Source organism: Anabrus simplex, chromosome 5 (assembly GCF_040414725.1).
Source record: "Anabrus simplex isolate iqAnaSimp1 chromosome 5, ASM4041472v1, whole genome shotgun sequence".
In the NCBI taxonomy this organism is placed as follows: domain Eukaryota; kingdom Metazoa; phylum Arthropoda; class Insecta; order Orthoptera; family Tettigoniidae; genus Anabrus; species Anabrus simplex.
In genome coordinates, this window is record NC_090269.1 from 159,321,007 (window position 1) to 159,432,282 (window position 111,276).

General features: G+C 41.9%; 1 protein-coding gene across 1 annotated transcript; it reads right to left on the minus strand.

The window, feature by feature from the left end:
- Positions 1-3,145: 3,145 nt before the first annotated feature.
- On the minus strand, positions 3,146-72,862 carry LOC137500991 (uncharacterized). The gene is made up of 3 exons (XM_068227795.1): positions 72,337-72,862; positions 4,837-5,143; positions 3,146-4,058 (listed from the first exon to the last, which is right to left on the minus strand). Exons 1-3 carry the CDS (start codon positions 72,860-72,862, stop codon positions 3,146-3,148), a joined length of 1,746 nt encoding a protein of 581 aa, XP_068083896.1.
- Positions 72,863-111,276: the final 38,414 nt, after the last annotated feature.

Here is a 111,276-nt window from a genome sequence, read left to right on the forward strand (position 1 = left end):
TAATTACATAAAATTGTACCTATCGGATTTCGTTAAAGTCACCTCCTAAATCGTCTCGGGAATAATAAGAAAAAATTATGAGATTTTCAGCGAAATCGGTCCACTAGTTTTGGAGTCCATTCGAGACGAACAAACAAATATTCATTTTTACATGTTAAATTTATTATTAGCCCTCCTCGTGACCATGAGCGTTAAGGCGTTGACACCGTGGTTAGCCGGTTCAAGTCCCACTGGTAGAAATAATTTCGCCATCGCAATGTTGGCCGGCTGGGTTGGGGAGGTGGTGCTGTACAATTTCTAATTGCTAGATTGCATGGCAAAAGCCTGGATTACGTTCCAAACCTCTCCGCAGTGCTCATATGGAGTGAGGGCATATGATGCTGTTGATGGGGATTCATCCGTCGGATGGGGACATGAAGCCTTGAGCCGGTGCCTTGGTGCTATTCGACAGGAGTAGGCTGAGTGCCGGCACCGGGTTACACCCCTCCCTTTCCTACTGTCATATATTACGTCATTCATTTCATCTCAATAACTCCTCTGATAAGGTTTGATGTCAAGAAGGACAAATGGTCATAAAAACCCACCACGACAGGTTAATCACACCTCATACCCGACCCCGTAGAGAATCGCTACAAGGGTGGACAAAAATATATTAAATTTATTAATTACCGAGCTCGATAGCTGCAGTCATTTAATTGCGGCCAGTATCCAGTATTCGGGAGATAGTGGGTTCGAACCCCACTGTCGGCAGCCCTGAAGACGGTTTTCCGCGGTTTTCCATTTTCACACCAGGCCACGGCTGCTTCATTCCCACTTCTAGCCCTTTACTGTCCCATCGTCGCCCTAAGAATTATCGGTGTCGGTGCGAAGTAAAACAATTTGTATAGAAATATATATATTATTTATTTTAATTAATTAATTTATTTATTTATTTATTCTCTTCAATTCTCAATCCAGGGGCTGATTTTCATCACTTTTCCATTCTTCTCTAGATTCGGTCTTCTCTTTCTGTTCTATGTAGTTTGTACATCTCATATCTGACAAGATTAGGCTCACGTATTCGAGACGCGGTCCTTCTGTGCAGCCATCTGATTTTTTTTTTTTTTTGCTAGGGGCTTTACGTCGCACCGACACAGATAGTTCTTATGGTGACGATGGGATAGGAAAGGCCTAGGAGTTGGAAGGAAGCGGCCGTGGCCTTAACTAAGGTACAGCCCCAGCATTTGCCTGATGTGAAAATGGGAAACCACGGAAAACCATCTTCAGGGCTGCCGATAGTGGGATTCGAACCTACTATCTCCCGGATGCAAGCTCACAGCCGCGCGCCTCTACGCGCACGGCCAACTCGCCCGGTCCATCTGATATTGTTGTTGTTATCGTTGTGATACCAATCGTTTTCTTCTAACCTGAATCAGACATCTCGAGTGTCCTGTTCTAGGGAACACCACATATATCGTTACTCTGCCCATCCGGCTGACGTTGAGTAGCTTCAGGTCTCTTCTCTACAAGCCCTGTTCTTCACTTATTAATTTAATTAATTAATTAATTAATTACTTTATTTATTTATTTATTTATTTATTTATTTATTTATTTATTTATTTATTTACTTATTTATTTATTAGAAATATGCAGATGGGATTAAGGGAGGTAAAGTCGAAAATGAACCTCAAATTCACACTCTTGCTAGTTAACAAACAGAGAATGGAAGACACAAGGGAGAACAGCAAAACTGTTTTCTATTATAAGAATAATGTGGGAAAGGAAATACAAAGAAGATGCCGATCACTCAACTCAAGATATAAATTATGTTCTAACTCCATGGAGTTGACGGAAATAATAACAAACTGCCCGCTCTGCACCTACAGCCTGAGCTCTTCTCCTTGCGCTATTGACGTCGATTGAGTTCGAGGCTGTAATTCTGGTTACAAACAGAATTGAAAGTTGACGCCTTGTGGTATTCATTCTCTTAACTAAATTCATCCTATGCTATTAAAAGAAAAATTCTTGTGTGTATGTACTGGCTTTTTCGAAAACGCCTCAAAAAACTTCGATGGAAATGACAGACTAAGGGTTATTTCAGTCTACATCGAGCTATCAGTGTCATTTTCTGGGAACAATTTTAGCTGATTTTACAGCGTGATAGTGACATCTACCTTTTAATTGGGAAGTCACCTAGACATAGCGAGTAGAGTAGCTTTCAGCCTTAACAGTGGCTAGTTTCGGGCTGCTTCGAAGATCTGCATTCGGGAGACGGAGAGGGGTTGGTCCGCACCGTTAACTATCCTGAGGATGGTTATCCATTCTCCTGCACTAAGGAGAAAGCTGGGACAGTTTCTAGTATATAGACCACGGCCGCCAATCCTCTCACCTTCTCCTTCACCCCATAAAGTCTCCTGGCCTGAGAGACGGCGTGACCCCCCAAGAGGTCCACCATACCCTTCAGGTTACAAAACGTTTCTTAGTGGTGGTAGAAAGAAAAAAGATGCGATTTCGTAACAAATCTTAGCACCACTAAGTTTCTCAAGAAATGCTCAAAAGCAGGGAGCACACTGCTTCCGTTCCGTTCAGTTCAGTTGACCTTGGAGATTTGCTTCACGTGTAAACAAATGTCCAGCCGCCTACTGCTTCAGTTCCGCACGCTTCAGCATTTCTCCCCCACCATCCGCTCAGTCGAGCTTGCCCTCACAAGCAAACTTGACGAAAGACGGAAAGTAGACCAACGTGCGAGCGTCTAGTGAAGTGTGTTATTTGAGTAAAATGAGTGCGATCAACGAAAAACTGCTGATTTTAGTCGTAAAAAGGCATCCTATTCTTTACGACCAGAGTGACAACAGCTATCATGATATGGCAAAAACAAGGAATGCGTGGGAGATGATCAGCCAGGTCGTAAATTTTCCAGGTATGTTTGTTATTTCCTTCGATAACAAGATATTTCTAGGGGTGTACGCTATTGTGCTAAATAATAATAGTAGTAGTAATACTACGACAGACAAAAGCTTTTATTAACTTGTGTTTTACTGTGAAGATAATTTAAATACATATTAACAAAAAACAAATATAAATTTCAGTTCCATTACACATTGGAAAATCACACAAATTTAGCCATCGTGTGTGTGATTATTTCTCATTTAACACTGAAACAATATCAGTTGACGCCACGACTGAATGCTCTGTCTTGCCATGGTACTCTTCCTTGAGGAGAAATAAAGTAATCGGCAATTTTTTCCCTAATTTCAAATGCTCTCCTCACGTTATTACCACCAATCCTTGATAAATTTTCAATTGCTAAAGGCACTTCGTTGTTCTCCAGTTCACCTAACTGCCAGGAACAAGAATCATTCCTGAGGTAGTTATGCAAGACAGTTGTGGCCATAACAATTATTTCGAGATGCTCAGGGGAAATGTTGGATTTTTTCAAATAAATTCGGAATTTCTTCGTAAGTATTCCAAATGCATTTTCGCTCACCCACCTAGCGCGACTGTGCCTGTAATTGTAAACTTGCTTTCTTTCATCGTTTGCCAGCTGAGTACCAGGAAATGGTCGCATAACATTTTGTAACAATGGAAAAGCTTCATCACCAACAATAACATGGGGCAACAGAGCATTCATTCCTGGCAATGGTTTCTCCCCTGGTAAATCTAGAGTTTCGTTTATCAGTCTTCTTCCTAAGTTGGAAGCCCGAAAAATGCCACCGTCACTGTTTCTCCCATAGGCTCCTACATCAACTGTAATGAACCTATATTCTGCATCCACTAAAGCTAGTAACACAATGCTAAATTGCTTTTTGTAATTAAAAAATAAGGAGCCTGTGTTCGGCGGCTTCTCAAATACTACATGTTTGCCGTCGATCGCACCAGTGCAATTTGGATATTGCCAAAAAGATTCATACCCTTCCTCAATATTTTGCCAGTGTTCTTTTGTTGGTACTGGCATGAAGTCCTCTGTTAAGGTATCCCAGATAACTCTGCAGGTCTCATATACGATTTTGCGAACTGTTGACTCGCCCAGTCTATAGCTGAATGAAATACTGGCGAAGGAATCTCCGTAACCAAGAAACCTGTAATTAAGATATAAACGTGTGCCCTTAAGCTCAAAGATTCGAACTCAATGTAGGCGTATTGCTAACAATCCGACACTTACAATATATACTTTTCTTTTTTATTTCAGCTGTCGAGTGCAAGAAAAAATGGAATTCTTTGCGAGACAACTATAGAAAACATATGAAAAAGCAGAAGACAGTGGCCAGGCTGCAACAAGCATGCAACTGTGGAAGCATCAAGAATCTATGAGTTTTCTCATCCCCTTTTTCTCTGAGAGACCTCAGCAATCGAACATGCCGGCTGAAACCCAGGAAACAGAGGAAGAAGAGGAATCGGTAGACGCTGAAGCATCACAGATAGTTTCAAGTGAATCGACGAAAAGTGACAGTGAGGCAGCAACTCTGTCCACGGCTTCTGTGCGTAGAAAGAGGTCGAATACCTCTGTAGCTGATGTGCTGGACAATTTTTTAAGTGTAAAATATTCTAAATTAGACAGAAAGCCCGCGGATTCCTTAAAAAAGTATTTTGAAGCCGTGGAAGAAACTGTTAGATCGTTCAATCCTCTATTACAGATTGAATTTAAATCTAGAGTTAATACTCTTCTAACGGAATTTGAGCTAAAAAAATTGACTGCTCCCACAGACGACACACTGGTTTGAATTATCATTGATCTTTATTATTATTATTATTATTATTATTATTATTATTATTATTATTATTATTATTATTATTATTATTATGCTATTCTTCTTTCATGTAATCTTAAATAAAATATGAAAGGAAATCATTACTTACTTCATTGTTACTGCTAGTCGTTCACCAGGTGATATTGGTTTTCTGAAATTTGATTCCATTTTTTGGAGGGGTAGCACACTTAACAACTCAAAAAACTTCAGGCTTGACATTCTGAAATATTTAAAGAATTTGTCCTCATCACGTAGCAAGTCTGGGAAGAGAAGGTTATTTTCACCACACTGTTCCCTTTTCAAATTTATTTCATGTATCCAAAATCTTCTTTCTTTTCTCTCTTCTTCTTCGCAGGCTAATGTAATAGCTATAATTTCTCCGTCTTCGGACGAAGAGCTCGACATTGCTACACACGCTGTTACAAGCCGGGTTCACTGACTGGATAGAGACGGAAGCTATGTGCGGCAGACGAACTAATACGAACGGATACGATGGAAACCGAACTGAACTGAACCGAGCGGAACGGATGCAGTGTGCTCCCTGCTTAAGAAATACAGTGTAGAGAGAAGTTTCAGTAATAGCCTACGTAAAGCCAATATATCATTGTCTAGCAGACAAAGTGAACAAGTACTAATACAAACACTGTCACTTCCCAGACGAGCTTGTTGTGCTAACGAGGAATTCTTCTTTCTTCTTTTCTAGCCTATTTCAATCCACTGCTGGATATAGGCCTCTTCCATGTGCTTCCATCGTCTTCGGTCTTGAGCCACTTGGAACCAGCGTGTTCCAGCCAACAGCTTTATGTCGTCGAGCCATCTCTTCAGGGGTCTTCCAATGCCTCTCTTGTGTCCCCATGGTCTCCAGTGAACAATCCTAGAGGTCCACCTGTTGTAGTCTTGTCGAGCTACGTGTCCTACCCATTGCCATTTTAGTTTTGCTACTATCTCTAGGATGTCTGTTACATTAGTTCTTCTCCTGATGTCCTCTGAACGGATCTTATCCCTAAGGCTGATCCCTAGCATCTGTCGCTCCATGGCTCGTTGTGTTCGCTGAAGCTTGCGAGCACTTTCCTTCGTCAGAGTCATCGTTTCCAGACCGTAAGTTGTAACTGGCAGCACGCACGTATTATAAACCTTGGTCTTCAGGTTAATTGGAACATCCTTGTTAGTGAGGATGAATCTTAGTTTTCGGAATGCAGTCCAACTCATACCTATTCTGCGAGGAATTTCTGCACGTTGGTTGTCTTTTCCAAGTTTTATCTTGTGTCCAAGATAGATGTACTCATCGACAGCTTCTATATATTGGTTTCCCGTTTTAAGTGGTCGACTCTCTGGGCTTAGTATTTTCGTTTTATTAATGTTCATTTCCAAACCAATCTTAGCAGAAGCAGTTTTTAATTCTTGGATCATGCTTTCTAGCTCATCTAGATTTTCACTTATGAGCACAATGTCATCGGCAAAACGCAGGTGGTTCAAATATACCCCGTTGATTTTTATTCCTTTATTATCCCAATGAAGGGTTTTGAATACATCTTCCAAGGCAAGGGTAAACAGCTTTGGAGAGATTGTGTCACCTTGTCGAACTCCTTTGCCAACTGGGATTTTATTGGTGATGAGGTCTTCGTCCACTCTGACTACCATTGTTGCTTGATCATAAATGTTTTCCAGAAGCTTTATATACCTTGAGTTTATCATGGCATTTTGAAGTGCCTTCATGATTGCCCAGATCTCCACTGAGTCAAAAGCTTTTTTATAATCAATGAAGGCCAGATGAATCTTGATGTTGTACTCAGTGGTTTTCTCCAGAAGAAGACGAATAGTCTGGATGTGTTCAACAGTTGAGAAGCCTTTACGAAATCCCGCTTGCTCGGCAGGTTGATAAAAATCCAGTTCTCTTGTGAGGCGGTTGGTTACAATTTTAGTCAGGAGCTTATAAAGGTGTGATAACAAACTCACAGGACGATAGTTCTCTAAATTTTCCTTATCACCTTTCTTGAAGAGAAGTATCACTTCAGCATTTTTCCAATTTTCTGGTATTCTTCCAGAGTTAATACACTTGTTCATGAGTATTCTCACGGCTTCTAGCAGATCTCTTCCACCTAATTTCAGCATTTCATTCGTTATTTTATCCTCCCCAGGGGATTTTTTATTCCTTAGTTGTTTAAGAGCACTTTCAATCTCAGCAGTGGTTACTTCCGGTGTTACTTCATGTGTATAATTCTGGGCTAGTTGTTCATCACTGGATGGTTTATTAATGGTTGATGTATACAGCTTGTAGTAGAAATCTCTAATAACTTCAGTAATCTTTTGCCTATCTGTGACTATTTCTCCATTTTGGTTCTTAAGTTTTGTAATTTTTGGTCTTCCTGTAGACATGCTGTTCTTTAAAATCTTCATGTTTTTATTTTCTTCAATTGTCTGTATGATCATGTTATTATTAAATTTCCTTAGATCTTTTCTTATTTCCTTGCGAATGGTCTTGTTAAGATTTTTGTTATAAATGTGCTATTGACCAAAAAAAAAAAAACCACTCTGAAATTACTGCTCATCAGATGTCTACGTTTCCGTAGCAAAGAAGTATTTATTTTCCATGTACAGTACTTGGACATCTTGTGAGCTCATTATTGTGTTCGTTTCTGCAATGAAGGTTCTTTTCATAGAGGAAGAGGTGTATTCTGTGCAACATTATATCCGGTCATACGGAGTAGGGCTTTAGAATGGCAACATGCAGCGACTTAACAAGGAGGACCGAAAAAACATGAAAAGATGAAACGTTTCCCCTTGCGAAAATCAAGCGATATCACCGAGTTGTGGCCATCCATCAACGGCTACTAATTCAAGATGACCAAAAGCCATAAAAGATAACCTGCACAGTTGCTAGGTAACACAGTCTGGCCAACATCCATATCTTACATCATAGCCTGTACAGTTGCTAGGTAACACCGTCTGGCCATCATCCATACCTTACATCATAGCCTGCAAGATTTCTAGGTAACAGCGTCTGGCCATCATCCATACCTTACATCACAGCCTGAAGATTTCTAGGTAACACTGTCTGGCCATCATGCATACCTTACATCACAGCTTGCACGGTTGCTAGGTAACATTGTCTGGCCATCCATCCATACCTTACAGCACAGCCTGAGCTGCCTCTGTGGATCCGTGGTAGAGTGTCGGCCTCCCGATCCCAAGATAGCGGGTTCAAACCCGGTAGAAGTAGTCGGATTTTTGAAGGGCGGAAAAAAGTCCATTCGACACTCCATGTCGTACGATGTCGGCATGTAAAAGATCTCTGGTGATACATTTGGTATTTACCCTAATTAAATCTCAGCCATAGACGCCCAAGAGAGATCCGGTTTACTCTGTCTGCCATCTAACGGACCTAGAGTAAAACGGAACGTCGGAATTGACGAGCAGAGAGCCAGATGGCGTCAAATCGAAATGTTTGCACACGGTAGTTGAGGCCATACGATTATTATTATTATCACAGCCTGCACGGTTGCTAGGTAACATTGTCTGACCGTCATCTATACATTGCATCACAGCCTGCAAGGTTGCTAGGTAACACTGTCTGGCCATCCATCCATACCTTACATCACAGCCTGCACGGTTGCTCGGTAATATTGTCTGACCGTCATCCGTACATTGCATCACAGCCTGCAAGGTTGCTAGGTAACACTGTCTGGCCATCCATCCATACCTTACATCACAGCCTGCACGGTTGCTAGGTAACATTGTCTGGCCATCCATCCATACCTTACATCACAGCCTGCACGGTTGCTAGGTAACATTGTCTGACCGTCATCTATACATTGCATCACAGCCTGCAAGGTTGCTAGGTAACACTGTCTGGCCATCCATCCATACATTACATCACAGCCTGCACGGTTGCTAGGTACCATTGTCTGACCGTCATCCATGCATTGCATCACAGCCTGCAAGTTTGCTAGGTGACACTGTCTGGCCATCAACCATACCTTACATCACAGCCTGCAAGATTGCTAGGTAACACTGTCGGGCCGTTAACCATACCTTACATCACAGCCTGCAAGGTTGCTAGGTAACAGTGTCTGGCGATCCATCCATATCTTACATCACAGCCTGCAAGGATGCTGGGTAACACTGTCTGGCCATCATCCATGCCTTGCATCATAGCCTGCACGGTTGCTAGTATTATATTTGTCAAGCTAACTTCCGTAAAGCAAATTTTCAGCCATGAGAAATATTTCTCTGAAAATGTAAGCACTTCCTGACAAGTTCCGTCACACGGCATCAGTCGTCGTAAGGGTACAACTGGGCGACCAGGAGCCGGCACCACAAACGAGAATGACTTCTTTAACAGGTGCACAGTCCCCAGGGTGTAGGCCTATTGCCACATTTCAATTGTTTCTTTGGCGCCAGAATCTTGCCCCTGCAACGACAATGGATGCAACAAGATTGAGTCAGAGCGTATTAAAACGGCACTTTTGAGTTCGCCGTAAATGCCTACTCCCCAGATCGCACGCCCCAGATGCCTACACATGAGGCAAATTAAGAGGATCTGATGGCCCGCCACAAATATTCTTGAGTTACTCGAGAAGACAACGTCCTTACAACAAACTTTGCTCATAAACATGTTCGTTAATCTTCAGAACAAATTGAGACACGTGGTGGTACATATTTTTTAAACATACTGTATCAGTATGATTACATAACTTATCAGTGACTTTCGTTTTGCCGCATACGGTAGTTAAACCTTCAAATCCTTTTTGGGATGACAGTCTATGAATCTCAACATTTTCCATTTATTGTCCTCCCACTCCCTCTTACAAATTCTTAACGCACATATTTCATTAAAACTAATGCTCATTGTAAACCTTGTACGAAGGATCCGCTTCCATCTCCACTGTAAGAAATTCTCTCACTTCCAGAGGAGATTACATCGGAAGGAGCTGTAGAACAGCCATCAAATTCATTACTTCCTCACGTTACAATTCATTTCCCGATAGGCTATAAACGAAGTTACGTGCAACGGAAATCTTTTCATAAAATCTGAGAAGTGATTCATACCCGTTTCTGTCGTCAGAAGAGCAGTGGTTGGAAATAGGAAGCCGCATGGAACAAGCAGAGAATGCAGATTTCCTGGAAGGTGCAATATTGAGGAATCAAATTTCATTTCTCTCTGAAAATATACTAAAAATGGCTGTATTCATGTGCAAGTGCTTATACCTCCCTCTCCATTAACAAGTGTCATTGTCAATCCTGTCCGACTCGTTGGCTGAACGGTCAGCGTACTGGCCTTCGGTTCAGAGGGTCCCGGGTTCGATTCCCGGCCGGGTCGGGGATTTTAACCTTAATTGGTTAATTCCAATGGCACGGAGGCTGGGTGTATGTGTTGTCTTCATCATCATTTCATCCTCATCACGACGCGCAGGTCACCTACGGGTGTCAAATAGAAAGACCTGTACCTGGCGAGCCGAACCCGTCTTGGGATATCCCGGCACTAAAAGCCATACGACATTCTATTGTCAATCCTAATGGGGGACCCCACCGAAATATTGGCTGAAATGACTGAAAATTCAAGATTTTTGAACAGATTAGCGTGTGGCCTTTGAAGATGCATGCTGCATGTCCTTCGAGTTGACTTGTGCATCTATGAGGATGATGTTCCTAATGATGAAGAGGGTGAACGCATCCAGCCACCGAGCCATGGCCCGACCGAAATCGAACTCAGGACCACGTGGACCAATGCCAGACAGGGAGCCGGACAGGACACAGAATCATCCAATTTCGGCTACCTGTTCAGAATTGAAAATACAGCCTGATATAACTGATTATAGAAGCGAGAGCTGGGCTTGAATATCGGTTTTAAGAGGAAGTAAAACTGGACGATGTATCCGCTGCCTGTCATAAGAGATGACTAAAAGGGGGGAAGAGCAGGTCTCAGATTGGGTGCGTGGATGGCCGGCCACGGTTCTCGTAGCTGAGTCTGGCATAAGTGGCCTCACTTGGTCAACTCTTTTTCTCTTCCGACCAGAGTGGCTTTCATTTTCACGCGCTTCGTGGCTGCGCCTTCTTCATCGGAGCTTCTGATAGAGGATGTCGAACTCGTCTCTCTCTTTATATTAACCAGAGGTAAAAAGGATCAGGGCGGGTATTTCTAACAATGAAAGTACCGCCAAAAGGCCTTGCAAATGAAATCCTTCCAGGGCCTGGAAAACCTGATACTCCTGAGGTCGTATAGGAGGAATGAACGTGATACAAGTAAGTGGAAACATTGCCAGTACTCAACTAAGGGCAACTAGGGCCTCTGCTGACACTGGTGTGCACAGTCCCAGCACCAAACGCGTCACCGCTCCGCGGCTCTGTCAGTGCTACGATGACTACTTATTCGTATAAAAACGTTTAGGCCTATACTTCATGTATTCACAAAGAATGGAACTACACATAGATATACCGTAATTTGTATTAATATTTACGTGCAAAATACTACAAAATAACCCTCAAATAAGTTTTCCATTCACATTCAAGGACAGTATTTTTTCACTTTATTCACTGACAGTCTGTTAGTGAAAACTTGACCAGCTTTCGAAAACATAACTTCGGCAGGCGCGGATGTTGCTAGAACACATAACACATAACTTCCCAACCACCAGTTTAATGGATCTTCCTACCTAGCTATTAAAAGATATTCCAGGTACGACGAAGCATATGCGTTTTAAACATGTCATCGTCGATTTGAACGATATGAAAGATTTACAAATATCTCACACTGCTAATACTGGTTTTTATCATCTGCAGTGAAATAGCTCTACAAAGGACTAGATTTTCGTCTGTCTACTATTGACACGAAATTCAAGACAATCGAGAATATAACGAAAGAGAATAGCGTGGCACGGTCCGTCAGCACTTGGTAGGACGGGGTGACCAGTAGGTACTGTAGAAGCGATCTATCCTGGCGCACTGCCACTGACACCGGCACAGATCTGAGAAGCACTGGCCTGTTGGCACGAGGCAGTCACGTGGCCACACACAGCCAGTGCCCGCCATACTGTTCGATGTACGCATGGGAAAACAGACTTGATTGATGTGTGTTTTTGTCCTTAAAAACAGTATAACTAAAGTCGATATTCATGTCACAAAGCTTTTTATTCTTGTAAACCCTTCAAAGATGCCAGCACCTTCCTCACATCACTACTACGCAGCCACTGAGCTGGTTTTGTCCTCGACCCCTCGATGAGCGCATCCGGAGTTTTTAACACAATGGGCGGATAAACAGAACAATAAGTATAACTAAGGTCGATATTCATGTCACAAAGCTTTTTATTCTTGTAAACCTTTCACAGATGCCAGTGCCTTTCTCGCATCACTACTACGCAGCCACTGAGCTGGTTTTGTCCTCGACCCCTCGATGAGCGCATCCGGAGTTTTTAACACAATGGGCGGATAAACAGAACAATAAGATGCCCTTCAATTTATGGAAAAATTCTATAAAATAAGTAATAATATTTGACCAGACCGACTCCTTTTGACAGTGTAACAAGTGACACGTCGCTGTCCTTTTCAATGCACAACTACTTTACTGGGAAGTGTGTTATGCTGAAAGCCCCAAAGAACCTGGGAAAACGCACTGTTCTTCGCATCTTCCAGATGTTTTCCTTGTGTAATGTGAGTAGTATAATTGGATGGTTCGGCCGCCACCACCCCCACCGGCTCCCAGAGGCCACCTCCACCACCACCACAGCCAGAGGCCTCCCAGATGCCGCCTCCACCACCACCACAGCCAGAGGCCTCCCAGAGGTCTCCTCCACCACCCGCGGGAAATTTGAATTTGTAAACAAAGCCACGTGCTTTTTGACAGCTATCATCGACAACAACGCATCGCTAACCTCAGTACTGCCATCTTGACGGGCCTAAACCTCAGTGGTACCAACTTAACCTAACTAGCGCGAGGTAAACAAAGCCACGTGTTTTTTGACAGCCACGTGCTTTTTGACAGACAACAACGCATCGCTAACCTCAGTACTACCATCTTGACGGGCCTAAACCTCAGTAGTACCAACTTAACCTAACTAGCGCGAGATAAACAAATCCACGTGTTTTTTGACAGCCACGTGCTTTTTTGACAGCTGTCATCCGCCATCCTTAAACCACAGAGCACTGTGCTGCCCTCTCTATCGTAGTAGATGTAAATTCGTCACCTGTCATCGGCAGTGCTGCCATCTTGGCGAGCCTAAACCTTAGTGCTACCAACTTAACCTCACTAGCGTGAGATAAACAAAGCCACGTGAATTCTTTTGACAGCTGTCACCCGCCATCTTTAAACTACAGAGCACAGTGCTGCCCCCTTTAGCTACTTACCTTTGAAATGTGGTACGTCACAGCTGTCATCCGCCATCTTGCATCGCAAACCTCAGTGCTGCACTCTTTAGCTAGATACCTTTGAAATGTAGTGGCGGTAATTTGAGAAATTCTTTATGCTCTTGTTTGTAAACAAATCCACGTGCAGCTGCCATCCGCCATCTTTAATCCATAGAGCACCGTGCTGCCCTCTTTAGCTACTTACCTTTGAAATGTGGTACGTCACAGCTGTCATCCGCCATCTAGCATCAAAACCTCAGTGCTCCACTCTTTAGCTAGATACCTTTGAAATGTAGTGGCGGCAATTTGAAAAATTCTTTATGCTCTTGTTTGGAAACAAACCTATGCGCTTTTTTGACAGCTATCATCCACCATCTTTAATCCAGAGAGCACCGTGCTGCCCTCTATGTGGGGGTGGTAAATTCTACGCGCTCTTGTTTGGAAACAAACCCATGTGCTTTTCTGACAGCTGTCAACCGGCAGAGAGCACCGTGCTGCCCTCTTTGTGCCGCTGGCAAATTCCACGTGCTTTACAAACTCACGTGCTTTTTGACAGCTGTCATCCGCCATCTTGCATCACATACCTCAGTGCTGTACTCTTTAGCTAGATACCTTTGAAATGTGGTGGCGGCAAATTCCACGTGCTCTTGTTTGGAAACAAAGCCACGTGCTTTTTTGACAGCTGTCGTCCGCCATCTTTAATCAATAGAGCACTGTGCTGCTATAATGCGGGTAATTTCGTCAGCTGTCATCCGCCATCTTTAATCCACAGAGCACCATGCTGCTCTCTGTAGTAGCGGGTAATTTGAAAAGTTCTGTTAGCTGTCATCCGCCATCTTTAATCAAGAGAGCACCGTGCTGCCATCTTTAGCTAGATACCTTTGAACTGTGGTGGCGGCAAATTCCACGTGCTCTTGTTTAGTAAACAAACTCACGCGCTTTTTGTCAGCTGTCATCCGTCATCTTACATCGCAAACCTCAGTGCTACACTCTTTAGTTGAAAAATGGTGGCGGATAATTTAGAAAGAAAAATTCTACAGCAGCCATCTCTCGACGCTAATTGCACAAGACGGTGGCTATTCATGACTCCTTAAAGGTGCTTATGCAAGATGATCGCTATACATAGTTTCTTATGAGACTCCCTTGGGATGCTTGTGCAAGATGGCGGCTATACATAGCTCCTTATGAGACAGCCTAGGGGGTGCTCGCACAAGATGGCGGCTACTCTTATGAAGAAAGTTAGCTTAGAGGCTACTGCGCAAGATAACGGTTGCTCTTATGCATGCGGTGGAGAGCAAAATGAAATTCTATGTGCTTAATCAACAGAGCAACCTGCTACCCTCTTCAGCTGAAATGTGGTGGTGGATAATTTGAAAAATTCTTTTGACAGGTGTCATCTTTAAACATTGACGACTATACATAGGCTGTTAAGACCTTATCATTCCCCTCCTCCTCCCTCTCTACCTCTATCTAGTTGTAAAACAGATTGTTGTGATTTAAAATCTCGCGTCAGGAAGGGCAATCGGCTGTAAAACAGATTCTTATGATTTAAACTCTTGCGTCAAGAGGGGGGCACTCGGCTGTAAAACATATTTTTAATCCAAGAGAATCGAACCCGAGACTGCCGGGTGAGAGGCAAGCACACTAAACCAAACTGTAGGCTATAGGTTTCATTTTTTTTATTCCACAGTCATTGAAGTTGTATCGGCTCAGTCATTCAGAGCGAGGTGCGGAATGCAAGTGTTGACTGAAATTGTACACGCATCTTCCGGCTGCATTAGCCTTGAACGGGGACACTGCGTGCTGATAAGCTACTTGTAACTCACGGAACGTCTTCTTAGCTGTGTGTAGCATTTAGCTGGTGTAAGTTCCTAACATAAAATATTATGATTGTACGGAGAGGTTAAAACACAGTACCAGCCTATAGCCTACCCCTATCGAAAGAGCCTGCACGGCGCCGTCTTATAGACTTCTCCTGTTGAAGGAGTCTACCCAAGTTTTAACGCCCCCATCAACAGCCCTTACTTAATGCTGGCTTTTTGCATACCCTCGAAACTACCTAAGAATGTACTATACAACAGTAGCGAGAGGGTAAAACCCAGTGCCGGCACATAGCCTACTCCTACTGAAGAAGCCTGCACAAGGCTTAACGCCTCCATCCGACAGATGAATCACCCTCAACATCTTGTACTCACAATCAGTTTCGGGGAAGCCTGCACAAGGTTTAACGCCCCCATCAACAGCCCTTACTTAATGCTGGCTTTTTGCACGCCTTCGAAACTACCTAAGAATGTAATATACAATAGTAGGGAGAGGGTAAAGCCCGGTGCCGGTACATAGCCTACTCCTACCGAAGAAGCCTGCACAAGGCTTAACGCCTCCATCCGACAGATGAATCGCCATCAACATCTTATACTCATAATCATTTTCGAAGGAGTCTGCACAAGGTTTAACGCCCCCATCAACAGCCCTTACTTAATTCTGGCTTTTTGCACGCCCTCAGCCTGCACACAGCTTATCGCCTCCATCCGACAGATGAATCACTATCATGATCTTGTACTCACAATCATTTTCGAAGGAGTCTGCACAAGGTTTAACGTCTCCATCAACAGTCCTTACTTAATGCTGGCTCTTTGCACGCCCTCGAAACTACCTGAGAATGTAATATGCAACAGTAGGATCACCCCCATCCGACAAATGAATCACCCTCAACACTCTTGTACCCGCAATCATTCTCGCTACTTCGGGAGATAGCAGGTTCGAACTCCTACTATTGGAAGCCGTAAAAAATAGCAAATGCTAGGCGAGGGACATGCGCGATCGTCATAACATGATCTAGCCGGATGCCCTTCCTGACGGCATAAGTTGCCAGGATTTGAATCGCGGTATCCATCATTGTGTCTGACTTGCGTGTATGCAAGCTCACGCGTATTTTTTGCTGAGATATCATGCTACTTCCATTCGCCAGCTATAGCGGAAACTCGCAGTACTGCGTCTATTTCGTCTTCAACTTGGAGGAGACAACATGTGTACATATAATTTATGATCTTTCACCCCCGCTATTTTTTAAAAAAACATGTAAGTATGTAGTATCTCGCAACATTCTTATCCGTGTGTGTGTGTTTCGGGAATAAAAGAGTAACGTGTATCAGTGTTCTAGTCGTGTTGCAATTACTAAGCGAGTGACCGAGCGAGTTGGCTACGCAGTGTGCTTTCTTGATTTTCGTAATCAGTGTATTCGCAATTACTAAGCGTCTTAGCAGTGCGATGAACGAGTTAGCTACGCGGTATATATTTTTATTTTTTATTTTCGTACTAAGCAAACCATTTGAAGTGTTGCCGAGTTAGCTATGCGATATATGCACAGTGTGTTTTTGATTTTCATACTAGGCAAGTGATAGGCGAGATAGCTATGCGATTTGTGCACAGTGTGTGCTTTTTTTTAACACTAGGTAAATCATTGAAGTTGTACTTTTGCTCTGAACACATCAAAAAATGTTCTTACAGTGTTCGATTCTAGTCTTGCTATGTTTAAATCTAATTTTCTTAGAACAAAGGTATCCCCTAACATGTTGTATCGGATCACATGTTAAGGTTAACGACATCGAGTGTAGTGTTCGATTCTAGTCTTGTTATGTTTCAATCTAATTTTCTTAGAACAAAGGTATCCCCTGACATGTTGTACAGTGTTCGGTTCTACTTGTTTAGTGATCTGAACACATCAATCAATGTTCTGATCACATGTTAAGGTTAACGACATCGAGTGCAGTGTTCGATTCTAGTCTTGTTATGTTTCAATCTAATTTTCTTGGAACAAAGGTATCCCCTGACATGTTGTACAGTGTGCGGTTCTACTTGTTTAGTGATCTGAACACATCAATCAATGTTCTGATCACATGTTAAGGTTAACGACATCGAGTGCAGTGTTCGATTCTAGTCTTGTTATGTTTCAATCTAATTTTCTTTGAACAAAGGTATCCCCTAACATGTTGTATCGAGTACAGTGTTAGGTTCTACTTGTTTAGTGATCTGAACACATCAATCAATGTTCTGATCACATGTTAAGGTTAACGACATCGAGTGCAGTGTTCAATTCTAGTCTTGTTATGTTTCAATCTGATCTTCTTAGAACAAAGGTATCCCCTAACATGTTGTATTAAGTACAGCGTTCGATTCTACTTATGTAGTGTTCTGAACACACCAAACAATGTTTTAATTACATGTTGAAGTTAACGACATCGAGTACAGTGTTCGATTCTAGTCTTGATCACTTATTTTGTGTTCTGAACACATCAATCAATGTTCTGATCACATGTTGTATCGAGTACAGCGTTTGATTCTACTCTTCTTATGTTTCGCAAGTCTAACATGTACAATAATGTTATCGCTGCACACGCTTGCCTTCGCGATGCAGGTTTAAACTTGTTCGATATAAAGCTATGCCTTGACATAAGAGGCGGAGGTAGAGAAGGAGGATGAGGAGAATGATAAGGTCTTAACAGCCTATGTATAGTCGTCATTGTTTAAAGATGACACCTGTCAAACGAATTTTTCAAATTATCCACCACCACATTTCAGCTAAAGAGGGTAGCAGGGTGCTCTGTTGATTAAGCACATCGAATTTCAATTTGCTCTCCACCGCATGCATAAGAGCAACCGTTATCTAGCGCAGTAGCCTCTAAGCTAGCTTTCTTCATAAGAGTAGCCGCCATCTTGTGCGAGCACCCCCTAGGCTGTCTCATAAGGAGCTATGTATAGCCTCCATCTTGCACAAGCATTCTTAGGGGGGCGTCTCTAGCCATCTTGTGCAAGGATCCTTAAGCCGCCTCATAAGAGCAACCACCATCTTGCGCAAGCATCCCTAGGGTGTCTAATAAGGAGCCTTGTATAACCGCCATCTTGCGCAAGCATCCCAAGGGCGTCTCATAAGAAACTATGTATAGCGATCATCTTGCATAAGCACCTTTAAGGAGTCATGTATAGCCACCATCTTGTGCAATTAGCGTCGAGAGATTGCTGCTGTAGAATTTTTCTTTTTACATTATCCGCCACCATTTTTCAACTAAAGACTGTAGCACTGAGGTTTGCGATGTAAGATGACGGATGACAGCTGACAAAAAGCGCGTGAGTTTGTTTACTAAACAAGAGCACGTGGAATTTTCCGCCACCACGGTTCAAAGGTATCTAGCTAAAGATGGCAGCACGGTGCTCTCTTGATTAAAGATGGCGGATGACAGCTAACAGAACTTTTCAAATTACCCGCTACTACAGAGAGCAGCACGGTGCTCTGTGGATTAAAGATGGCGGATGACAGCTGACGAAATTACCCGCATTATAGCAGCACAGTGCTCTATTGATTAAAGATGGCGGACGACAGCTGTCAAAAAAAGCACGTGGCTTTGTTTCCAAACAAGAGCACGTGGAATTTGCCGCCACCACATTTAAAAGGTATCTAGCTAAAGAGTACAGCACTGAGGTTTGTGATGCAAGATGGCGGATGACAGCTGTCAAAAAGCACGTGAGTTTGTAAAGCACGTGGAATTTGCCAGCGGCACAAAGAGGGCAGCACGGTGCTCTCTGGCGGTTGACAGCTGTCAGAAAAGCACATGGGTTCGTTTCCAAACAAGAGCGCGTAGAATTTACCACCCCCACATAGAGGGCAGCACGGTGCTCTCTGGATTAAAGATGGCGCATGATAGCTGTCAAAAAAAGCGCATAGGTTTGTTTCCAAACAAGAGCATAAAGAATTTTTCAAATTTCCGCCACTATATTTCAAAAGTATCTAGCTAAAAACTGCTGCACTGAGGTTTGCGATGCTAGATGGCGGATGACAGCTGTGACGTACCACATTTCAAAGGTAAGTAGCTGAAGAGATCAGCAAGGTGCTCTCTGGATTAAAGATGGCGGATGACAGCTGTCAAAAAAGCACGTGGCTTTGTTTCCAAACAAGAGCATAAAGAATTTCTCAAATTGCCGCCACTACATTTCAAAGGTATCTAGCTAAAGAGTGCAGCACTGAGGTTTGCGATGCAAGATGGCGGATGACAGCTGTGACGTACCACATTTCAAAGGTAAGTAGCTAAAGATTGCAGCACGGTGCTCTATGGATTAAAGATGGCGGATGGCAGCTGCACGTGGATTTGTTTACAAACAAGAGCATAAAGAATTTCTCAAATTACCGCCACTACATTTCAAAGGTATCTAGCTAAAGAGTGCAGCACTGAGGTTTGCGATGCAAGATGGCGGATGACAGCTGTGACGTACCACATTTTAAAGGTAAGTAGCTAAAGAGGGCAGCACTGTGCTCTGTTGTTTAAAGATGGCGGGTGACAGCTGTCAAAAAAAATTCACGTGGCTTTGTTTATCTCACGCTAGTGAGGTTAAGTTGGTAGCACTAAGGTTTAGGCCCGCCAAGATGGCAGCACTGCCGATGACAGGTGACGAATTTACATCTACTACGATAAAGAGGGCAGCACAGTGCTCTGTGGTTTAAGGATGGCGGATGACAGCTGTCAAAAAAGCACGTGGCTGTCAAAAAACACGTGGATTTGTTTATCTCGCGCTAGTTAGGTTAAGTTGGTACTACTGAGGTTTAGGCCCGTCAAGATAGTAGTACTGAGGTTAGCGATGCGTTGTTGTCTGTCAAAAAGCACGTGGCTGTCAAAAAACACGTGGCTTTGTTTACCTCGCGCTAGTTAGGTTAAGTTGGTACCACTGAGGTTTAGGCCCGTCAAGATGGCAGTACTGAGGTTAGCGATGCGTTGTTGTCGATGATAGCTGTCAAAAAGCACGTGGCTTTGTTTACAAATTCAAATTTCCCGCGGGTGGTGGAGGAGACCTCTGGGAGGCCTCTGGCTGTGGTGGTGGTGGAGGAGGCATCTGGGAGGCCTCTGGCTATGGTGGTGGTGGTGGAGGTGGCCTCTGGGAGCCGGTGGGGGTGGTGGCGGCCGAACCATCCAATTATACTACTAATGTGGTGCTGTACAACGAACTTGCTTTCTTTACTCACTTGAACACTGCGCGATTAACAAAATAAAACACGCTCATCTCTTGTAAACACGTACTCTATTCTTTTTCAAATTCATTTGCTGGCTGAATTAAAACTTCATTTTGTGGTGGTTTCACTTCTGGCACATTTTTCTTGGCCAGAACTCCCTACTTGGGAAGATAATTCTGAACATCAAAGGTAAAGTATTGTAAATGCAAAAACGGTGAATGTGACTTGTTTCGGTCGTGCCTCAGCGGTTTCTTTCTGTAAAGTTACTGAAATGTCACTCACGACAGAATTCTTTACCGAAGAGGAAAAGTATATAACTGTTCTTTCCAATCTCTTTCTCTTTCCATTTCCTTGAGGTACGCTGGGAGAATAACTGGCTGTGGGGGCGGGTGCTTGAGACACGTTAGGAAATACTTTCTGTATTTTGTTCCTGCACATATCTTGGAAGAACAAGATCACTCACAGAAAAAAAAAAATCATTTTCTTACCCTTTCTTTAACACGACCAACTGCCGGTTAGTATCCTTGGTCATGAAATGTATCTAGCAAATTTATCCGTGTGTAAGAAACAATGTATAATACGTATTTTGTTTGTCACTTGTGGACTTTTATAAGACTGGCAATAAAGAATGCATACCTAAATTTAAAATGATATTCTTAAATGATCTCAAATTTCTTCAAAATTGACTTGAAACCTTCTTAAAAGTTGAAATAGTGATTAATCACCCTGAAATGGGCCGCAAATGCAAAGCATATGAAATTAAAACATGTCATTACCGCTTATCATATCCTAGAGTGATTACAGAATAATCGCGTGATGCAAAGGGAGAAAATATGACATTTTAACAACTGACAAGCATCTTCTTTAACACTAGCATCAAGAATGGAAGACGTCCCATGCTTCGACGAATTAAAGACAATGTAAAATATCGGGGCAAGTGGCACGGAGGGCATGAAAATAAAATACTCCCTAGGCCGAATACCGTCCGGATCATCGAGGTCGGATAGGCAACGAGTCTCTGCCCCCAGACCCACGCTTCCACGACTAAAGCACCCCGGTCACCTTTACCGTGACGAACGTACGCCAAATCCCTGACATAAGTAAGTGGAAATAACGGCTGACTCTAATTCGTTTACTTTCTGATGGCAAAATAAAACTACGACTTTGTCGGCTAGCGAATCCACTACCTGTCTCCGAAATAACCCCAGCATTGAACTGGACATTGTATAAGAGAAATTGCACACGGAATGGCGAATTTCATGCATGGTTGCAGCACTGAAATTTTGCTCCTCATTAACCTAATTTCTATGAGAGCAGGATTTCACTTGAGCTGTATGTAATTGAGGTACAAGACACCTGGACACAGGACTCATTTATCACTCTGGTACATGTCAGGGCATTAGCGACTCTGATGATCCCCACAAATGAGCTCACTAGTATATTGAAAAGGAAAATGATGTTCGCTGCGTGGTCCATCTACTTCACTAGGTTTGGGAAACAACTTTGGGAACAAATTATTCTTTCTGTTATTGTACAGTAGACGATTGAAAACATATAGTATCCAGCTCATATGGCATATAACAGCGGAGTCCCGGTTCTTCGACATCCCGCCAGGTCAATCAAACTTCAGGTCAAACCGTACGTTCCATGGATATGATTTCCATAACAAGTCACGTTAAACTACAAGCTTAATAAGGAATATGAAAACCTACAACCTGTTTTCCTGTCAATGACCAGCTCAGGGATGGGATGAATGAAGCCCCCAACTTGCGGCGAGCGCCTGTCGCACACGTCTGGGCCAATGATTTATGACTGACAGTTGAAAAGAAATGATAGTGAAGTGTGTTGCTAGAATGAAAGATGACAGGAAAAAACCGGAGTACACGGAGAAAAACCTGTCCCGCCTCCGCTTTGACCAGCACAAATCTCACATGGAGTGACTGGGATTTGAACCATGGTATCCAGCTGTGAGAGGCCTGCACGTTGCCACCTGAGCCATGGCTGCAATAATAACAATAATAATAATAATAATAATAATAATAATAATAATAATAATAATTGTTACCGTGTTTTTGTGGTAGTTATGCATGAAAGAAGGTGCTGGGTGGTGAATAGGTCTCAAGCTACTAAAGTGAAATTAATTTTAAAATTTAACAAGGTTATATTTTCTTTTCAAAATTAGGTAACAACAAATAGAACAGGTACTTAGTAGCCGAAACACGATTGAAAAATACATTTACATAGGTACCCCATTTGGGGCTTCAAAAGTCAGAAACATAATTCTTGAGCAATGAGCCCAACCTTACAATGAACACCATACAACAAAGGGGCCGAAAACCCCCAAACATGCCAGAAACATTTGCTTCCAATTACACCCAAAAGCCTCCTTGAGGCAGAAACACAATTTTCAAGAAAGGGCAACTTCCCCCTAAAATACAAGCCTATCATAGGCCACTCCGAACTCCACCTTTAAGCTGTCCTCAAAGGACATATACACAGGGGTAAAATACCCAACCTACTGAGGTCTGTTAAATGACAAGGAGGTTAATACATGACCTCTAAAATACAATTTGAGAGGAGGCGAACTTGCACTCCTAATACACTTTGCTTAAGACCTACTTGGCACTAGGCCGTTAATACAAGGGCTAATCCCATACTACAGAGGTGACTTAATAGCAATTTACATTACATTACGGAAGAATTGGTTGAGAAAGATAAGTTCACCTCAAGACGATGTGAGTGGGAGCTCGAGAGGGTTAAGCACTCTCTATCCCGATATGTCGTTTTAAAAGAGAATATATGAAAAGAGTAGTTACATTTTAGGAAAAGGTTACAGGGTTGAACGCTTAGAACCCGCCCCGAAAGTTAAACTGCTGAGCTAGCAAAGAAAGAAGTTATTAATCGGCCATTACCTTGTTGTTGACCGCTGCCGAAGAAAGAGGCGCTTCCCGCCCCCTGCTATGTACTTAACACACTGAAAGATGGAACAGAAGTGGCGCAGAGACCCAAAAATCAGCAGTTTATATCCTCTCGCGGAAGGTTCTAGGCGTTAGGGGAATGAAAACACCCGCCCACAATAATTTTATTGGCTAGGGTACAGAAACATATCCAAGTTGGGGGAAAATACATCGGATTGGTCGGAAATTACTAAAAGAAATTCGGGATTGGATAAACCTAAAACAAGGGGAAAAAGGGGGGTATACAGCCAACTTAAACAATAACAGAAGGAAATTTAACAAGAAACAAACATTTGAAATAAAAATTTCTCCAACAAAATAGTTCTTTGACTCCGCACTAGGGTGCACTATTGTTGATCTTCAGTAGTGTCCTCTAGGAGAGAAAGTTTACACTTCTTACTTCAGGCGAAACAAAAACACATCAAAAATGACACAGTTCAAAAACTCAAAATTTTCCACGTGGTGACATCTTCTGAGAAGGTAAAGAATTAACAGCGTAGATAAAGTTCAGCCCTCCTCCAGCAGAGGAGTTTCAACAGGCGCACATTTTAAATTAGCGGCGTGGAGGTGTACCGCCCGGTACAATAATAATAATAATAATAATAATAATAATAATAATAATAATAATAATAATAATAATTGTACTCTGGGTACGGCATTTCCATCTATATTTTTTGTGCGCCGTTCGCTACTCTGTCCATCTCTGATAAGAATTAAGAAATTTGGGATATTGTAAAAGTTTTCCCTCCGATGGTTAGATGGCTCTGACATCTGTCTGTAAGTGAACTCTTGAGGGCAAAGCCTAGTACTAGTTACTGAGTAAGTTTATTATTTGATATTGGTGAACCTACCTACATGCTGTTTTTTTGAAGTTGTCAATACTACCTCCGATACCTCCTCTAATTCTCTCTGCCTTTCACAAGCTAGAATGTAAAATTATGCACCTCTGATAAACAGTAAATTAGTGGTTAGTCAAAATTGTCCAATCAGAACGCTGGATGTAATAACATCTAGATCATTCTGGCATTCTCCCATATAAGCGGGCCTACGGGTCTGATCTTGCTGCGGTGATTGTGTGTGCGCCCTGACGGAGGATAGAGAGGGTCTCCATCGGGAGATAGGAGGCGGAGATCCGGCCTAAATGAAGTCTTAACTAACAAGGTATGGAAGAATAACAATGACTAAGTGATTATTCCTGCGGGTGAAATTTAAGGAAGATTTCAGCTGCTGTCGCTAAAAATACCAAACCCAACCCCATGACACCACAGCCCTTGAAGGTCCTTGGCCTACCAAGCGACCATTGCTCAGCCCGAAGGCCTGCAGATTACGAGGTGTCGTGTGGTCAGCACGACGGAACCTCTCGGCCGTTATTCTTGGCTTTCTAGACCAGGGCCGCCATCTCACCGTCAGATAGCTCCTCAATTCTAATCACGTAGGCTGAGCGGACTTTGAACCAACCCTCAGATCCAGGTAGAAATCCCTGACCTGGCCGGGAATCGAACCCGGGGCCTCCGGGTAAGAGGCCGGCACTCTACCCCTACACCACGGGGCTGGCTGCTTTTGCTAGCATGTAATAATTAGAGCTTTCTGGCTAGTCTTAGGATTTAATTATATTCCGTTGTGGGAAATAGAGTAATGTAAGTGAGGACGAGCGGTAATACTCCCCTTCGAATTTGAATTGGGTGAATGAGATTTTCTTACCTGTCTAAATTTGACTTGCTGTTTCGGCCTTTATGGTCTCCGACTTGATCACCAGGTAGCATGGGTTTAGCCTCCGTTTACTTCAAAGTCTATTATGTCACGCTGAATTGCTCTTGTTGTACAAAGCATGTTTCCTTGGGCCTTACGCCCACTTAGGTTTTTATTTTAGTATCTTAAAATTCGGGAGTGCTTAGTTTTCCGCCTCCTTTCGATTGTGGATAACGGCCTTAGGTAAATGTAGCCCCGTTTTCTTATTTTACGTGGCCGAGTAGTATGGGCCTTACCCCCCTGTATGTACATTTCTTTTGAGGGTAACTTGACACTAAGTAAACAATTTGATACTACAGTGTAATGATTGTCTTGTGTTACTATTGTGATCTCTAAAGAAAATTCCATAGCTCATTATTGGGCAAATTTTTGTATAACTGTGTGATGGGTATCAGCGGAATGGAACCCGTGAATTGTAAATCTCCTATGGGACCAGGTCTTATTCTCTAATATGAAAACTTCTCAAAATTCAGGCTAGCCTCCTCTCGGTATTGGACTTGGATAACTGCTAAACGGACGATGCCATTTTGAAAAGGGAGTTTCCTTCCCTAATTATTGTACCTGATACGAGCTACTATGCTTACTCTTGTAGCTGTTTCAGGTCTTCTGAGATCTTCTTTTTTTGTTTTCTGGAGCTGAGGCGCTCCATCGCTGTTAATGGTGTGACTTCAAAGTCCATTATGTCATGCTGAATTGCTCTTGTTGTACAAAGCATGTTTAATTCTTGAGAGAGAGAGAGAGAGAGAGAGAGAGAGAAAGAAGAAATAACAATTTTCAAATTTTTGTTATTTTAACTTATACTCCAATTTGTGCAGTTCACCCCTCACGTTTCTTTACCGTTGTACCTTTGCTGTCCACGAAAAAAAACCCGGATCAATAATAATAATAATAATAATAATAATAATAATAATAATAATAATAATGGTTTTACGTCCTACTAAGTGCCTTAACGGATTTCGGAGACGCCGAGGTGCTGAAATATTGTCTTGGAAGAGTCCCTTGGCGTGTCGGTGAAAATACCAACATGAGGCTTGCCTCTCTAAACACCCTCGTATATGACCGGACTGAATTCTCATAGAGGACAGATGGAGAAAATGTATTTATTTCATACTATGACGTAAATGTCTTCTTCGCGCAATCAAATGACACTTTACCGTACTGTGTTTACGTTCAACACTCCTTTATTACAAATCGGATCTGACTAGTTGAACTTCGCATCACAGAAACGTAAACACGGATATTCAGTGAGATCAATAATCAAGGAACACCAGATGTAACCTATTTCTCCGCCTCATTACAGCACCGTAGTTCCGCATTCAACTACACAAAAATGGCGTGTCTGTATTCCCTAATCTTCCGCCTTAACAATACTGACTGTTTTATTGCATGTTGCTTTTATTAATTCAGAACCAGAGGACCAACTTTAAGACTAAGGGGTTTAGTGGACTGTTCACCGCTTCAAATAACATTCTTAAATCTTTTATTACAACATAGGTCTATGTACACATCGCAAGACACAAACAACAAAACAAGAGAACGTCACTGCATAGATTAAACATGGACGATTCTCGACGAATAAAACTTGTATGTAACTAGCAGCTTCTATCACGTGGATTCCATAATTTGATGAAAGTACAGTAATCGTACCTCGGAACTGTACTAAGACATTATCTGAAAATCCCTCAAGTATAAAACCTCACTGAAAAAATGAGTTTCATTTACCCCAGAAACTCTTTATAAACCACGTTTGTGGTATTGCCTTTTGGGGCTACGATGACCATGCGACATAGAACTGTACACGCGAGAACGTTTTCTCTCGAGTAAAAAAAAAGTTTCTTTCTTTTTAAAGGAGATTCCAAGTGCCTATTTCCACATCTGTAACATCTTCAGGTTTTAAGATATAAGTATCCCCGTGAAAATAATTCAAACCTTTTATCAGCACTTCCTCCACCCCCACCTAATTGGATTTCCCGAAAACAAAAAAGAGAGATATGTTTTTTATTTTTAAAGGACTTCCCAAGTATCAAGTTCCACGTCTGTAACATCTTAAGTTTTTTAACAACACTGTAAATATTCCGGTACACATTTTAAAAAAATAATTTGCTTTTTTAATTCTCTCCATCCCCTTAAGTGGTTTTACAAAAACAAAAAATTCGTCTTCCTTTATTTTTAAAGGAGATTCCAAATACCAGTTTTCACGTCTGTAACATGTTCAGTTTTTGAGATATAAGTATGCTCATACAATGTTCAACTTCTTCGTCAGAACTTTCCATCCCCCTCCCCTTAAGTAAATTTCCGAACAAAGTGTTTATTTATAAAGGAGCTTCCAAATACCAATTATCACGACTGTAACATCTTCAGATTTTGAAATATTTGTATTATCATGAAAAGAATTAAACTCCTATTTTTCACCGCCCCCCCCCCCCAAGTTGATATTGCTCCAGAAAATCGCATGTATATCTACTCTTAAAGGAGATTCCAAATACCCATTTTCACGTCTGTAACAGCTTTTTTTTTTTTAGAAATAAGTATGCTCATACAAATAATTGAAGTAATGTTTCAATGCTTTCATTCCCTCTTAAGTGGATTTTCCGAAACAAAAAAATACGTATTTCTTTCTTTTTAAAGGAGACTCCAAATGCCAATTGTTACTTCAATCAATCAATCAATACTGATCTGTATTTAGGGCAGTCGCCCAGGTGGCAGATTCCCTATCTGTTGCTTTCCTAGCCTTTTTCCGAAATGATTTCAAAGAAATTGGAATTTTATTGAACATCTCCCTTGGTAAGTTATTCCAATCCCTAACTCCCCTTCCTATAAATGAACATCTTCAGTTTTTGAGATATCAGTATCCTAATAAAAATAACTCAACCCTTTTTTCAGTCCCTTTTACGTTATGTAGTTTTTCCATAAACAATGTAATACCTGTTTTTGTTTTTAAATTATTAACCATACCAATTTTCATATCTGTAAAATGTTAAGTTCTTGAGACATACTGTAGATGTTCAATTCACGCCAACCCACTTTTCAGTCCTCCCAACCCTTGCCGACCCTAACAATACTTGTTTCTTTATTTTTAAAAGAAATTATAAATACCACATCACGTCTCTAACATTTTAAGGTTTTGAGATATACTGTAGAGATTGCCGGGCTGAGTGGCTCAGACGGTTGAGGCGCTGGCCTTCTGACCCCAACGTGGCAGGTTCGATCCTGGCTCAGTCCGGTGGTATTTGAAGGTTTACTGGCCCTTAAAAGAACTCCCGCAGGACTAAATTCCGGCACCTCGGCGTCTCCGAAGACCGAAAAAGTAGTTAGTGGGACTAAAGCAAATAACATTATTATTTATTATACTGTAGATATGCTCAAGGATTATGTGTACCAATTTTGGTTAACAGCTATGCCCCAACGTACACGAAAACTCTCGCTGCTGTAGTATCCTGGAGTTGACGTTGCCACGGTTACGGCAGTTCATTTCTTTATCCCATTCCTAGAGCAGGGGTATCGTGCTGCTAATATCTTCATAACGGTTAGTTTTAGGTCCTTAAAACATGTTTTTAGGGCTTACCGAGTTTTGCTTTTTGCGTTAAGGGACTTAAAATGACCTTCGTCTAATCCCTGTACGACAAATACGATATTTCGCCTATATTAGCCTATTATTTTTATATCTCCCCCTCCCACCCCTCGAATTGTTTTGAAACTAAAATACAATCCATGTCCCTCAGGGATAATGTATATTTATATTAGTAATATAATTTTTAGAATCGGTCAAATAGTTTCTGATATAACCCTCCAGATATACACAAACTCACAAAATTCGCACATTCTCTTTATTATATCAGTACCGAGCTCGATAGGTGCAGTCGCTTAAGTGCGGCCAGTATCCAGTATTCGGGAGATAGTAGGTTGGAACCCCATTGTCGGCAGCCCTGAAAATGGTTTTCCGTGGTTTCCCATTTTCACACCAGGCAAATGCTGGGGCTGTACCTTAATTAAGGCCATGGCCGCTTCCTTCCCACTCCTAGCCCTGTCCTGTCCCATCGTCGTCATAAGACCTATCTGTGTCGGTGCGACGTAAACCAACTAGCAAAAAAAAAGTATTAGGCCTATATCAGTATGGATTAAATTACTTATCATTCACCATAGGATGAAATTATAGCACATTACGCAAAAGCCTATAATGGCAACAATTAAAACACGCGTTTGTTTATAAAACGAGCGAACCGAGTTTTATAATTTCCATACGAGTGCCTTAATTATCATTATAGGCTTGTTTATGCTCGAGGATAATTATAACTCTAATGTTTAAATATTCATGAATTTCTCTCGAGATGTCGCTTGTCGCTTGACAGTTGAGTTTAATGAGCAGAGCGCAGAGCGCATGCGCTGGGTTATTGATTTTCCGTGAGTGGATCAGAGACCTTCAGAATGTCATATGTTTTCAAAGCTTTGATAGACGGTTATCATAACCTAGCTTTATTTCAAAAACAAATTGTTGATTGTACAGTTGGTAAAGTGAATTTGCGGGAATGTGCCGTGTGGTTGTGGAATATTGGAAGTAGAAGTTGTATTGATGTTAATATGTGTGTCCGATATGTTTGATTTTGCTATCCTTACCTAATTGCTCAAATAGTTGTATCATAATATCAGAACTATGATAGGTGAAGAACGTGTATCATAATGCGACTTGAACTATAATGAGCCTCATTAAGATTCAGTTTTCTGGCATGTCATACTTATATTTCGGGATCGTCCAGCATAAAATATTGTACTCAACGGCCATTAAAGTGATAAGTTACTCGTTTCAAAATTTCGTAAAGATCTCACTGGTAACGTAAAAGGTGACTTTCAGTGGCTGCTGTGTAAATATTTTATATGGAGGTCTAACACCGCCACATCTCATGTGTGATCAGTGAAATGCATGTTCAAACGTCATACCACTGCACCATCTGCGATCAATACGAGACGACGCAAGACACTGTGGTGCCAGCTGATAACACCTGATGACAAAGAGCAAGCTATTACGTCTCTCACGAGGGAAAGCGCGAAGCTATCATGTCCATTGTGGAAGTGCCACAATATGTCACTCGTGAAAATTGAAACTCTGACTGATGACCCACTCTTCTTGTATCGTGCTCTGAGATATTACCGCATTACGATCTGAATGACTCGCCGTTGAGGGCTAAATTATATTCCCTACGGAGACTCCCCAAGTAATCGAGATAGTCTCTTTAACCTCTTCATTGAACCACTCGAACACGAAATACTCTACCGCTTTTGTCTCTTTCAGTTCCTACTTGTTCAAATGCATACACGAAAATCAACCAAACCTCTGGAAAACGAAAAACTAGGTGTATGAATATTAAGAGCTCAGATAGAAAACAATTTCTAGGGTGAGAAGACAAGGCAGAAACATTGCAAGAACATATGAAATAGTTATGTCACTGTAGGGACGTAGATTATCTCGTTCTGAAACAACAATAGACTGTTGATGCTGATGAAATGGGAGACCCAATTTTGAGGAGAGAAAGTGACAGAGAGACATAATTAGGAATAAGGCACTGGGAATTGATGACATGCCCTCAGAATTGCTCACTGCCTCGAGAGAAACAAGCAAAGCGAGCTTATTCCGTTTAGTGTATAAGATGTTTGAGACAGGAGAAGCGCCGTCTGATTTTCGGCGGAATGTTATTATACCTATCCCCAAGAAAGCCCGTGCTGATAAGCGTGAAAACTACTGCACCATTAATTTAGTATCTCACGCCTGCAAAATTTCAACACTTATTATTTACAGAAGAATGGAAAGACAGGTTGAAACTCAGTTGGGACAAGATTAATTTGGCTTCTGAAGAATTGCAATGCAGGAACACGGAAAGCAATCTTGACTTTACGTCTGATGTTACAACACAAGCACAAGCACATGGCATTCGTAGATCTAGAAAAGGCATTCCATAATGTTGATTGGACCACGCTATTTGATATCCCTAGTCAAAGATGAGCGAAATCAGGTATCGGGAAAGGAGAATTATCTACAATCTGTATAAAAATTATTCCGCAGTGATAAGGACCGAGGGCTTTGAAAAAGAGGCATTAATCCAGAAAAGAATGAGGCAAGGCTGCAGTTTGTCCCCTCTCCTTTTCAATGCTTAGATAGAACAGGCGACGAACGAAATCAAAGAGGAATTTGAAAAAGGAATCACATTCCAAGACAGGAAATGTGAACCCTGAGATTTGCTGATGATATTGTTATTTTATCTGTGTTTACAGAGGATCTGAATAAATTGCTGAATAGTATGGACAGAGTATTGGAGAAGGATTACAAGGAGAAAATTAAGTCCAAAACAATAGTAATTGTGTGCAGTCGAAGAAAGTGAGGTGATGCAGGAAATAGTAACTTAGGAAATGAAGTCTTAAAGGAGGTAAGTGAATATTATTACTTGTGAACTAAAATAACTAATGGTGGCAGAAATGAGGAGGACATAAAACGCACACTAACACAAACATTGAAGGCCTTTCTTAACAAAAGAAATTTGCTCACTTCGAACCTTGATATAAGATTAATAGTAAGATGTTTATGAAGACTACCGTCTGGAGCGTCGCACTTTAGGAAGTGAAATATGGACACTAAATAACTTTGAGAGAAAGAGAATTGAAGCTCTTGAAATGTGGTGTTACAGAAAAGTAGGGCAAGGTTTGTTCTATAACAATGGTTGTTGAGTCAGCATTTTCCCACGCTTTTTGCTGAGTGAGCATTGTTTTGGTGCAGGCAATGTCATTGATCCCTAGTCAATGATGTCAGGTCAATGATGTCATTGTGATTGTTACGGGGATACCCGTGGAGCAGAGAAAGATTAAAGAAGGTGCTGGGGTGAATGGGTCTATCTACAATATCAAAATCAATTTAAAACTTGAACTGAAGGTTGTATTCCTTAAAAAACAACAACTTAATAAACTTCAAAAATTTCACTTAATAAATTTTTTCTTGGATATCAATAATATCTGAGCCTCCGTGGCTAAGACGGCAGCGCGTCGGCCTCTCATCGCTGGATACCCTGGTTCAAATCCCGGTCACTCCATGTAAGATTTGTGCTGGAGAAAGCGGAGGCGGGACAGGTTTTTCTCCGGGTACTTAGGTTTTCCCTGTCATCTTTCATTCCAGCAACACTCTCCATTCTCATTTCAAATCATCTATCAGTCATTAATAAATCACTTTGGAAGCGGCGACCCCATCGTACTAACAGCCTATATATGATTCATTCATTACATCCCTGACCCGGTCAATGAGTGTAAAACAGGTTGTCGGTTTTCATCAATAATATCTCAGGTACAATGCCAAATAAGGGTGGAACACCCCAAGAATAATGAATTTAACAAGTTTGGGCTTCAAGCACTTGATTTACAGTTTCTGAGCTACGAGCACAAGTTTACAAAATTTACAATTCAAAATGAGGAATAATTTAGTCAAGGGCAGAAATCCCCTAATTCAAGTGCACTTGCTCCCAAAATTACAATATCTAGCCTTCCAGAGGCAACCTTCACTATTATAAAACTTTGAAAAGAGCTTACATGCTCTCGATGCCTTACAGCCCACTCCAGGCAATATTACATCAAAATGTTACACTCTCTGGCCTCACAAGGCACGATTAACGAATGCAAACAGTTTTACACAGGGGTATCTAGTACCCAACCTACCGGGCCTTTGCGGAAAAAACAGGTTAAATAAATGGCCCGAACACAAACTGAATGAACGCGTACACTGCGCTCCCAGATAATGAAATATTCTAAATCTACAGGGCTCTCGGCCGATAAAACTGGGGCTAGTCCCAAACTACTGAGGTGGCTCGCATGGAAATAACTTTATTATATTTCAGGAAAGAAAGGTTGCGAAATCGTAGTCACTTCAAACCAAGGTGAAGGGGAGCTCGAGAGGGTGATTCACTCTCTATTCCCGATTTACAGTTAAAGATTTTATGAAATATTTACATGAAAAGGAAGAAGTTTATATTTTAAAACGGTTACATAGTTAGAAATTCGGACCTTCCCCTCGGATAAGTATGCGGAAACAGCAAGAAAGATTGAATTTATGTGGCCATTACCAAGGAGATGTTCTGCCGGCCGAAGAAAGAGGCGCCCCGCCTCCTGCCTTAACACACACACACTCAGAAAGACGATGATCAATAGGCAAGGAAACTCGAAAAGCCGCAACTTATATACCCACAGGAAGGTTCGAGAGAATTCAGGACTAATCCGGACACACCCTCTAAATTTTTATTGGGTAATTAAAAGTGAACAAGAAATGTGGGATTGGTTGAAAATTAATTTATAAAAATTCTGATTGGCCAGATTCAAAACTGGCGGAAGGACAAAGAAGTATTGCCAACCCGACAATAAATGAACATAGATTCAGTTATGAAAATCAAGAAATACGAAACTTCTTTAAATTATACATTCTTCAACCTTGCACCAGATTCCAAACTTCTCGATGTATAGCAAAACAAAACAAGGAGAAATTCAATCAGTTTAGGAAACTCACAATAACACAATTACTAAATATTTCAGTAGTGACATCTTCCGATTTAAGTTCCAACTTCATTTCGTATTAGTTTCACATTTTGGTCGATAGAGGGGTTCATTAAGGCGCTTATTTTGAATGAGCGAAGTTGAGGTGTACCTCACGGTACAGGCCTCCCCCAGCCCCCAAATGTCCTTCCTTCGGGTGACGCCGAGGAAATTTTAAAAACTAATTCCAGTCGAATAAAAACAATTTTTATGTCTTTTTCCGAAGTTTGATTTGTAGAAAAATTTGTAAATCCAGATATAGAGTGTCCTTGTGTTCCTGGAAGTTAAATACATGCCGATAGGTTTGATGGCAAGACCTGCCGCTGCTGCCGATACTCAGGTTAGATCGCCCGGACCTCCCAAGTACCATCAGGTACACCTCTCCCGCTATTATGAGAGGGGCAGTTGTGGTGATGGTTGCCGCAGGTATGATGTATATGTGGAGTCCCGAGATGTGTTGGCGGTAGGGTTACCACACTTCAGCCTTTGTCAGGAAGATGGACTCCGGCGCGCCGTTCAGAAGGAGGCCTCACTAGAGTGGAGTGGGCTCAGACCCCACTCCGGTATCTCTCGCCAGATGTGGATATACGGCCGCCGACCACTGAGGGGATACGGAAACAATAATTTCTGGGTGACAGAATTTGTGTTGCTTGAGATTTGTTCATGTGAGGCAGAGGGGCGGGCGTTGATGGCGAGTGTTTGCCAATAATGCGTGGGTGCAGGAGACGGGGTCTAGGTAATGACCACCAGGGAATTGACCACATGAAAGATCAGAGGGGAATATCGTGCATATCAGTTAATATACCAAACAGGGCAGAAATCCTTAAATCTATTCTTATAAAAAATACATTTTTTTGAAAAGAAACATAACCTTCGACTCTTGCCAAGTTTAAATGGCTAAAGTAAACAACCATTATATTACATAGGTTTCACCTGAGAGAAGTGAACTCGAAATATCCTCTCAGTGGCTGGATTGGTTACCACCAAGGTAACTGGTGATATAAACTCCAGAATGAAACACGGCCCGTGAAATCTGGGGGCAAGCTTGCCCGCAGGAACAAAATTCCTAACCATGACTTGATCTCCGACTTTTAAATTGGTGGGCCTCCGTCCACGATCATATATTTCCCTAACCTTTGCATATAAAACTTTAAGATTGGGTTTAGCCTTCTTCCATTGATCTATAATATTATCAGGATCTATTGTCTCTGGTAATGTACCATTAAGTGACCAAAGGTTGGAGAGCGGCGTGTTAGGAACAAATTTAAACAGAAGAAAAGCTGGAGTAAACTTATGGTACAAATGAACAGCTGAATTTAAAGCAAAGGCCAACCAATTCAGTGACGTATCCCGCCTGGAATGATCTTCATGATGAAATGCGATTAGAGATGATCTAAGATTACGATTGACCCGCTCAGCCAAGATGGTTGAGGGTAATAAGCCGATGTAGTTACATGTGATATAAACAGGTCAAAACAAAATTTACGGAATAAGTTAGATGTGAATGCCTTAGCATTACAAGAAACTATATATGAAAAGGTGCCGAAAGAAGCATATATGGTATTCAAACAAGAAATAGTAGACTGAGCGGTTGCCAGCTTAGTCGGAAATAACCAGACATAACTAGTGAAACCATCTACACACACTATAATGAATTTATTGGCCTTCCCCTGTGATTTGGGGAAGGGTCCGACGTAGTCTATATATAGGCGTTCCATGGGGCGCGACGCTTGATGAGATGACAATAGACCTAGCTTAGTGGACAAGGTGGGCTTACTAAGCAAGCAAGATTTACAGGCTTTTATCAATTCATGAATTTCGCCGTCCATACTTTTCCAAATAAACATGTCTCGGATCTTTTCCCGGGTTTTGAAGATGCCTAAATGCCCCCCTAATGGGTTCTCATGATAGTACTTGAAGATCATAGACACAAGCACTGCTGGAACCACTACTTTCATATTTTGGTCATGCCTCGACGGGCAACACAAAACCCCGTTTCTCAATACATAAGGGACGACATGTACCCCAGAAGAAAAGGTTTCAATAATAGGGGCCAGCACAGGATCTTCACGTTGATATTTTTCAATATCCCGAAACAAGAAAGGGGCATCAGTAAGAATGGCATTTACCGCCCGAAGGTATGGGCGTGGGAAGAGAAGAACAATCTTCCTGTTCGGTGGTCTCCACATCATGAGAAAACATGCGGCTTAATCCATCCGCAACAACATTTCTGGATCCTCTGATATGCCTCACATCGAATTGGAAGGCAGAAATCCTGATGGCCAAACGGGCTATACGACCAGTACGACGCGGCCTATCTAAGACCCAACTTAAGGCTTGGTTATTAGTTTCTAGGTCGTACTTGATGTTCCAGATAGAGGTGGAATTTCTCTAGTGCAAATAAAACTGCCAAACCCTTAAGTTCATAGATGGAATATTTGGCTTCTTGAGCCGATAATGTCCTAGAAGCATAGGCGATGGGTCATCTTCCAAGTTCCGTTTCCTGAAGAAGGACAGCAGCAACAGCCGATGATAAGGCGTCGGTTTGGACAATGAATTTCTTTGAAAAATCAGGCATAGGTAAGACAGGGGCATTACACAGAGCTACTTTCAGATCTTCAAAAGCGGCTTGTTAAGACGGGCCCCATTCGAATTTGACGCCTTTCCTACGGAGTAAGTTCAAGCTCGCCGCTTTGTTGGCGAAGTTAGGAATACATTTCCTGAAGAAATTCACCATGACTATGAACCTGGCAATACCTTTCATGTTCAGGTTTGAAATCACCTAAGGCCTGTGTTCTGGAATGATCAATGGAAACACCATTTGGCGACACAATGCGCCCTAGGAACGACATGGAAGGTTTAGCAAAAACTACCTTAGATAATTTTACAGTCAACCCGGCCTTACGCAGGCGACTGAGCACTTCCATTAGATGATCTAGGTGGTCTTCAACGGTCTCAGAAAATCCAACGACATCATCAGGATAATGATACAAGTATTCAAATTTGATGTCAGAGAAGACCCTATCTAGCAGTCTAATGAGAACAGCTGCCCCCGTGGGGATCCCGAAAGGCATGCGGTTGTACTCATACAAGTTCCAATCAGTGGCAAAAGCAGTTAGATGTTTCGATTCTTTAGCAAGAGGTGTTTGGTTGTACGCCTGATTAAGGTCTAGGCTAGTAAAGAATTTGGCTTTCCGAAACCATGAAAAACAAGAATGAAGATCAGGAAGGGGCACCAATTGTAACACCACCTTCCAATTTAATGTCCTATAAACAATCACGGGCCTGAAGCCACTTTCGGAATTCGGCACCGGAAAAATCGGCGATGAATACGCCGACTTAGCAGGTCGAATAATACCATCTTTTAACATCTGATCGATGATCTCTTTAAGAGACTTCATTTTAGGTAGAGATAGCCTATAAGGTGGAAACCTAACTGGAAAAGAATTCGTAACCTGTCTTGTATTCGATAAGGTCAGTAACGATAAGAGTATCAGAAGATACATCTGGAAACGACTGACACAATTTACGAATACTTTCAGTCTACTCCTCAGGTAGATGCCTAAGGTCTAACAATATCTCAACCTGAGTAGGCGAAACAAATGAACATGATACAGAATTACACTTTAGCAAAGGAATTTTACAATTATTAGCAAATTTGAAGGTGCACGACTTGCTATGAATGTCGAGCAGCAGACCAGTAGAAGACATCAAATCAGCCCCCAATATTACATGGCAACACAAGTGTTTAGCCACAAACAATTTTATTTTACAGGTGAAATTAGAAATACGGTTTTTAGCAAAGATGAAACCCAAAATTTCTAATGGAGACGAGTTAGCCGTAACGCACTGGACAGAGGATGAACGATAGTCAGGAAACTTACAAACAGTCTTTAATTTGGAATACCATTCAGCCGAAATTATAGAAAACACGCTCCCTGAGTCTAATAGAGCAATGACGGGTTCACTATTCACTTCAATTTTAAGAAATGGTACAAGTGCGGGGGTCTCCGCTGCAATTCCGAGGCATTCTTTAGGGCTTCCAAGTGATAGATTAGAGGAACGTTTACCCTTACCAGTGATTTCGGTGGTTTTAACAGTGGCTGAGCCTTGGGAAAAATGAACATGCCGACTCAACCGATGACACTAGTCACTTGATATTATTGGAGTTCGCGGAGGTTGCATCAGAAGTTGAGCAGGGAGGAGGGTGCTATTGACATTAGGGCAATTCCTGGCGAGGTGAGTAAACGAGCCACATTTGAAACAACCTTGTAATGACCCTGCTCCATTCTTTGTCCCACCCGATTTGATCAATGGGCACTTGTTACGCAGATATTCCGTAGAACCACAAGCATAGCATTTGCGGGTGGTGAATGTTCACTGAGGTAGATGCCGAAAAGTATTTGAAGACGGAGGGGGCTCCTTCGCAACTCTTAAGGTGTTGAAATACCTCATTCCTTCAGCTGTGTCAGCCATAGCCTCTAATTCTGCCAAGGTTTGGGGACGAGACTCGAAACATAAGTAAGATCTATAAGATGGATAGATACCTTCAACAATATTTTGCACTATTTGATCCTAAGAAAAATGCAGAGCGAACACTCGGGTATAAAATTTGATACCTTGGATGAAGTCCGCACGATTTTCGTCCAGACGTTGTGCCCTAAAATAGAACTTCTGTATTAAAGATGGCATTGCCCTAGCCGGAATGAAATTTGCCAAAAGGTCGTCGTGGAAGTCTTCTTTGGATGATCGATCAGCAATGGCCTTAACTATTTTGTCCGAGAGTACGCCTACTGAATATGGAGACATAATTTGAAGAATTTGAGAGTGAGAGAGGGAAACACTAGAGCATGATCTTGAAATTCAACAATGAATCAGAAATGAAATGACATCGTTAGTGGAGTTTACTGAAAATTTAGAAATTCCCTTAAGCAACATAGCCAATGGATGGGGCAAACTAATAAAACAGGGTGACATAATTCGTGCGGCCTAGAGGGTTGACAAGCTTCAAACACAGAATTGTTTCGGATGACCAGACTCAGTTTCCAATGGCGCTGGTGTTCGTTGAGTCGCCCCAGATTTTCTACTTTATACCATTTGAGAAGAACACTCCCCACTCGCTATGTTTATCACAGTGGCTTGGTCCGTTTAGGGAGCAGCTGCCCCCGTCAACAATCGGTTAACTCTATTTGACATTCCTGATAGATGGTCAATAAAATTACTAGCCTCCTTAGCATGATCTTCTTTCAACTTTAGAGACGATAGGTCCCTAACCCTATTATAAAAAGGGAACAATCTATCCTGTACTATTTTACGTTGGTTAGCAGATGGATCACTTACTTCAAGAAAACTAACTAGAGACGCTAATTTGGTGGTATTGTCAGTGATAGTGGATAGAGCCTCATCAATTTCCTTCTCCCCCAAAATAGGGATACAAACTAGCAATTCTAATGACTCTTTAAGTTTGACAGTATCTGCCGCAACCGTGCTCCAGATTGAACTTTTATAATGAGTAACTCATAGATCAGTTCCTCCTTGCGCAAGTACCCGGGAGCGAGGACTTCGCTAGTGCCAGACATGATGATAGGAAACTTACAAATTTAGAAAACCTCCCAGCGACCGAGAAAATTCTTAGAGTTTGTCGTGGATCCTATGTTTAGCCGTCAAAAATGGCTTAATTTAGACCCATTCAACCACGCTCTGCTACCACTTGTTACGGGGATAGCCTTGGAGCAGAAATAAATTAAAGAATGTGCTGGGGTGAATGGATATATCTACAATATTAAAAACAATTTAAAACTTGAACTGAAGGTTGTATTTCTTCAAAAACAACAACTTATTAAACTTAACAACTTTACACTTAATCAATTTTGGCTTGGATATCAATAATATCCCAGGTACAATGCCAAATAAGGGTGGAACACCCCAAGAATAATGAATTTAACAAGTTTGGGCTTCAAGCCCTCTATTTGCAGTTTCTGAGCTACGAGCTCAAGTTTACAAAATTTACAATTCAAAATGAGGAATAATTTAGTCAAGGGCAAAAATCCCCCAATTCAAGAGCACTTGCTCCCAAAATTATAATATATAGCCTTCCAGAGGCACCCTTCACTATTACAAAACCTTGAAAAGAGCTTACGTGCTCTCAATTTCTTATAGCCCACTCAAGGCAACATTACATCAAGATATTACACTCTCTGGCCTCACAAGGCACGAATTACAAATGCAAACAGTTTTACACAGGGGTATCTAGTACCCAACCTACCGGACCTTTGCGGAAAAGAACAGGTTGTATAAATGGCCCGAACAAAAACTGAATGGAGGCATACACTGCGCTCCCAGATAATGAAATATTATAAACCTACAGGGCTCTCGACCGATAAAACTGGGGCTAGTCCCAAACTACTGATGTGGCTCGCATGGAAACAACTTTAATATATTTCAGGAAAGAAAGGTTGCGAAATCGTAGTCACCTCAAACCAAGATGAAAAATCGTGGTCACCTCAAATCAAGATGAAGGGGACCTCGAGAGGCTAATTCACTCTCTATCCCCGATTTACAGTTAAAGACTTTATGAAATTTTACATGCAAAGGAAAAAGTTTACATTAAAACGGTTACATGGTTAGAAATTCGGACCTTCCCCTCGGATAAGTATGCGGGAACAGCAAGAAAGACTGGATTTATGTGGTCATAACCTGGAGATGTTCTGCCGGCCTCCTGCCTTAACACATACACTCAGAAAGACGACGATCAATAAGCAAGGAAACTCGAAAAGCCGCAACTTGTGTACCCTCAGGGAAGGTTCTAGCGAATTCAGGACTAATCCGGGCACACCCTCTCAATTTTCATTGCCTAATTCAAAGTGAACAAGAAATGAGGGATTGGTTGAAAATAAATTACAAAATTTCATGATTGGCCAGATTCAAAACTTTCGGAAGTATTGCCAACCCAAAAAGAAATGAACATAGATTCAGTTATGAAAATCTAGAAATACGAAACTTCTTTAAGTTATAAGTTCTTCCACCTTGCACCAGAGTGCATGACCATAGTTTATCTTGGGTAGTGTCATCTGTTAAAAAATGTCCAAACTTCTTGATGTATAGCGTAACAAAACAAGGAGAAATTCAATCATTTTAGGAAACTTCACATTAACACAATTACTTAATATTTCAGTAATGACATCTTCCGATTAAAGTTCCAACTTCCTGTAGTATCAGTTTCTCCTTTTGGTCGGTAGAGGAGTTCATTCAGGCACTTATTTTGAATGAGCGAAGTTGAGATGTACCTCCCGGTACAGTGATGTCAGACCTCACGTAGGTAAGATTATGACGTCACGATAACGTCTTAACCTAACCTACTAATGCGGACGCTAATCTAACCTCATTTGGTTAGGTTAGGGACAGACGTTTCACATTTTTGGGAGGGTGGAGAGAGTACTCTCCTCCCGCTCTGGTGGCTAACTCCCAGCTCCCTACGGAAAATAGGGTAAGAGTGAGAGACCACCTCCCGGTCCTCTTCCAAAAATAATGCCAGCTTCTTAGCCACGAATGGCAGCCTTCCCTCGCGAGAAGGGTGGCGCTGAGCTCTCGTCCACTCCCGACTTTTTAGCGTGGTCGTGCGGGTGGGAATGTGGGCGAATACTAGTGCGCCTGTGTGGTGTTGGATTGAAAAGAACAAGAGTTGACCGAGGGAGGTCGGATAGGTTAGATGAAAGTGGGGATCCTTGCAGAAGTAAACAGAAGCAATGTCAGGACTCAGCTAAGGGCTATGTGGCCGCCAACACACGCTCCCAAGTTCAGAGAACCTGTGGCCCCTTTCCGCCATCTCTCACGACAGGCAGGGGATACCGTGGGTGTTATTCTACCGCCCCCAAACACAGGGTGCCTTTATGAAGGACAACTGGCTGTAAAGCTGAGCAAAGTATGGTACAAAGTATTTACTACGGCATAAAGAAGAAAATAAAATTAATTTCATCACAGGATTATTCCGATGTTTGAACAGTTAAGGTTTGACATTGTATTTACCTGCTTAGTGGACGTGATTTTTAAGGCGTTGAAGTATAAATGGCCTGACACCGTGGTTAGCCGGTTCGAGTCCCGTTGTTCGAAATGTTGTTCAGAATGTTGGCCTGCGGGGTAAGGTAGTTGGTGGTATACAATTTGTAATCGCTAGATTGCGTAGGAAAATCCTCGATTACATTCCAAATCTCTCCGCAGTGCTCATATGGAGCGAGAGAATATAACGCTGTTGTTGGTGATTCGTCCGTCGTATGGAGATGTAAAGCCTTCAGCATACCTCTTGGTGCTATTCGATGTCGCGCTACTGTGTTTTACCCTCTCCCTTCCTACTGACATATATCATGGCATTCATTTCATATTATTAACTTCCCTGATGAGGTTTACGTCAGGAAGGACATCCGGTTATAAAAATCCTTCTGGACAGATTAATCTCACGACAAACCCGACACCGTAGGGAAACGGGACGAGGAATGGACAAACAAAACGTTTAAATAGTATATGTTAATTATTATTATTATTATTATTATTATTATTATTATTATTATTATTATTATTATTATTATTATTATTATTGTTACCGTGTTTTAGCGGTAGGTAGAGGTGAAAGAAGGTGCGGGTGTGAATGGATCTCAAGCTACGAAATTATAGTGCATGTAAACTAAATTTAAAATTTAATAAGGTTATATTTTCCTTTCAAAGTAAATAAGTAACAAGCATGGCAGGTACAGAGTAGCAAGTCAAATAAGGTAGTTACAATATTTACAGGATTTGGGCTTCGCGCCCCGAATTCACAATGTTTGGGCAATCAGCCCAGTTTTACCCCAAACACAAGTTTTAACAGAGGGGCAGAAAACCTCATTCATACCTAGGAGCCCTTGCTCCAAATTACACTGAAAAGCCTCCTCGAGGCATACAACATACAATTTTCAAAAGAGCCACTCGCTCTCAAATTTAAGCCTCTCCCAAACTCCACCTTCAAGCTGTCCTCAACGGACATAAACACAGGGGTAAAATACCCAATCTACTGAGGTCTATTAAACGAAAAGAATGTTAATTAAATGACCTCTAAAATAACAATTTGAGAGGAGGCGAACTTGCACTCCTAATACACTAGATTAAGACCTACTTGGCGCTAGGCCGTTAATACAAGGGTTAATCCCATACTAAAGAGGTGACTTAAGAAGAGAACAATTTGTTTTACATTAACGAAGAATAGGTTGAGAAAAATAAGTTCACCTCAAAACAATATGAGTGGGAGCTCGAGAGGGTTAGCACTCTCTATCCCAGAATGTAGCTTTCCAAGAGAATAGATGAAAAGAGTAGTTACATTTACATTTTAGGAAAAGGTTACATAGTGGAACGCTTCGCACCCGCCCCGAGAGTTAAACTGCTGAGCTAGCAAAGAAAGAATATATTAATCGGCCATTACCTTATTGCTGACCGCTGCCGAGGAAAGAGGCGCTTCCCGCCTCCTGCTATGTACTTTATACACAGAAAGATGGAACAGAAGTGGCCCGGAGACCCAAAAATCAGCAGTTTATATCCTCTCGCGGAAGGTTCTAGGTGTTAGGGGAAAGAAAACACCCTCCCACAAACTTTTTATTGGCTAGGGAATAGAAACATATTCAAGTTGGGGGAAGATACCAATGATTGGTCAGAAATTAATAACAGAAATTCAGGATTGGTCAAATGCAAAACAAGGGGAAAGAGAGGGGTATACAGCCAACTTAAACAATAACAGAAAGAAATTTAACAAAGAACAAACTTTTGAAATAAAATTTTCTCCAAAGAACAGTTATTTTTCTTCCCACTAGGGTGCACTATTGTAGTTTTTCAGTGGTGTCCTCTAGAAGAGAAAGTTCACACTTCTTACTTCAAGCAAAACAAAAGTACGTCGAAAATGACACAGTTCACAAACTCAAAAATTTCCAGGTGGTGACATCTTCTGAGAAACTAGAAAATTAATAGGGTAAATAAAGTTCAGACTTCCTCCAGCAGAGGAGTTTCCACAGGCGCACATTTTAAATTAGCGGAGTGGAGGTGTACCGCCCGGTACAGACCTCCCCCCCCCCCAAAAGTTCCTCGAGGGATGACACATGAAGTCAGTTTGAAACAAGTTCCAAGTTATGATGTGAATATGAAGATAGATTGCAGAAGCATTTATGAGATTTTCTTAATTTGGTTTGTTTCAGTTTCAAAATTTTGTTGTTGCAAGTGAAGTAAAGTCTTTCTGTTTGTAGTAGTTGAATTCTGAGGATAAACTTTTAATACTTAAAAGTGAAGAAAAATTTTGCAATGTCCACCAAATATTGCTGTTGAATTCCCATGAAACGGTATTAAGGTTGAACAGGAATGTCTATGTAGTTGATGTAGGCAAAGTTGGATGGCCAGACCGGCCGTTGCAGCTTGCGTCCAAAGGAGGCCGCTCGGACCCCTCAAGTACCCTGAGATACCGCTCGCCCGCACTATGAGGGGAGCAGAGGTGTTGAAACACGCCGCGCCCGCGGTGAACATATACAGGCTGCGGGCTAGTAGCAGGTCGTGCGCCGCACATCAGCCTTGGCCGGGAGGAGAGCTCCGGCTCGCCGTGCACATGTCGTCCTCGCTGGGGCCGAGGGGGCCCTTCCTCAAACCCAGTTGCGGCACGGCGCCGCGCGGCTGCGGGGGCACTGAAACATTAAAGCTAGGCGGCAGAATTGTGTTGGACCATCATGTTTCTTTTGAGGGCACAGGCATGTAGAGAGATTGAGGGGCCAGCGGCGTGCAGATATCCATGGCATTTCATCTAAGCCAGCCACTGTGTGTAGTGGAGCAGGACACGGGAGCGTGGTAATGGCCGTGACAAGGACAGGATGGCAGTTTAACAATCGGGGGAGGTTTACAAGAAATGCTTACATATAAAATAAAATAGAAGGAGCAGAATGCCTTAAGAGTGGAACTCAAAAAAAAAAATATAACCATCATATTCCTATCAAATTATATGAAGCAAGTTGAAACAAATTTACACCGGTTTCACCTGGGACAGGTGAACCCTAGATATCCTCTCGGTGGCTGGATTGCTTACTAAAAATGTAACCGGAGTAAGAAAATCGAGAATGATGCATGGCCCATGAAATCTGGGGGCAAGCTTGCCCGCGGGAACAAAATTCTTGACCATAACCTGGTCACCTACCTTCAAAGGGGTGGGTCTCCGTCCACGATCATACCTTTCCCTAACCTTTTCATGAGACACTTTAAGATTGGCTTTAGCCTTCTTCCAAAGATCTTTAATGTTGTCCGGATCTATTGTCTCGGGTAGAATGTCACTCAGAGACCAGAGGTTAGAGAGCGGCGTGTTGGGAACAAACTTGAACATCAAAGAAGCTGGAGTAAACTTGTGAGATTCATGAACCGCCGAATTCAAAGCAAAAGCTATCCAATGCAGGGACGTGTCCCACCTGGAAGGATCTTCATGATGATAGGCAATAAGTGCGGATCTGAGATTACGGTTAACCCGTTCAGCCAGAGATGGTTGAGGGTAATAAGCCGAAGTAGTTACATGAGAGATGGACAAGTCAAAACAGAATTTACGAAATAAATTAGATGTAAAAGCCTTAGCATTATCAGATACCATATATTGGCACGGACCAAAAGAAGCAAAAATAGAATTTAAGCAAGTAATGGTGGACTGAGCGGTAGCCAGCTTAGTCGGAAATAACCAAGAAAATCTTGTAAAACCATCTACACACACAAAGATGAACTTGTTGGCATTACCCTTTGACTGGGGGAAGGGTCCTACATAATCAATATACAGGCGTTCCATGGGGCGCGACGCTTGCTGAGAAGACAAGAGGCCTACCTTGGTGGACATGGTCGGTTTACTAAGCAAACAGGATTTACAAGCCTTTACTAGTTCACGGATTTCACTGTCCATACCTTTCCAGATGAACATATCACGAATCATTTCACGAGTTTTAAAGATACCAAGATGCCCTCCTAATGGGGTCTCATGATAATACTTGAAGATCATAGGTACAAGAACAGCTGGAACAACAACTTTCATCATCTTATCATGCCTCGAAGGGCAACATAGAACCCCATTCCTCAGAACATAAGGGACAACATGTTCCCCAGAAGAAAGGGTTTCCGTTATCGGAGCCAGCGTCGGATCTTCACGTTGGTATTTCTCGATATCCCTAAAAAGCATGGGAGCATCTGTTAGGATGGCATTAACCTCAGATAGTATGGACTCGGAAGGTGATGAACTGTCGACCGGTTCGTGGGTCTCGACGTCGTTAGAAAACATACGGCTGAGTCCATCAGCAACAACATTTTCGATACCTCTGATATGTCTAACATCAAATTGGAAGGCAGAAATACGGATGGCCCAACGGGCTATACGACCAGTACGACGCGGTCTACCTAAGACCCAGCTTAAGGCTTGATTATCTGTCTCCAGGTCGAATTTGACGTGTTCCAGATAGAGACGGAACTTTTCTAAGGCGAATAAGACTGCCAAACCTTCAAGCTCATATATGGAGTACTTTGCTTCTTGAGCCGAGAGAGTCCTAGATGCATATGCGATGGGGCGCCTCCCTAGTTCAGTCTCTTGGAGAAGGACTGCAGCTACCGCCGACGAGGATGCGTCGGTTTGGACAATGAATTTCTTCGAGAAATCAGGCATAGCAAGTACAGGGGCATTACAAAGTGCTAATTTAAGGTCTTCAAAAGCGGCTTGTTGAGAAGGTCCCCACTCGAATTTGATGCCTTTCCTACGAAGAAGGTTTAAGGGCGCCGCTCTTTTAGCGAAGTTAGGAATAAACTTCCTGAAGAAATTCACCATACCAATGAACCTGGCGATACCTTTAATGTCCTTGGGAGGTTTAAAATCACGGATGGCCTGTGTTCTAGAATGATCGACTGCTACACCATCGGGTGACACAATATGCCCTAGGAATGACATAGAGGGCTTAGCAAAGGCAACCTTGGACAACTTAACAGTTAACCCAGCCTTACGAAGGCGATCGAGAACTTCTCGCAGATGATCTAGATGTTCTTCAAAAGTCTCTGAAAATACGACGACATCATCCAAGTAGTGATACAAGTACTCGAATTTGATGTCGGAGAAGACCCTATCTAGTAGCCTAGTGAGCACAGCTGCCCCCGTGGGGAGCCCGAAAGGTACGCGGTTGTATTCATATAAATTCCAGTCCGTAGCAAACGCTGTAAGGTGTTTAGACTCTTCGGCAAGGGGAATTTGATTATAGGCCTGATTCAAGTCCAAGATGGTGAAGAACTTGGCCTTACGAAACCATGAAAAACAAGAATGAAGGTCAGGAAGGGGCACAGATTGCAACACCACCTTCCGATTGAGAGCCCTGTAATCAATGACAGGCCTGAAGCCTCCTTGGGGTTTCGGGACTAGAAAAATAGGCGATGAATACGCCGACTTAGAGGGCCTAATAATACCATCCTTCAACATCTGATCGATAATTTCTTTCAGAGCCTTCATTTTAGGTGGAGATAGCCTATAAGGTGGAAAACGGACAGGAATCGAATCCGTGACCTCAATTTTGTATTCAATAAGGTCAGTAACACCAAGAGTACCAGAGAACACCTCGGGAAACGACTTACACAGTTTGCGAATACTATCAGCCTGCTCCTCAGGTAGATGTCTAAGGTCTAACAACATCTCATCCTGGGTGTGCGAAATAGAAGAACATGACACAGAATTACACTTTAATAGTGGGATTTTACAATTAGAAGCAAATTTGAATGTGCACGACCTAGACTGGAGATCGAGCACAAGACCAGTGTGAGAAATAAAGTCAGCTCCCAATATAATGGGGCAAGACAATTGCTTGGCCACAAACAATTTGATTTTCCATGTAAATTTGAAAATACGAATTTTGACCTGTAAAGAACCTAGAATTTCTAATGGAGATGAATTAGCCGACACGTATTGAACAGGAGAAGAGACATAGTCAGGAAGTTTACAAACCGTTTTCAATTTAGAATACCATTCAGCCGAAATAATCGAACAAACACTGCCTGAATCTAAGAGAGCTGTTATAGGCTCGTTATTTAACTCAATCTTAAGAAAAGGAACAGGTGCGGGGGTATCCGCCGCAATCCTAAGACATTCTTTAGGGCATTCAAAAGATGAATTTGAAGGTTGATCGTTCTCTGCATTTACAACCTGTTTACTAGGGGCTGAGTCTCGGGAAGATGGATTAGTCGACTCAGCCGAAGCCACTAGTCACTTTTTAGTATTGGCATAGGTGGAATTTGCACCAGAAGTTGAGCAGGAGGGGGTGCTATTTGAGTTTGGGCAATTCTTGGCGATATGTGAGAAGGCCCCACACTTAAAACAGCCTTGTGATGACCCGGTTCCAATCCTTGTCCCACTTGACTTGATCAGTGGACACTTGTTGCGCAGATGGTCAGGCGACCCGCAAGCATAACATTTACGGGGATTGACTGGTCGGCGAGGTGGAGGCCGAGTGTTACTAAAGGAAGGCGATGGTTCTTTCGCGACACGCAAAGAATCGGCGTATCTAACTCCTTCCGCTGAGACGGCCAATGCTTCAAGTTCATAGAAAGTTTGCGGGCACGCCGCGAAACACAAATATGACCTATAGGGTGGTGAAATCCCTTCCACAATAGCTTGTACAATCTGATCCTCAGGGAAATGAAGAGCAAACACCCTAGTATAAAACTTAATATCTTGGATGAAATCTGCCAAGTTTTCATCCAAGCGCTGTACCCGATAATAGTACTTCTGAATAAGGGAGGACCTGGCCCTAGCAAGGATGAAGTTAGCTAGCAAGTGGGCATGGAAATCCTCAATAGATGATTGCTCGGCAATGGCTCTTACGATTTTATCTGAGAGAATACCAATAGCATACGGATAGATAATTTGCAAAATTTGACATGGAGAAAGAGAAAACACAAGGGCATGATCCTGAAATTCAACTAGAAATCTTAAAAAAGAAATTACATCACTGGTGGTATTAACGGAAAACTTAGAGATACCTCTGAGCAACATTGCCAATGGATGAGGCAAGCTGCTAAACCCGGTTGACATAGTAGGTAAAGGTTTCAATGGCAAGGAAGTTAATTCAGAACGGATGTTACTCAAAGATGCACGACGTTCAGATTCGTTGTCGAATGGGGCAGGGATAGTTTGAGCAGCAAAGGTTATCCTATTAACTTCTCCCTTGGGAGGCGCTTCCTCACTACCTGCATTCACTATGGTGGATTGATCAGATTTGGGAGGAACTTCCCCAGTTAACAATTGAGTGACCTTACTAGATAATTCGGAAATATTTTCCAGGAGCGTACTAGCTTCCTTCCTCTGAACGTCATTCAGTTTTAGAGACAACAGATCGTTAACCCTATTCGAAAAATGATATAGCCTGCCTTGCACACGCTTAATTTGATTAGGAGACGGATCATTTTCATCAAAAAAACTAACTACAGAAGCTAGCCCAGTAATATTCTCGACGATCGTGGAAAGAGAGTCATCAATTTCTTTCTCTCCCAAATTGGGGATGGAAATGGGCAAATCAAGGGACTCTCTAAGCTTGTTAGTGTCTACTGCAACCGTGCCTCCAGATTGCACATTTCTGATAGTTAATTCATAGATCAACTCCTCCTTGCGCAAATAGTTAAGATGGAGAACATCGCGAGGGCCGGGCATGGTGACAGAACAATTTTGAAAAACTCAAAAAATTCCAGCAACTGGGAAAATAGTTAGAGTTCGGAACAAACAATGTTTAGCCGTCAAAAGGGGCTAAATTGAGACCCATTCAACCACGCTCTGCTACCACTTGTTACCGTGTTCTAGCGGTAGGTAGAGGTGAAAGAAGGTGCGGGTGTGAATGGATCTCAAGCTACGAAATTATAGTGCATGTAAACTAAATTTAAAATTTAATAAGGTTATATTTTCCTTTCAAAGTAAATAAGTAACAAGCATGGCAGGTACAGAGTAGCAAGTCAAATAAGGTAGTTACAATATTTACAGGATTTGGGCTTCGCGCCCCGAATTCACAATGTTTGGGCAATCAGCCCAGTTTTACCCCAAACACAAGTTTTAACAGAGGGGCAGAAAACCCCATTCATACCTAGGAGCCCTTGCTCCAAATTACACTGAAAAGCCTCCTCGAGGCATACAACATACAATTTTCAAAAGAGCCACTCGCTCTCAAATTTAAGCCTCTCCCAGGCCACACCAAACTCCACCTTCAAGCTGTCCTCAACGGACATAAACACAGGGGTAAAATACCCAATCTACTGAGGTCTATTAAACGAAAAGGATGTTAATTAAATGACCTCTAAAATAACAATTTGAGAGGAGGCGAACTTGCACTCCTAATACACTAGATTAAGACCTACTTGGCGCTAGGCCGTTAATACAAGGGCTAATCCCATACTAAAGAGGTGACTTAAGAAGAGAACAATTTGTTTTACATTAACGAAGAATAGGTTGAGAAAAATAAGTTCACCTCAAAACAATATGAGTGGGAGCTCGAGAGGGTTAGCACTCTCTATCCCAGAATGTAGCTTTCCAAGAGAATAGATGAAAAGAGTAGTTACATTTACATTTTAGGAAAAGGTTACATGGTGGAACGCTTCGCACCCGCCCCGAGAGTTAAACTGCTGAGCCAGCAAAGAAAGAATATATTAATCGGCCATTACCTTATTGCTGACCGCTGCCGAGGAAAGAGGCGCTTCCCGCCTCCTGCTATGTACTTTATACACAGAAAGATGGAACAGAAGTGGCCCGGAGACCCAAAAATCAGCAGTTTATATCCTCTCGCGGAAGGTTCTAGGTGTTAGGGGAAAGAAAACACCATCCCACAAACTTTTTATTGGCTAGGGAATAGAAACATATTCAAGTTGGGGGAAGATACCAATGATTGGTCAGAAATTAATAACAGAAATTCGGGATTGGTCAAATGCAAAACAAGGGGAAAGAGAGGGGTATACAACCAACTTAAACAATAACAGAAAGAAATTTAACAAAGAACAAACTTTTGAAATAAAATTTTCTCCGAAGAACAGTTATTTTTCTTCCCACTAGGGTGCACTATTGTAGTTTTTCAGTGGTGTCCTCTAGAAGAGAAAGTTCACACTTCTTACTTCAAGCAAAACAAAAGTACGTCGAAAATGACACAGTTCACAAACTCAAAAATTTCCAGGTGGTGACATCTTCTGAGAAACTAGAAAATTAATAGGGTAAATAAAGTTCAGACTTCCTCCAGCAGAGGAGTTTCCACAGGCGCACATTTTAAATTAGCGGAGTGGAGGTGTACCGCCCGGTACAATTATTATTATTATTGTACCGGGCGGTACACCTCCATGCCGCTTATTTAACATTTGCGCCAGTTGAAACTCGTCTGCTGGAGGAAGTCTGAACTTTATCTACGGTATTAATTTTCTATTCTCAGAAGATGTCACTACCGGGAAATTTTGGAGTTTTTGAACTGTGTCATTTTCGACGTATTTTTGTTTTGCTTGTAGTAAGAAGTGTGAACTTTCTCTTCTAGAGGACACTACTGAAGGTCAACAATAGTGCACCCTAGTGCGAAGTGAAAGAACTGTTTTTTTTGGAGAAAATTTAATTTCAAAAGTTTGTTCTTTGCTAAATTTCTTTCAGTCATTGTTTATGTTGGCAATATTAACCCTTTCTTTCCCCTTGTTTTGAATTTAGCCAATCCCGAATTTCTTAATTTTCCACCAATGATGTGTTTCTTCTTCATCTTGTGTAGGGGTTTTCTTTAACCACCAATAAAAGATTGTGGGCGGGTGTTTTCCTTCCTAAAACGCCTCGAACATTCCGCGAGAGTATATAAACTGCTGATTTTAGGGTCTCTGCGCCACTTCTGTTCCATCTTTTCGTGTGTAAAGTACATAGCAGGGGGCGGGAAGCGCCTCTTTCTTCGGCGGCAGTCAACAACCAGCTAATGGCCGATTAATTACGTCTTTTCTTGCTTGCTCAGCAGTTTAACTCTCGGGGCGGGTCCGAAGTTTTTCCATTATGTAACCTTCCTTAAAATGTAAAGAAACTTGTATCTATTCTATCTTTTAAACTACATATTGGGATAGAGAGTGCTTAACCCTCTCGAGCTCCCACTCATATTGTTTTGAGGAGAACTTATTTTCTCAACCTATTCTTCCCTAACATTATGTAAATTTGTTTCTTTCTAAAGTCACCTCTTTAGTATGGGATTAGCCCTTGCATCAGTGGCCTAGAGCCAAATTAGGTTTTGAAACAAATACATTAGGAGTGCTGATCGCCTCCTCTCAAATTGTTATTTTAGAGGTCATGTAATTATCCTTTTATCGCTTAATAGACCTCAGTAGGTTGGGTATTTTACCCCTGTGCTCACGTCCTTAGAGGACAGCTTGAAAGTAGAGTTAGGTGTGGCCTTGTGATAGGCTTAAAACTTTGAGAGCGGATCGCTCTTTTGCAATTTGTTTCTGCGTGAATCTAGGAGGTATCACTGTGTAATTCGGAGCAGGTGCTCCTAGGCATGATTGGGGTTTTCTGCCCCTTTGCTAAACCTTATGTACATGTAAATTCGGGCTAACTGCTCGAGAATTGGAAGTTCGGGGCCCGAAGCCCAAAACCTGTAAATACTATTGTTGCTCTTTGTTGCCTTGCTGCTCTGTACCTGCCATTCTTGTTATTTCTGAGTTTGAAAAGAAAATATAACCTTGTTAAATTTTAAATTAATTTTACTTTCGTAGCTTGAGACCTGTTCACCACCCCGCACCTCCTTTCACCTCTAACTACCACAAAAACACGGTAACAAGTGGTAGCAGAGCGTGGTTGAATGGGTCTCATTTTAGCCCCTTTTGACGGCTAAACATTGTTTTGTTCCGAACTCTAACCATTTTCTCAGTTGCTGGAATTTTTTGAGTTTTTCAAAATTGTTCTGTCATCATGCCCGGCCCTCGCGATGTTCTCCATCTTAACTATTTGCGCAAAGAGGAGTTGATCTATGAGTTAACTATCAGAAATGTGCAATCTGGAGGCACGGTTGCAGTAGACACAAATAAGCTTAGAGAGTCCCTTGATTTGCCCATTTCCATCCCCACCTTGGGAGAGAAAGAAATTGACTACTCTCTTTCCACGATCGTCGAGAATATTACTGGGCTAGCATCTGTAGTTAGTTTTTTGATGAAAATGATCCTTCTCCTAATCAAATTAAGCGTGTGCAAGCCAGGCTGTTTCATTTTTCAAATAGAGTTAACGATCTGTTGTCTCTAAAGTTGAATGACATTCAGAAGAAGGAAGCTAGTACGCTGCTTGAAAATATTTCTGTATTATCTAGCAAGGTCACTCAATTGTTAACTGGGGAGGTTCCTCCCAAAAGCGATTTACCCACCACGATGAATGTAGGTAGCGAGAAAGAGCCTCCTAAGGGAGAAGTAAATAGGAAAACCATCGCTGCTCAAACAACCTCTGCCCCATTGGACGACTCTGAACGCCGTAACTCATTAAATAATGTACGTTCTGAATTAAGTTCCTTGCCACTGAAACCTTTACCTACTATGTCACCCGGGTTCAGCAGTTTGCCTCATCCATTGGCAATGTTGCTCAGAGGTATCTCTAAGTTTTCCGTTAATACCACCAGTGAAGTAATTTCCTTTTTAAGATTGTTAGTTGAATTTCAGGATCATGCCATTGTGTTTTCTCTTTCTCCATGTCAAATTTTGCAAATTATCTATCCCTATGCAATAGGCATTCTCTCTGACAATATAGTAAGAGCCATTGCCGAGCAATCATCTATTGAGGATTTCCACGCCTACTTGCTAACTAACTTCATCCCGGCTAGGGCCAGGTCCTCCCTTATTCAGAAGTACTATTATCGTGTACAGCGTTTGGATGAAAACTTGGCAGACTTTATCCAAGATATTAAATTCTATACTAGGGTGTTTGCTCTTCATTTTCCTGAAGACCAGATTGTAAAGGCTATTGTAGAAGGAATTTCACCATCCTATAGGTCATATTTGTGTTTCGCGGCGTGCCCGCAAACCTTCTCGGAACTTGAAGCATTGGCCGTTTCAGCGGAAGGGGTTAGATACGCCGATTCCTTGCGTGTCGCGAAAGAACCCCCACCTTCCTTTAGTAATACTCGGCCTCCACCTCGCCGACCAGTCACTCCTCGTAAATGTTAAGCTTGCGGGTCGCCTGACCATCTGCGGAACAAGTGTCCATTGATCTAATCTAGTAGGGCAAATAATGGAGCTGGTTCATCACAAGGCTGTTTTAAATGTGGGGCTTTCTCACATATCGCCAAGAATTGCCCAAATTCAAATAGCACCCCCTCCTGCTCAACTTCTGGTGCAAATTCCACCAATGCCAATAATAAAAAATGACTAGTGGCTTCGGCTGAGTCTACTAATCCTTCTTCCCGAGGCTCAGCCCCTGGTAAACAGGTCGAAAATTCAGGGAACGATCAGTCTTCAAGTTCATCTTTCGAATGCCCTAAAGAGTGTCTTAGGATTGCGGCGGATACCCCCGCACCGGTCCCCTTTCTCAAAATTGAGGTAAATAACGAACCTATAACAGGTCTATTAGATTCAGGCAGTGTTTGTTCTATTATTTTGGGCCGAATGGTATGCAAAATTGAAATCTGTTTGTAAACTACCTGACTATGTCTCATCTCCTGTTCAATATGTTTCGGCTAATTCATCCCCATTAGAAATTCTAGGTTCTTTACAGGTCAAAATTCGTATTTTTAAATTTGCATGGAAAATCAAATTGTTTGTGGCCAAGCACTTGTGTTGCCCCATTATACTGGGAGCTGACTTCATTTCTTAATCGGGTCTTGTGCTCGATCTTCAGAGTAAGTCGTGCACATTCAAATTTGCTTCCAATTGTAAAATCCCCTTGTTAAAATGTAATTCTGCATCATGTTCATCTATTTCGCCTACCCAGGATGAGATGTTGTTAGACCTTAGACATCTACCTGAGGAGCAGGCTGATAGTAATCGTAAGTTTTGTCAGTCGTTTCCAGAGGTGTTCTCTGATACTCTTGGTGTTACTGACCTTATCGAATACAAAATTGAGGTCACGGATTCGATTCCTGTCCGTTTTCCACCTTATAGGCTATCTCCACCTAAAATGAAGGCTCTGAAAGAAATCATCGATCAGACGTTGAAGGATGGTATTATTAGGCCCTCTAAGTCGGCGTATTCGTCGCCTATTTTTCTAGTCCCGAAACCCCAGGGGGGCTTCAGGCCTGTCATTGATTATAGGGCTCTCAATCGGAAGGTGGTGTTACAATCTGTGCCCCTTCCCGACCTTCATTCTTGTTTTTCATGGTTCCGTAAGGCCAAGTTCTTCACCATCTTGGACTTGAATCAGGCCTACAATCAAATTCCTCTAGCCGAAGAGTCTAAACATCTTACAGCGTTTGCCACGGACTGGAATTTATACGAATACAACCGCGTGCCTTTCTGGCTCCCCACGGGAGCAGCTGTACTCACTAGGCTGCTAGATAGGGTCTTCTCCGACGTCAAATTTGAGTACTTGTACCACTACTTGGATGATGTCGTCGTATTTTCAGAGACTTTTGAAGAACATCTAGATCATCTGCGAGAAGTTCTCGATCGCCTTCGTAAGGCTGGGGTAACTGTCAAGTTGTCCAAGGTTGCCTTTGCTAAGCCCTCCATGTCATTCCTAGGGCATATTGTGTCACCTGATTGTGTAGCAGTCAATCATTCGAGAACACAGGCCATCCGTGATTTTAAACCACCTAAGGACTTCAAAGGTATCGCCAGGTTCATTGGAATGGTGAATTTCTTCAGGAAGTTCATTCCTAACTTTGCTAATAGAGCGGCGCCCTTGAACCTTCTTCGTAGGAAAGGCATCAAATTCGAGTGGGGACCTTCTCAACAAGCCGCTTTTGAAGACCTTAAATTAGCTCTCTGTAATGCCCCTGTCCTTGCTATGCCTGATTTCTCAAAGAAATTCATTGTCCAAACCGACGCGTCGTCGTCAGCAGTAGCTGCAGTCCTTCTTCAAGAGACTGAACTAGGGAGGCGACCCATCGCCTATGCATCTAGGACCTTGTCATCTCAAGAAACCAAGTATTCTATCTATGAGCTCGAAGGTTTGGCAGTCTTATTTGCCTTAGAAAAGTTCCGTCTCTATCCTGAACATGTCAAATTCGACCTGGAGCCAGACAATCAAGCCTTAAACTGGGTCTTAGGTAGGCCGCGTCGTACTGGCCGTATAGCCCGGTTGGCCGTCCGTATTTCTGCCTTCCAATTCGATGTCAGGCATATCCGAGGCACCAAAAATGTTGTTGCTGATGGACTCAGCCGTATGTTTTCCAACGACGTCGAGACCCACGAACCGGTCGACAGTTCATCACCTTCCGAGTCCATACCATCTGATGTTAATGCCATCTAAACAGATGCTCCCATGCTCTTTAGGGATATCGAGAAATACCAACGTGAAGATCCGACGCTGGCTCCGATAATAGAAACCCTTTCTTCTGGGGAACATGTGGCCCCTTATGTTCTGAGGAATGGTGTTTCATGTTGCCCATCGAGGCATGATAAGTTGATGAAAGTTGTCGTTCCAGCTGTTCTTGTACCTATGATCTTCAAGAATCATCATGAGACCCCATTAGGAGGGCATCTTGGTATCTTTAAAACTCGTGGGAAGATTCGTGAAATGTTCATCTGGAAAGGCATGGACGGTGAAATCCGTGAACTAGTGAAGGCTTGTAAATCCTGTTTGCTTAGTAAACCAACCATGTCCACCAAGGTAGGCCTTTTGTCTTCTCATCAAGCGTCGCGCCCCATGGAACGCCTGTATATTGATTATGTAGGACCCTTCCCCCAGTCTAAGGGAAATGCTAACAAGTTTATCTTTGTATGCGTAGATGGTTTTACAAGATTTTCCTGGTTATTTCCAACTAAGCTGGCTACCGCTCAGTCCACCATTACTTGCTTAAATTCTATTTTTGCCTCTTTTGGTCCGTGCCAATATATTGTGTCTGATAATGCTAAGGCGTTCACATCAAATATTTTTCGTAAATTCTGTTTTGACTTGTCCATCTCTCATGTAACTACTTCTGCTTATTACCCTCAACCATCTCTGGCTGAACGGGTTAACCGTAATCTCAGGTCCGCGCTTATTGCCTATCATCATGAAGATCATTCCAGGTGGGACACGTCCCAGCATTGGTTAGCTTTTGCTTTGAATTCGGCGGTTCATGAATGACATAAATATACTCCAGCTTCTTTGATGTTCAAGTTCGTTCCCAACACGCCGCTCTCTAACCTCTGGTCTCTGAGTGACATTCTACCCGAGACAATAGATCCGGATAATATTAAAGATCTTTGGAAGAAGGCTAAAGCCAATCTTAAAGTCTCTCATGGAAAGGTTAGGGAAAGATATGATCGTGGACGGAGACCCACCCATTTGAAGGTATGTGACCAGGTGATGGTCAAGAATTTTGTTCCCGCGGGCAAGCTTGCCCCCAGATTTCATGGGACGTGTATCATTCTAGATTTCCTTACGCCGGTCACATTATTATTAAGTAATCCAGCCACCGAGAGGATATTTAGGGTTCACCTGTCGCAGGTGAAACCTGTATAATTTCTGTGCTAACTTGCTTCATATAATCTTGAAAGGATTATGAAGGTTATATTTTTTTTTGAGTTTTCACTTTTAAGGCATTCTGCCCCTTCTATAATATTTTGTTTCATATGTAAGTTTTTGTAAACCTTCCCCGCACGGTTAAACTGCCATCCTATCCTTGCCACGGCCATTACCACGCTCCCGTCTCCTGCTCCACTACACACAGTGGCTCGCATCTGAAATGAATTTCTGCACGCCGCTGTCCCCTCAACATCTCCACAAAGCCTGTGCCCTCAAAAAATGATGATGGTCCAACAATTCTGCCGCCTAGCTTTAATGTTTCAGTGCCCCCGCAGCCGCGCGGCGCCGTGCTGCGACTGGGTTAGAGGAAGGGCCCCCTCTTCCCCAGCGAGGACGACATGTGCACGGCGAGCCGGAGCCCTCCTCCCGGCCAAGGCTGATGTGCGGCGCACGACCTGCTACTGGCCCGCAGCCTGTATATGTTCACCGCGGGCGCGGCGTGCTTCAACACCTCTACTCCTCTCATAGTGCGGACGAGCGGTATCTCAGGGTACTTGAGGGGTCCGAGCGGCCTCCTCTGGACACAAGCTGCAGCGGCCGGTCTGGCCATCCAATTTAATTAACTACATGGACAATTACTATCAGCAATTACTACACCTGAGAATTCAACAACAATATCTGGTGGACTTAGAAAATTTTTCCTCAACTTTAAAACTAAAGTTTTCCTTCTCAATTCAACCTTCTACAAACATTAAGACAGTACTTCCGCTGTTACCTAAAGAAATTTTGAAACTGAATCAAACTAAATTTCAGCCATTTCGATAAATGCTTCTGCAATCAATCTTCATATCCACATCATAACTTGGACCTTGTTTTCAAACAAATTTCATGTGTCACCCCTGGAGGAACCTTTGGGGGGGGGGGAGGTCTGTACCGGGCGGTACACCTCCATGCCGCTTATTTAAAATTTGCGCCAGTTGAAACTCCTCTGCTGGAGGAAGTCTGAACTTTATCTACGGTATTAATTTTCTACTTTCTCAGAAGATGTCACTACCTGGAAATTTTGGAGTTTTTGAACTGTGTCATTTTCGACGTATTTTTGTTTTGCTTGTAGTAAGAAGTGTGAACTTTCTCTTCTAGAGGACACTACTGAAGATCAACAATAGTGCACCCTAGTGCGGAGTGAAAGAACTGTTTTTTTTTGGAGAAAATTTAATTTCAAAAGTTTGTTCTTTGCTAAATTTCTTTCAGTCATTGTTTATGTTGGCAATATTAACCCTTTCTTTCCCCTTGTTTTGAATTTAGCCAATCCCGAATTTCTTAAATTAATTTTCCACCAATGATGTGTTTCTTCTTCATCTTGTGTAGGGGTTTTCTTTAACCACCAATAAAAGATTGTGGGCGGGTGTTTTCCTTCCTAAAACGCCTCGAACTTTCCGCGAGAGTATATAAACTGCTGATTTTAGGGTCTCTGCGCCACTTCTGTTCCATCTTTTCGTGTGTAAAGTACATAGCAGGGGGCGGGAAGCGCCTCTTTCTTCGGCGGCAGTCAACAACCAGGTAATGGCCGATTAATTACTTCTTTTCTTGCTTGCTCAGCAGTTTAACTCTCGGGGCAGGTCCGAAGTTTTTCCATTATGTAACCTTCCTTAAAATGTAAAGAAACTTGTATCTATTCTATCTTTTAAACTACATATTGGGATAGAGAGTGCTTAACCCTCTCGAGCTCCCACTCATATTGTTTTGAGGTGAACTTATTTTCTCAACCTATTCTTCCCTAACATTATGTAAATTTGTTTCTTTCTAAAGTCACCTCTTTAGTATGGGATTAGCCCTTGCATCAGTGGCCTAGAGCCAAATTAGGTTTTGAAACAAATACATTAGGAGTACAGATCGCCTCCTCTCAAATTGTTATTTTAGAGGTCATGTAATTACCCTTTTATCGCTTAATAGACCTCAGTAGGTTGGGTATTTTACCCCTGTGCTCACGTCCTTAGAGGACAGCTTGAAAGTAGAGTTAGGTGTGGCCTTGTGATAGGCTTAAAACTTTGAGAGCGGATCGCTCTTTTGCAATTTGTTTCTGCGTGCCTCTAGGAGGTATTATTGTGTAATTCGGAGCAAGTGCTCCTGGGCATGATTGAGTTTTTCTGCCCCTTTGCTAAACCTTATGTACATGTAAATTCGGGCTAACTGCTCGAGAATTGGAAGTTCGGGGCCCGAAGCCCAAAACCTGTAAATACTACTGTTGCTCTTTGTTGCCTTGCTACTCTGTACCTGCCATTCTTGTTATTTCTGAGTTTGAAAAGAAAATATAACCTTGTTAAATTTTAAATTAATTTTACTTTCGTAGCTTGAGACCTGTTCACCACCCCGCACCTTCTTTCACCTCTAACTACCACAGAAACACGGTAACAATTATTATTATTATTATTATTATTATTATTATTATTATTATTATTATTATTCTTGTTTTCGAATGGGTCTACTATGGACCACGTTAAGCATCATTCATTTACGGTTCTTCCTCTTTCGATCGGCCCAGTACTTCTTCATCCTTTCGGAGTGGGCTTCTTTACGTTCTCGTGACCAGTTGTTGCCGGTCCGTTTTTTGCTACTTTGATCTTGGAATCCCTTAATTTTGTTGATGATTTTTCTGTATTATTATTATTATTATTATTATTATTATTATTATTATTATTATTATTATTATTATTATTATTATTATTGAATTGCCTTTTCCGTTCACACACTATTGTATCAGTGAGCATGTGTCGAAGAGCTCATCGTTGATGAGATATGATACTTCCGTTTCCGGTCCTCTCAGCAAACAGTATGTAGAAAAGCAGAGGCATGTATTCCTTAAGACAATTGAATACAGTCTATATGCAACATTTCTGCTAAAAATTGATTGGTATGTGTGTGTGTGGATGTAGAGTTAAACGCGTTTATAAAAGCTGTGTAAGTTTTATGCTTCCGTAAATGCGGCGTTTTCCGTTGCTTTCTTCACTAGGGTATGGCGTGTATACAATATTAACTGTGATTTTAATAAATTTAATGAGTGTTATGAGTTACGCTTCCATAAATGCAGCCATTAATATCCATATATAAGCACTATCATCGCTTCTTCACTGAGCCATATTACATATCAGTGTGTCAAACTTCTAACATTCCACACTCAGACTCGCAGAATGTCAGTATACATCGCCCTGATGATCGCCCCCTCTCCTGTAGTCCCCACCCGGAGATCCGAATGGGGGACTAGTTTACCGCCGAATATTTTACCCGGGAGGAAGCCATCATCAGTACATCATTGATACAGAGAGAGCTGCATGTCCTCGGGAGTTAGTTACGGCTGTGATTTCACGTTGCTTTCAGCCGTGTAGCAGTATCAACACATCTAAGCCATGTTGAGTAACATTACAAGGCCATATCAGTCAATCATCCAGACTGCCGCCCTTGCAACTTCCGAAAGGGTGCTACCCCTCCTTATATTTAAGTGTTAAGGAAAATTAACCTTTAAACTTTCCAAGTGGATTTGAACTTATTTAAAGAAATTTAATGTATATATGTGAAAGTGATTTACAAATTCATTTCAGATCTTAATAATTTTTACCATACATAACCAACACATCAATGATCAACACTGATGCTATCCAAGCAGATTCAATAAATTCAACGTAAGATAATAATTTTTCCTTCATTTCATTTTCTTTTTTTTTCATTATTCAAACTTGAATAAAATGATTATACTTAAGGTATACTGGAAGTGCTATTTATCAATTTTGGTTAAGGATATTAGGTAGATTTAGAATTAAGGCGTCAAATAGATCATATTCTTCTATAGACAACGATTCGTAGGATGGAGTCGTCCATCATCACTACTGGCAAATAAGGCGTTTATTAAGATGCCGTTCTCTTTTCGGAACTCACGTTAATATATATATTATACCAAGAATGCCTACAGAGTGGCACATTGTATTATTAATTCGTTATTTATTTACGATATGAAAGCTCTAGCATTTGAAGTTAGCATGCGAAGCGAACTTTCGAAACTCAGCTGCTAGCTATGGAAGTGAGAGAGACAGCGCTACGTCACATGCAGAGAACCGACCGGATGACGCAATCGCCACGTGTTGCTAGCTCACACTTCTAGAAGTTACTGGAACAATTTCGATATCTACTAAACGCCGTTAGCTACGAAATAATGAAGTACACCATCGTGAAGCCTATATTTTGAAAGTAAAGTAGCCAAAATTTGAAGAAAATCCACCTGCTGGTTTCCGAGATATTAAGGTGGAAGAGAAACAAATTGTTTTCGCTTGAAGCTTCCGGTATATAAGAGCCTCGCCTGGAGGATTAAAAGCAGTTGCAAACCATAACTCGACCATGTCAGATGGTACTGTTGCCGTGTCGCGTTACGCGAAGTTGTTCGTCGAAGTTGTAAGATTTCTGCCGTGCTGAAAGACCTAGAAAAATGGGGCGTGTAATAAAACGATACTTATATATTTTCTGCTGTGTTGCGGACTTGTATAAATCCGGCGTGTATTAAGTGGAACTCTGTTCTTATTGGTAACTTGTAAAATTGCTGCAGTTTTCCGGACTTGGAAAAATAGTGAGTGTGCTAATTCGAACTCTATAATTATCGGTGACATCTCCGAATTTGATAAAATTTCTGCGTGTGTTTAACATTGAACTGTGACTTCTCATAACTTAGAATATTTAAAGAATTAGGAACTCGGTAATTATCGTAGCCGAGTGGGGAAAGTTTTTTCAAATGTGATTTGTGTTTGAACGATAATAGCAAACAAATGAGTAAACCTTAAGAACATTTATGTCTTTTTTATGAAATAGTAACCTTAGTGAAGGTAAATACCCCTGAAAATGCCCTTAAGATTTGTGTTGGTGATAGTTAGAGATAGTTGAACACATCGTGTGTGTGTGTGTGTGTGTGTGTGTAGGACATGGACTGGACTTACGCTCAACATACCAATAAACTTTAAACTTTATGTTTCGTTTCGAACCCGGTACAACGCGTTTTGAATGCCAAGAACATGTGCCCTCGTGTAAATAGCCTAAATTATATGAACTGTGTCTTCAAAATCTCATATTACTTAAGAAATATGAATATTTAAAAAACTGTATAAACTACGAACTGTGACATGTGTTTCAAAATCACAAACGCTTCAGACTGTGCTTTAGTTCATTTAAAAGCCATAGTTATTTCGAATAGTGATCATTACTTTGAAGTTATATAACGGACTGTGATTCAAAGTGCACATTCTACGTGCAATCATGAATGATGTTTATTCATTAATTTGCGAATGTTCAAATAACCAGACAGTGCTATTTTTTAACACTCACTATATGTTGTCAAATGGACTTTCTCGTGTGTCTACACCATTATACGACACCAGAAATCTTGACCGAGTGTTAATCGTCATATCAGCGCAACACCTGACTCGACGTGGGGCATAGTACGTGGTACGGCGTTGGAAATGGTACGTAGTTCGACGAGGGATGTAATACGTGGTACAGCGAGGGAAATGGAACGTGGTACGATGTTGGAGATGGCACGTTGTTCGACGTGCTGCTGACAACATCGATGGAGTTCCAGTCGCTGTTCGTGGAACTGCAGTCACCAGCTCCAGACTCCTAAGAACTTTCATGTGATATGAGTGCATTTACCATTTTAAACTGGTAAAAGCAAGTGATTACTTTAAAAACTATTTATTGCACTAGACATTGCTGACTTACTAGGTAGGTAGGTAAGGGTTATTATGCCCGAAGGCAGGTCCGAACCTCCGCAGAGGTGTTCCTGAGCCGGAGTTTACGTGCGGTAGGGTGGCCAGTTCCTTTCCGCTCCTCCATTCCCTTACCCCCACCAACAGCGCGTGGCAACCCATCCAACTCCTGGCCACGCCCAACGTTGCTTAACTTCGGAGATCTCACGGGATCCGGTGTTTCAACACGGCTACGGCCGTTGGCAGCTGACTTACTAAAGAGGCACTTAATTATTTTCAAATCATTATTTTAAAGTGATACGTCAACTACGAGTATTTATTTTATTACAAGTGCCAATTGTCCGCCTCTGTGGTGTAGTGGTTAGCGTGATTAGCTGCCACCCCCGGAGGCTCGGGTTCCATTCCCGGCTCTGCCACGAAAATTTGAAAAGTGGTATGAGGGCTGGAACGGGGTCTACTCAGCTTCGGGAGGTCAACTGAGTAGAGGTGGGTTCGATTCCCACCTCAGCCATCCTGGAAGTGGTTTTCCGTGGTTTCCCACTTCTTCTCCAGGCGAATGCCGGGATGGTACCTAACATAAGGCCACGGCCGCTTCCTTCCCTCTTCCTTGCCTATCCCTTCCAATCTTCCCATCCCTCCACAAGGCCCCTGTTCAGCATAGCAGATGAGGCCGCCTGGGCGAGGTACTGGTCATTCTCCCCAGTTGTATCCCCGACCAAGAGTCTGAAGCTCCAGGACACTGCCCTTGAGGCGGTAGAGGTGGGATCCCCCGCTGTGTCCGAGGGAAAAGCCGACCCTGGAGGGTAAACAGATGATGATGATGATGACAAGTGCCAATTGATTTTCCAGTGAAAATTAATTTCGAGTGAAAATTAATTTAATAATTTAAACAGATTTTAGGTGCTTCAAAATAATTTCATTTCAAATTATTCAAATATTCCTGTGAAGTGTACAACTTAAAAAAGACTTTAGGTTTCACATGAGTGTAATTTATGAAAACAATTGTTTATTGCAGAACATTCTAAAGACTTCCGAAACCACGTTTAACTCACGAATTTCATGAAGAAATAAGTTCATTTTTCAACTTCATTTATAGAAAACAACTTTCTGAATTCCAATTTTGGGTTGACTATACATGAAAAATATATTTCCAAATCATTTTTCAGTTTTGAATGCGAGATAAGAAGAAGGTTATTTATGCGCCTATGCCTTTGAATACATTTTCATTTAGCAAAATAACATCTATTATTTCGCTCTGCGAACTCCTTTCTCTGTACTGGCTCCAAAGAATCGATCACTACCTGAGACTTCTCTCATGCTCCTTAGCCCAACAACTTTTCCCGGTACAATATATGTATATAAATATTGAACCCTGAGAGTAAGCTGGCCTGAATTTCTTTTACGTTCCCGCCCTGGACGCAAGAAGCGAGTTTACCAGATTACTACCGTGCGTTTGTCTGATGAAAGTTTACTTCACTGGAGAGCTGACAATTTCACATGTTTGGAGTGTTGACATCGCAGACTATTTGGAGCCTCAGAATTTGGCCATGCAGCGAATATCGTGGTGGTTGTGAATATTGTTTTCATCCGTATCACATGATATCAGACTAGGTTTGAGTTTAATTTTTTTTAGCATACATCACGGTATCTGTTTTAAATTTGAATGAGTGATAGAATGAACTATTCGAAGGTGTTATTTAATTTAGATTTAATACTTTATCGTAGGAAATGGACATTGTTAATATTATTCCAGCTTCGAGTTCATTTTCTGTAAGCCGATTTCACTTATGTTTGAATATTTTAATGAGAATTAGATTTAAATATCCGGATATTGTTTTATATTTTCGATTTCTTCAATGAGTCAATGCGGCAAGATTTTCAGGATTATCTGTTATTAATGTAAGTAATTTCAAGATATTTTCGCCATTCACGTTATTCAATGTGATTGATTGACAATATTTATTGCTAAATTTCATTTGTTTTTTCTATGACTTTTCAGTCACCGAGATTATCTTGATTTAATTCAATAAATTTTTAATTAGCGCATTTTGCTCCTCATTTGAAGTAGTAATGCTCTCCTCTGAACCCTGTAGATCGGTCGACCAAGTAACAAGAGAGAATCCGACGCGCCATAAGATCTATGAATCAATGTTTTTCTACCGAAGCAACTGTGGCACACGACCGACGATGGAACGATAGTTTATAAAAATAATAATGTTATTTGCTTTACGTCCCACTAACAACTTTTTTAGGTCTTCGGAGACGCCGAGGTGCCAGAATTTAGTCTCGCAGGAGTTATTTAACGTGCCAGTAAATTTACCGACACGGGGCTGTCATATTTGAGCACCTTCAAATACCACCGGACACAGCCAGGATCGAACCTGCCAAGTTGGGGTTAGACGGCCAGCGCTTTAACCGTCTGAGCCACTCAGCCCGGCGAACGATAGTTTAAAGGATTCGGTATCATATACTTATTTGTGTGCTGTAATGTTATTCACTATTCTAGTAGGGAGTAGTGAGCATAGCATTTTACATTTTTGTTCTTATTGAAGAAAAATCACATATATTTTGCTGTTTTTATCCTTTTTTGTTGATGGAAATCCAGAGATATCGCTGATTGTAGTTTATATACTACTCCTAAATTATGTATATTTCCGCTATAAAATCCAGTTCGAAGCGGGTCAGGAATGGAATACATGATGACCCCATCTAGCGGTGAAAGTAAGAACTGTGCCGGCTGCCGAAACCTTTCGCATTTCTCTGGGACAATGATTAATGACTGACAGATGAAATGAAGTTATATTGGAGAATGAAATTAAATATTACAGGGAAAACTAGATTATCCAGAGAAAAACCTGTCCCGCCTCCGCTTTGTCCAGCACAAATCTCACAGGGTGTGACCGGGATTTGAACCACGAAACCGAGCCATAAGAGGCCGCCTGAGCCACGGAGGGTCATTATTTTTTCTCTGTAAGGACAGGAAATAAAAGAAAAATAGGACCATTAAAGTTATTCAAGTTGGGAAGTTTTGATATGAACGCACGGTGTATTGAATGAGAAACAATGATCAGAAATGCAACAGACCTGCACTGCTAATGTTATCGTCAGCACAGTGGGTCATAGTGGGGGTACATCTTTTACTGCTAGACATGATTGCGCTTTAGATCTTCCTTCTTAGACCTGCTTTTCATTAGATTCCATAATTTTAAACTCTTCCTCTTTTAGACCTTTCGTCTTTAGACGAAGTCCGGCTCCATCGCTAAATGGTTAGCGTGCTGGCCTTTGGTCACAGGGGTCCCGGGTTCGATTCCCGGCAGGATCCGGAATTTTAACCATCATTGGTTAATTTCACTGGCACTGGGGCTGGGTGTATGTGTCGTCTTCATCATCATTTCATTCTCATCACGACGCGCAGGTCACCAACGGATGTCAAATCGAAAGACCTGCACCTGGCGAGCCGAACATGTCCTCGGACACTCCCGGCACTAAAAGCCATACGCCATTTCATTTTAGACGAACACAAACGGTGTGGTTAAAACTTCGTGGTTTCTTGGCTAAATGATCAGCTTGGACGACACCTCGACTCCCCGCCGGGGATTCTTCTGGCTCGGGAAATTATGTTTGTGCTTGTCCAAATGCTGCACACAATACGCCACACACAGTAAAGGGAAAACACCACAACTGGCTCTATGTTTATTACCGAACATGTGTTTTGAACTCTCAGCACTCCGCGTGATTCATCGCACCAACTACGACAGTGTTACTTTTAACTTCTCGGTCAGCCACAGTTGTATTGGAACCGCACACGAACACACTGTATTGGACTAAATAAATGAGTGGTGACCGCAATATTTTAAATTACTGTTGCCGTGTTAGGTGAGTAGGAAGTTATTTTAATGCGATATATTGGGCCCCTAATATCACCAAAATACAAGTCGGTATTTCATTATCACAACTACAAATTGTGATAGCAGTGTTACACGAAAAGAGAGTTTTTCAAGAGTCAGTGCTCGTGAGTACAGAGAAAACATGTTCCTTGAACTTCTCCTATAGCACGGAACAAACTAGAACTCATTACTTTCACGTCTCGCTGCCGATAAATTTACGAATGATTTACTTCACTATGACGCCTCGGAATCTGCATCACTCGTTCGCAATGCTAGTCATCAGGTGTTTAAAGAAAGAGGCTGCTTAAAATTATATAGAAGAAAAGAATTAATTATAGTTCTTACAAATTCCATGCATTCTACCATTGTTGAAGTCCTTAGAATCAGCACATACAAGTTCACGGAATCTCTGGCCATTGCGTCTCACAGAAGGATAAATATTGTGAGGATTAGTTAGTTTTAAGAGCACGGAATAACTTTATTTATTTATTTATTTATTTATTTATTTATTTATTTATTTATTTACTTATTTATTTATTTATTTATTTATTTATCATATGCCTTTTACTGTCGAGAGTGTCCGAGGAAGTCTTCAGCCCCTCTGGTGCAGGTACTTATATTTGACTCCCATAGGCGTCCTGCGCGTCTGAATGTGGGATGATAATGAGGTAGGGAGACAGTAAAATCCGGTATAAGCACGTGGCCTCCTCCTGACGAATAACACCAAAGGTCTTCTCAAAGCTTTACGACGCCTCCCAACGGATGAATCACCATCAACAATGTCATATGCCCTCACTCGATATGAATACTACGAATTTAATCTAGGTTTTTGGCATGTACTCTAGTGATTATGTTTGTCTTCTCTTCTAAGTAAACAACAGTAGAATGATAATATTGCAGATAGTGTTATATTCTATTGAATACTTGGATACTTCCTTCTCGATACGTGATATACTAACGTTCTTCAGAGAGAGTCCCCACAAGAATTATGACAAGGTATGACAGAGTAATTCGTCACAATTCTCTTCCTATCCATTATTTTCCTCAAGACTGGTCACACCTCAAAGTCACATATGGATACGTAGTCCATCAGAACAATCTTCGTCGTGTTCATGCTAACGTGTAAAGGAAAATGAACCTTAAGTACATTATAAGCCATGACATTCTCAGAGTGCGCTACGGTAAGGTTAATTTTGCTTTAGACGAAAGCTTACGAAAATGAACAAAACGAAAATTGTTCTCATGGACTACATATATGACTGGGAGGCGTGACCAGTTTAAAAAAAAAATGGATAGGAAGAGCATTGGGAGACATGACCGTTTGCGCGAACAGACACCAATTATTATTTACTATACAATAGTTTGATCCAATTTCTTACTTTTAATTAAAATGTTAATTAATAGACTATATCTGTCTGTGACACCACCTCTCCTACACTTCCGGTCAACATTCTAATCGTGATTTGAACCGGCTAACCATGGTGTCAGTGCATATAAACTTCAACGCCTGAACGATTATAGCCACCAGGCGGCCTACAAATTTCATTATCGCTGTAAGAAAAACATATGAGGATGTTATTTACACTGACTGACAGAGCAAATGCAACACCAAGAAGGAGTGATTCGAAAGGGATGAAAGTTGGGGGAAAAACATAGACGGCACGGACGAATAATTGATGTTTATTTCAAACCGATATGCAGGTTACACAATGCGCACGGCATCGACTCAGTAGGATGTAGGACCTCCGCGAGCGGCGATGCACGCAGAAACACGTCGAGGTACAGAGTCAATAAGAGTGCGGATGGTGTCCTGAGGGATGATTCTCCATTCTCTGTCAACCATTTGCCACAGTTGGTCGTCCGTACGAGGCTGGGGCAGAGTTAGCAAACGACGTCCAATGAGATCCCACACGTGTTCGATTGGTGAGAGATCTGGAGAGTACGCTGGCCACGGAAGCATCTGTACACCTCGTAGAGCCTGTTGGGAGATGCGAGCAGTGTGTGGGCGGGCATTATCCTGCTGAAACAGAGCATTGGGCAGCCCCTGAAGGTACGGGAGTGCCACCGGCCGCAGCACATGCTGCACGTAGCGGTGGGCATTTAACGTGCCTTGAATACGCACTAGAGGTGACGTGGAATCATACGCAATAGCGCCCCAAACCATGATGCCGCGTTGTCTAGCGGTAGGGCGCTCCACAGTTACTGCCGGATTTGACCTTTCTCCACGCCGACGCCACACTCGTCTGCGGTGACTATCACTGACAGAACAGAAGCGTGACTCATCGGAGAACACGACGTTCCGCCATTCCCTCATCCAAGTCGCTCTAGCCCGGCACCATGCCAGGCGTGCACGTCTATGCTGTGGAGTCAATGGTAGACTTCTGAGCGGACGCCGGGAGTGCAGGCCTCCTTCAACCAATGGACGGGAAATTGTTCTGGTCGATATTGTAACAGCCAGGGTGTCTTGCACATGCTGAAGAATGGCGGTTGACGTGGCGTGCGGGGCTGCCACCGCTTGGCGGCGGATGCGCCGATCCTCGCGTGCTGACGTCACTCGGTCTGCGCCTGGACCCTACGCACGTGCCATATGTCCCTGCGCCAACCATCTTCGCCACAGGCGCTGCACCGTGGACACATCCCTATGGGTATCGGCTGCGATTTGACGAAGCGACCAACCTGCCCTTCTCAGCCCGATCACCATACCCCTCGTAAAGTCGTCTGTCTGCTGGAAATGCCTCCGTTGACGGCGGCCTGGCATTCTTAGCTATACACGTGTCCTGTGGCACACGACAACACGTTCTACAATGACTGTCGGCTGAGAAATCACGGTACGAAGTGGGCCATTCGCCAACGCCGTGTCCCATTTATCGTTCGCTACGTGCGCAGCACAGCGGCGCATTTCACATCATGAGCATACCTCAGTGACGTCAGTCTACCCTGCAATTGGCATAATGTTCTGACCACTCCTTCTTGGTGTTGCATTTGCTCTGTCAGTCAGTGTATTTTGTGTTTTGATTTTTTATTTCATTCTTTGAAGTTTTTAGAATCATACACTGCGTATTTTCATTTATTGTGGTTTTTAGTTACTTTATTCTTTTAAAGTAACTGTTAAAACGTCAATGAATGAATCAATCAATCAATCCATCAATCAATCAATGACCCAGGTGTCAGATTCTCTATTGTTTGTCTTTCCACAAATGATATCAAACAAGCTGGAAATTTACCAAATATTTCCCTCGGAAAATTATACCGGTCACTAATTTTTCTTCCAGATTTGTCGTCTTGAATTGTAACTTTATCTTCATATTACGTTCCAACGTACCGTCTAGCCGACCTCGCAACTCTTCCCAGCCCAAAATTTGTAACAATACTAGTTATCGGAAATCAAACATTGAGCTGCTTTAATTTTTATCTCTTCCAGTTTTGAACTTCAGGGATAAAATAACTTTCCATGTTGGAATGGTATTTAGCTTATGAGCTGCGGTGGTGTAGTGGTTTCTGATTGGTCTGTCACAACTCCAAATGTAGACGAGATCAGATTCACGGGCTGATTTCCATAGCACCTCCCTGTAGGGTTAGTTGTTGGCAGTGATGTATCCCGGCAAAACGTAGGAAGAAAAACCTGTTTGTAAATAATATTCTAAGTCATTATTTCATTGCCAATTGCACTGTGAGGCCAACGTTAAAATAGGTACATCCAGTTTTATATTGAACGCCTCCTCTGAAGCTCCCCTCCCTAATTTATTTGGAAAAATATGACTAGCGTTCTATTTTCCCTTATCCTACCTTAAATACCATGTTTTGTAGGATTCACTGATCCATTCGCAGTGCTCTCCACGTCAGAGAGATACTTTCTTGGTATCTTGAAGAAACACAGTAAGGTTGGTAAAGTGCGCTTGTACTAATTATGGACAAATAATAATTATTTATTATAAATGCTTGGTAGACGTCATCTGTATTCCTAGTTGTCCTTCCCCCTTTGTGTTTCTCCCTCTCCTTTCCAAACGCAGACCTCGTGGCTGACTCCGACAGGCAAGGTACTCTCACCCTGAATGGATTGCTAATGTGCCGGGCGTGTGAAAGCTACGATTGTCGGTATGGAAGTGGGTGAGGTGGATGTGGCTACTGGACCAGAACATGTGGTTACTAGGTTATTTTGTTTTTGTGTGCAGAGTGGTGTTGGTGGTAGTGATTATTGTTTTAACAGGAAGCCATCATCTTCCAACACTAACCAGAGAGACAAATTACAAGTAGTAGCATCGACCAAAGAAAGACAAGGGCCACGTAGGACGTGTAAATGAAAGACAAACCTAATACCGTCGGGGTCGGGAAAAAATAATAGTTGACCAAGGGAGGTTGAATAGGATAGATGAAAGTGAGGAGCCTGGCACAAGAAGCGATATGTGTTAGGTTATTCTTACCCACGATGAGCTATGGAGAGATTTGCTGTTACGTTGGTAAGAAATGTTATTGTAAAGTTCGTGTTGCATATGTTGTTGTTGTTTTTGTTTGAGTCCACAGACTGGTTTGATGCAGCTGTCCATGCCACCCTGTTCTGTGCTAAATTTATCACCTCTACGTAACTACTGCATCTGCTCAATCTGTTTGTCATATTCATACCTCTACCGTTCTTACCGCCTACACTTCCCTCAAACACTAACTGAACAAGTTCTGTGTTCTAACATTCTACCTCTTCTTCTCGTCCAATTTCGGCCCGTACGGACTGCAAATGCTTATACGGATTGAATTTACAAATGGTTACGAGATTTTGATTAAGAATAATATATTATTATTTTATTCTTTCCTTTCCACATGCATCCCTCTTAGCACCAAGTCAACAGACATTCTACTGCTTTGGTGTCTAGAAACAAAGTATCACGTTGATACTGAAACAGAAATACGTTGTTATCTCACAAGAACCATCGCACTTTAAGAATCAGGGTATGAAAAACTTCGTACTCGTATATTTTCTCCGACACACGGAATAAAGTAGAATCATGGATGTTTCTGACATTAGAAGACGTGAGGGAGAGTTTGGTTAGCCAAAGAGGAGATCAAGACTACCGATAAATGGCACAAAATAGACATTCTAGGCCTCGTATATAAAACTAATCTATTATTATTATTATTATTATTATTATTATTATTATTATTATTATTATTATTATTGTACCGGGGGAATTCTAGAGCTGTTCTCTTCGATGTCCATCTCTGCTAAATACTTTGAACTTGAAATATTGTAACAGTTTTTTCTTTCATGGATAGATGGCTCTGCCATCGACATATAAGAGAGCCTCAATCAATCAATCAATCAATCAATCAATCAATCAATCAATCAATCAATCAATCAATCAATCAATCAATCAATCAATCAATCAATCAATCAATCAATCAATCAATCAAAGCGGTTATCTCATTCCCGTTCCTCATGCGAGGAAGGGCGGGCCATCAGCTCAACTAAGGAGCTCTTCGGCTACAGAGAGGAAGAAAAACAGAGAAAAAATGGAAATGCAGTGCGTATGTGTCGTACATACCAGAGAAAGAGATTGTGTAGTAAACTGGCGTAAGGAGACCGGGCCAACAAGTTGGACCCCAGGGGAGACCCGCAAGGCACCCCGCACAAGCAAACCCCCGCGAACACCGGAGGGGAAAGGAGATGATAACTTTATTTATTGTTGGAGCAAAGCATCTCGGGCGCGCATTTCGCAAAATACAATGTTACATAGCGCTACAGAGAGTTACATTACACATACTGAGCTGGAGAAATAAGGGGGTGCGGAAGAAGTTGGAGGCAGGAGGAGGGTAGTGTTGTGAGAGAAGGTGGGACAGGGTTAAGGTCATGTTGGTGACGGAAGTAGCGAGTAAACGGAGAAGGTCCAAGATCGGGAGGGGTGGTAGAAAAAGTATGGGTGGGGGAGCGGGGACGGTGAGGGGCGGCGGGGGTGGGGTGGGTGGCGGGACCGTTGGTGGGCGAGGAGAAGTGTGGGGCGAAGAAGAACGGACATGGCGGGGCGGGGAGCGGGAAAGTTCCACGCGATAAGTTCTTCCGCGAAAACGGACGCCGGTGGTGATCAGCTGGTCAACGTCGGCTGGAGATGGGAGCTGAAGACGGACCATGAACGTGGGGCCTTGGTCGTTGAAGATCCGAAAGGCTCGACGGGTCGCAACACCAGCCAGTTGAAGTTCGGTCTGGATATCCTGTTCCGTGATGGCCGGGTCGATGCCTCGGACTACGCAGCTCAGAGATGGGTGAAGAGGCGGTGCTGCCGCATCGGGCATGGATCTACGGCGCGTAGCTGGAGCCGCACAGGTGGTAACCGAAACGTCGACAGAGGGAAGCAATGGACTCGGGAGAGAGGCAGGTAAGGAGATGGGGGAGTAGACATGATAGGAGAAGAGTGGCTAGTCGTGGTAAGTACTGGCGAAGTAGTCAAGGGAGTAGAGGCAGAAGTAGTGAAGGTGGGTGTGGTAATGGTAAACGTAATGGAGGCTGGGGTTGGTGACGTCGTCGGGCGAGATGAACGTGGTTGAACTGTGAGAGGAGGGTCTATAAGGGATCGCAGGTCACGGATGAGATAATCGGGAGTAGGAATCACCTCGTGCCGTCGACCAGCGATGATGGCGCCATCTGCGATGAAGTTCTCCACTTGGGCTTGTTCCCGGAAGAAGGCGAGGACGTCCGGTGAGGTCTGTCCAGTAGATCTGTCCTGAAGCCGGGCTACTTCCCAGATTGAGTGGCCGTGTCCATCAATTTCATTACAAATGAACCAGTCGGAGAAGGACGTGTCCACGTTTTTGATGAGACAGGTGTACATGGTGGGGATAGGCGACAGCCAACTAGGCGTCTGCCCGTTTGATTATTCTTGGGCCGACTGAGCAGAGAAGAGCGCCACCCAGCCGAAAAAATAGCGTGGACATGTGAAAGAGTTGTCACCGAAGCCCTGTTCGTAGTGTGACCGTGTATGAGAGCCTCTTGAGCATAAAACCCTAAATAATCCTGTATCTTTATATTTGTAAAGGTGATAGCATGCCGTTGTTTATTATTTTTAGTTCCAAAGTTGCACATACTTCCTCTACCACCTCCTCTAATTTCTCCAGCCTGTCTTAATCTCAAACGTAATATTTCAAACCAATCCGGCCCTCTCTTTTGGTTAATGTAAACTGTCCAATCCAATCCTTGGATTGTAAACATCTAGATCTTTCCGGCTCTCTCTATATATAAGCTGAGGCATTTTCACCCTCAGTGTCTTGCATTGCTGTTGTTATTGTGTGTGCCCGTCGTGAAAGAGAGGGATTTTCCCTCGAGGAATCGCTGGGAGGCGAGGTTACGGCCTGAAAAACGTTTCAGCTGATAAGGTATGGCGGAATAAAACTTATCTGACTGCACTTATCTGCGTGTGAAGTGTAGGGAAGATTTTCTCAGTTTCCATTTAAAATTTAACCGTTAGGGCTTTGTTTTCTCGTCCAATATAGGGTAGCCTCCAACTTAAATAATTATTTCCGTTATGGCAAATTGGTTTAATTAAGAGGGAGCACGAGTGGTTACCCTCGTAATCCTCCCATTCAAATAAAATTGGGTGACTAAGTTTTTGTAACTCTGAAATTGAACTTACGTTTTTCAGCTTTAAATGTTTTTCCCAGTTAGTCACCATGTAGTATGGGATTAGCTTCTGCTTCACCGGGTCATCAGCGCACTTAGGGTTCTAATCTTTCCATTTTTCGAGCGACTGGTGTCCGCTTCCTTTCTAAATTGTTATCAGCCCATCTTAAAGATTTCCTTTTCTAAATTTGTTTTGCTGTGGCCGATTAGTATATTCCTTTGACTTCTGTTTCTCGAAGGTAAACTTAGTAATTAAGTAAGTAAGGTAGATCTGTGAATTTGTTATCAATAATGTAAATCGAAAGACTGCATCAATAGGCCATTGTGGGCCGTATATTGTTTTGTGAAATGGGTTGTGACTCAAGTTTGGAAGGTCTCTTCCTGTATTTGAATTGAAGACAAAGTATGGTCATGTTCATGTAAAAGGGAGCTCAATAATTGTACATGTTAGAGGCTCATGTTGTACCGTAGAGCTCGTATTTTGTTACCTGGAGCTGATAAGCTCCCGTGTGTCTGCTCTTCTAAATGTTGTTAAATTGTGGTTATGAAATTGAAAAATTTGTAGAAAAGAAAGATGAAATTTGTGGGATTTTGCTAGTTTAACTTATATACTTATACACGTTGAATATTGCTCGTCTGCTCATTCAACCCATGCGCTTCATATTCCTCAATGAGTCGCGGAAGCACGGTAACAATTATTATTATTATTATTATTATTATTATTATTATTATTATTATTATTATTATTATTATTATTATTATTATTATTATTATTATTATTATATTTATCGATACGGCCACCTGTGGGCCACGTTTATGCAATCTTCCTTCTATCACGCAGACTGATACCCTTCTCTTTACACTCTCGCCAAAGATACTTGAGTCTTTGACTTCTTGCTCGTTCTTCCACCAAGATGTTCCGTGGCTTCACATGTTGCTCTTCACACGCATCCCTCATTCCCGCAAACTTCTTCCTAACTGATGACCTTTCTTTTATATCCTCCTCCTTGATACCTATCTCTACCAAGGCATTGTGCACCTTTGTAAGCCATCTCGGTTGTTTTCTCCACTTTTCCTGCAGAAAAAGTATCCTGTTGGCCAATCTCTCAGAGTTCATTCTTTTGATATGCCCATAAAACGTCAGTCTCCTTTTCCTCCTCACAGTCGTGATTCTTTCTACTATCTTATAGAGCTCCAAATTCGATCTTAACCGAAATGTGTTTGGGTCACTCATCGACTTTCTTGGGCCTAAGATTTTTCGTAAGAATCTTCTTTCTTTTTTTCAAGGACTGGGTCAGCCATCCTCGTCAAGGTTTCTGCTTCATAAAGGCACTCTGTCCTAAACACTGTGCAGTAATGTTTTAACTTGGCCTGAATTGAGAGAGACTTGGACTTATAGGTGTCATGACATAGTCTGAATGCCAACTCCATCCTTCTCACCCTCTCCTTTAATCCCTCCTTTTCATCTCGATTGGGCGTGAGTATTATTATTATTATTATTATTATTATTATTATTATTATTATTATTAATATTGAGGTTATCTATATACACTGAGTGGCCAAAAAGTCATAGGGAGACACTGAATGCGATGCTAATAAGGAGTTGCTACTCCGCGAGCCCTCAAAACGGAAGCAATACGACTAGGCATCGACTATACACGGAGTTGGAATCGTTGTGGAGAGATCTGAACACACGCATCTTGCACTGCTACCAACAGTTGACCTTCAGTAGTTGGTGCGATGTTCATCGAGCGTACACCAAGCTGGATAGCTGGATGCTCGATTGGATTAAAATCCAGGGATCTTGACGGCCAATCCATCGTCGTAACTTCATTGGAATGCTCCAAAAACCACCTGCGTGCCGTCACAGAGCAGTGACATGGTGCACTGTAGTGTTGAAACATGCCACCTCCATCAAAGTACTCTAGGGCCAGAAAGGAATGCAGATGGTTTGAAAGAATTTCCACATAACGTGGACCTGTCAGTGATCCCTGTACGCGGAAAATGGGTCTTAACTGCGACCTTGAGAACGTAACCCAGACCGGAACTGAGCCACGTTCAGGCTGGACACAACCCTGTTGAATGCAGGATCCATAGCTTTATGGGACACACGGCAGACTCTCACGGGCCCATCAGCTCGATGCAACTGGAACCACGATTCATCGGACCATACAACACGCCACCACTGTTCCGTGGTCCATTGCCGATGTACGCGGGCTTATGAACTTCGTTCAGCACTGTGTCCAGGTGTCAGTTTGTCGACGGAAGATCCTGCGGTGCAGTTGCCTCCCAACAGTCCTAGTAGGAATGGGTTCCTGACTACCAACATTCAACTAGAGTGGCTGGTGATCTTTCTTATAGTAGCCCGTCGAGGAGGTGATATGATATACGCTCGTTAAAAACCTGTCGTTTTCCCCTGCGGCGGTTTACGCGGGTGGTAATATTCCCTCTGCGATATTGAAGATCCACCGTCGACACTGCTGACCTCGGAACGAGAAATTCGCGTGTAATATCCGCAATGCTATGACCCATGCGTCGTCGTACGTCGGCGATCATCCCACTTCAAAGTCGGTTAATTCGCGGCGTGTTACCATCTTCACAACACTGATGTCTGTGACGCCGCAACTAGCCGCAGCGCTCAGGAGTCACACACGGCACATTTTGTAATGCGACACCCCTTTCCATTCAGTGTATATAACTCAAATACTTTAATACACCAATGCCGGACAGCTCTATCTCAGTAGCATTGAGTTGAGTGCGAAGAACGATGGTGGTGACATCTAGCGTGTTGACGTGAACTGCATACTTGTCTATGGTACAATTGAGATGAATGCATCTATAGTTTTTGAAAGAAATTTTGTGTTCATGGGTTTTCTGATATATTTGTTTTTCTGATATATTTCAATGTTTGTAACACTTATTTCTCAGTCAGCCAGTTTTGAAGTTAGCCAATTAGAATTTTATGTAATTATTTTTCAGCCTACCTCAGGCTTCGTTTTGGTTCCTTGCATGTAACTTTTGAGTCTGCCAATAAAATTGAGAGGGTGTGTCCGGAGTAGTCCAGAATCCTCTCAAACTTTCCCTGAGGGTATATAAACTGCGGCTGCTCTGGCTACCTTGTCTCACTGATTGTCGTATTTTTGACTGTGTGTGTTAAGGCAGGAGGCGGGACGGCTCATTCTTCGGCAGGCAGAGCATCAGCCAGGTAATGACCACCAGACTTGGTTTTCTGTAGCTACCTCCTCAGGCTTATCTGAGGGGATGTAACAAACATTTTCTAAATGTAAATGTTCGTTCGACTAATGTAAAATTTCCTAAAGCCCTTAACAGTAAATCGGGGATAGAGAGTGAGTTAACCTCTAGAGCTCCCCTTCAACTTGGTTTGAGGTGACTACGATTTCATAACTGTTTTCTTTCCTCTAATATATTAAATTAACTTTCATTCGAGTGACCTCAGTAGCTTGGGATTAGCCCCTGTATCATCGGGCCGAGAGCCCTGGTAGAACTTTAATTCTTCCTCATTTAGGAGCGCAAGTGTACGCCTCCACGCAGTTTGTGTTCGGGTTAGTCATTTAACCTGTGTTGCTTTTTTATCTCTGCAAAGGCCCTGTAGGTTGGGTACTAGATACCCCTGTGTAGAACTACTTCCATTTGTAAATCGTGCCTTGTGTGGCCAGAGAGTGTAAAATTATGATATAATGTTGCCTTGAGTAGGCTGTAAGAAATTGGGAGTATGTAAGCTCTTTAGTAAGTTTTTGTAATAGTGAGGGGTGCCTCTGGAAGGCTAAATATTGTAAACTTTGGAGAAAGTGCTCTTGTATTTGGGAGATATCTATCCCTATCTGATCAACGAAACATTTGCGAAAATTGTAAATTTGGAGCCTGAAGCTCAATACTTTTAAATCTGAGGGCTTGAAGCCCACAATTTGTAAATGCCCTATCCTGGGGTTCTCTATTTTAATCCACAAATTTGTTACTGTTCACTCAGTGAAGAAATTTGTTAAGTTTGAAATTCTAAAAGAAATATAACCTTTATTTAACCTTTCAATTCAATTCTTGATATTGCAGTTAGACCAATTCAAGCCCACACTTTCTTTCACCTCTCTGCGTTTCGCAGGTACCCCATAACCAGTTGTAGCAGAGCGTGGTTGAATGGGTCTAAATTAAACCCCTTTCGTCAGCTAAACGGGATCTGCACCGAACTCTAAGAATTGTCTCGGTCGCTGGGATTTTTTAAATTTGTAGTTTTCGGTCAACATGTCTGGCCCTCGCGAAGTGCTCGCTCACGGGTACTTGCGTCAGGAGGAATTGATCTGCGAGTTATTTATTAGAAAGGTCCAATCTGGAGGCACGGTTTTGGCAGATCGTGCCAAACTTAAGGAATCCCTAGAATTGCCTATTTGTATCCCAATTTTGGGGGAAGAGGAAATTGATGAGGCTCTATCCACTATCACGGACAACACCACCGAGCTGGCATCTGTACTAAGTTTTTTGAAGTAAGCAATCCATCTGCTAACCAACTGAAGATAGTACAGGCTAGGCTGTTTCACTTTTATAACAGGGATAGGCTAGTAATCTTGTTGAACACCTTTCAGAAAAATCAAATAGAGTTAGTCAGCTATTGACTGGGGTAATTCCTCCCAAAACCGAACAAGCCCCTTTTATCAACTTGCCTACTGAGGAGGATTCTTCCAAAATTATAGAAAGTAGAAAATCTATTGCTACTCAACAAACTTCTTCCCCACTGGATACTGAGTCTGGTCATCCTAAACAAATTCCACCTTTTGTTTTGAACAATGTTGTGTTTGAGACATCTCAACCGTCTATGCCGTCACCAATATGTAACCTGGGTTCAGTAGTTTGCCCCATCCTTTGGCTATTTTGCTGAAGGGAAATTCAAATTGTTCAGTAAAGCCCACTAACGACGTAATCTGTTTTCTAAGGTTCTTAGTCGAATTTCAAGTTCGCGCGATAGTGTTTTCCCTCTCTCATTCTCAAATTCTTCAAGTCGTGTATCCATATTCCATAGGCGTCCTCTTGGACAAAGTAGATAGGCCATTGCTGATCGCCCATCCATAGAAGACTTCCACGCCCAACTTTAGGCAAATTTTATTCCGGCTAGGATAATGCCATCTTTAATTAAGAAGTTTTATTCCAGAGTACAGCGATTGGATGAGAAGCTTGTCGATTTCATCCAAGATATTACATTCTACACTAGGGTGTTCGCACTCCACTTTTCGGAAGACCAAATAGTGCAAACTATTGTGGAAGGTATCTCTCCACCTTATGGGTCTTACTTATGTTTCGCGTCTCGTCCCCAAACTTTTTCAGAGTTTGAGGCCATGCTGGTGTTAGCAGAAGGAGTAAGATATGACGACACCTTAAGAGTTGAGAAGGAACCACCTCCGTCTTCTAATAGTTTTCGGCCTCCACCTCGCCGAACCTTCACCACCCGCAAATGCTATGCTTGGGGGTCAACGGAACATTTGCGCAACAAGCGCCCATTGATGAACTCCGGTGTGAAAAAGAATGGAGCAGGGTCATCACAAGGTTGTTTCAAATGTGGTTCGTTTACCCACCTAGCTGAGAATTGTCCTAATGTCAATAGCAACCCCCCCCCCTGCTCGATTTCTGGTGCAAACTCTACCAACTCCAATAATAGAAGGAGACTAGTGTCATCGGCTGAGTCGGCATGTTCACCTTCCCAAGGCTCAGCCCCTGTTTAACCCAACGAAAGCTCTGGTAAGGGTCCTCCTAATCTATCGTTTGAAGGCCCAAAAGAATGCCTCAGAATTGCGGCGGAAACACCCGAAATCATACCATTTCTTAAAATTGAAGTGAAAAGTGAACCTGTCACTGCTCTATTAGACTCAGGGAGTGTGATTTCCATTGTTTCGGCTGAATGGTATTCTACATTTAAAATATCTAAATTTCCTGACCCTTGTTTGTCTTCTGTCAAATGCGTTTCGGCTAACTCGTCTCCATAAACAAAAAAATTGGGTTTCATCTCTGCAAAAGTTCGTATTTATAAATTCGCCTGGAAAATAAAATTGTTTGTGGCTAAACATTTGTCTCGCCATCTAATATTGGGAGCTGATTTCATGTCTTCCACTGGCCTCGTGCTCGACATTCAGAGCAAGTCGTGTACCTTCAAATTTGCTAACTTTTGTAAAATTCCTTTATTAAAGTGTAAACATCTGTTTCGCCTAACCAGACCTTAGACATCTACCTGAGGAGCAGGCTGAATGTATTCGTAAATTGTGTCAGTCTTTCCGGAGTGTTTTTTCTGAGATTCTTCGTGTTACTGACCTTATCGAATACAAGATTGAGGTTACGGATACGATTCCGGTTAGCTTTCCGCCTTATACACTGTCCCTACCTAAAATGAAGGCTCTTAAATAGATCATCGATCAAATGCTAAAGGATGGTATTATTCGACCTTCTACATCGGCGTATTCATCACCCATTTGTCTTGTGCCGAAATCGCAAGGTGGCTTCGGGCCTGTGATTGATTATAGGGCTTAAAATCGTAAGGTGGTGTTACATTCTGTGCCCCTTCCCGATCTACATTCTTGTTTTTCATGGTTTTGGAAAGCCAAGTTCTTTACCATCTTAAACCTTAAACAGGCGAACAACCAGATTCCTCTAGCTGAATAATCGAAACATATAACAGCTTTTGCCACGGATTGGAACTTGTATGAGTACAATCGCGTGCCTTTCAGGCTCCCCACGGGGGCAGCTGTTCTCGTAGATTGCTAGATAGGGTCTTCTCCGACAACAAATTTGAATACTTGTATCACTATCTTGATGATGTCGTTGGATTTTCTGAGACCTTTGAAGACCATCTAGATCATCTAAAGGAGGTACTCAATCGCCTTCGTAAAGCTGAGTTGACTGGGAAATTATCCATGGTAACTTTTAGGAAGCTTTCCATGTCGTTGTTAAGGCATATTGTGTGGCCTGATGTGTGTCCATCGATCATTCTAGAACACAGGCCATCCGTGATTTCAAACCCCCTAAGGACATCAGAAGTATTGCCAGGTTTATAGGCATGGTGAATTTCTTCAGGGAATTTATTCCTAACTTCGCTAACAGATCGGCGCCCTTGAACTTACTCCGTAGGAAAGACGTCAAATTTAAATGGGGCCGTCCCAGCAAGCCGCTTTTGAAGAACTGAAATTAGCTCTTTGTAACGCCCCTATATTAGCTATGCCTGATTTTTTGAAGAAATTCATTGTCCAAACCGACGCACGTCATCGGCGGTTGCTGCTGTCCTTCTTCAGGAAACGGATATCGGAAGGCGACCCATATCGTATGCTTCTAGGACTTTATCGGCTCAAGAGGCCAAATATTCCATCTATGAACTTGAGGGTTTGGCAGTTTTGTTTGCACTGTAGAAGTTTCGACTGTATCTGGAACATGTCAAGTTCGAGCTAGAAACAGATAACCAAGCTTGAAGTTGGGTCCTAGCTGGGTCTCGTCGTACTGGTCGTATAGTCCGCTGGGCCATTGGGATATCCGCTTTCCTGTTTGATGTGAGGCATATCAAAGGATCTGAAAACGTTGTTGCGGGCGGAATAAGCCGCATGTTTGCTCATGATGTGGAGACTTCTGAACAGGGAGATAGTTCTTCTCTTCCCACGCCCATATCTTCGGGCATTAATGCCATTCTAACTGATAGTCCCATGTTATTTCGGGATATTGAAGAATACCAACATGAAGATCCAGTGCTAGCCGCTATTATCTAAACCCTTGCTTCTGGGAAATATGTCGCCCCTTATGATTGAGAAACGGGGTTTTGTGTTGCCCGTCGAGGCATGATCAATAAATGAAAGTAGTGGTTCCAACCGTGCTTGTGCCTATGATCTTCAAGTACTATCATGAGACCCCATTAGGGGGGTATTTAAGCATCTTCAAAACTCGGGAAAAAATCCGAGAATTGTTCATTTAGAAAGGTATGGACAGCGACATTCGAGAAATGTTAAAAGCTTGTAAATCTTGTTTGGTTAGTAAACCTACTTTGTCCACTAAGATAGGTCTATTGTCATCTCACCAAGCGCCGCGCCCCATGGAACGTCTATATATAGACTACGTCTTACCTTTCCCACAACCAAAGGGGAACTCCAATAAATTTATTCTGGTGTGTGTAGATGGTTTCACTAGATTATTTTGGTTATTTCCTACTAAGCTGGAAACCGCTCAGTCTACTATTTCTTGTTTGAATACCATATCTGCTCCTTTTGTCCCCTTTTAATATATAGTTTCTGATAATGCTAAGGCATTCACACCTTACTTATTCCGTAAATTTTGTTCTGACCTGTCTATCTCAACGTAACTACTTCTGCTTATTAACCTCAACCAACTCTGGCTGAGCGGGTCAATCGTAATCTCAATCTGCTTTAATTGTATTTCATCATGAAGTTCATTCCAGATGGGATACTTCACTGCATTGGTTGGCTTTTGCTTTAAATTCGGTGGTTCATGAGACCCACAAGTTCACTCTGGCTTCTCTCATGTTGAAGATTGTTGTTTGTTCCGAACACGCCGTTCTCTAATCTTTGGTCACTTAATGATATCTTACCAGGGACAATAGATCCCGATAATATTAGGTTAATAATTTTGTTCCTGCGGGCAAGCTAGTGAAAGAATTATTGTCGTCAAGTTAGACACCAAACCAATGCCCACCACAATAGTGCAGGTCTATATGCCTACTAGTTCAGCGGATGATGAAGAAATCGGAAGAATATATGAGGAGATAGAAGATTTAATACAATATGTAAAAGGTGACGAGAATCTAATTGTGATGGGAGACTGGAATGCAGTGGTAGGCCAAGGAAGAGAAGGTAGTACAGTAGGAGAATTTGGATTGGGACAAAGGAACGAAAGGGGAAGTCGGCTGGTTGAATTCTGCACTGATCATAATTTAGTCCTTGCAAATACTTGGTTCAAACACCACAAACGACGGCTGCATACGTGGACGAGACCTGGAGACACTGGAAGGTATCAAATAGACTTCATTATGATTAGGCAGAGATTCAGAAACCAGGTGTTGGATTGCAAAACTTTCCCAGGAGCAGACGTGGACTCTGACCACAACTTGTTGGTCATGAAATGCCATCTGAAGTTGAAGAAATTGAAGAAAGGAAAGAATGCAAAAAGATGCGATCTAGACAAGTTGAAAGAAAAGAGTGTCAGGGATTGTTTCAAGGAACATGTTGCACAAGGACTAAATGAAAAGGCTGAAGGAAACACTATAGAGGATGAGTGGAGAGTCATGAAAAATGAAGTCAGTAGGGCTGCTGAAGAAATGTTAGGAAGGAAGAAAAGATCAACTAAGAATCAGTGGATAACTCAGGAGATACTAGACCTGATTGATGAACGACGAAAATACAAGAATGGTAGGAATGAAGAGGGCAGAAAAGAATACAGGCGATTAAAGAATCAAGTGGATAGAAAGTGCTAAGGTAGAATGGCTGAAGGAGAAGTGCAAGGATGTCGAAGGTTGTATGGTCCTGGGAAAGGTAGATGCTGCATACAGGAAAATCAAGGAAACCTTTGGAGAAAGGAAATCTAGGTGTATGAATATTAAGAGCTCAGATGGAAAGCCACTTCTAGGGAAAGAAGACAAAGCAGAAAGATGGCAGGAGCATATCCAACAGTTCTATCAAGGTAAAGATGTAGATAATTTGGTTCTGGAACATGAAGATGCTGTTGATGCTGATGAAATGGGAGACCCAATTTTGAGGTCAGAGTTTGACAGAGCTGTGAGTGACCTCAATAGGAACAAGGCACCTGGAATTGATGGCATTCCCTCTGAATTACTGACTGCCTTAGGAGAAACCAGCATGGCAAGATTATTTCATTTAGTGTGCAAGATTTATGAGACAGGAGAAGTCCCATCCGATTTTCGGAAGAATGTTGTTATACCTATTCCCAATAAAACCGGTGTTGACAGGTGTGAAAACTACCGCACTATTAGTTTAGTATCTCATGCCTGCAAAATATTAACACGTATTATTTACAGAAGAATGGAAAAACAAGTTGAAGCTGAGTTGGGAGAAGATCAGTTTGGCTTCAGAAGAAATGTAGGAACACGTGAAGCAATCCTGACTTTACGTTTGATCTTAGAGGATCGAATCAAGAAGGACAAGCCCACGTACATGGCATTCATAGATCTAGAAAAGGCATTCGATACTGTTGATTGGACCAAGCTATTTATGATTCTGAAGATGATAGGGATCAGATACCGAGAACGAAGAATTATCTACAATCTGTATAAAAATCAGTCTGCAATGATAAGAATCGAGGGCTTTGAAAAAGAAGCAGCAATCCAGAAAGGAGTGAGGCAAGGCTGCAGTTTGTCCCCTCTCCTTTTCAATGTTTACATAGAACAGGCATTAAAGGAAATCAAAGAGAAATTTGGAAAGGGAATCACAGTCCAAGGAGAAAAAAATCAAAACCTTGAGATTTGCCGATGATATTGTTATTTTATCTGAGACTGCAGAAGATCTCGAGAAGTTGCTGAATGTTATGGATGAAGTCTTGGGTAAGGAGTACAAGATGAAATTAAATAAGTCCAAAACAAAAGTAATGGAGTGCAGTCGAACGAAGGCAGGTGGTGTAGGAAATATTAGATTAGGAAATGAAGTCTTAAAGGAAGTAGATGAATATTGTTACTTGGGTAGTAAAATAACTAACGATGGCAGAAGTAAGGAGGACATAAAATGCAGACTAGCACAAGCAAGGAAGAGCTTTCTTAAGAAAAGAAATTTGCTCACTTCAAACATTGATATCGGAATTAGAAAGATGTTTTTGAAGACTTTCGTGTGGAGTGGCATTGTATAGAAGTGAAACATGGACGATAACTAGCTCAGAAAGAAAGAGAATAGAAGCTTTTGAAATGTGGTGTTACAGAAGAATGCTGAAGGTGAGATGGATAGATCGAATCACGAATGAAGAGATACTGAATCGAATTGGTGAGAGGAGATCGATTTGGCTAAATTTGACGAGAAGAAGAGATAGAATGATAGGACACATCTTAAGACACCCAGGACTTGTTCAGTTTGTTTTTGAAGGAAGTGTAGGTGGTAAGAACGGTAGGGGTAGACCAAGGTATAAATATGACAAGCAGATTCGAGCAGATGTAGGATGCAATAGTTACGTAGAAATGAAAAGGTTAGCACAGGATAGGGTGGCATGGAGGTTGCATCAAACCAGTCTATGGACTGATGACTCAAACACAACACCTCTGAGCAACATTGCTAATGGATGAGGCAAGCTGCTGAACCCAGGTGACATAGTAGGTACAGGTTTAAGTGGCAAAGAAGTTAATTCAGAACGTACATTGTTCAACGAGGTACGGCGTTCAGACACGTTGTCCAATGGGGCAGAGATTGTTTGAGCTCCAACGGTTTTCCTATTGACTTCTCCCTTAGGAGGCTCTTCCTCGCTACCTACATTCACCGTAGTGGGTTGATCAGTTTTGGGAGGAACTTCCCCAGTTAACAATTGGGTAACCTTACTGGACAATTCAAAAAGATTTTCGAGAACCACACTAGCTTCCTTCCTCTGAACGTCATTCAACTTCAGAGACAACAGATCGTTAACTCTATTAGAAAAATGAAATAACCTGGCTTGCACACGTTTAATTTGATTGGGAGAAGGATCATTTTCTTCAAAAAAGGTAATTACAGATGCCAGCTCAGTAGTATTTTACGTGATCGTGGAGAGAGTCGTCAATTTCTTTCTCTACCAAAGTGGGGATGGAAATGGGCAAATCAAGCGACTCTCTAAGCTTATTTGTGTCTACCGCAACCGTGCCTCCAGATTGCACGTTTCTAATAGTTAATTCATAGATCAACACCTCCTTGCGCAAATAGTTAAGATGGAGAATATCGCGAGGGCCGGGCATGATGACAAAGCAATTTTGAAAACAAACGGAAAAATAAAAAAATTCCAGCAACTGAGAAAATTGTTAGAGTTGGAAAATAAGGCAATGTTTAGCCGTCAAAAGGGGCTAAATTGAGACCCATTCAACCACGCTCTGCTACCACTTGTTACCGTGGTTTGGTGGATTAGCAGAGGTGAAAGAAGGTGCGGGGGTGAACAGGTCTCAAAATACGAAATTAAAGTTAAGATAAAATTTAACAAGGTTATATTTTCTTTTCAAGATTAAGAAATAACAAATAGAACAGGTACTCAGTAGCCGAAACACAATTCAAAAATGTACAATTACAGTGATTACAGGATTTGGGCTCCGAGAGCCAGACACACAATTCTTGAGCTATAAGCCCAACCTTACGATATACAGAATTCAACAAAGGGGCAGAAGACCCCAATCATGCCTAGGAGCACTTGCTCCTCTTTACACGGTAAAGCCTCCTCGAGGCATACAACAACTCAATTTTCAAGAAAGAGCAACTCGCTCTCAAAATTTAAGCCTATCAAAGGCCACACCAAACTCCACATTCAAGTTGTCCTCCAAGGACATGAAAACAGGGGTAAAAATACCCAACCTACTGAGGCCTATTAAGTAAAGAAACAGGTAAATTACATGGATTCTAAAATACCAACTTGAGAGGAGGCGTTCTTGCACTCCTAATACACTTTATATAAAACCTACTTGGCACTAGGCCGTTACTGCAAGGGCCAATCCCATACTACAGAGGTGACTTTTAGAAGGAAACAATTTACATTACGTTAAGGAAGAAACGGTTGTGAAAATAAGTTCACCTCAATGCAATATCAGTGGGAGCTCGAGAGGGTTAAGCACTCTCTATCCCAATATGTAGTTTAAAAGATAGAATTGATACTAAGTGTCTTTACATTTTAGGGAAAAGTTACATGGTGGAAAGGCTTCGGACCTGCCCCGAGAGTTAAACTGCTGAGCTGACAAGAAAAGAAGTTATTAAACGGCCATTACCTGGTGGCTGAACAGCTGCCCGAAGAAAGCGGCGCTTCCCGCCCCCTGCTACGTACTTTACGCACTGATAGATGTTACTGAAGTGGCCCGGAGACCCGAAAATCAGCAGTTTATATACCCTCGTGGAAAGTTCGAGGCGTTTCAGGAATGAGAACACCCTCCCACAAAAATTTTATTGGTTAACGACGAAATCCCCTACACTAGATGAGGAAGAAACACCTTATTGGTGGAAAATTAATTACAGAAAATTATGATTGTCCAGTTTCAAAACTGGCAGAAAGAAAGGGTTAATATTGCCAACTTAAACAACAACTGAAAGAAATTTAACAAAGAACAAATTATGAATTCAAAATTTCTCCAAAAACATAGTTCTTTCACTTCGCACTAGGGTGCACAATTGTAGTTCTTCAGTAGTGCCATCTGGAAGAGAATGTCCACACTTCTTACTACAGGCAAAACAAAAATACACCGAAAACGACCCAGTTCAAAAACTTCAAAATTTCCAAGTAGTGACATATTCTGAGAAACTTGAAAATTAACACAGTAGATAAAGTTCAGACTTCCTCCAGTAGAGGAGTTTCAACTGGCGCAAAGTTTGAATTAGCGGCGTGGGGGTGTACCACCCGGTACAATAATAATAATATTAATAATAATATTATTAATAATAATAATAATAATAATAATAATAATAATCTTCTTTTCCTGCCGCTTTTTCCCACACCTGTGGGGTCGCGGGTGCGAACTGCGTCGCACATGTGGATTTGGCCCTATTTTTACGGCCGGATGCCCTTCCTGACGCCAACCCTCTATGGAGGGATGTAAGCACTATTGCGTGTTTCTGTAGTGGTTGGTAGTGTAGTATGTTGTCTGAATATGATGAGGAGGGTGTTGGGACGGACATATACACCCAGTCCCCGAGCCAGAAGATGTAATCAGAAGCGATTAAAATCCCCGACCCGGCCGGGAATCGAACCCGGGACCCTATGAACCGAAGGCCAGTACGCTGACCATTCAGCCAACGAGTCGGACTAATAATAATAATAATAATAATAATAATAATAATAATAATACTAATTTGTACTTTACTTTATATTCGTAATCGCTCTCTAACTGCAGAAATGTTGTCATGAGGGGATCATGAGTTCGTTTTTACCTTCCGAATGACGAGACTACAATATTAACAACATTCCTGGAAACAATGTATTTGGCAATTCCACTCACAGGTGGGTTTTTCAGCTTGTTGAACTGCAACTGACAGTCGTAGCATGTATGTTGTAAGTCCCCATGTCCCTCACACAAATTACTTTATGAAATAAAAATAAACATTGCTTCTCTTGACTCGGTATTCGTCAGTAATCTGTAGGTTTTACAGGGTCAATAAAGTAATAAATAGGTATGGTACGTAATCAAAGTACAGGTATGTGAAAGGAAGTGATTTCTTTTGATGCTTCACTATTTGAGAATGAAGTACTTGTCAGATAGACGCTCGACGTTAATAATAAGCTGGTCCTGGCGGAGATGGAGAACGGAGACGGGAAGAGGGAACAGGGGACGTGCTCACATGCGGAAGGATACTTTTCCTAAGCTCTTGACTTGACTTTTAGTATATACAATAAACGGAGAGAATGTTAAAGAAATAGTTCAATTACTAAAATATACTTCAATTACTACAATACTACAATATATTCAATTGAAATTATAAGTATTTTAGTCATTGATTTGTAGTAAGCAATAATTTAATTCTATCAACTTTTAAATTTACCGCGTCGAACTGCATGCCGGAAAAATTATGGTGCTTATGTAATATCTAAAACAAGCATTGAGCAAAACTTAAGAAATGTGCAAAATCTAAAGCTGGAAAATCTGAGGCCGGAGTGTATTTACAATATTTTAGACATCTAAAAGGGCAGGCTTTAGTTTTATCTCGTTTTAATCTATACTAGCTGATGTAGCCTACCCGTGCTTCGCTACGGGATTCTCAGAAAGACTGACTTTGTGGTTTTCCTAACCTGAATTCAACATAGGTCATTACAAAAACGTAAGTATGAATGTAGCGATTAAAAGCAGTGCTATCATATAAAATACTCGATCAAATGGAAAGCTGCACGTTTTATCACTTTTAACGAACAGTGCTACGGTTAGATTGCGTTGCCAATCTAACAGTCCCAAGTTCCAGAGCTGGGATGACCAGGCCGCAGATTGCCATGAACACTCATCCGCCATTATTCCGCTAAATATGCACACTGTTTATTCCAATCAATGCCTCAGAATAGGGATTGAATAGCCTGAATGCTATGATGATCCAGTGTGTTACGTACCAGTAGTAACAGAAAATTTATAAACCAGGAGAATGGCATGCTAAAGAAGAAAGTTATCTAACTCCCCAGCTACTTCCCATCAATATTCAGACAGGCTGTTACACTCTGTACGACTGGGCGAGTTGACCGTGTGGTTAGCGGTGCGCAGCTGTGAGCTTGCATCCGAGAGATAGTGGATTCGAACCCCATCGTCGCCATAAAACCTATCTATGTCGGTGCAACGTAAATCAAATAAAAAATACTCTGTACGCAGCAGTAATCCTATCTACCGGAGATGAGGGGCAACAGAAGACACAAAGCACATCACGACAAACAATGGTCAATGTAATGTTATTGTTGATCAATGTTATGATCTTTCTATATTGTAGGCCTTCACATTTAGTTTTCTTTCGACTCTGTGATTTGTAAAATATTTTATACCATAAACTGTAGTTTCTTATTCTCCGACTTTACATACCGAGTTTCATTAACTACTGTTTACCCATTTTCTCGTTACTCGGCGCTGATATGGACTTAGTAACAAAAATCCAAATTCATGAATATCTTTGTGATCATAGCCAGTACGGTAACAATGTATAAGACATGAATAATAGGAAATTTAATTCTATATATCCTTAGATAAAGCATTCATCGATTACACCTCTAATAAGAAATATTTGAGAATTACATTTTAGGCCTTCCGCTAAACTATCATTTCACTCAGCGTGAATAAAATGATTTACAGCCTAGACTATAGCGACTTATTTCCTGACTTTGCATACCGATTTTCATCAAGATAGGACTACTAATAACAACAATATTTGAGAATTAATTTGTAGGCCTTCCCCTAAATTACCATTTTTTCAGCGTGAATACAATTATTGATAGCCTAGATTGTAGAGGCTCATCCCCCGATTTCACATACCGATTTTCATTAAATTCTCTTTAACCGTTTTCTCGTGATGCGTGTACAGACAGACAGACAGACAGACAGACAGACAGACAGACAGACAGACAGACAGACAGACAGACAGACAGACAGACAGACAGACAGACAGACAGACAGACAGACAGACAGACAGACAGACAGACAGACAGACAGACAGACAGACAGATAGACAGACAGACAGAAATTACGGAAAAGTAAAAATTGCATTTTCTTGTTACTATGGACATGACCGATACAGAAATACCATTATTTTCAAATCCTGAGCAATGTACAGACAAAACTCTTATTTTAAATGTATAGATATATAAAATCGGATGTTGGTATATTTTACTGGACCGATTTCACTGAAATTTTCACAATTTGTTCTTATTACATCTGAAAGGGTTTATGAAGTGGTTTGAACGAAATCGGTAAGGTAGTTTTATTGTTATGAGTAATTTTATGTAATTTTAAAATAGCAAAGCCGCACCAAGATTGGATCGACTTGACGGACAGATTGTCGCTAGGCAACAGCAGCTTACGCTATACCATGATAATCCGCTAAATGAAATGGCGTATGGTTTTTAGTGCCGGGAGTGCCCGAGGACATGTTCGGCTCACCACGTGCAGGTCTTGTGATTTGACACCCGTAGGTGACCTGCGCGTCGTGATGAGGATAATATTTGCTGTATATAGGAGGATGAAAATACGCCGCATCGACTTACAAAGTACCTTTCTTGATAGGAGGTGCATTCTTATGCCTATTATTTGGAAATAGCAATCCAACATGCCGTGATCGAGATGTACTTTCATGCCATAGTACCAACATTGATAGGTCTGCCCATTTTGAAGAATGTAGCTGTGTATTAGACGTGTAAAATATTTAAGAAACTGTTAAAAATATAGAATATCAACAATGGAATGACAAGAGTCATCACTCCCCTCCTAACGAAGAGCAACTGGGGGTTCCCAACGAGCAAAGGCGAGTCTATGTAATCTATAGGTCTATAGGTGGGTATGTAGGTATGTATGTATTGCATCTCCTCCTATACCACTCGAGCGATTTCAACCAAACTTGGTACACTTATGATTTAGTATCAGGAAACAAACCTCGTGGGCGAAAGACACCACAAGCACCCTTAAATAATCGGAAATAGTATTGAATCCATAGTTTTCGGGGTCGCTGAGATGTATAGTGACACTCCGGATTTATTAAAGTACATATTCAGCACCCTTAGTGGGGGGGGGGGACGAGGCGGGAGTGAGATATAATAATTATAGTAATAGAAAATATAAGTCGAATCCATAGTTTTCGGGTTCGCTGAGATGAACTGTGGCACTCCGGAATTTTTTAAGTTCAAAGTTGAGGTGGGGGGCGAGGGGTAATGAGATAAAAAATTAATCGGAAATAATGACGAATCTATAGTTTTCGGTGTCGCTGAGATGTATGGTGATACTCCAGATTTTTTAAAGTCCATGCTCAGCATTAAGGGATAAGAATTTCGTAGTGTTCCCTACTGAAGTGAGTTCAGCGACCTTGGGAGTAGGGGGGGGGTGGGGAGTGAGACATAGAATTAATCAAAAATAGAGTCGAATCCATACTTTTCTGGATGTCTGAAATTAATAGTGATACTCCGGATGTCGTTTAAGTCCAAGTTGAGCCCCAGTAAGCAGAGTTGTGAGAAGGGGTGAAGAAAAGAAAATGTGCAAATGACGGAGATATTTTGAGTTTGTATGCATGTTCCAAGATAGGTGTCAACTTAACTTGGTATATATATTATCTACTATCTGTAAAATATACTGCGGGGGCAAGACACCCCTAGAAGCCCTAGGGAATGGGTCGAAAAATAATTATAACTAAAAAACGACCGATATTAGTGTTGAATCCATAGTTTTCTGGACTACGGGAGGAATTTCAGCCAAACTTGGTATACTTATGACTTACTATCGTGAGACAAACTGCGAGGAGGTATGGTAGACCTAGAACGCTAGGGGTGTTGTGGGAAGGGCTGAAATGTAAAAATAATAATAATAAAATAAAAATAATCGAAAATAGTGTGGAGTAGTGAGACGAATATTGATACTCCGGGCGTCGTTCTGTGTATGTTTCTTCCAAAATAGCCCTTATAAAAAATTGGTACACATTTGATTTACTATCTGAAAAAATACTGTTGGGTAAAACGCCAGTAGCACTCCTCGTGGAGGTGGTGAAATATAAAAATAAAAATGAGTGATGTTAATGTTTACGAGTTCGCTGAGTTGAACTGTGGCACTCTGGATGGACAAGTAATACTTCACCGCAATTGGTATGGAGGTTGAGAAGGGGTGAAAATGAATGTAAAAATAACCGTCAAAAATGGGTGTATATGGTAAATTCCAAAGTAGCTCTCAACAAAATTTGGTACATATATGACTTACAATCTGGAAAAAAAAAATACTATGGAGATAAAACACTAATCTCCGCTGGGGGTAATCAGCCACCGGAGACCACGGGTCCTTTATAAAAATGTACTCAGAATGTACTCTTAAACAACCACTGAAAGTTTATCCGTGGATTTTGGCTTCACTCTGTATATAAGAAAACCTAGAGATCCAATACGCTGCCCTGCGGAAATCATTAAAGGATCAGTTTACGCTTCACCTAATCTAATACTCTGAGTTTTTCTTTCGAGAAATGTGGCCACCCATTCAGACGCTTTTTTCTAATCCAACACTCTTCCATTATCTACCCTAGCAAAGAAGTCGGATAGGTTAATAGCGATACAGTCACTTTGATCTCCTAAATCTATAGTATTTGCTATACTTCGTTGAAGCCCTACAAGTTGACTCGAACTTCGCTCTACAGCCGCCTGACCTGTGCATCACCACCATAGTACAGAGGAATTAATTCTAGTGGGGTATGTAACTACAAAACGAAAAAGTCTCGATTAACACATTGACTTAGAGAACCAGGACTCGAGGATCTGTGCTGACTAACAAGGCGATGGAGTTTCAATGTGCTGGTGCACATCTCCAGCCATCCCCGATATAGCTCATAATTAATTCACTGAATGCTGCGTAACCTACACGATAGAGAACGTTTACTCTCTCGCTTCAAGTGTTTGCTATCTCGGTATTCCCCGAACTCTCCGGATGAAATCCATATAGAGCTGTACTGAAACGGATTGCTGGACTCCACAAATATACTCAGGGGAAAGCTCACATTAACAGGAATCTAATATAGTGATAGATAAGTGATCTCCAGACCTGCGGAACTCTGTATAACCTTTGTCACTTTGGTGTCTGCTTGCCGGTGAAGTGGGAGGTATTTGAAGAATGGCACCATGTCCGCTACCTGGGTGGAATGGTTGCATCTAACGTCACCGGGTCTTGAGACGGAGGTATGCAGACACCGCCAGGGAAGTGGGTAATGCGGTGTTTAGTACAAGTGGTCAACTATTCTCCCTTAACCAGTGAGGAATCCAGCCACTTTTACCCACGGCTGACATCAAAGTGAACTGGGAGAGGGGGCGGGGGTGCGTGCAACCCTTGTCCGTTTCCTCTAAGGGGTCAGACATAAAGTGAGACGAAAATGAGCATTCAACACCGGATGCCCTTGCTGACGGCAACCTCATCAGAAGAGTTAGTGAAATGAATAGAATGTCGTAATATATGATAGTAGGGAGAGAAAGGGCGAAACTCGGTTGCTCCACACAGCCTCCTGCTGTCTTCTGGGTGTTTAACGTCGCCTTCCGACGGACGAATCACCATCAACACCGTCATATGCCCTCGCTCCGTATGTGTACAGCGGAGAGGCTTGGAATGCAATCTAGTGGGCGGAATGCGAAATAAATTGGGATAAATAATAATGCTAATACAACAGTAACATTTTTAATTTTTCAGGAATGTACAAAGTCAGAGTTGCCACACTGGCTATAATCTATGGAAAATTCAAGGATCGAATTAAATTAGGGACACAACTGCATTTTGAAAATAATACAATAATTTGAGGTGGTTGAGGACTTTAAGCTGTGAGCAGACCCCTTGGTCTCTAATGAGTTTAACGTCAGGAAGGACATCCAGTCGTAAAAACTCGTTACGAAGATTCATCTCACTTCATACCCGACCCCGTACAGTAACGGGACTGTTCGGCCATCCATCCATACATTACATCATAACCTGCACGGTTGCTAGGTAACACTGTTCGGCCATCCATCCATCCATACATTACATCATAACCTGCACGGTTGCTAGGTAACACTGTTCGGCCATCCATCCATACATTACATCATAACCTGCACGGTTGCTAGGTAACACTGTTTGGCCATCCATCCATACATTGCATCATAACCTGCACGGTTGCTAGGTAACACTGTTTGGCCAACCATCCATACATTACATCAAAACCTGCACGGTTGCTAGGTAACACTGTTCGGCCATCCATCCATACATTACATCATAACCTGCACGGTTGCTAGGTAACACTGTTTGGCCATCCATCCATACATTACATCATAACCTGCACGGTTGCTAGGTAACACTGTTTGGCCATCCATCCATACATTACATCATAACCTGCACGGTTGCTAGGTAACACTGTTCGGCCATCCATCCATACTTTACATCATAACCTGCACGGTTGCTAGGTAACACTGTTCGGCCATCCATCCATACATTACATCATAACCTGCACGGTTGCTAGGTAACACTGTTTGGCCAACCATCCATACTTTACATCATAACCTGCACGGTTGCTAGGTAACACTGTTTGGCCATCCATCCATACATTACATCATAACCTGCATGGTTGTTAGGTAACACTGTTTGGCCATCCATCCATACATTACATCATAACCTGCACGGTTGCTAAGTAACACTTTTTGGCCAACCATCCATACATTACATCTTAACCTGCACGGTTGCTAGGTAACACTGTTCGGCCATCCATCCATACACTACATCATAACCTGCACGGTTGCTAGGTAACACTGTTTGGCCAACCATCCATACATTACATCATAACCTGCACGGTTGCTAGGTAACACTGTTTGGCCAACCATCCATACATTACATCATAACCTGCACGGTTGCTAGGTAACACTGTTTGGCCAACCATCCATACATTACATCATAACCTGCACGGTTGCTAGGTAATACTGTTTGGCCATCCATCCATACATTACATCATAACCTGCACGGTTGCTAGGTAACACTGTTTGGCCATCCATCCATACATTACATCATAACCTGCACGGTTGCTAAGTAACACTGTTTGGCCAACCATCCATGCATTACATCATAACATGCACGGTTGCTAGGTAACACTGTTTGGCCAACCATCCATACATTACATCATAACCTGCACGGTTGCTAGGTAACACTGTTTGGCCATCCATCCATACATTACATCATAACCTACACGGTTGCTAGGTAACACTGTTTGGCCATCCATCCATACATTACATCATAACCTGCACGGTTGCTAGGTAACACTGTTCGGCCATCCATCCATACTTTACATCATAACCTGCACGGTTGCTAGGTAACACTGTTCGGCCATCCATCCATACATTACATCATAACCTGCACGGTTGCTAGGTAACACTGTTTGGCCAACCATCCATACTTTACATCATAACCTGCACGGTTGCTAGGTAACACTGTTTGGCCATCCATCCATACATTACATCATAACCTGCACGGTTGTTAGGTAACACTGTTTGGCCATCCATCCATACATTACATCATAACCTGCACGGTTGCTAAGTAACAATGTTTGGCCAACCATCCATACATTACATCTTAACCTGCACGGTTGCTAGGTAACACTGTTCGGCCATCCATACATACATTACATCATAACATGCACGGTTGCTAGGTAACACTGTTTGGCCATCCATCCATACATTACATCATAACCTGCACGGTTGCTAGGTAACACTGTTTGGCCAACCATCCATACATTACATCATAACCTGCACGGTTGCTAGGTAACACTGTTTGGCCAACCATCCATACATTACATCATAACCTGCACGGTTGCTAGGTAATACTGTTTGGCCAACCATCCATACATTACATCATAACCTGCACGGTTGCTAGGTAACACTGTTCGGCCATCCATCCATGCATTACATCATAACATGCACGGTTGCTAGGTAACACTGTTTGGCCAACCATCCATACATTACATCATAACCTGCACGGTTGTTAGGTAACACTGTTCGGCCATCCATCCATGCATTACATCATAACCTGCACGGTTGTTAGGTAACACTGTTCGGCCATCCATCCATCCATACATTACATCATAACCTGCACGGTTGTTAGGTAACACTGTTTGGCCAACCATCCATACATTACATCATAACCTGCACGGTTGCTAGGTAACACTGTTTGGCCATCCATCCATACATTGCATCATAACCTGCACGGTTGCTAGGTAACACTGTTTGGCCATCCATCCATACATTACATCATAACCTGCACGGTTGCTAGGTAACACCGTTCGGCCATCCATCCATACATTACATCATAACCTGCACGGTTGCTAGGTAACACTGTTCGGCCATTCATCCATGCATTACATCATAACATGCACGGTTGCTAGGTAACACTGTTTGGCCATCCATCCATACATTGCATCATAACCTGCACGGTTGCTAGGTAACACTGTTTGGCCAACCATCCATACATTACATCATAACCTGCACGGTTGTTAGGTAACACTGTTCGGCCATCCATCCATGCATTACATCATAACATGCACGGTTGCTAGGTAACACTGTTTGGCCGTTCATCCATGCATTACATCATAACCTGCACGGTTGCTAGGTAACACTGTTTGGCCATCCATCCATACATTACATCATAACCTGCACGGTTGCTAGGTAACACTGTTTGGCCATCCATCCATACATTATATCATGACCTGCACGGTTGCTAAGTTACACTGTTTGGCCAACCATCCATACTTTACATCATAACCTGCACGGTTGCTAGGTAACACTGTTCGGCCATCCATCCATACATTACATCATAACCTGCACGGTTGCTAGTTAACACTGTTTGGCCAACCATCCATACATTACATCATAACCTGCACGGTTGCTAGGTAACACTGTTCGGCCATCCATCCATGCATTACGTCATAACATGCACGGTTACTAGGTAACACTGTTTGGCCAACCATCCATACATTACATCATAATCTGCACGGTTGTTAGGTAACACTGTTCGACCATCCATCCATGCATTACATCATAACATGCACGGTTGCTAGGTAATACTGTTTGGCTGTTCATCCATGCATTACATCATAACCTGCACGGTTGCTAGGTAACACCGTTCGGCCATCCATCCATACATTACATCATAACCTGCACGGTTGCTAGGTAACACTGTTCGGCCATCCATCCATGCATTACATCATAACATGCACGGTTGCTAGGTAACACTGTTTGGCCAACCTTCCATACATTACATCATAACCTGCACGGTTGCTAGGTAATACTGTTTGGCTGTTCATCCATGCATTACATCATAACCTGCACGTTTGCTAGGTAACACTGTTCGGCCATCCATCCATGCATTACATCATAACATGCACGGTTGCTAGGTAACACTGTTTGGCCGTTCATCCATGCATTACATCATAACCTACACGGTTGCTAGGTAACACTGTTTGGCCGTTCATCCATGCATTACTTCATAACCTGCACGGTTGCCAGGTAACACTGTCTTGCCAACTATCCATACCGTTCGCGAAATATTCTTTTCACTACGACCATATTTGTCACCTTCGCGGAAAATCCACTCCTGTGAACCTTTGCTCCCCAGTAGTAAACACAGTATTGCCCGGATGCAGCATTCTCGATAAATATGAGGATCATAGGAACAGTGATAAAACTCTTGTCGTTAACCTGTTGCACCACTGCTAATTGGGGTTTTTGAAGCTCATCTTTCTGGGTATTACTCCCCTCGGAAGTAATATTCAGAAGGCAGTTACAGTTTAGACAGTCACGTGTCTGTAATTTATCCAGTTCTTTTGGGTTTGTCTGGAACCGTTCGCTGTCTCTTCATTTCTAGGACGGATATTATTTACGTAAATTACTTTACACTTGCATAAGAAAATTTTGTAATGAGTTTCCTCCTTGTCAGAATCATTGTAGTCATTTTGATGATACCTTCCATTACAGCACTTATTTCTCAAATGAATTAATTTTGTTTTATTTAGTTATCAGCATGAGCCGATGCGCCCAAGCAACTGAAATGCTCATTGACTTAGGCAATCTCTTGCCGAAACAGCATTATCTATACGGGTAAAAATCGAATCGGTGAGTTATTACAAGGACATCGGTCTCCTTCTCCAACCGAAAAGTGTTTTGAAACACGGATTGCCCCTGTCTCTCTCTGTTCAACATCCTCAAGATATTGAGGCGTTTCGGAAAGCATTATTTCTTATCCTATTAGACATGTTTGCAAATTATTAACTGGTTCATTAGAAGGCAGTTCGGTTTTAGGACAGGTTATTTCACTGAAGCTCAATATGTAGGATTCCAGCAAGATATATAGCAGAATCAGGAGGTCAAATGGACTGTGTCGCGATTCACCTATCTAAGGCAGTTTGTCATCATTCATCCGTCGTGAAACAAGATTGGGCGATGAGACCGTTCTTTGGTAATATATCTTAAGCTTCCCATATTTCTTCGCCCAAAGTGGAATTACTTATTTGACACTTTGAATATTATTATTATTATTATTATTATTATTATTATTATTATTATTATTATTATTATGCCTATTATTATTGTGATTTCCGTGGAGCAGGGAGGGAAACAATCGTGAGCGGTGAATGGGTGGGCAAATAATATTTAATGAAATTGTGGCAGAAGTAAGGAGGACATAAAATGCAGACTAGCACAAGCAAGGAAGAGCTTTCTTAAGAAAAGAAATTTGCTCACTTCAAACATTGATATCGGAATTAGAAAGATGTTTCTGAAGACTTTCATCTGGAGCGTGGCATTGTAGGAAGTGAAACATGGACGATAACTAGCTCAGAAAGAAAGAGAATAGAAGCTTTTGAAATGTGGTGTTAAAGAAGAATGCTGAAGGTGAGATGGATAGATCGAATTACGAATGAAGAGATACTGAATCGAATTGGTGAGAGGAGATCTATTTGGGTATATTTGACGAGAAGAAGGGATAGAATGATAGGACACATCTTAAAACATCCAGGACTTGTTCAGTTGGTTTTTGATGGAAGTGTAGGCGTTAAGAACGGTAGGGGTAGACCAAGGTATAAATATGACAAGCAGATTAGAGCAGATTTAGGATGCAATAGTGAGGTTGAAATGAAAAGGTTAGCACGTGATAGGGTGACATGGAGGGGTGCATCAAACAAGTCTTTTGAATGATGATTCAAACAACAACAACAACAACAACAACTGTGTCTTATATACTACTATTTAATAACAGGTGCCATATATGGATTATTAATAGACCTCTTCGTCGGTAAGGTTCGAAAACTTCAAATTTTATTGAAGGAATCTCGTCTACCGTGAACGTGTTGGCACAAGAAGTTCCCACGAATTCAAACATGTCCGACTGAATTATTTGCTATCGCAAAGGCGATGTGTTATTAGTTCCTGTGGTATTGACTGAAAATGTCTCAGATTTTGGGTTCATTGGTTGAAATAATGTTTGAAGTAGTTTAAAAGTGTTCCCCTCTAAATTCAAAGGTGATATTCAGTATGTACTTTGAAGGCTTTAAAACAAAAACGAACCTGTGGTCTCCATAATTGTTTTTCTCTAGTATTAAGTTATATTTAAATACTGTTCTTGGTACAGCTGAGGGCTAATAGCACATTACTATCATAGTTAAATTTTAAATTTGACGTTCTCAGATGTGTTCTACTTATTTTCTTGTTTTATTACTATTATTATTATTATTATTATTATTATTATTATTATTATTATTATTGTACCGAGCGGTACACCTCCAAGCCGCTAATTTAAAATGTGCGCCAATTGAAACTCCTCTGCTGGAGGAAGTCTGAACTTTATTGACGGTATTAATTTTCAAGTTTCTCAGAAGATGTCACTACGTGGAAATTTTGGAGTTTTTGAACTGTGTCATTTTCGACGTATTTTTGTTTTGCTTGTAGTAAGAAGTGTGAACTTTCTCTTCTAGAGGACACTACTGAAGATCAACAATAGTGCACCCTAGTGCGGAGTGAAAGAACTGGTTTTTTTTTTTTTTTTTGGAGAAAATTTAATTTCAAAACTTTGTTCTTTGCTAAATTTCCTTCAGTCATTGTTTAAGTTGGCAATATTAACCCTTTCTTTCCCCTTGTTTTGAGTTTAGCCAATCCCGTATTTCTTAAATTAATTGTCCACCAATGATGTGTTTCTTCTTCATCTTGTGCAGGGGTTTTCTTTAACCACCAATAAAAGATTGTGGGCGGGTGTTTTCCTTCCTAAAACGCCTCGAACTTTCCGCGAGAGTATATAAACTGCTGATTTTAGGGTCTCTGCGTCACTTCTGTTCCATCTTTTCGTGTGTAAAGTACATAGCAGGGGGCGGGAAGCGCCTCTTTCTTCGGCGGCAGTCAACAACCAGGTAATGGCCGATTAATTACTTCTTTTCTTGCTTGCTCAGCAGTTTAACTCTCGGGGCGGGTCCGAAGTTTTTCCATTATGTAACCTTCCTTAAAATGTAAAGAAACTTGTATCTATTCTATCTTTTAAACTACATATTGGGATAGAGAGTGCTTAACCCTCTCGAGCTCCCACTCATATTGTTTTGAGGTGAACTTATTTTCTCAACCTATTCTTCCTTAACATTATGTAAATTTGTTTCTTTCTAAAGTCACCTCTTTAGTATGGGATTAGCCCTTGCATCAGTGGCCTAGAGCCAAATTAGGTTTTGAAACAAATACATTAGGAGTGCAGATCGCCTCCTCTCAAATTGTTATTTTAGAGGTCATGTAATTATCCTTTTATCGCTTAATAGACCTCAGTAGGTTGGGTATTTTACCCCTGTGCTTACGTCCTTAGAGGACAGCTTGAAAGTAGAGTTAGGTGTGGCCTTGTGATAGGCTAAAATCTTTGAGAGCGGATCGCTCTTTTGCAATTTGTTTCTGCGTGCCTCTAGAGGTATCACTGTGTAATTCGGAGCAAGTGCTCCTAGGCATGATTGGGGTTTTCTGCCCCTTTGCTAAACCTTATGTACATGTAAATTCGGGCTAACTGCTCGAGAATTGGAAGTTCGGGGCCCGAAGCCCAAAACCTGTAAATACTATTGTTGCTCCTTGTTGCCTTGCTACTTTGTACCTGCCATTCTTGTTATTTCTGAGTTTGAAAAGAAAATATAACCTTGTTAAATTTTAAATTAATTTTACTTTCGTAGCTTGAGACCTGTTCACCACCCCGCACCTTCTTTCACCTCTAACTACCACAAAAACACGGTAACAAGTGGTAGCAGAGCGTGGTTGAATGGGTCTCAATTTAGCCCCTTTTGACGGCTAAACATTGTTTTGTTCCGAACTCTAACCATTTTCTCAGTTGCTGGAATTTTTTGAGTTTTTCAAAATTGTTCTGTCATCATGCCCGGCCCTCGCGATTTTCTCCATCTTAACTATTTGCGCAAAGAGGAGTTGATCTATGAGTTAACTATCAGAAATGTGCAATCTGGAGGCACGGTTGCAGTAGACACAAATAAGCTTAGAGAGTCCCTTGATTTGCCCATTTCCATCCCCACCTTGGGAGAGAAAGAAATTGACGACTCTCTTTCCACGATCGTCGAGAATATTACTGGGCTAGCATCTGTAGTTAGTTTTTTGATGAAAATGATCCTTCTCCTAATCCAATTAAGCGCGTGCAAGCCAGGCTGTTTCATTTTTCAAATAGAGTTAACGATCTGTTGTCTCTAAAGTTGAATGATGTTCAGAAGAAGGAAGCTAGTACGCTGCTTGAAAATATTTCTGAATTATCTAGCAAGGTCACTCAATTGTTAATTGGGGAGGTTCCTCCCAGAAGCGATTTACCCACCACAGTGAATGTAGGTAGCGAGGAAGAGCCTCCTAAGGGAGAAGTAAATAGGAAAACCATCGCTGCTCAAACAACCTCTGCCCCATTGGACGAGTCTGAACGCCGTAACTCATTAAATAATGTACGTTCTGAATTACGTTCCTTGCCACTGAAACCTTTACCTACTATGTCACCCGGGTTCAGCAGTTTGCCTCATCCATTGGCAATGTTGCTCAGAGGTATCTCTAAGTATTCCGTTAATACCACCAGTGAAGTAATTTCCTTTTAAAGATTTTCAGTTGAATTTCAGGATCATGCCCTTGTGTTTTCTCTTTCTCCATGACAAATTTTGCAAATTATCTATCCCTATGCAATTGGCATTCTCTCTGACAAAATAGTAAGAGCCATTGCCGAGCAATCATCTAGTGAGGATTTCCACACCCACTTGCTAGCTAACTTCATTACGGCCAGGGCCAGGTCCTCCCTTATTCAGAAGTACTATTATCGTGTACAGCGTTTGGATGAAAACTTGGCAGACTTTATCTAAGATATTAAATTCTATACTAGGGTGTTTGCTCTTCATTTTCCTGAAGACCAGATTGTACAGGCTATTGTAGAAGGAATTTCACCATCCTATAGGTCATATTTGTGTTTCGCGGCGTGCCCGCAAACCTTCTCGGAACTTGAAGCATTGGCCGTTTCAGCGGAAGGGGTTAGATACGCCCACTCCTTGCGTGTCGCGAAAGAACCCCCACCTTCCTTTAGGAATACTCGGCCTCCACCTCGCCGATCAGTCACTCCTCGTAAATGTTACGCTTGCGGGTCGCCTGACCATCTGTGGAACAAGTGTCCATTGATCAAATCTAGTAGGGCAAATAATGGAGCTGGTTCATCACAAGGCTGTTTTAAATGTGGGGCTTTCTCACATATCGCCTAAAATTGCCCAAATTCAAATAGCACCCGCTCCTGCTCAACTTCTGGTGCAAACTTCACCAATGCCAGTGATAAAAAATGACTAGTGGCTTCGGCTGAGTCGACTAATCCCTCTTCCCGAGGCTCAGCCCCTGGTAAACAGGTCGAAAATTCAGGGAACGATCAGTCTTCAAATTCATCTTTTGAATGCCCTAAAGAGTGTCTTAGGATTGCGGCGGATACCCCCGCACCGGTCCCCTTTCTCAAAATTGAGGTAAATAACGAACCTATAACAGCTCTATTAGATTCAGGCAGTGTTTGTTCTATTATTTCGGCCGAATGGTATGCAAAATTGAAATCTGTTTGTAAACTACCTGACTATGACTCATCTCCTGTCCAATATGTTTCGGCTAATTCATCCCCATTAGAAATTCTATATTCCTTACAGATCAAAATTCGTATTTTTAAATTTACATGGAAAATCAAATTGTTTGTGGCCAAGCACTTGTCTTGCCCCATTATATTGGGAGCTGACTTCATTTCCTACACTGGTCTTGTGCTCGATCTCCAGAGTAGGTCGTGCTCTTTCAAATTTGCGTTTAATTGTAAAATCCCATTATTGAAATGTAATTCTGTATCATGTTCATCTATTTCGCCTACCCAGAATGAGATGTTGTTAGACCTTAGACATCTACCTGAGGAGCATGCTGATAGTATTCGTAAGTTGTGTCAGTCGTTTCCAGAGGTTTTCTCTGATACTCTTGGTGTTACTGACCTTATCGAATACAAAATTGAGGTCACGGATTCGATTCCTGTCCGTTTTCCACCTTATAGGCTATCTCCACCTAAAATGAAGGCTCTGAAAGAAATCATCGATCAGACGTTGAAGGATGGTATTATTAGGCCCTCTAAGTCGGCGTATTCGTCGCCTATTTTTCTAGTCCCGAAACCCCAGGGGGGCTTCAGGCCTGTCATTGATTATAGGGCTCTCAATCGGAAGGTGGTGTTACAATCTGTGCCCCTTCCCGACCTTCATTCTTGTTTTTCATTGTTCCGTAAGGCCAAGTTCTTCACCATCTTGGACTTGAATCAGGCCTATAATCAAATTCCTCTAGCCGAAGAGTCTAAACATCTTACAGCGTTAGACACGGACTGGAATTCATACGAATACAACCGCGTGCCTTTCGGGCTCCCCACGGGAGCAGCTGTACTCACTAGGCTGCTAGATAGGGTCTTCTCCGACATCAAATTTGAGTACTTGTACCACTACTTGGATGATGTCGTCGTATTTTCGGAGACTTTTGAAGAACATCTAGATCATCTGCGAGAAGTTCTCGATCGCCTTCGTAAGGCTGGGTTAACTGTCAAGTTGTCCAAGGTTGCCTTTGCTAAGCCCTCTATGTCATTCCTAGGGCATATTCTGTCACCTGATGGTGTAGCAGTCGATCATTCGAGAACACAGGCCATCCGTGATTTTAAACCACCTAAGGACATCAAAGGTATCGCCTCGTTCATTGGAATGGTGAATTTCATCAGGAAGTTCATTCCTAACTTTGCTAATAGAGCGGCGCCCTTGAACCTTCTTCGTAGGAAAGGCATCAAATTCGAGTGGGGACATTCTCAACAAGCCGCTTTTGAAAACCTTAAATTAGCTCTCTGTTATGCCCCTGTACTTGCTATGCCTGATTTCTCGAAGAAATTCATCGTCCAAACCGACGCGTCATCGTCAGCAGTAGCTGCAGTCCTTCTTCAAGAGACTGAACTAGGGAGGCGACCCATCGCCTATGCATCTAGGACTCTATCGGCTCAAGAAGCCAAGTATTCTATCTATGAGCTTGAAGGGTTGGCAGTCTTATTTGCCTTAGAGAAGTTCCGTCTCTATCTTGAACATGTCAAATTCGACCTGGAGACAGATAATCAAGCCTTAAGCTGGGTCTTAGGTAGGCCGCGTCGTACTGGTCGTATAGCCCGTTGGGCCATCCGAATTTCTGCCTTCCAATTTGACGTTAGGCTTATCAGAGGTACTGAAAATGTTGTCGCAGACGGACTCAGCCGTATGTTTTCCAATGACATCGCGACCCATGAATCGGTCGATAGTTCATCACCTCCCGAGTCCATAATATCTGAGGTTAATGGCATCTTAACAGATGCTCCCATGCTCTTTAGGGATATCGAGAAATACCAACGTGAAGTTCCGACGCTGGCTCCGATAATGGAAACCCTTTCTTCTGGGGAACATGTTGTCCCTTATGTTCTGAGGAATGGTGTTTTATGTTGCCCATCGAGGCATGATAAGATGATGAAAGTTGTCGTTCCAGCTGTTCTTGTACCTATGATCTTCAGGTATTATCTTGAGACCCCATTAGGAGGGCAACTTGGTATCTTTAAAACTCGTGAGAAGATTCGTGAAATGTTCATCTGGAAAGGTATGGACGGTGAAATCCGTGAACTAGTGAAGGCTTGTAAATCCTGTTTGCTTAGTAAACCAACCATGTCCACCAAGGTAGGCCTTTTGTCTTCTCATCAAGCGTCGCGCCCCATGGAACGCCTGTATATTGATTATGTAGGACCCTTCCCCCTGTCTAAGGGAAATGCTAACAAGTTTATCTTTGTATGCGTAGATGGCTTTACTAGATTTTCCTGGTTATTTCCGACTAAGCTGGCTACCGCTCAGTCCACCATTACTTGCCTAATTCTATTTTTGCTTCTTTTGGTCCGTGCCAATATATTGTGTCTGATAATGCTAAGGCGTTCACATCAAATCTTTTTCGTAAATTCTGTTTTGACTTGTCCATCTCTCATGTAACTACTTCTGCTTATTACCCTCAACCATCACTGGCTGAACGGGTTAATCGTAATCTCAGGTCCGCGCTTATTGCCTATCATCATGAAGATCATTCCAGGTGGGACACGTCCCTGCATTGGTTAGCTTTTGCTTTGAATTCGGCGGTTCATGAATCTCACAAGTTTACTCCACCTTCTTTGATGTTCAAGTTCGTTCCCAACACGCCACTCTCTAACCTCTGGTCTCTGAGTGACATTCTACCCGAGACAATAGATCCGGATAATATTAAAGATCTTTGGATGAACGCTAAAGCCAATCTTAAAGTCTCTCATGAAAAGGTTATCGAAAGATATGATCGTGGACGGAGACCCACCCATTTGAAGGTAGGTGACCAGGTGATGGTCAAGAATTTTGTTCCCGCGGGCAAGCTTGCCCCCAGATTTCATGGGCCGTGTATCATTCTAGATTTCCTTACGCCGGTCACATTATTATTAAGCAATCCAGCCACCGAGAGGATATTTAGGGTTCACCTGTCACAGGTGAAACCGGTGTAATTTCTGGGTTAACTTGCTTCATATAATCGTGAAAGGAATATGAAGGTTATATATATATTTTTTTTTTGAGTTTTCACTTTTAAGGCATTCTGCCCTTTCTATAATATTTTGTTTCATATGTAAGTTTTTTGTAAACCTTCCCCGCACGGTTAAACTGCCATCCTATCCTTGCCACGGCCATTACCACGCTCCCGTCTCCTGCTCCACTACACACAGTGGCTCGCATCTGAAATGAATTTCTGCACGCCGCTCGCCCCTCAACATCTCCACAAAGCCTGTGCCCTCAAAAAATGATGATGGTCCAACAATTCCGCCGCCTAGCTTAAATGTTTCAGTGCCCCCGCAGCCGCGCGGCGCCGTGCTGCGACTGGGGTAGAGGAAGGGCCCCCTCTTCCCCAGCGAGGACGACATGTGCACGGCGAGCCAGAGCCCTCCTCCCGGCCAAGGCTGATGTGCGGCGCACGACCTGCTACTAGCCCGCAGCCTGTATATGTTCACCGCGGGCGCGGCGTGCTTCAACTCCTCTACTCCTCTCATAGTGCGGGCGAGCGGTATCTCAGGGTACTTGAGGGGTCCGAGCGGCCTCCTCTGGACACAAGCTGCAGCGGCCGGTCTGGCCATCCAATTTAATTAACTACATGGACAATTACTATCAATAATTACTACACCTGAGAATTCAACAACTATATCTGGTGGACTTAGAAAATTTTTCCTCAACTTTAAAACTAAAGTTTTCCTTCTCAATTCAACCTTCTACAAACATTAAGACAGTACTTCCGCTGTTACTACAAGAATTTTTGAAACTGAATCAAACCACATTAAGAAAATCTTATAAATACTTCTGCAATTAATCTCCATATCAACATCAAAACTTGGACCTTGTTACCAAACAAATTGCATGTGTCACCCCTGGAGGAACTTTTTTGGGGGGGGAGGTCTGTACCGGGCGGTACACCTCCACGCCGCTAATTTAAAATGTGCGCCAATTGAAACTCCTCTGCTGGAGGAAGTCTGAACTTTATTGACGGTATTAATTTTCAAGTTTCTCAGAAGATGTCACTACGTGGAAATTTTGGAGTTTTTGAACTGTGTCATTTTCGACGTATTTTTGTTTTGCTTGTAGTAAGAAGTGTGAACTTTCTCTTCTAGAGGACACTACTGAAGATCAACAATAGTGCACCCTAGTGCAGAGTGAAAGAACTGTTTTTTTTTTTGAGAAAATTTAATTTCAAAACTTTGTTCTTTGCTAAATTTCTTTCAGTCATTGTTTAAGTTGGCAATATTAACCCTTTCTTTCCCCTTGTTTTGAATTTAGCCAATCCAGAATTTCTTAAATTAATTGTCCACCAATGATGTGTTTCTTCTTCATCTTGTGTAGGGGTTTTCTTTAACCACCAATAAAAGATTGTGGGCGGGTGTTTTCCTTCCTAAAACGCCTCGAACTTTCCGCGAGAGTATATAAACTGCTGATTTTAGGGTCTCTGCGCCACTTCTGTTCCATCTTTTCGTGTATAAAGTACATAGCACGGGGCGGGAAGCGCCTCTTTCTTCGGCGGCAGTCAACAACCAGGTAATGGCCGATTAATTACTTCTTTTCTTGCTTGCTCAGCAGTTTAACTCTCGGGGCGGGTCCGAAGTTTTTCCATTATGTAACCTTCCTTAAAATGTAAAGAAACTTGTATCTATTCTATCTTTTAAACTACATATTGGGATAGAGAGTGCTTAACCCTCTCGAGCTCCCACTCATATTGTTTTGAGGTGAACTTATTTTCTCAACCTATTCTTCCTTAACATTATGTAAATTTGTTTCTTTCTAAAGTCACCTCTTTAGTATGGGATTAGCCCTTGCATCAGTGGCCTAGAGACAAATTAGGTTTTGAAACAAATACATTAGGAGTGCAGATCGCCTCCTCTCAAATTGTTATTTTAGAGGTCATGTAATTATCCTTTTATCGCTATACGGCTGTGAAGGATGGACTCTCTTGAAGGAGGACGTGAAACGACTAGAGGCAGTGGAAATGTGGCTATGGAGGAAGATGACTAGAACTAGCTGGATTGAGAAGAAAACTAATGAAGCAGTGCTTAGAGAAATAAACACCCAGAGGCATTTAATAACAGCGATAAAAAGGAGAAAAGCATCAGTTTTCGGTCACATTCTCCGGCATAATAACTCCATAAAGAACTTGTTCGAAGGCAAGGTGATGGGAAAGAAAGGCAGAGGGAAACCACGGAAGAAGATCATTGAAGAGGTAGTTGAGATGATGGGATGCCAAGGTTATGGAGAGATGAAAAGGATCGCAGAGAGAAGAGATCAATGGTTGCAGCGACAAGGCGAAGCCTTTAGATGATGATGATGAGACCTCAGTATGTTGGGTATTTTACCCCTGTGCTTACGTCCTTAGAGGACAGCTTGAAAGTAGAGTTAGGTGTGGCCTTGTGATAGGCTTAAATCTTTGAGAGCGGATCGCTCTTTTGCAATTTCTTTCTGCGTGCCTCTAGGAGGTATCACTGTGTAATTCGGAGCAAGTGCTCCTAGGCATGATTGGGGTTTTCTGCCCCTTTGCTAAACCTTATGTACATGTAAATTCGGGCTAACTGCTCGAGAATTGGAAGTTCGGGGCCCGAAGCCCAAAACCTGTAAATACTATTGTTGCTCTTTGTTGCCTTGGTACTTTGTACCTGCCATTCTTGTTATTTCTGAGTTTGAAAAGAAAATATAACCTTGTTAAATTTTAAATGAATTTTACTTTCGTAGCTTGAGACCTGTTCACCACCCCGCACCTTCTTTCACCTCTAACTACCACAAAAACACGGTAACAATTATTATTATTATTATTATTATTATTATTATTATTATTATTTTTTTGATTCGTTGTGCCCAGCTCTGGAGCGCGTTTGAACTTATTTTGCACAATGTTTCTTCTTCTTTTCTTCCCAATATCTCTTCATTTTTTCACTGTGTTCTTTTCTGCGTGTTTCTGTCCAGCCTGTATTTTTTCTTGTTGGTTTCTCTGCAAATTTATGTTTGTTTACTAAGCTTCTAAATTTCATTCTATCTTGAATGGTTTCGTCCTCGATACCCATTTCTTGTAGATCTTCATGTATTTCTGCTAACCAATTGTTGCGGATTTTCAGGGTTAGAGCTAGATTTAGAATTTTCTTTGTCAGCCTGTTGTTATCCATTCTGTGTAGGTGTCCGTAGAATTTTAGTCGTCTCTTTCTGATGGTATCTGTGATTTTTTCTGTGAATTGAAAAATTTCGTGTGGTTTCTTTTTCATCCAAATTCCATTTTCGAACTTTGGTCCTAGGATTTTTCTGAGAATTTTCCTCTCTTGTTTCTCAATGCTTTTCATTTGTGACCTGCCGCCAATGATCAGTGTTTCAGATGCATAAAGTGCCTCTGGTTTGATGACTGTATTGTAGTGTCGTAATTTTGCATTTTTTGATATACATCTTTTGTTGTATCTGTTCCATGTGATTTTGTAAGACCTTTGCAGTTTAGCAGTTCTTTCTTTGTTAGCTTCCTGATTTAACCCTGCTGGCTGAATAATTTCACCTAGATACTTGAATTTGTCTACTTGGGAAATTATTCCACAATTGGTGATTAATGGTTGATTGTCGAATCTTGATTTATTTCCTTCCATAAACTGCGTCTATTATTATTATTATTATTATTATTATTATTATTATTATTATTATTATTATTATTATTATTATTATTATTATTATTAGGTTTCTTGGCAGCTAAACTCATTTATTTTCTATTGAATATTTAAGGGGCTATTATCCTTTTGGATCTTCATTTTCTTTAACCTTATGATTTTATTCTCTTTCTTGTAACTTTTATTCTTGCTATTGTTGTTGTTGCATCATCTGTGACGGTTTTGTCATTGTTGTGTCAAGATGATGGTTACTGATAAGATATGATTAGATGTGCATTGTGTGACCGTTACGAGTTCATTATCTTTCGGGAAGCGTTATGGATCGGACGCATGTGTCGTGTAGAGGTCAAGTCTTTGATTGATGATAACTGTGGTTTATTGTACGTCATATTAAGTATAGTCCCGGGCGTGTAAGGACGTACACTAAGGGTGCAACCTTACCCTTTCTCCCCTGTAATATTAAGGTATTGATTTATAGTTACTTTTCTTGCTGTTGGGTCTTTTTCATGTCGGTAACCATACAGTTTAGGGACCCTACTTGCCGATACGACGTCTTACTGTTACCGTTAATCTGGCACGTTGGCAACGTTCAGTCACTGTTCTAGCGTGAATTGCGTGTTGCCACCGCATTGCCTCTAAAGTCACTAGCGATACATTTGCGAGAATATTTAAAGCATATTTTCTTTTTCTGTGGGATTGTAAATCTATTTGGCTAATACCAGGTAAGTAGAATTGTGGCATGTTCGGATAATGCATTTAATAACATAGTTTGTGTGAAATGATGAGCACATCATTTTATTAATTACGTTCCTATTTCGTCCCATACTTATACGAACAGAATTCGATTGGGATGTCTAAGAAGGAAGAAAAATCTGCAAAAACTCCTCCGAAAAGGAAACCAAGGTTACGTCCTTTACAAGCTTCAGGTCAAGAAATGCTTGTACATTGCTAAGAGCAATTGAAACAGGAAGACGACGAAGAAGGTATCAGTCGTAGTGATACGAAGCTAATGGCAAGAGTTGC

What these genes read in the sequence shown, in the direction of transcription:
- LOC137500991 (XM_068227795.1), bottom strand. Translation starts at nt 72,862, where the DNA reads ATGCCCGATGCGGCAGCACCGCCTCTTCACCCATCTCTGAGCTGCGTA. An exon ending in CCCCTTATTTCTCCAGCTCA is followed by an intron (nt 5,144 to 72,336) that starts GTATGTGTAATG and finishes GGCTTGTAACAG; the next exon opens with CGTGTGTAGCAATGTCGAGC. An exon ending in CGACTAGCAGTAACAATGAA is followed by an intron (nt 4,059 to 4,836) that starts GTAAGTAATGAT and finishes TCTTAATTACAG; the next exon opens with GTTTCTTGGTTACGGAGATT.